Source organism: Pseudophryne corroboree, chromosome 8 (assembly GCF_028390025.1).
Source record: "Pseudophryne corroboree isolate aPseCor3 chromosome 8, aPseCor3.hap2, whole genome shotgun sequence".
Lineage (NCBI taxonomy): Eukaryota > Metazoa > Chordata > Amphibia > Anura > Myobatrachidae > Pseudophryne > Pseudophryne corroboree.
Genome location: NC_086451.1, coordinates 13,641,405 through 13,785,583, shown reverse-complemented (window position 1 = coordinate 13,785,583; position 144,179 = coordinate 13,641,405). Strand labels below are relative to the sequence as shown.

At 51.0% G+C, this 144,179-nt stretch overlaps 1 protein-coding gene and 1 non-coding gene across 3 annotated transcripts; one reads left to right on the top strand and one right to left on the bottom strand.

The window, feature by feature from the left end:
- Nucleotides 1-66,519: 66,519 nt before the first annotated feature.
- Nucleotides 66,520-124,506, top strand: WDR5 (WD repeat domain 5). 2 transcript variants are annotated; one of them, XM_063935907.1, is made up of 14 exons: nt 66,520-66,718; nt 97,068-97,213; nt 103,703-103,811; nt 105,004-105,077; nt 105,342-105,431; nt 112,368-112,457; nt 113,662-113,745; nt 116,598-116,653; nt 117,619-117,665; nt 117,767-117,842; nt 120,559-120,607; nt 121,840-121,914; nt 122,174-122,261; nt 122,968-124,506. In XM_063935907.1, exons 2-14 carry the CDS (start codon nt 97,133-97,135, stop codon nt 123,066-123,068), a joined length of 1,020 nt encoding a protein of 339 aa, XP_063791977.1. In that variant the 5' UTR covers nt 66,520-66,718; nt 97,068-97,132; the 3' UTR covers nt 123,069-124,506. The 2 variants fall into 2 exon arrangements, with proteins under 2 accessions (XP_063791977.1, XP_063791978.1); XM_063935908.1 differs by having other exon boundaries at nt 66,521-66,718; nt 120,574-120,607.
- An 11,652-nt stretch (nt 124,507-136,158) lies between these two features.
- On the bottom strand, nt 136,159-136,288 carry LOC134953868 (U6atac minor spliceosomal RNA). Its single transcript, XR_010185834.1, has one exon. It is a non-coding gene; the product is annotated as a U6atac minor spliceosomal RNA (small nuclear RNA).
- Nucleotides 136,289-144,179: the final 7,891 nt, after the last annotated feature.

Genomic DNA, 144,179 nt, shown 5'->3' with positions numbered 1-144,179 from the left:
TAAGAACTGTCTCATACTACCAGAGCTCTGTGGCCCCTGCCACCCTGTAGTACCCAGGAACTATATTATTTCTCTGCTGATTTTATGTTTCTTTTACTGCTACTGTGATGCATGGAGTTTGTCATAAATAAACATCATTGACTTTTATTCAAGTTGTCGTGGTCACGCCTTCGGGCGGTTATTCTTCATGTTACTTACATATCCAGGGGTCTGATACAACCTCCCAGGTTCCGGTACATCTCAGCCCCTACAACTGAGGCTGCCTCCCGTCAGCTCAGGCCCTCAGTTGTGACAGTAAGCACTGACCTAATGAATCCAGCCGGAGACCAGGATCAAGCGGCCAGGCCGATGCAAGAACTGGCAGCCCGACTAGAACATCAGGAGGCTGCACAGGGCCACATCATCCGCTGTCTCCAGGATCTCTCTACTCGGCTGGATGGGATTCAGACAACTCTCCGTGGATCAGGCGCGTCTGGTGCGTCAACCACAGTGACTCCAGCTATAACCCCACCCACCTTACCCATTTCTGCTCCACGTCTTCATCTTCCAACGCCAGCAAAATTTGACGGATCTCCAAGATTCTGCAGGGGATTTCTCAACCAGTGTGAGATTCAGTTTGAGCTACAACCTGGCAATTTTCCCAGTGACCGTACAAAAATTGCCTACATTATTTCTCTTCTCAGTGGCTCAGCCCTTGATTGGGCATCACCGTTATGGGAGAGGTCCGACACCCTGCTATCTTCTTACACTGCATTCGTGTCAACATTCAGGCGCATCTTCGACGAGCCAGGCCGGGTAACCTCAGCTTCATCCGAGATTCTCCGTTTACGCCAGGGTTCACGTACTGTAGGACAATATCTGATACAGTTCCAGATCCTGGCATCCGAACTGGTCTGGAACGACGAGGCCCTGTATGCTGCATTCTGGCATGGCTTATCTGAGCGTATTAAAGATGAGTTAGTTACCAGAGACTTACCCTCTAAGTTAGATGAGCTAATCTCACTCTGCACGAAAGTTGATTTACGTTTCAGAGAGAGAGCAACTGAGCGTGGAAGATCATCTGCTCCAAAATCTTCTGCTCCTCCTCCTCGCCAACTGTCACCAACTAAAGATGAGCCCATGCAAATTGTCCGTTCCCGTTTAACTCCTGCTGAGCGCCGAAGACGTCTCTCCGAGTCTCTCTGTCTTTATTGTGCGGCTCCGTCTCACACCATTAATGCCTGTCCCAAACGTCCGGGAAACTCCAAATCCTAGCTCGCCAAGGAGAGGGCCGGCTAGGAGTAATGATCTCCTCTCCATCTCCTTTAAGATTGTAATCTCCCAGTCTCGCTTCAAGTTGCTCAACGTTATCGGAACGTCATTGCCCTCCTTGATTCCGGAGCAGCTGGGAACTTTATTACCGAAGCCTATGTTAAACGGTGGTCCCTACCCACCGAGAGACTTCCTTCGTCCATTTCTTTAACTGCCGTGGATGGCAGCAAAATTTTTGATGCAGTTATTTCTTTAAGGACTCTACCAGTTCGTCTGAGAGTGGGAGTTCTTCATTCCGAACTTATTTCTTTTTTAGTGATTCCAAGAGCCACACATCCTGTGGTCCTGGGCCTTCCATGGCTCCGTCTTCACAATCCTACAATTGATTGGACGACTACGCAAATCCTGGCATGGGGTTCCTCCTGTGCTGAGACATGTTTGTTTAAAGTATTGCCTGTCTGTTCTTCCTCCCCCAGGTCGTCTGATGTTCCACCTCCTCCATATCAAGATTTCACGGATGTGTTCAGTAAAGCTTCTGCTGATATCCTTCCTCCTCATAGAGAATGGGACTGCCCGATTGATCTCGTTCCAGGGAAGGTTCCACCTCGAGGCCGAACTTATCCGTTGTCTCTGCCTGAGACGCATTCTATGGAGGAATACATTAAAGAGAACCTAGCAAAGGGGTTCATTCGACCTTCTTCTTCTCCAGCCGGCGCAGGCTTCTTTTTTGTAAAGAAGAAAGATGGTGGTCTGCGGCCGTGCATCGACTACAGAGGTTTGAACGACATTACCATCAAGAACCGTTATCCTTTACCCCTGATTACTGAGCTCTTTGACAGAGTTAGCGGAGCTACCATCTTTACAAAGCTGGACTTGAGAGGTGCATACAATCTCATCCGGATCCGTGAGGGTGACGAGTGGAAGACCGCCTTTAACACCCGTGACGGGCATTATGAGTACCTCGTCATGCCCTTCGGATTGAGCAATGCTCCAGCTGTCTTCCAGCATTTTGTCAATGAGATCTTCAGAGACATTCTATACCGTCATGTCGTGGTCTATCTAGACGATATCCTCATTTTTGCCAACGATTTAGAGGAACATCGTTTTTGGGTTAAAGAGGTTCTGTCCCGTCTCCGTGTCAATCATCTCTATTGCAAATTAGAGAAATGCGTCTTTGAAGTTGTGACAGGACGGTACCGTACGGAAGCACTCGCCGCTTGCCGCGTCCCGTCGACTGCGCACAGAATGGAAGGTCAAGCCGCACGAGGCCTGACCACATAGGGGATTCCCGCTTACCGTCAGTAACCGCCTGTTACTGACTCCACCCACTGCGTTGTGGGCGGGTTCTTGCTGCCACCACCAAACTCCTAACCTGCCGTGGCGTTTGGAACCACGGTTCTGCTCTGTATGTGCCGACGCACTGCTTTACCACACCTGTGTGGTGTCGACGAATCCCCCCTAGCCACTTGCTAGGCCTCTACCGGTAGCTGGCGGAAGGCGGAGCTTGGAGACGTCAGGTGCTTCCCTGGACAGCCGGAGAACGGGGCTAGGTTTGGCCTAACCCTGTAGGTCACAAGATGAAGCAGTCTTCTTGAGGCAATGATGTTTATTTGCTCAAATATAGTTCTAAAGAGAACTCTTCCCTATTGCTAGGGGCAACAGCATACAGCAAGATGTTCCAGCAGAATAAGATGGTATAACTACAACCTGGAGGCACGCAGGTCTCCTTTTTATGTCAGTTTTCCACACAGTACCACAGGGGGGTAAGCCCTCCCTGTCTTCTCCAACCAATCAGGTTAATTTACAAAATACCAATAAATTACATTTTACAAAGATATAAGTGCAATAAAACAATATCCTCCTTCCTGTCACCCAGACAACGTTTGGTATCAGATTAACATCACTGTTGATAAATTTATCACATATCTTCAAAATACAGATGTTTCTGGTCATTCACATCTCCAGGCAATCCCAGTGTTTAAGATTACAACAGGAATGGCTACAATACAAACAAACAGTCTTCCTTCCTACATCGGTCGTTCGTATGTCAATTCCAAGCCCATAAACCCAATGATTAGCATCTCTCCTAAGGAACTTACACATCAAAAGGTATTATCCTTCACACCTCTCTGATAGAACAGGGCCATTAGCATGCCACTTCCTATTTCCAGAGGATAAGAGATGCGTATTCAGACATCTATATTAACTGCATTTTTCCTTTAAATATACACCAAGCCTGTCTTGAATATAAAATAGATACAGTTAAACATGCATTCCTGCAATAGTGCACAGAGCACTACATATGACATGTTAAAAGTAAAACACATGATTCAACAAACTTTTAAACAGTCCGCAACATGGCGCTGGGCACGAGGGTTAACCCCTTCAGGGCCGCAGACGCCATTACACGTGTGGCTGGCTAGTCTCTCCGGCCACATTCCTTCCCCCCCATTCAAGCGGGTCAACCAGGGACCCATGTCCCAACGATTTGGGTCCTGGTCCCGCAGTCCCTTGTGTTGAAGGGGACGCTACCTAGGGTGTGTAGGCTCCGGCCTAGACAGTTCATCCATAGTGCAGTGGGCCTCTCTTCGTGGGTGCACAATGTTCAAATAGTCCACCTGAAGTCCAAGTTCAAGGCTCCACCACAAAAGTCTGTCCAATTCCCCCAAGGTAGGTTGCAGCCAACTAACAGGTAGGTGGTAAGTCACCACGGTGGGGGGCCGGTTACAAACAAGTGCCACCCAAGGTGTCCCAATTGTGGCATACCCCACCTCCCACAATAGCAGTATACTGCTCAACCAGGCCACAGGGTGCTCCTGCCCATATGGCTTTTTCCGTCTCGGTACTGCTCCCAGTCCGTGCAGTGGCGCAATAGTTCGTAACACACAGTCCTGGTCAAGAATGTGCGCCATCAGCACTGGAGCGGGTACCCGAGTCTTCTTCAATGACTGGAATGCCAACTCGCAAGCGGGTGCAAAGTCCACTGACTTGGGAATGCCCTTCCTAGCCATCTCTGTCAAGGGGTTCACAACAGGACTAAAGTCAATGACAACATGTCCGTAGGGCCTTACAGGTTCTAAGGTCAGTACCGGTCTGGGTGATGTGGGTCGGGGACAGCCTCTGGTTGCCTCCACCCCCTCTGGTTTGGGCCTACCCCTGTCTCCTCCCACATGGTGCCCCAGGCACTGCACCTCCGTCATACCTATCTGGCAACTGTCTGCCCTAACCGTCAGACCTGCCCTCCAATCCTCCTCTGTCGACCTATAACTCGGGAAACCTACCCTGTCACCTAGGCCTACTCTTCCCTCCTCGTCCGCTACCTGTGCCACAGGGATGGCGGCCAGACCACCAGCCTCTGGATCCTGTGTGGCATCCACTACAGGGAGGCTGCGTGTCTTCCCCGATCTACTGCGCACAGGCAGGGGACCTGCTATGTCCACAGCAACTTGCTGCAAGGGTTCTCCTATGGGCAGAGGCCCAGAGACAACACAAACGCTGGAGTGCCCCGGCTGCCAACGCATGGCACCAGCCTTACGGTTGGTCTGGGCGTCATCCGACATTCCAGACCAGGGTAAGCTCTGTGTCAGGCACTTCAGGGTACGGTCTGTCTCCGGGTTGCTGTCCAAAGGGGTTTCGCTGGCAACCGACACCGGTTGCGCAGGAACGTTCCCTGAGGGGACCAGTTGGACACATTCCCTATCTGGTCTATCCCCTCCCACTTTCCTGTCTACCCTGTACCTTAACCCTTCCCGCCCGGTCAAACTTCCTGCCCCAACCCTGTCAAGGCCGCTGCCAGAGTGGCGCCTCATGCCTTTCGGGGATGGGTCAGAGAGTTGAGCCTCCCTAAACTCCTGCCTGTGGCCCTCAATCTCTCCTAAATTGGGACACTCTACAGGGGGATCTAGGTGGGGACTACTAGGGTCAGTCTGGTAGGGGTCAGTCATGGAAAAATCAGTGTGGTTTCTCATACTCACCGCCGGAGTTGGCAAACCACTTGGGTCAGGAGCATCATTGGGCACCCCCACAGGATCAAACGAGCTGTAACCGACATCCTCTGCGTTGCTAGTGGACGTGGGCATACCAGAGGCAAAAGGCATGCGGGGTCGATGTACCGATTTAGCCGCTGTAATCTTTTCCTCTGGGCTGGTTGAAGCTGTGGTTGGCTGTGCTGGCAGTTGTCTAGCAGCTGTAGTCTTTTCCTCTGGGCTGGGCTGTGCTGGAGTAGCTGATGTCAATGGTGGTTTTGGAACTTGACTCCGGGGAATGGCGCCAACAAACGTAGTGACGATCCCACCACCCAGGTCATTTCCTAGGACCACATCAGTTGGGAGACCATCCATGACGGCAACTTCTCGCAACTCTGGTCCAGCTCCCCAGTCCAGGTAGACTCTTGCCATGGGAACCGCTTTTTCTGTTCCTTCTGCCAGGGTGACCGTGGCAGTGCGACCCTGCAATACTGCAGCAGGATCTATAAGGTGGGGGCTCACCACAGTGATTGAGGCCCCAGAGTCTCTTAGGCCTTCTCCCTGCAGGGGTCCCACGTGGACTGGCTGCAGGTGCCTCCACATGTTGTGTAGGGGCTGTTTGGCCATGCAGGTGACTCTCTCCGCAGAGTGCACCTGTCTTTCGCCACACTCCATCGGACTGACTGGAGGGGGGACAGTCTCTGTAGGCTCATCTCCTCTCGTCAAACAAGCGATCCGGGCTCCAGCACTCGGATTTGGGGCACGAGTCTGGGGTGCTTGGGATGCAGGACAGTTCATCCTCAGATGTCCGATTTTCCCACAGCCGTAGCACTTCTTCTCCAGTCGTGGCACCGATGATCTCTGATCAGTTGCAGGGACGCTGCGGTGCGGTTGCTGGCCAAGAGCACCCGGGTTGGAAGATGCTTGTCTTTGGGGGTGATGAGCTGAAGAGGGTGGTCCCCTTGGTGGTACAGTCTGTTGGAGCTGGCTGCTGGCGGGGCGCTTCTGCCCCCGTGGCCGAATTGCCACATACTTGTCGGCTAATTGGGCAGCCATCCTTAAGCTGGGTGGCTCCCGATCTAGCACCCACTCCTTCACTTCTTGGGCGCACCGGCGGTAGAACTGCTCCCTGCAGATCAGGTCGATCAGTGCGTCCCATGTAGTGGCTTCCGAATCCTTCACCCACTTCACCACGTACTGCCGCAGCTGGGTGGCGAACTGCTCATGGGTGCTGCTAGGATTCTTGGGCAAGTCTCTGAATTTCTTCCTGTAAGACTCGGGAGTGATGAAGAATCGCTGGAGGAGGGCCTTCTCGACTTCGTCGTAGTTCCCACAGTCCTCCGTGGCCACTCCTCGATAGGCCTCCAAGGCCTCTCCATGCAGAGTGGGCACAAGGTGTCTCACCCACTCTGACTTGGGTAGATCATGTAGTTTACAAGTCCTCTCAAAGACTTGCAAATGTCCATCAATGTCCCCATCACTGTCTGCAAACTTGGCAAACTGAATACGTCCTGATCTGTGTACAACAGCTGACAACGGCTCCCGGGGTACCACGGCCTGAGGTGCCCGCTCCGCATGCCACATCCGAATGACAAGCATGCGTTCTTGCTCCGTTGCCCTTTCCCCCAATTCCGCTAGCCGATCTGCTAGGGTATCCGGGCCGCCCCCCCTGGGACGTTGGGATCCTGGCCCTGCTAGGGATTGCTGGGAAACATTGCTGCTGTGAGAGAGGGCGGGGCTTGTGGTTCTCACCGGTTCCTTACGAAGGTCCACTGTTGGGCCGTCCTCTGCGATGCTGACGCCGTCAGTGCTTTCCACCTCCGCCCGATGAGACTCCTCCACGCTCCTGAGCGCCGCCTTCATGACGCTTCTGGACGCGTTGGAAGGGATATCCACACCCTTCCCCTGGCATACGATCTCCAGATCCTCCTTGGACATTCCGCTGAATTCCGCCATCTTGTGCGTTCTCCTGCGCTGCAGTTACTCCTCTCCTGAGTAACTCAGCTTCTCCAATCGGGTGATGAAAAGCCGCCTGGGATTATCCCACCACTATGCCACCAATTTCTGTGACAGGACGGTACCGTACGGAAGCACTCGCCGCTTGCCGCGTCCCGTCGACTGCGCACAGAATGGAAGGTCAAGCCGCACGAGGCCTGACCACATAGGGGATTCCCGCTTACCGTCAGTAACCGCCTGTTACTGACTCCACCCACTGCTTTGTGGGCGGGTTCTTGCTGCCACCACCAAACTCCTAACCTGCCGTGGCGTTTGGAACCACGGTTCTGCTCTGTATGTGCCGACGCACTGCTTTACCACACCTGTGTGGTGTCGACGAATCCCCCCTAGCCACTTGCTAGGCCTCTACCGGTAGCTGGCGGAAGGCGGAGCTTGGAGACGTCAGGTGCTTCCCTGGACAGCCGGAGAACGGGGCTAGGTTTGGCCTAACCCTGTAGGTCACAAGATGAAGCAGTCTTCTTGAGGCAATGATGTTTATTTGCTCAAATATAGTTCTAAAGAGAACTCTTCCCTATTGCTAGGGGCAACAGCATACAGCAAGATGTTCCAGCAGAATAAGATGGTATAACTACAACCTGGAGGCACGCAGGTCTCCTTTTTATGTCAGTTTTCCACACAGTACCACAGGGGGGTAAGCCCTCCCTGTCTTCTCCAACCAATCAGGTTAATTTACAAAATACCAATAAATTACATTTTACAAAGATATAAGTGCAATAAAACAATATCCTCCTTCCTGTCACCCAGACAACGTTTGGTATCAGATTAACATCACTGTTGATAAATTTATCACATATCTTCAAAATACAGATGTTTCTGGTCATTCACATCTCCAGGCAATCCCAGTGTTTAAGATTACAACAGGAATGGCTACAATACAAACAAACAGTCTTCCTTCCTACATCGGTCGTTCGTATGTCAATTCCAAGCCCATAAACCCAATGATTAGCATCTCTCCTAAGGAACTTACACATCAAAAGGTATTATCCTTCACACCTCTCTGATAGAACAGGGCCATTAGCATGCCACTTCCTATTTCCAGAGGATAAGAGATGCGTATTCAGACATCTATATTAACTGCATTTTTCCTTTAAATATACACCAAGCCTGTCTTGAATATAAAATAGATACAGTTAAACATGCATTCCTGCAATAGTGCACAGAGCACTACATATGACATGTTAAAAGTAAAACACATGATTCAACAAACTTTTAAACAGTCCGCAACATGGCGCTGGGCACGAGGGTTAACCCCTTCAGGGCCGCAGACGCCATTACACGTGTGGCTGGCTAGTCTCTCCGGCCACAGAAGTCAAGTCCATTCCGTTTCTAGGGTACATTGTGTCCGGTTCCGGACTAGAGATGGATCCTGAGAAACTACAAGCAATCCAAAATTGGCCGGTACCCTTAACCCTCAAAGGGGTCCAGAGGTTCTTAGGGTTCGCCAACTATTACCGAAAGTTTATACAAGACTTTTCCACCATTGTGGCGCCTATTACTGCTTTCACTAAGAAGGGTGCTAACCCGTCCAAGTGGTCTGAAGAAGCCATGCAAGCATTTCATCTGTTAAAACAAAGGTTCATCTCTGCGCCTGTTCTGAAACAGCCTGACATCGACTCTCCTTTCATCTTAGAGGTGGATGCCTCCTCCGTTGGAGTAGGAGCGGTGTTATCTCAGAGGGCTAAAGATGGCCATTTACACCCTTGCAGTTTCTTCTCCCGGAAGTTCTCCCCAGCTGAGCGCAACTATGCCATTGGCGACCAGGAGTTGCTAGCCATCAAGCTCGCTCTAGAAGAGTGGAGGTATCTGTTGGAGGGAGCTTCTCATTCAATCACCATACTTACAGACCACAAGAACCTTTTATATCTGAAAGGCGCACAATGTCTCAACCCTCGTCAGGCCAGATGGGCACTTTTCTTTTCCAGGTTCGACTTTAAACTCCAGTTCTGTCCGGGCTCTCAGAATCGCAAGGCCGATGCCCTTTCCCGCTCATGGGAGCAAGAAAATGAGTCAGAGTCTTCAGACAAGCATCCTATTATAAATCCGTTGGCATTCTCCACGGTAGGGATGGACTCTACGCCCCCATCAGGGAAAAGTTTTGTGAAACCGATGCTAAGGAAGAAGCTCATGCATTGGGCCCATGCTTCCCGTTTTGCCGGACATACAGGTATCCAAAAAACCCTGGAGTTTTTCTCTAGGTCCTATTGGTGGCCAACTCTGAAAAAGGACGTCTTGGAGTTTATTGCATCTTGCCCAAAGTGTGCTCAACATAAGGTATCCCGCCAGTCGCCTGCGGGGCAACTGGTTCCACTATCTGTTCCCCGTCGACCTTGGACCCATTTGTCGATGGATTTTATTACAGATTTACCCATGTGCAACAAGTTCAATACCATCTGGGTGGTAGTTGACCGGTTCACCAAGATGGCACACTTCATTCCTCTCACCGGTCTTCCGTCAGCTTCCAAGTTGGCTCAAGTATTCATACAAGAGATCTTCCGACTCCACAGTCTTCCTGAAGAAATTATCTCAGATCGAGGAGTTCAATTCACAGCCAAATTCTGGCGAAGTTTATGTCAAGTCCTCCAAGTCAAGCTAAAGTTTTCCACGGCTTACCATCCTCAGACCAATGGTCAAACCGAGAGGGTGAATCAGGACTTGGAGGCCTTCCTCCGCATCTATGTGTCCTCCTCTCAAGATGACTGGGTTCAATTACTTCCCTGGGCCGAGTTCTGTCATAACAACCAGTATCATTCTTCATCTGCTTCAACGCCATTCTTCACTAACTTTGGATTCCACCCTAAAGTCCCTGAGTTCCAACCGCTTCCAGCAACTTCTGTTCCCGCAGTGGATATCACCTTGTATCAGTTTGCCAATATCTGGAAGAGCGTACGATCAGCTCTGCTCAAGGCATCGTTCAGGTACAAGAAGTTTGCGGATAGGAAGCGTCGAGCAGTTCCTGCTCTCAAGGTGGGTGATCGGGTATGGTTATCCACGAAGAATTTGAGGTTAAGAGTTCCCAGTATGAAGTTTGCACCTCGCTATATCGGTCCTTTCAAGATTGAACAAGTCATCAATCCTGTTGCTTACAGACTCCAGTTGCCTCCCTTCTTAAAAATACCCAGGACATTCCATGTTTCCCTGTTGAAACCGCTGATCTTAAATCGGTTTCATTCCTCACTTCCTCCAACTCCGAAAGTCCAAACTCAACGAGGCGTTGAGTATGAAGTGGCTAAGATCCTGGACTCACGTCACCGTTACGGTCAACTACAATATCTTATTGACTGGAAGGGTTACGGCCCTGAGGAACGTTCATGGACCAATGCTTCTGATGTCCATGCTCCTGCCTTGGTCCGGAGATTCCATTCCAAGTTTCCTCAAAAGCCAAAGAAGTGTCCTGGGGCCACTCCTAAAGGGGGGGGTGCTGTCACGATCCGGGTATCTGGACGCCATTTCTTACCCATCAGATGCCTTCTAAGGCTGGCTCAGCGCTCGAGCACCGGATCCCATCTGTTATCCTAATGTTCACATTCCTGCATCCTCTCCTGTCTCTCTGAGACGCTGTCACAGTAACGCCATAATACATCAGGCATGGCGTCTCCCGCGGCCTCCGCCGCCGTCCCTGAGCTTCTGCATGCAGAGTGTCAGAGTGGATTACGTCAGCCGCGGCCTCCGCTGTGTCCGCGTGGTTGGATGTGCACTTGTCTGCCTGGCGTCTCCTGTCTCCAGTGGCCGGCGCCGCCATTACTGTTTTCATTACCACATAAATTACAAACCAAACTTCCCTCCAAGTGTCTGCATGGGCGCAGCCATCTTGGATTCTGTCAGCTGATCATTTCCTCCAATCTGTTGTCAGTATTGTTAATCTGCATAATTGCCTAGCCAATCCCTTCCTTGCTGCAGGTATAAATACACTGTGCCTGAGCAAGGAAGGCGTCAGTGCTTTGGTTGTCAAACCTAGTTCCTGTTTGTCTCTCTCCTGTGATTGTCTTCCAGGTTCCAGCTCCTGTCTCAAGACTTCCACCATAGAGACCCGCACCTGCATTCCACCTGCGGTGTAGCCTGACTCTCCGATCCATTTTGGATTCATCTGTTTCCAGCCACAACATTACCTGCTTCCAGCCCAGCTTCCAGCAGAGTACAGCTTCTCTTAAAGGGCCGGTGTCCTTTCTACAGTTTACCACTCTCCACCGGTATTATTATTTCTCCGCTCTCAAGCTCTACATTTCATTCATATTGCATCGCTCTCAAGTTCATTTATTATTTAACTGGTTCCAGCCAGTATCCACTCCGTGCCAACATCTGTCAGGTTCCAACCAGAACTCACAGCAGCTATTTTATTTACAGCAGTCCAGCTTTCCCTGGAACACCAGCTGGTACGATCCTGGGCTTTCTTCATTGCTACAGTCGGGCCTGGTAAGGACTTTCCAACTCGCAGATAATAAGAACTGTCTCATACTACCAGAGCTCTGTGGCCCCTGCCACCCTGTAGTACCCAGGAACTGTATTATTTCTCTGCTGATTTTATGTTTCTTTTACTGCTACTGTGATGCATGGAGTTTGTCATAAATAAACATCATTGACTTTTATTCAAGTTGTCGTGGTCACGCCTTCGGGCGGTTATTCTTTATGTTACTTACATATCCAGGGGTCTGATACAACCTCCCAGGTTCCGGTACATCTCAGCCCCTACAACTGAGGCTGCCTCCCGTCAGCTCAGGCCCTCAGTTGTGACACTATGAGGCTGGCCGCGGGCTGAGGTGGTCCGGCCTCTCCCCTCCACTTATGTTTCTTCCCCCTCCTCTTGGACGCTGCCATTGCTGTTGCCACGGCTCAAGGCCGCGAGATCCGAATGACCGGGAGCCGCTGTTGCCGGCTCATATGACCGGGACCCGCTGCTGCCTGCGCAAATACGGGGAGACGCTGCTGCCGGCGCAAATGACAGGGGCCCGCTGTTGGTTGTGCAAATGACGGGGAGCCGCTGCTGCCAGCGCCATTGATGGAAACCCGCTGCCGCCAACGATGGGGACCCGCTGTTATCGAAGGTGCAAAGTGCTGCCTGTACAGGGAGAGGAAGAGGGAGGGGATGCCTGGACCTGTTAACAAAGTGTCACCTGTACGGTGTTAGGGGATGCCTGTCTCAACCCATTACCCTGTCGTCACCCCCCCCCCTCTCTCTCTCTCTCCTCTTCTCTTTCTGTGTCTCCCCCCTCTCTCTCACTGTCTCCCCCCTTCTTTCCCTCTCTCTCTCTCTCTCTCTCTCTGTCCCTCCCTCTCTCCCCCTTCTCTCTCTCTCTCTCTCCCTCCCTCTCACCCCTTCTCTTTGTCTATCTCTCTGTATCCCCTGTCTCTCTCTGTGTGTCTACCCCTTCTCTCCCAGTGTGGGTGTCCCCCTTCTCTCCCAGTGTGGGTGTCCCCCTTCTCTCCCCGTGTTGGTCTCTCCCCTACTCTCCCCGTGTGGGTCTCCCCCTTCTCTCCCTGTGTGGGTCTCTCCCAGTGTGGGTGTCCCCCTTCTCTCCCAGTGTGGGTCTCCCCCCTTCTCTCCCCGTGTGGGTCTCCCCCTTCTCTCCCCGTGTGGGTCTCCCCCTTCTCTCCCCGTGGGTCTCCCCCTTCTCTCCCCGTGTGGGTCTCCCCCTTCTCTCCCCGTGTGGGTCTCCCCCTTCTCCCCCCATGTGGGTCTCTCCCCGTGTGGGTCTCCCCCTTCTCTCCCAGTGTGTGTCTCCCACTTCTCTCCCAGTGTGAGGATCTCCCAGTGTGTGTCTCCCACTTCTCTCCCAGTGTGGGGATCTCCCAGTGTGTGTCTCCCACTTCACTCCCAGTGTGTGTCTCCCCACTTCTCTCTCCCTGTGTCTATCCCCTTCTCTATCTCTAGCACTTCTCCCCCCTCATTTCTCTCCATGTCTCCCCCTTCTTTCTTTCACTCTGTCTCCCCCTTCTCGCTCTCTCCGCTCCCTCTCACCCTCTCTGTATCTTCCCCCTTCTCTCTCTCTCTCTCTCTCTGTCTCCCCCTAATCTCTGTGTGTCTTTCCCTTCTCCCTCTGTCTCCTCCTATTCTCTCTCTGTTCCCCCTTTCTCTCTCCTTCTCTCCCTCATCCCCTCTGTCTTCTCTCTCTCTGTCTCCCCCTTCTCTCCCTGTGTCTCCCCCACGTCTCTCTATATATGTATCCCCCTTATCTCTTTCTCTCTCTCTCTCCCTTCTCTCTCTCCCCTCTGTCTCTCATCACCCCTCTCTCCCTATCTCTACCACTTCTCCCCCCTCTCTCCGTCTCCCACTTCTCCCTCTCCTCTGTCTTCCCCTTCTCTCTCTCCATGTTCCCCCCTTTTTTCTTTCCCTCTGTTTCCCCTTCTCTCTCTCCTCTCCCCCTCATCCCTCTCACCTCTCTCTCTCTATCTTCCCGATCTCTCTCTCTCTCTCTCTCTCTCTCTCTTTCTCCATGTCTCTTTTTTCTTTCTTTCTTTCTTTCTTTCTTTCTTTCTTTCTTTCTTTCTTTCTTTCTTTCTTTCTTTCTTTCTTTCTTTCTTTCTTTCTTTCTTTCTCTTTCATTCTCCCCCCTACTCTCTCTCTTCATCCCCTCTCTCTCTCTCTCTCTCTCTCTCTCTCTCTCTCTCTCTGTATCTCTGTATCTCTCCCCTTCTCACTCTCTGTCTCCCCCCTTCTCGTTGTGTCTCTCCCTTCTCCCTCTGTGTCTCATCCCCTTCTCTCTGTTACTCCCCCTCTTTCTCTGTCTCCCCTTTCACCTCCTCTCTGTCTCCCTCATCCCCCACTGTCTCTCTGTCTCTCTCTATCTCCCCCTTTTCTCTCTCTGTCACCCCCTTCTTTCTCTCTGCCTACCCCTTCTCTCTTTGTGTCTCCCCATTCACTCTTTCTGTGTGTGTCTCTCTGTATCTACCCTTTTTCTCTCTCCCACTTCTTCCCTCTCTCTCTCCACCCCATTTCTCTCTCTCCCTCTCTCTCTCTCTCTCTCTCTATGTCTAACCCCCTTCTCTCTCTGTCTCCCCTTCTCTCTCTCTCTCTCTCTCTCACTAATATACAGTAAGTATGGCAGGGAAGGTTAGGGTTAGGCTGTGGGAGGGGAGGTTAGGGTAGGCACTAGGGTGAAGGTTAGTGGTAGGCTGCAGGAGGGGGAGGTTAGAATTTGGCTATGCAAGGGGAAGGTTAGGGTTAGACTGCATGAGGAGAGGGTTAGGGAGAGGGTAAAGGGTAGGGTTAGTTTACTTACCAAGACGTGTGTGTATTTTGACCGCCGGCATACTCACTGTTGGGATCCCGTACCCAACCCATAGCGGGGCACATATAGACATATTCACATACGTACATACAGGAGCACATTCAGACATAGGCACATAAAGACATAGCAGAGCACATATAGGTATACTGCAGACACAAGAGGACATACGTATAGGACATACGTATATAGACACATACGAACATATAGGAGCACATAAAGACATAGCAGAGCACATATAGGTATACTACAGACACAAGAGGACATACGTATATAGGCACATACCAACATATAGGAGCACATAAAGACATAACAGAGCACATATAGGCATACTACGAGTACATACGGACATAGAGGAGCACATACAGACATAGAGTAACACATTTGGACATACAGGAGCACATACAGACCTAGAGTAACACATTTGGACATACAGGAGCACATACAGACCTAGAGTAACACATTTGGACATACAGGAGCACATACAGCCATAGAGTAACACATTTGGACATACAGGAGCACATACAGACATAGAGTAACACATTTGGACATAGAGGAGCACATACAGACATAGAGTAACAAATTTGGACATAGAGGAGCACATACAGACATAGAGTAACACATTTGGACATACAGGAGCACATACAGACCTAGAGTAACACATTTGGACATAGAGGAGCACATACAGACCTAGAGTAACACATTTGGACATAGAGGAGCACATACAGACATAGAGTAACACATTTGGACATAGAGGAGCACATACAGACATAGACTAACACATTTGGACATACAGGAGCACATACAGACATAGAGTAACACATTTGGACATACAGGAGCACATACAGACATAGAGTAACACATCTGGACATAGAGGAGCACATACAGACATAGGCACATAAGGACACCCATGGATGCCACCCCACAGAACAGGTCGCACCCCCACATCACTAGTCACGCCACCACAGCACTGGTCACACCCCTGTGGGGGCACACAATAGGCCTTTCAGCAATTTCAGCTCCAGGCCCATGTGGACCTTAATCTGGCACTGATTGTCTGATGTTGTGGTGTGCACCAAACAAAGACCGCTGATGGCACTCACTGCAATTACACTGCTCCTTCTCAGCCTGATCTGGCTCCCACTCTCTTTCCCCTGCAAGCTGACACTGACAGTCACAGACTAGTACTGCTGCTGCTGGAGAAATGCGTGACGTGTCAATGCTGCTGCCGACCCCCTGCCAGTATTGAACGCTGGCTGCATGCTGCTCCTCATCAGTGACTGGCATTGGCATAGAATAGAAGGAGAGAGGTGGGCGTGTGGCGGATGTGACGGGTGGACATGCGAGCAGCATGACATCATCACGTCATATCACGCTGTTTTTGTACATGGAGGTGGAGCCGGGAGTTTGAAAGCCGGTGGCAGTGGCACCCTTGATTAACCCAGCCATCCGGTCAGTAATGCAGTCCTGACAGGGTGCCTGCTCTGTGATCGCTGCATCAGGCATGTGAGATCGGGGTGCCAGACATTAGGGGGTGCCTGTGCGCACCAGGCACCCCCCCTGCGCATGCCTATGATGGGAGGGGACGCACTGTAGCGGGCACAAGAACCCGGCATCCAAAGGAAGCATCCTGGGAAGCGGCAGTATCGAAGGCATAGAACCTTATGAACGTGTCACTGAGGACCACGTAGCCGCCTTGCACAACTGTTCAAGGGTCGCACCACGGCGGGCCGCCCAAGAGGGTCCAACGGACCGAGTAGAATGGGCCGTAATGTGAGCAGGAGCTGACAGACCAGCCCTCACATAAGCATGTGCAATCACCATTCTAATCCATCTGGCCAAAGTCTGCTTGTGAGCAGGCCAGCCCCATTTGTGAAACCCAAATAGAATAAAGAGAGAATCAGATTTCCTAATACAAGCAGTTCTCTTCACATAGATACGGAGAGCCCGTACCACATCCAAAGACCGCTCTTTGGGAGACAGATCAGGAGAAACAAAGGCCGGGACCACAATCTCCTGATTAAGGTGGAACGAAGAAACCACCTTAGGCAAATAACCGGGACGAGTCCTAAGAACCGCCCGGTCACGGTGAAATATCAGATATGGGGAACTACAAGACAAGGCACCCAAATCCGACACTCTTCTAGCTGAGGCAATAGCCAGCAGAAATACCACCTTAAGGGAAAGCCACTTAAGATCAGCTGAACCAAGAGTTTCAAACGGAGACTCTTGTAACGCCTCCAAAACCACGACAAGTCCCAAGAAGCCACAGGCGGGACATAGGGAGGGGTTCCGGTATGAATGGTCGACCATGTTATGGTCGACAGTCATTAGGTCGACCACTATTGGTCGACATTGACATGGTCGACATGGACACATGGTCGACACATGAAAGGTCGACATATGAAAAGGTCGACATGAGTTTTTTAACTTTTTTGGTGTAGTTTTTTGCGTAAAGTGACTGGGAACCCCAATTAGTGCACCGCGTCCCCTCGCATGGTGCCTTCGCTCCGCTACCGCTTCGCTCGGCACACTTTACCGTTCCAATCGTAGTCCATGTGGATCGTAAAGTATGGAAAAGTTCCCCAAAAGAAAAAAAAGTAGAAAAACTCATGTCGACCTTTTCATGTGTCGACCTTTCATGTGTCGACCATTTTCATGTGTCGACCATGTCAATGTCGACCAATAGTGGTCGACCTAATGACTGTCGACCATAACATGGTCGACCATGTGAACGGATACCATAGGGAGGTTGGATACGCAACACACCCTGAGTAAAGGTATGCACATCAGGTAAGGTCGCAATCTTTCTCTGAAACCACACCGACAAGGCAGATATTTGAACCTTGAGGGAGGCCAGACGCAGGCCTAAGTCCAGGCCCTGCTGAAGAAAATCCAACTTGGCTGTACTAAACTTGGAAGCGTCATAATTGTTAGATGCGCACCAAACAAAGTAAGAATGCCAGACCCTATGGTAAATCCGAGCAGAAGCCGGTTTCCGGGCCCGCAACATAGAATGAATGACCGCCTCAGAAAACCCTTTAGCCCTCAAGACGGAAGTTTCAAGAGCCACGCCGTCAAAGACAGTCGGGCTAGGTCCTGGTAGACACAGGGGCCCTGAACGAGGAGGTCTAGGCGTTGTGGAAGTAGGATTAGACGCTCTGACGATAGGTCCTGCGGGTCTGAGAACCAGTGCCGTCTGGGCCACGCTGGAGCTATGAGAAGCAGGATTCCACTTTCTTGCTTGAACTTCCGAATTACCGTGGGCAGGAGTGACACCGGAGGGAACACGTACGGCAGCCGAAACCTCCACGGCACCGCCAGCGCATCCACGAATGCTGCTTGAGGATCCCTTGTCCTTGCTCCGAAGACAGGAACCTTGTGATTGTGTCGAGACGCCATCAGATCTACATCTGGAAGGCCACACTTTTCCACTAGGAGTTGAAACACTTCTGGATGGAGGCCCCACTCTCCGGCGTGTACGTCCTGGCAACTGAGAAAGTTCGCTTCCCAATTCAGGACTCCCTGAATAAATATTGCTGATATGGACGGTAGATGGCGTCCCGCCCATTGCAGAATCCGTGAGACTTCCTTCATTGCCAAATGGCTTCGAGTGCCGCCTTGATGATTTATGTAAGCCACTGTGGTGGCGTTGTCCGACTGTACTTGAACAGGACGGTTCTGAATTAAATGCTGGGCCAGGTTCAACGAATTGAAGACCGCCCGCAATTCCAGAATGTTGATCGAGAGGAGAGACTCCTCCTTGGTCCACCGACCCTGAAGGGAGTGTTGCTCCAGCACCACGCCCCAACCCCTTAGACTGGCATCTGTCGTCAACAGGACCCAGTTGGATATCCAGAAGGGACGGCCCCTGCACAATCGTTGGTCCAGGAGCCACCAGTGCAGCGACAGACGGACCTCCGGAGTCAATGAGATCATGTGAGTACTGATCCAGCAAGGCAGGCCGTCCCACTTGGCCAGAATCAGCCTCTGGAGGGGGCGAGAATGGAATTGAGCATACTCCACCATGTCGAATGCTGACACCATGAGGCCCAGCACCTGCATTGCCAAATGTATCGACACTTGCGGACGAGAAAGGAAGCAACGAATCCTGTCCTGAAGCTTCAGGACTTTCTCCTGAGACAAGAATAACCGCTGGTTGTGAGTGTCCAATAGCGCTCCCAGGTGCACCATGCTCTGAGCATGGACCAGGGAGGATTTCTTACCGTTGATGAGCCACCCGTGGGCTTGTAGAAACCGGACCGTCATATCCAGATGACGCAGGAGAAGTTCTGGGGAATTTGCAAGGATCAACAAGTCGTCCAGATACGGCAGGATCCTGACCCCTGGACGACAGAGTACCACCGTCATCACCGCGATAACTTTGGTGAAGACTCGCGGAGCCGTAGTTAAACCAAAAGGTAACGCCCGAAACGGGTAATGGAGGTTGCCAATCGCAAACCTCAGGTATTGCTGATGTGACGCTGCTATAGGAATATGCAGGTAAGCATCCTGTATGTCCAGGGAGACCATATAATCCCCAGGTTCCAAGGCCAGAACTATAGAGCGAAGGGTTCCCATATGGAACTTGGAAACTTTCACAAACCTGTTCAATGCCTTGAGATTGAGAATGGGTCGAGAGGACCCATTCGGTTTTGGGACTAGAAACAGCGGAGAATAGTACCCCCCGGCCCCTCTGCGCAAGAGGCACCTGTACTACGACTCCTGTATCCAAGAGGGTCTGTACCACCGAGTGTAGAGTTTTTGCCTTTGTCTGGTCCAAAGGGACATCTGTCAGGCAAAATCGATGAGGGGGACGGTTTTTGAAGGCTATGGCGTAACCTCGAGTGACGACTTCCCGTACCCAGGCATCTGAAGTGGTCTTCAACCATTCCTGGGTATACCCTAGAAGCCGGCCCCCCACCCTGGGATCCCCCAGGGGGAGGCCCGCCCCGTCATGCGGAAGGCTTATATGTCTTGGAAGCTGGCTGACGGGCAGCCCAGGCTCTTTTGGGCTTTGGCTTACCAGGTTTGGAAGTGCGGGCCTGCTTGTGGTACGCCTGACCTTTTGCTTTACCTGAAGGACGAAAGGGGCGAAAGGAAGTACCTTTAGCCTTCGACACAGAAGGAGCGGTACTTGGCAGATAGGCAGTTTTGGCAGTAGCCAAGTCAGCCACTATCTTATTTAAGTCCTCCCCAAACAGAATATCTCCATTGAAAGGGAGTACCTCCAGGGTTTTTCTAGAGTCCAGATCCACAGACCAGGATCTCAGCCACAATATCCGGCGAACCAGGACTGACGTAGTAGAGGCCTTGGCTGCTAGAATACCGGCATCAGAAGCTGCCTCTTTAATATAGTGAGAAGCTGTGACAATATATGACAAGCATTGTCTAGCATGGTCAGAAGAGATTTCAGCTTCCAACTCTACGGCCCATGCTTCAATAGCCTCTGCAGCCCAAGTTGCTGCAATAGTGGGCCTTTGTCCAGCACCCGTGAGGGTGTAAATCGCTTTCAGACAACCCTCCACACGTTTATCCGTAGGCTCAGTGAGGAAACCACCATCCTAGCCACATGCGAGTCTACTGGAGGAGGCGTTTCCCAATTTTTAGACAGCTCTGGCGCGAGGGGATAGCGAGCCAGCATCTTCTTTTGAGGCACAAACTTCTTTCCTGGGTTTCCCCAGGATTCCTGACGTATATCCACTAGGTGGTCAGAATGAGGTAAAACTTGTTTAACCACCTTCTGACGCTTGAACCTATCTGGTTTCTTAGGAGGGACGGATGGCTCGGGATCATCCGTAATCTGTAGAATCAACTTAATAGCCTCCAAAAGATCAGGAACATCCACATGTGAACTACCCTCCCATCAGCAGTATCTGTGTCAGAATCTGTGGGGTCAGTGAAAGCGCCATCTTCATCAGACGAGGTGTCAGTGACAGCGGTGGATTGTGAAGAGGTAAGAGCTTGCTTAGAGGACCCCATGGTCTTAGGTGAGCGAGGGTCAGACTGTTTAGTAGTCAAGGACTGGTTCAATTTCTTCAATTGAGCAGACAAGTTATCTGCCCACGGCGGGTTAGCCGCACGGACCACATACGGTTGAACCGGCATAGGAGGTCCCATAGGGGGTGTTAGTTTAGTAACTAGCGTATTCAGAAGTGTGGAGAAAGTAGCCCACGGTGGGTCATTATGGACCCCCATTGCCACAAGTCCACTGGGGGGCAAGGAGACTCCAGAACCAGAGCCCGCAGCTGCTATAGTCTCCTCATAGGGATCTGTGGCGTGAGCAACACCGGTAGTGTGTTCAGCCCCAGAACCGTTACCCTCAGAAGCAGACATGATATAACTTGCAATATCAGGTAACACAGTACAATTGTCAGCAGCACAATACCTCTTGCCCAAACCCCTGCGCAGTGTAGTCAGCACAAGCAGAGATATAGGAGAGATATGGTGACTAAAACCACAGAGAAAAATACAAATTAGAGTATATCTTGTGAATATCCTATATTATTATAAAACCTGACGCACCAAGCCCCCTCAGGTTACAGAATATAGGGATTGCAAGTTGAGTGATAGACACGAAATGGAAATCACCCAGCAAGCTAATGCACACACATATAGTCACAGTTATACAATGCAGAGGTTATTACCAACAATAATACTGCACTGGACCAGCTTATATATATATAGCTCTGTAATCAATAGATATAACACTGCACAGTAAGAACTGGATGTATATCACAGGGTACTTGTACCATAGAACCCTGACTAAATGCACTCTTTCTTAACTATCACTGTCTAAATGACATGTAGAATACTTAAGTGTCTTGTAAAGTCACAGCGCTGACAACCAGGCGACTTTACACAGGAGGATTTGCCCAAGCATTCCCAGGAACAGTGAGCTGAGAGAAATGGCACCCAAACACTGACAGGGAGTGAGGGAGAGACAGATATGCAGCTCCAGGGCGGGAACATTTACCGGAAATGGCGCCCTGGGGCTGGGGGAGGGGCTCCAGGTCTAAGCCTTATCCCCTCTGCTGGCAAAACCACCTGGTACTGCGGGCTACACATAAAAAGGTTTAGAGAGAAAACCTGACCTGCACCCATGCCCTGGTGATCTAGTGGGATCGCCTGTACTGCCACAGTGTCCACCGCCAGCACGCGCGGCCCGCCTCCCACCGGCCACGCCGGATCGCGATATAGCACGGGTCCCGCGAGCGGGACCCACTCACCACCTCCCGAAGCGCGGCCACGCGATCCCGGAGAGCCCCAGTCGTGTGTGCCTGACCAGAAGAAAACCGGAGCCTCCCGCTGTAGTTACCCGGCAACCAGGGCATGGGAGTGTACAGCGCCGCTGGGGAGAGATGGAGCTGCAGCGGTGAATGTCTCCAGACATCTACACACTGCTGCAGCCCTTGAAGTCTTCACTTTTCTTCTAAAAAAAGCTCTTCTTAGGGCTGCCTGGAGCAGCCCCTCTGTTATGTGCCTGCTATCTGCGGCACCAACTACAAAACTGAGCTCCTGTGCAGGGAGGCGGGGTTATAGAGGAGGCGGCACTATGCATCTTGGGAACAGTCAAAGCTTTTGAGCCTGTTGGTGCCTCGGATCAAGATCCTACTCTATACCCCCATGTCTATCCTTGTGGAGCCCAGTGTACCCCGCAGCAGAAAGAGGGCGTTTATGGGTGGCAACTGACCGTTTTCTGGGAGTGGCAGAGAAAACGCAGGCGTGTCCGGCCGTTTGGAGGGCGGGTGTGTGAAGTCAATTCCGGCACCAAAAAGACTGAAGTGATCGCAAGGGCTGAGTAAGTTCAGACCTACTCTGAAACTGCACATAATGTTTTTGCACAGCTCGGCTGCACAGGCGTTCACACACTTGCAAAACAAAAATACACTCCCCCGTCGGCGGCGACTATGCATTTGCACGGCTGCTAAAAACAGCTAGCGTGCGATCAACTCGGAAATGACTCCCTAGATGTGAATAATCACAACTTCTAAACTCCAGTGCTTAATGTGTGTGGTCTCTGCCAGGTGAGGAACATCTACTCTAAAGCTGACTAGCCCGAGTACTCTGTCTTTCTTGTGTGAAGACAGCTCCACGATGACATCTGCCAGCAGGAATAAAATTCCTCCACATATCTGTGTTAAGGCACATACTTTGCCATACTTTATAATGTAAGCTTGGATTTAGTGTTAATGGGATGTGCTGTTCACATTTTTTTAATATTTAAATAGAGTACTACTGCCATCCACTTTCTAAAATTAGTAGCACAACTCAACGATCAGAATCAGAATCAGCTTTATTGGCCAGGTATACTTGCGTATACTAGGAATTTGTCTTCGGTTTGCTTTACAACAGCCAAGTAGGTAACAGATAATAGGATTTTAATACCTACCGGTAAATCCTTTTCTCTTAGTCCGTAGAGGATGCTGGGGACACTTCAAGAACCATGGGGTATAGATGGGATCCACAGGAGACATGGGCACTTTAAGACTTTCAAAGGGGTGTGAACTGGCTCCTCCCTCTATGCCCCTCCTCCAGACTCCAGTTATAGGAACTGTGCCCAGGGAGACAGACATTTCGAGGAAAAGGATTTATTGTTAAACTAAGATGAGATACATACCAGCTCACACCTCAAGCACACCGTACAACATGGCATTCAACAACGCAAGTCAACGGCATGAACAACATCAGCAACAGGCTGCCCATAAACGTAACACAACATGTGTGTAACCATAACTAATAACTGCAGATACAGTAAGCACTGGCCCAGCATCCTCTACGGACTAAGAGAAAAGGATTTAACGGTAGGTATTAAAATCCTATTTTCTCATACGTCCTAGAGGATGCTGGGGACACTTCAAGAACCATGGGGTTTATACCAAAGCTCTAGAACGGGCGGGAGAGTGCGGATGACTCTGCAGCACCGATTGACCAAACATGAGGTCCTCATCAGCCAGGTTATCAAACTTGTAGAACTTCGCAAAGGTGTTTGAACCCAACCAAGTAGCCGCTCGGCAAAGTTGTAAAGCCGAGACCCATCGGGCAGCCGCCCAGGATGAGCCCACCTTTCTGGTAGAATGGGCCTTCACCGATTTCGGTAACGGCAATCCAGCCGTAGAATGAGCCTGCTGAATCGTATGACAGATCCAGCGCACAATAGTCTGCTTGGAAGCAGGAGTCCCAATTTTATTGTGAGCATCCAGGACAAACAGAGCCTCTGTTTTCCTAAACTGAGCCGTTCTAGCGACAAAAATTTTCAAAGCCATTACTACATCGAGAAGCTTCGATTCCAGCAAGGCGTCAGTAGCCACTGGCACCACAATAGGCTGGTTCAAGTGGAACGATGAAACCACTTTCGGCAGAAACTGCTGATGAGTCCTCAATTCTGCTCTATCTTCATGGAAGATCAAATAAGGGCTCTTGTGAGACAAGGCTGCCAATTCAGACACCCGCCTTGCGGATGCCAAGGCCAACAGCATGACCACTTTCCAAGTAAGGAATTTCAACTCTACCTCCTGTAAAGGCTCAAACCAATGAGATTGAAGGAACTGCAACACCACGTTAAGATCCCATGGTGCCACAGGGGGCACAAAGGGAGGTTGGATGTGCAATACGCCTTTCACGAAGGTCTTGTTACAATCCTGAGCACTCATGTTTTGTTATTGTTATAATTACCTTTGCTTTAGTTTGTGGAACTACAGGTCACAGCTAGCTCCTGCATAGTTGTCTCCCAGTGCCTTTGCTCCTGCACTCAGCAACTGACTTCACAGGTGTCTGGATTCTGTAATTACAGCTCGTTACCTGAAAACTACTATTCAGCTTGTCAGCCTGCTCAGTCTGCACTGCAGCTGCATGTTATATCAATTACTGGGGGCCTGTCTGGTGCTCACAACTGATTGGTCCAGCCTGTTCTTTTAAGCCTCTCAATCCCAAGAAGCTTTGCCAGTTATAGCTACTCCATGTGGTGTTCTGCTCTCTGGTTCCTCTCTGGTCTCAGTTCATCTGTCTAGTGGGTATTGCCTTGTTCCAGTATTGAATTCCAGCTTCAACATCTTGCTGACGACTTTAGTCTGCCGACTGCCGTTACCCTGTCTCCAAGTGTCTGCACCCCAGTCCGTCCGTGTGCCGCTACCTCCTGTGTCACCCCTGGAGTGCCTGCTGCTGTTCCATCTCCACAGCCCCAGCGTACCATCTGGCCGTGAGTACCCTGCCACCTTCTCCAGTTCCTGTTTGTTCCTGTGTATCCCTGCGGCTATTCATATACAACACCTCTACCATAACTCTAGTCCAGTTCAGGTATCAAGTGACCCAGACAGGGGGCCGCGACCTGCACGTCGGAAGCTGCGAAACCCATATCCCTTGCGGGGTTCCCTGGTGAAAACCTTCCGGCGTGTTAGACTCCGCGCCTCTGTTCTGGGTAACGTCAACCACTTGGTACCTGATCCCGAATTCCGGATTCTGCACCAGTTCCTGACATTATAACTGGCCCATCACTTCCTGGGCATGGACCCGTCACAGCAAAATCCGGCTCAAATCTTGGCTGGTCAAATACAAAATTTGACGCAGCAACTGCAAGATCTAAAGCTCCGAGTTTCCACCCAGGAAGAAACTAGCAGGTCATTGGTTGTAACCAGAGCTCCTGGGCCTGAACCAAAGCTGCATCTTCCAGATCGGTTTACAGGTGACCGGAAACAGTTCCAGAATTTCCGTGATAGCTGCAAGCTATATTTCAGACTCCGGCCATTATCGTCTGGTTCTGAGGCTCAGCGAGTAGGTATCATCATCTCCCTCCTGCAGGGGGAACCCCAGTCCTGGGCATTCGGATTGAAAATGGAGAATCCCGCCTTGCACACAGTGGATGCCTTTTTTTAGCACCCTAGGAATTCTTTATGATGACCCGGACCGAGCAGCTTCTGCAGAGGCTCACTTACGAGCCCTGAGACAAGGGAAAAACACGGCCGAGGTATACTGCACTGAGTTTCGCAGATGGGCAGGTGATAGTGGTTGGAATGACCCAGCCCTCCGAAGTCAGTTCCGCTTAGGCCTCACTGAGCAAATTAAAGACTACCTTGTCCAGCATCCTACTCCTGAAACCCTGGACAAGCTCATGCAGTTAGCAATTCGAGTAGATCGTCGGATCAGGGAACGGAGGATGGAGAAAGGTGGAGGGTCACCATCTCCCTCAGCAGTAGCCTTGGAAGAAGCCGAAGATTCTAGTGAAGCCATGCAGATTGGGCCTTTCGTCTTTCTGCTCAGGAAAAATTCGTAGGCGATCGATGGGCCTATGCTTATATTGTGGAGCAAAGGGTCATTTTGCTAATGTTTGCACCCTGAAGTCGGGAAAAGACAAGACCCAGGGGTAAAAGGGGAGTTACTCCTGGGTCTGGCTGGAATCTCTCCAAAAAATTCAGTCTTGCTTCCAGTTCAAATTAGTCTACCTACTCAGCAAGTTGCAGTCAAGGCTTTTGTTGATTGTTAAAAACAACCAAGAGAGCGCTATTCACATTTGATGTGGATTTTTATTTTTTTATATATAATAGTAGCAATAATTCAAAACATTTATACTTAATGCCGGCCGGCAATGGCAATTTTGCACCATAAAATCACAATCACACTAAAACAGGATAATACTTTTAAACAAGAATTTGCATGGACATATATATAAATATGTCTGCTTCTACTATAATAAAATATATATTTCCCAATTTATTCATAGACTGTAGATGTATTTAATTTCACATGGATCCAATATTTCCCACAGGACATATATTATACACAGTGTCTCCTATCCGGAACGGTAACACCTGTATTGAATATCCTTTCAGAATCTTGCTACAATGTAGATGTCCGTGTGTCAATTACCATCACAAGTAATTGTAGCAGTATTTTAGAAGAAATATTGGAAACAGCAACTCACTTGTAGCTTGGCATTAACAATTCTTATGAGCTGGGATTGGTAGCTGCCAAAGATATATTGAAAGGTAGCACCTTACTTGTAGCTTAATATGTTGTTATAACAGTTCATGCCAACTCTGATTTAGAAACAAAAGTCAGTAGCATGCAATTGACGGTAAGCAATTATTCGTTTTGTAACATGCAAACGTCTCTATTCAATCACAGTGCGTGTGATACTCCTCCTGGTTAATTAACCCACAAATCACCTGTTGGAAGCGGAACATATGTCTTTACTTTTTTGTTGATTGTGGTGCAGCTGCCAACCTTATGGATATCTCTTTCGCCCGGTCCTGGAACATTCCTATACTAAAGATGAAGCCTTCTGTGACTATTTGTGGCCTTGACGGTAACCCCCTCCTCAGTGGGCAAGTGTCTCAGCAAACTCCTCCTGTTCATTTAACTACTGGTCTTCTGCATTCGGAGAAGATTATTTTCCTCCTTGTCAATTGCCCCATGGCCTCCATAGTCCTAGGGCTTCCATGGTTGAAATCCCATAATCCATCCATCTGCTGGAAGACAGGAGAACTCTTACAGTGGGGAACAGAATGTACAGGAAGATGTCTGTCCTTGCCAGTGCGATGCTCTCAAGTTATACCAGAGGGGCTACCGACTCCATATCATTCATTTGCGGATGTCTTCTCCAAGAAAGAGGCGGATACTCTTCCCCCCCATCGACCTTACGACTGTGCCATCAGTCTGGTATCCGAAGATAAATTACCTAAGGGTAGATTATATGCTCTTTCTTTGCCAGAAACTAAAGCCATGGAAGACTATATTCAGAAGAACCTAAGCAAAGGGTTTATTCGTCCCTCAAAATCACCAGTAGGAACAGGATTCTTCTTTGTGGCAAAAAAGGACGGCTCCTTACATCCATGCATTGATTATAGAGGACTCAACAAAATCACTGTTAAGAATTCTTATCCTTTGCCTTTGATTTCCGTGTTGTTTGATCAACTCCGGATGGTGGAAATCTTCTCTAAAATTGATCTTCGGGGGGCATATAACCTCATACGAATTAAGGCCGGTGACGAGTGGAAGACGGCCTTCAACACTCATTCTGGGCATTATGAATACCTTGTTATGCCATTTGGATTGTCAAATGCTCCTGCCGTCTTCCAAGATTTTATCAATGATGTGCTCCGAGAATTCCTGGGAAAATTTGTTGTGGTCTACTTGGATGACATCCTGATATATTCACGGTCACTAGAGCAGCATCGAGTCCATGTCCAGATGGTGTTGCAAAAGCTCCGGGAGCACCATCTATACGCCAAGTTAGAAAAATGTGAATTCGAAGTGAAGGAAGTCGCTTTCTTAGGATACATCATCTCTCCCAAGGGGTTCTCCATGGATCCCAGTAAGCTTCAAGCAATTCAAGATTGGGCACAACCTACTAACCTTAAAGCTATACAACGCTTTCTTGGGTTCGCTAATTATTACAGGAGATTTATTCGTTCATTTTCAGACATTGTTGCACCTATTGTTGCTTTGACCAAGAAAGGTGCGGATCCGTCACATTGGTCACCTTCAGCTCTACAAGCTTTTCTCAAGTTAAAAAAAAAGCCTTTATATCTGCACCTGTTCTTAGTCATCCAAATCCTGACCTGCCTTTTGTTATGGAAGTAGATGCTTCTGAAGTGGGAGTGGGAGCAGTCCTATCACAGAAAGACCCAGTGGATTCTAAACTTCACCCGTGCTCTTTTCTGTCCAGAAAGTTCTCTCCTGCCGAAGCCAACTATGATGTTGGAAATCGTGAACTGCTTGCTATCAAGTGGGCTCTAGAAGAATGGAGGCACTGGTTGGAAGGGGCGAGACACGTGATTACAATCCTCACTGACCATAAAAACTTATCCTATATTGAGTCAGCCAAGAGACTGAATCCAAGACAGGCACGATGGGCATTATTCTTCACTAGATTCAACTATGTGATCTCCTATCAGCCAGGATCGAAGAATCTTAAAGCAGATGCCTTGTCACGAAGCTTCCTTCCAATTCAAAATTCATCCTGCTCTTCTGAACCAATTATTCCTGTTTCCAATATCCATGCTGGTCTTGCTCAAGATTTAGTCTCCCAGATTCAAGCCAAACAGTCTCTAGCACCCATGGGGACTCCCTCAGGACTCCTCTTTGTCCCTAAAGAGTACAGGAAAGCAGTTTTATCTGAATTTCATGTAAAAAGAGTCTCTGGGCATCCAGGGATTTCTAAGACTCTGGATTTATTGTCTCGCTCAGTTTGGTCGCCTTCTATGTATCAAGATGTTAGAGAGTTCATTCTTGCGTGTGAGATCTGTGCTCAACATAAAACTCCTCGTAAAGCTCCCATGGGACATCTTACGCCTCTTACGGTTCCCTCAAGACCTTGGTCCCATATTTCTATGGACTTTGTGGTTGATCTTCCCAAGTCATCGGGGTACAATACCATTTGGGTTGTGGTAGACCGGTTCAGTAAGATGGCTCACTTTGTTCCTCTTCGCAAGCTCCCCAGTGCCAGGGAATTGGCAACCTTGTTTATCCAACATATCTTTAAATTACATGGATTACCACAGGACATCGTCTCCGACAGAGGAACTCAGTTTATTGCTCAATTCTGGCGAGCTTTCTGTTCAGCCTTGGATATTAATCTTAGTCTGTCCTCTGGTTATCATCCGCAATCCAATGGACAGACTGAGCGAGTGAACCAGTCTCTTGAACAGTATCTCCGTTGTTATGTTTCCAAGTACCATAACGATTGGGTGGACCATCTGGCATTTGCTGAATTTGCATATAATAATTCCAGTCACTCTTCTTCATCCATGTCACCCTTCTTTTGTCTCTCTGGGTTCCATCCTAGGTCTAACGCTTTTGACATCCTGCAGCAACAGACTTCTTCCCTTGATCCTGTAGCTCGTCTGAGGAAAATTTGGAGGAGAGTACGTCTGGCACTCAACCAAATCTCTGTTCGTTCCAAACAATTTACTGACAGACGACGAAGACCTTGTACTTTTAAAGTGGGTGACATGGTGTGGCTGTCCACTCGAAATATCAAGTAACGCCAGCCCTCTCAAAAATTTGGGCCTAGGTTCATTGATCCATTCCGGATTATTAGACAGATTAATCCAGTAGCCTTTCGACTCCTTTTACCAAAATCACTTAAGATCAATAACACTTTCCACTGTTCCTTGTTGAAACCAGCATTTGTGTCCCAGAGATTTAGAAGATCTCCTTCCAGAAGGCCTGCCACTGTGTTAGTCCAAGGTCACAAGGAGTTTGTTGTGGAAAAGATTCTGGATTCCAAGTTCAGGAGGGGTCAAGTTCATTTCCTCGTGCATTGGAAGGGTTACGGTCCGGAAGAGAGAACCTGGGTACCAGAGCGGTTTCTTCATGCACCCAGACTTAAGAGGTCTTTCTTCTGTGAATTTCCGGATAAGCCTGGTTCTAGGGGTTCTTAACCCCTCTTCAAGGGGGGGGGGGTACTGTTACAATCCTGAGCACTCATGTTTTGTTATTGTTATAATTACCTTTGCTTCAGTTTGTGGAACTACAGGTCACAGCTAGCTCCTGCATAGTTGTCTCCCAGTGCCTTTGCTCCTGCACTCAGCAACTGACTTCACAGGTGTCTGGATTCTGTAATTACAGCTCGTTACCTGAAAACTACTATTCAGCTTGTCAGCCTGCTCAGTCTGCACTGCAGCTGCATGTTATATCAATTACTGGGGGCCTGTCTGGTGCTCACAACTGATTGGTCCAGCCTGTTCTTTTAAGCCTCTCAATCCCAAGAAGCTTTGCCAGTTATAGCTACTCCATGTGGTGTTCTGCTCTCTGGTTCCTCTCTGGTCTCAGTTCATCTGTCCAGTGGGTATTGCCTTGTTCCAGTATTGAATTCCAGCTTCAACATCTTGCTGACGACTTTAGTCTGCCGACTGCCATTACCCTGTCTCCAAGTGTCTGCACCCCAGTCCGTCCGTGTGCCGCTACCTCCTGTGTCACCCCTGGAGTGCCTGCTGCTGTTCCATCTCCACAGCCCCAGCGTACCATCTGGCCGTGTGCACCCTGCCACCTTCTCCAGTTCCTGTTTGTTCCTGTGTATCCCTGCGGCTGATCATATACAACACCTCTACCATAACTCTAGTCCAGTTCAGGTATCAAGTGACCCAGACAGGGGGCCGCGACCTGCACGTCGGAAGCCGCAAAGCCCATATCCCCTTGCGGGGTTCCCTGGTGAAAACCTTCCGGCGTGTTAGACTCCGTGCCTCTGTTCTGGGTAACGTCAACCACTTGGTACCTGATCCCGAATTCCAGATTCTGCACCAGTTCCTGACAATTACCTTCAGTTAATGACACACATAGTCGACAGGTGATATCCACATATACTAGCACACACATATGTTCCCCCTCCATGTATCATCAACTAAATGTGCACGCCATTTGTTGGAACAAGAAGCCGAAAAGAGCTCGGTAGTGTTTGTTGGCCCACTTACAGACCCTTAATACGGGATAAGAAGGATTTAATGTATACTTCGCAATACCTCGAAGCTTATCTAAAAAATATACGGCACGATGATACATGCCCCTCAGACATGGATTCATACATACATGCTTTTTACTATCCCACTAGGTCATACATTTCCCGCCTACAACTCTCCCCCGACCATCCAATTTTCTGTAGATATTGTGTAAGATATTTTTCTGTTTAGTGATTAGATAGTGGCAGTTATTGGTGACTGCCAAAGTCGAAAAATATTGCAGAACACACATCACGTACAAACTACACACACATGCCCACTGCGCGCGCATTTGTTCTGTTGTGCGTGCACATACTCACAATTTGCGTATGGTCGCTCCCGCGGTCCTGCGCATCGGCGCGTGGTATGGGTATTTACGGCAGTTTGTGAGCGCATGGAGTGCCATCAGAACACATTACATATTTAATCCAAATAGCGCACAATGTACACATAGTCTCCTTGCACCACATCAGAAAGTTATAGCTGTTTAAATGGTTGCAGAACAAAGGGATTCACCTTTACAGGATAAGAGGGGACAGACTAAGGTTATAAGGTGGTGTTTGGTATCCAGCTGTAGGGTATTTTAAGCGTAACATTCCGGTGTTGGTTAGAGGAAGATCGCATGTTCCTGCGGATAGTTATGTGCAGAAGCAGAATATAGATATAAACTGTATTTACTGTATATTATGTATGCGGCGGGAATCCAGAGGAGACCACCCACAAGAGCAGTTGGGAAAGACATCGCCTACCTTTTCAAATCGACCTATGACCGCTCCTGTACTGTAAAAGTGCATTCCTGTGTCCAATGGACAAAGGGATTACAGTATCCATTGTATTGCTTTTGGAAGGATTGTATAAATAAAGCCTGCTGCAGCCTGGCCTGGCACAAGACTCACAAAGTTATCTATCAGATGACCGGGGACCGGCCGGGTTGCGCAAGCGATTCCAATCACGTATGTACATTGACTGTAGCCATTATTCTGTTATATTGTCTTGTATTGTAGTGCATGATTTGTATTGTAAACCCCCTTTCAGCAAATATTACGCTGTGGTGTCGGAACCCAGTGGTTTAACTACAAATCGGTGTTGTCTTCCTTTTCCTGCTAAGGTTTAAGAGTGTATTAGTAACGCATCGCATTGCTATATAAGCTTTAAAGTGTATCACTGGGTGTGTGCACGCTGTGTGTACTTTGTACCCCCAGCGCAGCGTTTGTACGCTAAGGCCGTACAGTGATACGGGACTCCGTACGCAAACAGTCTATAAAGTACGTAGCGTGTGTATTAAGTATAGCGGCCGCAGCGGCTAAAGGTTTAAAGTGTATTTAAGGTGTGTTTAAGGTATAGCTTTCACTCCTGTAAAGATAACCGGCATTATCACAGGACTAGAAGCTGTAATTGTAAAAAAATATCCATTAGTTATCCATATGTTTGAAAAATTATAACAAATCACTAAACATGGAACACATGTCATTGACTGGTGCTTTCAGATATCCTGCCTAGCAACATCATAACTCATAATGTAAATACATACATATGCCTGTTTGTGGCTAATGTGTCTGGTTACTTCATTGTGAAAGCAAACACATTATTTTTATTGTAGATCAGACATACTCCACCATAAAAACTTATTGTAATCCATAATGTGTTACCTTATAGTTTTTCAAAAACAAACATAGGAATGTTTTTATATGTATTTGGCAATGTTAGTGTCACAACTGAGGGCCTGAGCTGACGGGAGGCAGCCTCAGTTGTAGGGGCTGAGATGTACCGGAACCTGGGAGGTTGTATCAGACCCCTGGACATGTAAGTAACATGAATAATAACTGCCCGAAGGCGTGACCACGACAACTTGGATAAAAGTCAATGATGTTTATTATGACAACTCCGCAACACAGCAGCAGTAAAAGAAAACGTAAAAGTCAGCAAAGAATAAATACAGTTCCTGGGTACTACAGGATGGCAGGAGCCACAGGGCACTGGTAGTGTGAGATAGTTCTTATGATCTTCTAGATGGAAAGTCCTTACCAGGCCCGACTGTAGCAATGGAGATAACCCAGGATTGTGCCAGCTGGTGTTCCAGGAAAAGCTGGGTTGCTGAAGATAAAACAGCTGCTGTGGATACTGGCTGGAACCAGACTGTTGTTAGCACGGAGTGGATACTGGCTGGAACCAGTTAAATAATAAATGAACTTGGGAGCGATGAAATATGAACTGAAATGTAGAACTTGAGAGCGGAGAAATAATAATACCGGTGGAGAGTGGTAAAGTGTAGAAAGGACACCGGCCCTTTAAGGGAAGCTGTACTCTGCTGGAAGCTGAGCTGGAAGCAGGTAATGTTGTAGCTGGAAACAGATGAATCCACAATGGATTGGAGAGTCAGGCTACACCGCAGGTGGAATGCTGGTGCGGGTCTCTATGGTGGAAGTCTTGAGACAGGAGCTGGAACCTGGAAGACAATCACAGGAGAGAGACAAACAGGAACTAGGTTTGACAACCAAAGCACTGACGCCTTCCTTGCTCAGGCACAGTGTATTTATACCTGCAGCAAGGAAGGGATTGGCTAGGCAATTATGCAGATTATCAATACTGAGAACAGATTGGTGGAAATGATCAGCTGACAGAATCCAAGATGGCTGCGCCCATGCAGACACTTGGAGGGAAGTTTGGTTTGTAATCCATGTGGTAATGAAAACAGTAATGGCGGCGCCGGCCACCGAAGACAGGAGGCGCCAGGCTGACAGATGCACATCCAACCACGCGGACACAGCGGAGGCCGCGGCTGACGTAATCGCCACTCAGACACTCTGCATGCAGAAGTTCAGGGACGGCAGCGGAGGCCGCGGGAGACGCCATGCCAGGTGTAATATGGCGTTTACTGTGACAGCGTCCCAGAGTGACAGGAGAGGATACAGGAATGTACACATCAGGATAACAGATGGGATCCGGTCCTGGAGCGCTGAGCCAGCCTTAGGAGGCATCTGATGGGTAAGAAATGGCGTCCAGATACCCGGATCGTGACAGCACCCCCCCCTTTAGGAGTGGCCCCAGGACACTTCTTTGGCTTTTGAGGAAACTTGGAATGGAATCTCCGGACCAAGGCAGGAGCATGGACATCAGAAGCATTGGTCCATGAACGTTCCTCAGGACCATAACCTTTCCAGTCAATAAGATATTGTAGTTGACCGTAACGGTGACGTGAGTCCAGGATCTTGGCCACTTCATACTCAACGCCTCGTTGAGTTTGGACTTTCGGAGTTGGAGGAAGTGAGGAATGAAACCGATTCAAGATCAGCGGTTTCAACAGGGAAACATGGAATGTCCTGGGTATTTTTAAGAAGGGAGGCAACTGGAGTCTGTAAGCAACAGGATTGATGACTTGTTCAATCTTGAAAGGACCGATATAGCGAGGTGCAAACTTCATACTGGGAACTCTTAACCTCAAATTCTTCGTGGATAACCATACCCGATCACCCACCTTGAGAGCAGGAACTGCTCGACGCTTCTTATCCGCAAACTTCTTGTACCTGAACGATGCCTTGAGCAGAGCTGATCGTACGCTCTTCCAGATATTGGCAAACTGATGCAAGGTGATATCCACTGCGGGGACAGAAGTTGCTGGAAGCGGTTGGAACTCAGGGACTTTAGGGTGGAATCCAAAGTTAGTGAAGAATGGTGTTGAAGCAGATGAAGAATGATACTGGTTGTTATGACAGAACTCGGCCCAGGGAAGTAATTGAACCCAGTCATCTTGAGAGGAGGACACATAGATGCGGAGGAAGGCCTCCAAGTCCTGATTCACCCTCTCGGTTTGACCATTGGTCTGAGGATGGTAAGCCGTGGAAAACTTTAGCTTGACTTGGAGGACTTGACATAAACTTCGCCAGAATTTGGCTGTGAATTGAACTCCTCGATCTGAGATAATTTCTTCAGGAAGACCGTGGAGTCGGAAGATCTCTTGTATGAATACTTGAGCCAACTTGGAAGCTGACGGAAGACCGGTGAGAGGAATGAAGTGTGCCATCTTGGTGAACCGGTCAACTACCACCCAGATGGTATTGAACTTGTTGCACATGGGTAAGTCTGTAATGAAATCCATCGACAAGTGGGTCCATGGTCGACGGGGAACGGATAGTGGAACCAGTTGCCCCGCAGGCGACTGGCGGGATACTTTATGTTGGGCACACTTTGGGCAAGATGCAATAAACTCCAAGACGTCCTTTTTCAGAGTTGGCCACCAATAGGACCTAGAGATAAACTCCAGGGTTTTTTGGATACCTGTATGTCCGGCAAAACGGGAAGCATGGGCCCAATGCATGAGCTTCTTCCTTAGCATCGGCTTCACAAAACTTTTGCCTGATGGGGGCGTAGAGTCCATCCCTACCGTGGAGAATGCCAACGGATTTATAATAGGATGCTTGTCTGAAGACTCTGACTCATTTTCTTGCTCCCATGAGCGGGAAAGGGCATCGGCCTTGCGATTCTGAGAGCCCGGACAGAACTGGAGTTTAAAGTCGAACCTGGAAAAGAAAAGTGCCCATCTGGCCTGACGAGGGTTGAGACATTGTGCGCCCTTCAGGTATAAAAGGTTCTTGTGGTCTGTAAGTATGGTGATTGAATGAGAAGCTCCCTCCAACAGATACCTCCACTCTTCTAGAGCGAGCTTGATGGCTAGCAACTCCTGGTCGCCAATGGCATAGTTGCGCTCAGCTGGGGAGAACTTCCGGGAGAAGAAACTGCAAGGGTGTAAATGGCCATCTTTAGCCCTCTGAGATAACACCGCTCCTACTCCAACGGAGGAGGCATCCACCTCTAAGATGAAAGGAGAGTCGATGTCAGGCTGTTTCAGAACAGGCGCAGAGATGAACCTTTGTTTTAAAAGATGAAATGCTTGCATGGCTTCTTCAGACCACTTGGACGGGTTAGCACCCTTCTTAGTGAAAGCAGTAATAGGCGCCACAATGGTGGAAAAGTCTCGTATAAACTTTCGGTAATAGTTGGCGAACCCTAAGAACCTCTGGACCCCTTTGAGGGTTAAGGGTACCGGCCAATTTTGGATTGCTTGTAGTTTCTCAGGATCCATCTCTAGTCCGGAACCGGACACAATGTACCCTAGAAACGGAATGGACTTGACTTCAAAGACGCATTTTTCTAATTTGCAATAGAGATGATTGACATGGAGACGGGACAGAACCTCTTTAACCCAAAAACGATGTTCCTCTAAATCGTTGGCAAAAATGAGGATATCGTCTAGATAGGATAGACCACGACATGACGGTATAGAATGTCTCTGAAGATCTCATTGACAAAATGCTGGAAGACAGCTGGAGCATTGCTCAATCCGAAGGGCATGACGAGGTACTCATAATGTCCGTCACGGGTGTTAAAGGCGGTCTTCCACTCGTCACCCTCACGGATCCGGATGAGATTGTATGCACCTCGCAAGTCCAGCTTTGTAAAGATGGTAGCTCCGCTAACTCTGTCAAAGAGCTCAGTAATCAGGGGTAAAGGATAACGGTTCTTGATGGTAATGTCGTTCAAACCTCTGTAGTCGATGCACGGCCGCAGACCACCATCTTTCTTTTTTACAAAAAAGAAGCCTGCGCCGGCTGGAGAAGAAGAAGGTTGAATGAACCCCTTTGCTAGGTTCTCTTTAATATATTCCTCCATAGAATGCGTCTCAGGCAGAGACAACGGATAAGTTCGGCCTCGAGGTGGAACCTTCCCTGGAACGAGATCAATCGGACAGTCCCATTCTCTATGAGGAGGAAGGATATCAGCAGAAGCTTTACTGAACACATCCGTGAAATCTTGATATGGAGGAGGTGGAACATCAGACGACCTGGGGGAGGAAGAACAGACAGGCAATACTTTAAACAAACATGTCTCAGCACAGGAGGAACCCCATGCCAGGATTTGCGTAGTCGTCCAATCAATTGTAGGATTGTGAAGACGGAGCCATGGAAGGCCCAGGACCACAGGATGTGTGGCTCTTGGAATCACTAAAAAAGAAATAAGTTCGGAATGAAGAACTCCCACTCTCAGACGAACTGGTAGAGTCCTTAAAGAAATAACTGCATCAAAAATTTTGCTGCCATCCACGGCAGTTAAAGAAATGGACGAAGGAAGTCTCTCGGTGGGTAGGGACCACCGTTTAACATAGGCTTCGGTAATAAAGTTCCCAGCTGCTCCGGAATCAAGGAGGGCAATGACGTTCCGATAACGTTGAGCAACTTGAAGCGAGACTGGGAGATTACAATCTTGAGGAGATGGAGAGGAGATCATTACTCCTAGCCGGCCCTCTCCTTGGCGAGCTAGGATTTGGAGTTTCCCGGACGTTTGGGACAGGCATTAATGGTGTGAGACGGAGCTGCACAATAGAGACAGAGAAACTCGGAGAGACGTCTTCGGCGCTCAGCAGGAGTTAAACGGGAACGGCCAAGTTGCATGGGCTCATCTTTAGATGGTGACAGTTGACGAGGAGGAGGAGCAGAAGATTTTGGAGCAGATGATCTTCCACGCTCAGTTGCTCTCTCTCAGAAACGTAAATCAACTTTCGTGCAGAGTGAGATTAGCTCATCTAACTTAGAAGGTAAGTCTCTGGTAGCTAACTCATCTTTAATACGCTCAGATAAGCCATGCCAGAATGCAGCATACAGGGCCTCGTCGTTCCATGCCAGTTCGGATGCCAGGATCTGGAACTGTATCAGATATTGTCCTACAGTACATGACCCCTGGCGTAAACGGAGAATCTCGGATGAAGCTGAGGTTACCCGGCCTGGCTCGTCGAAGATGCGCCTGAATGTTGACACGAAGGCAGTGTAGGAAGATAGCAGGGTGTCGGACCTCTCCCATAACGGTGATGCCCAATCAAGGGCTGAGCCACTGAGAAGAGAAATAATGTAGGCAATTTTTGTACGGTCACTGGGAAAATTGCCAGGTTGTAGCTCAAACTGAATCTCACACTGGTTGAGAAATCCCCTGCAGACTCTTGGAGATCCGTCAAATTTTGCTGGCGTTGGAAGATGAAGACGTGGAGCAGAAATGGGTAAGGTGGGTGGGGTTATAGCTGGAGTCACTGTGGTTGACGCACCAGACGCGCCTGATCCACGGAGAGTTGTCTGAATCCCATCCAGCCGAGTAGAGAGATCCTGGAGACAGCGGATGATGTGGCCCTGTGCAGCCTCCTGATGTTCTAGTCGGGCTGCCAGTTCTTGCATCGGCCTGGCCGCTTGATCCTGGTCTCCGGCTGGATTCATTAGGTCAGTGCTTACTGTCACAACTGAGGGCCTGAGCTGACGGGAGGCAGCCTCAGTTGTAGGGGCTGAGATGTACCGGAACCTGGGAGGTTGTATCAGACCCCTGGACATGTAAGTAACATGAATAATAACTGCCCGAAGGCGTGACCACGACAACTTGGATAAAAGTCAATGATGTTTATTATGACAACTCCGCAACACAGCAGCAGTAAAAGAAAACGTAAAAGTCAGCAAAGAATAAATACAGTTCCTGGGTACTACAGGATGGCAGGAGCCACAGGGCACTGGTAGTGTGAGATAGTTCTTATGATCTTCTAGATGGAAAGTCCTTACCAGGCCCGACTGTAGCAATGGAGATAACCCAGGATTGTGCCAGCTGGTGTTCCAGGAAAAGCTGGGTTGCTGAAGATAAAACAGCTGCTGTGGATACTGGCTGGAACCAGACTGTTGTTAGCACGGAGTGGATACTGGCTGGAACCAGTTAAATAATAAATGAACTTGGGAGCGATGAAATATGAACTGAAATGTAGAACTTGAGAGCGGAGAAATAATAATACCGGTGGAGAGTGGTAAAGTGTAGAAAGGACACCGGCCCTTTAAGGGAAGCTGTACTCTGCTGGAAGCTGAGCTGGAAGCAGGTAATGTTGTAGCTGGAAACAGATGAATCCACAATGGATTGGAGAGTCAGGCTACACCGCAGGTGGAATGCTGGTGCGGGTCTCTATGGTGGAAGTCTTGAGACAGGAGCTGGAACCTGGAAGACAATCACAGGAGAGAGACAAACAGGAACTAGGTTTGACAACCAAAGCACTGACGCCTTCCTTGCTCAGGCACAGTGTATTTATACCTGCAGCAAGGAAGGGATTGGCTAGGCAATTATGCAGATTATCAATACTGAGAACAGATTGGTGGAAATGATCAGCTGACAGAATCCAAGATGGCTGCGCCCATGCAGACACTTGGAGGGAAGTTTGGTTTGTAATCCATGTGGTAATGAAAACAGTAATGGCGGCGCCGGCCACCGAAGACAGGAGGCGCCAGGCTGACAGATGCACATCCAACCACGCGGACACAGCGGAGGCCGCGGCTGACGTAATCGCCACTCAGACACTCTGCATGCAGAAGTTCAGGGACGGCAGCGGAGGCCGCGGGAGACGCCATGCCAGGTGTAATATGGCGTTTACTGTGACAGCGTCCCAGAGTGACAGGAGAGGATACAGGAATGTACACATCAGGATAACAGATGGGATCCGGTCCTGGAGCGCTGAGCCAGCCTTAGGAGGCATCTGATGGGTAAGAAATGGCGTCCAGATACCCGGATCGTGACAGTTAGGTCAAACACACATGTGAAAAATTGCAAAACAACCTTACTATTTCACAAAATTACACATGAGTTTCTGTTGCAGCATCTTACACACAATGTGCTACTGTATGGCTGAAGTGGACATACATATATTTACAGGATGCGGACAAGGCCATTTTGCTAGGATTCCATTTCATGTTTTATTGGCTTCGGTAAGTATATCATATTTTGATGTGTTTTGACTTAATGCGTTTAAGTGAAAGTTTTATTACGATAAGAAATTTATTACATTTATTTCAGTTTGATCCTCACAATCAAGATGAGGGGAGTGTGGTTCACGTCTTGGAGGTGTGTCCAAAATTTGGAGTGGGGGGACCGAACATACTGTCGATAATCTTCGTGGCGGGGTAGCCTGCTGTGGTTGGCCCTGGACATCAGACTTTGCTTTCTTTGCTGCCACATGTTTTTTTTTGGTGGTGTGTTACAGAAGTCCGACTTCTGCTGCTCCAGACTTCTTTTGATGGACCTAGTATTGAAAGTGAAATTTTGTTATGGCCATTCCTTCACAAACATACCCTATACTACAATGGACACTTTACCTGCTTCCGCAGCGTCATCATCATCAGATGTCATGGGAGTTACTGTAGGACGACCAGTACTGCTTTTTTCCAACACTGTAAAACCAAAATAAAAAATCATGTATTCATGCTATTGTTGATACATCCACCCATTATGCTTATAAACATTAATTCTTTCAAAAATGCTTGTTTTTTTTTGGAATAAAAACATAAGGACCGTTTCCCAAAAAACCACTACATACAACAATAAAGATTGCCCAATAGCCATATGCACTATGGAAAGTTCAACACAGGAAAACATGTACAGGACACAGACATAGGACACAAGTCAAAATACATACACTAACAACCCAAAACACACACACACCTTCATTTTGTAATGAAAGGAAAAATATTACATATGCACTACAGAAATTGCTCTGTGATGTGGCACTCCAAACACACATTACCACTATATGAGCCAACCAAAAAAAAAAAACCCCAAACCCCCCCAAAAAAACAGTGTTGTGTCAGGCTACAAATACAGCCTCAAACTGAACAAACAAATAGTGTTTTTAAAATAAAATAAAATATTACATTCAGTAATAATGACATTACACATGTAAGTGGTTTCCAAACCACTTTCCACCACTCCAGCCTCTTACATGACAACCACTGTTTTATCAACATTGCACATGGATAACCTAAATATCAAACCTAGTCCAAATTCAAAATTAAAAAATGTGCCAAAGGAATACATTATTGCTGGACAATTCAATGACACACCAAGTCCAAACTAGACATGGAAAATATACAAAAAAAAAAAAAACACATGACATACAATAAAGTAAGATGTTACATTGGCTTTTGTAGTAAACATTACCAAAAACAAGGTATTTGCTGACACACACTTGAAGACTTGGGAGTAATATGCAACGTCACATGACACACATTTGAAAAAAAAAAAAAAAAGGACATAGAATGTTAATGCAAATACACATGCTCACCATTCTTCCTGGGCCTATCTGAATCCCGGACATGGGTTGCAGAGACTACTTCAGGAGGTATTACACTCCGCATGGGCTCCTCATACTCCAGATATCTTGCAATATAGGGCTGGACTTCGCCTCCTTGGCCATTTTGGACTTGACACGTCGCTTTATGTCATAGTACCGTTTGCGGCACGTGTCCTCCGTCCGCTTGACCACCCCCTCACTATTGACAGCAGCAACAACTTTCGCCCACAACACCGTCTTCTTCCGTGTTGGCACCTTGGCGGACTCAGGGCCAAATAGCTGCCGCTGATACTTCGTCAGCTCCCGCACCAATGCCACATTTTCTCCATAACTAAACTTGACATTCCGCCCAGTCTTAGTAGTGGTGCGTGGCTGCGGAGCACTCTGACTGTCACTATCACTGTCACTTGAGGCTGCTGCAGCAACCTCACTCACCTCCTCCACCTCACTAACCTCACTCACACTCACCTCCTCCACCTGACCGACCTCCTCCCCCTCACTCACACCCTCCACCTCACCCACCTGTGAGTCACACATAATTGTGTGTCTAAACACTTAACACAGACAAATAAAAAGACAAACAACACACTCCTCCACTACCACTGCACAAATCACACACACACACACACACACACACACACACACACACACACACACACACACACACACACACACACTGACAAGGGACTATAAATAAAAAATACTTGGACCAAAAATGAGACAAAACCACAAAAAACAAGACTACAAGAATGTCAAGACTACTTTCAAACACAATACTACACTCAGAAATCGCACAAAAAACTCCTCACCAAACCAACTACTCACCAACCTCCACAGCACAACCTCCCTCCTCACCACTAACTAAACCCACGAGGTGCGGACGGTTTGGGGCGTATTTATATGGTTGCGCACAGACACTCCTACCATCTGAAACACAACCAATCATGAACGGGTGTCACGATCCGGGTATCTGGACGCCATTTCTTACCCATCAGATGCCTCCTAAGGCTGGCTCAGCGCTCCAGGACCGGATTCCATCTGTTATCCTGATGTGTACATTCCTGTATCCTCTCCTGTCACTCTGGGACGCTGTCACAGTGGACGCCATATTACACCTGGCATGGCGTCTCCCGCGGCCTCCGCCGCCGTCCCTGAACTTCTGCATGCAGAGTGTCTGAGTGGCGATTACGTCAGCCGCGGCCTCCGCTGTGTCCGCGTGGTTGGATGTGCATCTGTCAGCCTGGCGCCTCCTGTCTCCGGTGGCCGGCGCCGCCATTACTGTTTTCATTACCACATGGATTACAAACCAAACTTCCCTCCAAGTGTCTGCATGGGCGCAGCCATCTTGGATTCTGTCAGCTGATCATTTCCACCAATCTGTTCTCAGTATTGATAATCTGCATAATTGCCTAGCCAATCCCTTCCTTGCTGCAGGTATAAATACACTGTGCCTGAGCAAGGAAGGCGTCAGTGCTTTGGTTGTCAAACCTAGTTCCTGTTTGTCTCTCTCCTGTGATTGTCTTCCAGGTTCCAGCACCTGTCTCAAGACTTCCACCATAGAGACCCGCACCAGCATTCCACCTGCGGTGTAGCCTGACTCTCCAATCCATTGTGGATTCATCTGTTTCCAGCTACAACATTACCTGCTTCCAGCTCAGCTTCCAGCAGAGTACAGCTTCCCTTAAAGGGCCGGTGTCCTTTCTACACTTTACCACTCTCCACCGGTATTATTATTTCTCCGCTCTCAAGTTCTACATTTCAGTTCATATTTCATCGCTCCCAAGTTCATTTATTATTTAACTGGTACCAGCCAGTATCCACTCCGTGCTAACAACAGTCTGGTTCCAGCCAGTATCCACAGCAGCTGTTTTATCTTCAGCAACCCAGCTTTTCCTGGAACACCAGCTGGCACAATCCTGGGTTATCTCCATTGCTACAGTCGGGCCTGGTAAGGACTTTCCATCTAGAAGATCATAAGAACTATCTCACACTACCAGTGCCCTGTGGCTCCTGCCATCCTGTAGTACCCAGGAACTGTATTTATTCTTTGCTGACTTTTACGTTTTCTTTTACTGCTGCTGTGTTGCGGAGTTGTCATAATAAACATCATTGACTTTTATCCAAGTTGTCGTGGTCACGCCTTCGGGCAGTTATTATTCATGTTACTTACATGTCCAGGGGTCTGATACAACCTCCCAGGTTCCGGTACATCTCAGCCCCTATAACTGAGGCTGCCTCCCGTCAGCTCAGGCCCTCAGTTGTGACAGTAAGCACTGACCTAATGAATCCAGCCGGAGACCAGGATCAAGCGGCCAGGCCGATGCAAGAACTGGCAGCCCGACTAGAACATCAGGAGGCTGCACAGGGCCACATCATCCGCTGTCTCCAGGATCTGTCTACTCGGCTGGATGGGATTCAGACAACTCTCCGTGGATCAGGCGCGTCTGGTGCGTCAACCACAGTGACTCCAGCTATAACCCCACCCACCTTACCCATTTCTGCTCCACGTCTTCATCTTCCAACGCCAGCAAAATTTGACGGATCTCCAAGATTCTGCAGGGGATTTCTCAACCAGTGTGAGATTCAGTTTGAGCTACAACCTGGCAATTTTCCCAGTGACCGTACAAAAATTGCCTACATTATTTCTCTTCTCAGTGGCTCAGCCCTTGATTGGGCATCACCGTTATGGGAGAGGTCCGACACCCTGCTATCTTCCTACACTGCCTTCGTGTCAACATTCAGGCGCATCTTCGACGAGCCAGGCCGGGTAACCTCAGCTTCATCCGAGATTCTCCGTTTACGCCAGGGGTCACGTACTGTAGGACAATATCTGATACAGTTCCAGATCCTGGCATCCGAACTGGCATGGAACGACGAGGCCCTGTATGCTGCATTCTGGCATGGCTTATCTGAGCGTATTAAAGATGAGTTAGCTACCAGAGACTTACCTTCTAAGTTAGATGAGCTAATCTCACTCTGCACGAAAGTTGATTTACGTTTCAGAGAGAGAGCAACTGAGCGTGGAAGATCATCTGCTCCAAAATCTTCTGCTCCTCCTCCTCGTCAACTGTCACCATCTAAAGATGAGCCCATGCAACTTGGCCGTTCCCGTTTAACTCCTGCTGAGCGCCGAAGACGTCTCTCCGAGTTTCTCTGTCTCTATTGTGCAGCTCCGTCTCACACCATTAATGCCTGTCCCAAACGTCCGGGAAACTCCAAATCCTAGCTCGCCAAGGAGAGGGCCGGCTAGGAGTAATGATCTCCTCTCCATCTCCTCAAGATTGTAATCTCCCAGTCTCGCTTCAAGTTGCTCAACGTTATCGGAACGTCATTGCCCTCCTTGATTCCGGAGCAGCTGGGAACTTTATTACCGAAGCCTATGTTAAACGGTGGTCCCTACCCACCGAGAGACTTCCTTCGTCCATTTCTTTAACTGCCGTGGATGGCAGCAAAATTTTTGATGCAGTTATTTCTTTAAGGACTCTACCAGTTCGTCTGAGAGTGGGAGTTCTTCATTCCGAACTTATTTCTTTTTTAGTGATTCCAAGAGCCACACATCCTGTGGTCCTGGGCCTTCCATGGCTCCGTCTTCACAATCCTACAATTGATTGGACGACTACGCAAATCCTGGCATGGGGTTCCTCCTGTGCTGAGACATGTTTGTTTAAAGTATTGCCTGTCTGTTCTTCCTCCCCCAGGTCGTCTGATGTTCCACCTCCTCCATATCAAGATTTCACGGATGTGTTCAGTAAAGCTTCTGCTGATATCCTTCCTCCTCATAGAGAATGGGACTGTCCGATTGATCTCGTTCCAGGGAAGGTTCCACCTCGAGGCCGAACTTATCCGTTGTCTCTGCCTGAGACGCATTCTATGGAGGAATATATTAAAGAGAACCTAGCAAAGGGGTTCATTCGACCTTCTTCTTCTCCAGCCGGCGCAGGCTTCTTTTTTGTAAAAAAGAAAGATGGTGGTCTGCGGCCGTGCATCGACTACAGAGGTTTGAACGACATTACCATCAAGAACCGTTATCCTTTACCCCTGATTACTGAGCTCTTTGACAGAGTTAGCGGAGCTACCATCTTTACAAAGCTGGACTTGCGAGGTGCATACAATCTCATCCGGATCCGTGAGGGTGACGAGTGGAAGACCGCCTTTAACACCCGTGACGGACATTATGAGTACCTCGTCATGCCCTTCGGATTGAGCAATGCTCCAGCTGTCTTCCAGCATTTTGTCAATGAGATCTTCAGAGACATTCTATACCGTCATGTCGTGGTCTATCTAGACGATATCCTCATTTTTGCCAACGATTTAGAGGAACATCGTTTTTGGGTTAAAGAGGTTCTGTCCCGTCTCCGAGTCAATCATCTCTATTGCAAATTAGAAAAATGCGTCTTTGAAGTCAAGTCCATTCCGTTTCTAGGGTACATTGTGTCCGGTTCCGGACTAGAGATGGATCCTGAGAAACTACAAGCAATCCAAAATTGGCCGGTACCCTTAACCCTCAAAGGGGTCCAGAGGTTCTTAGGGTTTGCCAACTATTACCGAAAGTTTATACGAGACTTTTCCACCATTGTGGCGCCTATTACTGCTTTCACTAAGAAGGGTGCTAACCCGTCCAAGTGGTCTGAAGAAGCCATGCAAGCATTTCATCTTTTAAAACAAAGGTTCATCTCTGCGCCTGTTCTGAAACAGCCTGACATCGACTCTCCTTTCATCTTAGAGGTGGATGCCTCCTCCGCTGGAGTAGGAGCGGTGTTATCTCAGAGGGCTAAAGATGGCCATTTACACCATTGCAGTTTCTTCTCCCGGAAGTTCTCCCCAGCTGAGCGCAACTATGCCATTGGCGACCAGGAGTTGCTAGCCATCAAGCTCGCTCTAGAAGAGTGGAGGTATCTGTTGGAGGGAGCTTCTCATTCAATCACCATACTTACAGACCACAAGAACCTTTTATACCTGAAGGGCGCACAATGTCTCAACCCTCGTCAGGCCAGATGGGCACTTTTCTTTTCCAGGTTCAACTTTAAACTCCAGTTCTGTCCGGGCTCTCAGAATCGCAAGGCCGATGCCCTTTCCCGCTCATGGGAGCAAGAAAATGAGTCAGAGTCTTCAGACAAGCATCCTATTATAAATCCGTTGGCATTCTCCACGGTAGGGATGGACTCTACGCCCCCATCAGGGAAAAGTTTTGTGAAGCCGATGCTAAGGAAGAAGCTCATGCATTGGGCCCATGCTTCCCGTTTTGCCGGACATACAGGTATCCAAAAAACCCTGGAGTTTATCTCTAGGTCCTATTGGTGGCCAACTCTGAAAAAGGACGTCTTGGAGTTTATTGCATCTTGCCCAAAGTGTGCCCAACATAAAGTATCCCGCCAGTCGCCTGCGGGGCAACTGGTTCCACTATCCGTTCCCCGTCGACCATGGACCCACTTGTCGATGGATTTCATTACAGACTTACCCATGTGCAATAAGTTCAATACCATCTGGGTGGTAGTTGACCGGTTCACCAAGATGGCACACTTCATTCCTCTCACCGGTCTTCCGTCAGCTTCCAAGTTGGCTCAAGTATTCATACAAGAGATCTTCCGACTCCACGGTCTTCCTGAAGAAATTATCTCAGATCGAGGAGTTCAATTCACAGCCAAATTCTGGCGAAGTTTATGTCAAGTCCTCCAAGTCAAGCTAAAGTTTTCCACGGCTTACCATCCTCAGACCAATGGTCAAACCGAGAGGGTGAATCAGGACTTGGAGGCCTTCCTCCGCATCTATGTGTCCTCCTCTCAAGATGACTGGGTTCAATTACTTCCCTGGGCCGAGTTCTGTCATAACAACCAGTATCATTCTTCATCTGCTTCAACACCATTCTTCACTAACTTTGGATTCCACCCTAAAGTCCCTGAGTTCCAACCGCTTCCAGCAACTTCTGTTCCCGCAGTGGATATCACCTTGCATCAGTTTGCCAATATCTGGAAGAGCGTACGATCAGCTCTGCTCAAGGCATCGTTCAGGTACAAGAAGTTTGCGGATAAGAAGCGTCGAGCAGTTCCTGCTCTCAAGGTGGGTGATCGGGTATGGTTATCCACGAAGAATTTGAGGTTAAGAGTTCCCAGTATGAAGTTTGCACCTCGCTATATCGGTCCTTTCAAGATTGAACAAGTCATCAATCCTGTTGCTTACAGACTCCAGTTGCCTCCCTTCTTAAAAATACCCAGGACATTCCATGTTTCCCTGTTGAAACCGCTGATCTTGAATCGGTTTCATTCCTCACTTCCTCCAACTCCGAAAGTCCAAACTCAACGAGGCGTTGAGTATGAAGTGGCCAAGATCCTGGACTCACGTCACCGTTACGGTCAACTACAATATCTTATTGACTGGAAAGGTTATGGTCCTGAGGAACGTTCATGGACCAATGCTTCTGATGTCCATGCTCCTGCCTTGGTCCGGAGATTCCATTCCAAGTTTCCTCAAAAGCCAAAGAAGTGTCCTGGGGCCACTCCTAAAGGGGGGGGGGGTGCTGTCACGATCCGGGTATCTGGACGCCATTTCTTACCCATCAGATGCCTCCTAAGGCTGGCTCAGCGCTCCAGGACCGGATTCCATCTGTTATCCTGATGTGTACATTCCTGTATCCTCTCCTGTCACTCTGGGACGCTGTCACAGTGGACGCCATATTACACCTGGCATGGCGTCTCCCGCGGCCTCCGCCGCCGTCCCTGAACTTCTGCATGCAGAGTGTCTGAGTGGCGATTACGTCAGCCGCGGCCTCCGCTGTGTCCGCGTGGTTGGATGTGCATCTGTCAGCCTGGCGCCTCCTGTCTCCGGTGGCCGGCGCCGCCATTACTGTTTTCATTACCACATGGATTACAAACCAAACTTCCCTCCAAGTGTCTGCATGGGCGCAGCCATCTTGGATTCTGTCAGCTGATCATTTCCACCAATCTGTTCTCAGTATTGATAATCTGCATAATTGCCTAGCCAATCCCTTCCTTGCTGCAGGTATAAATACACTGTGCCTGAGCAAGGAAGGCGTCAGTGCTTTGGTTGTCAAACCTAGTTCCTGTTTGTCTCTCTCCTGTGATTGTCTTCCAGGTTCCAGCTCCTGTCTCAAGACTTCCACCATAGAGACCCGCACCAGCATTCCACCTGCGGTGTAGCCTGACTCTCCAATCCATTGTGGATTCATCTGTTTCCAGCTACAACATTACCTGCTTCCAGCTCAGCTTCCAGCAGAGTACAGCTTCCCTTAAAGGGCCGGTGTCCTTTCTACACTTTACCACTCTCCACCGGTATTATTATTTCTCCGCTCTCAAGTTCTACATTTCAGTTCATATTTCATCGCTCCCAAGTTCATTTATTATTTAACTGGTTCCAGCCAGTATCCACTCCGTGCTAACAACAGTCTGGTTCCAGCCAGTATCCACAGCAGCTGTTTTATCTTCAGCAACCCAGCTTTTCCTGGAACACCAGCTGGCACAATCCTGGGTTATCTCCATTGCTACAGTCGGGCCTGGTAAGGACTTTCCATCTAGAAGATCATAAGAACTATCTCACACTACCAGTGCCCTGTGGCTCCTGCCATCCTGTAGTACCCAGGAACTGTATTTATTCTTTGCTGACTTTTACGTTTTCTTTTACTGCTGCTGTGTTGCGGAGTTGTCATAATAAACATCATTGACTTTTATCCAAGTTGTCGTGGTCACGCCTTCGGGCAGTTATTATTCATGTTACTTACATGTCCAGGGGTCTGATACAACCTCCCAGGTTCCGGTACATCTCAGCCCCTACAACTGAGGCTGCCTCCCGTCAGCTCAGGCCCTCAGTTGTGACAACGGGGATGAAAATCTAAACTAAAAGTGAAAATGCGGCCGCGGGGAAAAAAAAACCCTGCCGCGTTTAACTTAGAAAAAACCCAGCAAAAACAAAAAAAACACGTACGCAAACGACAATGACGGCCGTAAATGTGCCAAAAAAACCCGACTGGCATCGACATCGGAAAACACGAAAACCATAAAGTCGACTGCTTCATAACTTGGCGTATATAGTTTCAAAAAGTTGCATGAAAATGCACTCGATACAAGACGAGTTTAAACACTACACAAACCGACACAAACACGAATATTAGTAAATATTGGCCATGGTTTGTGATTGAAAGACGAAGCTGAAGAACTTGGACTTTGAAGAAATGAAGACTGTGGTTTGTGATTGAAAGACGAGGATGAAGAACTTGGACTTTGAAGAAATGAAGACTGTGGTTTGTGATTGAAAGATGAGGCTGAAGAACTTGGACTTTGAAGAAATGAAGACGTCTGCGGGAACCGCCATTAGCACCTGGAGCTCCTCTACGACCTGGGACCCTGTGAGTGATTCCACGAGTGGCAACGGACTTAGACAGCAGGACTGCAGCAGCGTTTAGATATCCGATGGATGAGAGCAACCAGGACCAGGGAACCAGAAGTAACCTGGGAGCACAGAGCTGGAGAACCTTTCACAAGGAGGTAACTTGAAGCACTGGCACTCTCCCTCTGAGCCACCCCCCTTTTGTAACACGCAGGATTGGCTGGACACAGATTGGGAACTTCATTGGTAATACTCTGGTCTCCAACATGGCTGCCCCAGCACAGGAGACATACTTAGCTGTTAGCACACAGCTTTAGCCAGCTTCTGTCTCTGACACACTATACTGTGTCACCACTAGAGGACCTTACCGCAGCGATCCCCGCCGCAGCGCCCGGCTCTCCAGACCCTCGGCCCCCGGCCGCCACACATCCGTCCAGGAGGACCCGCCGCCAGCGGCTCCATGCCGCCGCAGCCGCGCCAACCAGTGGGATGGTAATCCGTGGGAGCACCCGCCGGAGGTAAGGCTCTGGAGCCTGACAGTACCCCCCCTTTTTAGGGTGGGCTCTGAACACCCTTGTGCTTTCATCGGATTCTTGGTATGAAAGGCCCGGACTATTTTTGGAGTGTGGATGTCCTCTTCAGAAACCCAGGACCTTTCCTCCGGTCCATATCCCTTCCAATCAATAAGATATTTAAGACGACCATATATTTTACGACAGTCAAGGATCCTATGAACTTCAAATTCTTCTCCTTGAGCAGCTTGCACCTTGGGAGGTCTAGGGAGCGCAGCCCGAAAACGGTTAAGTATGAGAGGCTTCAGTAAGGAGATGTGAAATGCATTTGGGATCTTCAAGTACGGAGGCAACGTCACTTTGTGTGCTACTGGATTCAATACTTTTTCAATAGGATATGGTCCAATGAATATGGGGGCAAATTTCTTGGAACGGACTTTGAGTCTTAAGTTTCGAGTAGAAATCCAGACTTGATCACCCACTTTGAGACTAGGGACAGCCTTCCGTTTCCGATCTGCAAAAAAATTGTATTTATTGGATGTTTTAAGCAGAGCATCATGAACTTGTTTCCACATCTTAGTGAATTGCTGAAGGGCTAACTCTGCGGCAGGTACTTCGAGAGCTGAAAGAGATTGGAAAGCAGGAACACGTGGATGAAGTCCATATTTCACATAAAAGGGTGTGGAATGGGTAGCGGAATGGTAGAGATTATTGTGAGCAAATTCAGCAAATGGAAGATATTCCAGCCAATTGTCCTGAGAAGAAGACCTGAAGAGTTGTAGGAAAGTCTCTAAGTCTTGGTTCACTCTCTCAGACTGGCCATCCGTTTGGGGATGGTATGCAGAGGAGAAACTTAATTCCATTCCAAGAGCTGTACTCAGTGCTCTCAGGAATTTAGCCACAAATTGAGTCCCTCAATCGGAAACTATCTCTTGTGGAAGTCCATGTAACCAGAAGATGTCTGATATGAACAATTTTGATAGTTGTGGGGCGGTTGGAAGACCTGTGAGTGGGACAAAGTGCGTCATTTTGGAAAATCGGTCCACAATGACCCAAATGGTGTTTCGTCCTCTGGAGACAGGTAGGTCAGTTATAAAATCCATGGAGATGTGTGTCCAGGGTTTTTGTGGAACCAATAGCAGATGAAGAAGACCCGATGGTGATCCTCTTGGACTTTTATGTTGGGCGCACTTTGGGCAGGCAGCTATGAATTCCAAAACATCCATCTTCAGATGAGGCCACCAATAAGAGCGTTGGATGAACTTAAGAGTCTTGAGGCTACCTGCGTGTCCCATACACAGTGAGGTATGAGCCCACGTGAGCAGTCTTTTTCGGAGTTCTGGTGCAACGAAGGTTTTTCCCGGTAGAGGAAGTGAAGTAGTATGAGTTGCAGCAAAGGAGGCAGGATCTAGGATGAATTGTCTGTCCGGAAGACCTGTGGACTAATTTGAACTCAATGAACGAGAGAGCGCATCTGCTTTCCGATTAAGAGACCCTGGACGATAACTGAGCTTGAAAGAAAAACGGGAGAAAAACAGTGGCCACCTGGCTTGCCGTGGGTTTAAACATCGGGCGGTCTGAAGATATAAAAGATTTTTGTGATCCTTGTTTACTGAGATTGGGTGCTGAGCTCCTTCCAGCAAGTACCTCCACTCTTCAAAAGCAAGTTTTATGGCAAGCAATTCTTGTTCTCCAATAGCGTAATTTTGTTCTGCCGGAAAGAATCTTTGGGAAAAATAAGCACAAGGATGAGCTTTCTGATCCTCGAAGTACTGGGATAAGACGGCCCCCACTCCTACTGAAGAAGCATCCACCTCCACCTGAAAAGGACGACTGAGATCAGGTTGCCAAAGGATAGGAGCAGACATGAAGGCCTCTTTTAGAAACAAAATGGCTTTTAGTGCCTCAGGTGGCCAAGCTGCAGAATTAGACCCTTTTCTTGTTAGTGCTGTAATCGGGGCAACGATGGAGGAATAATCTTTAATAAACTTCCTAAGGAAATTGGCGAAGCCTAAAAAACGCTGGATTCCCTTCAGAGTGGTAGGAAGGGTCCAATCTCTGATTGCTTGGACTTTGGCAGGATCCATCTGTAATTCCCTCCCGGAAATTATGTAACCTAAAAAAGGGGTGGAGGGAACCTCAAATATGCACTTCTGCAGTTTACAAAAGAGTCGATTTTCCCTTAGACATCTCAAGACTTTTCTGACCTGTTCCCGATGGACTTTCAGATCTTTGGAAAATATTAGAATATCGTCCAGATACACAACCAGGCACTTATAGAGGAGATCTCGGAATAATTTGTTGACATAATTCTGGAAGACTGCTGGAGCATTGCATAAGCCAAAGGGCATCACCGGATATTCATAATGCCCGTCGCGAGTATTGAACGCAGTCTTCCACTCGTCTCCTATGCGAATGCATATAAGGTTATAAGCTCCACGCAGGTCCAATTTGGTGAAAATGGTAGCTCCCTTTACTCGGTCAAATAGTTTGGGAATCAAGGGCAAGGGGTATCTGTTCTTAACTGTATTTCCGTTGAGGCCCCGGTAGTCGATGCAAGGCTGTAGGCCCCCGTCCTTCTTCTTAACAAAAAAAACCCCTGCCCCGGCTGGAGAAGAGGAAGGGCGAAGGAACCCTTCAGCCAAATTCTCCTGTATATACTCAGACATCGCTTGGGTTTCTGGGAGAGATAAAGGGTACGTTCGGCCTCTGGGAGGTGTTTAACCAGGCAGTAAATCGATAGGGCAGTTCCAACTTCGGTGGGGAGGCAAGGTATCCGCCCCTTGCTTACTGAAGACGTCCAGAAAGGGCTGATAGGCATCTGGGAAATCAGTGGAGTGTAGGGTAAAGAGTGGCTTGATGGTGGATAAACAGCTTTGAGAACACGACTCTCCCCAAGCGAGTACATCCATAGTTTGTCAATCCAAGCGGGGGTTGTGCACCTGTAACCACGGGAATCCTAGGATTATTTTTTGAGAGGCTTTGGGAATTACCAGGAAAGAGATAACTTCAGAATGGAGAAAACCAACTTTCATCCTCAGAGGAACTGTACGGTGGGTGATGGTCCCTTCAGGGATATAACTTCCGTCAACCGTGGTGATAGAGACAGCTCGCTCCAAACGAGTGGTTTGTAATTCAGACTGTCGGACTAAGGCATAAGTAATGAAACTTTCTGCAGCTCCAGAATCCAAAAGTGCTGTAACATGAAGGGAGGTAGAGGCAAGTTCCAGACATACAGCCAACAGTGATTTCTTCCTGGTAAATTGGTTGGGGAATGCTCCTAGCTTAACCTCTCCTGCGTAAGCTAGGAGCAGGAGTTTCCTGGTCGTTGAATACAGGACTTAACAAAGTGGTTGGCCGCCCCACAATACATGCAGCGGTTGCCCTGTCTGCATCTTTGACGTTCCTCATTGGTGAGACGAGAGCGGTTGACCTGCATGGGTTCTTCAGTAGACCGTGAAGATGGTCTAGGAGTGGGACAGGCCCGAGGTTTGGGTCGCTCGAACCTTGTTCTCTCAAGACAGCACTCCTTGTATCTTATATCAATCTTCTTACATAAAGAAATAAGCTGATCGAGCTTAACTGGCACATCCTGAGTGACCAGGTCATCTTTAATTTTGTCGGAGAGACCACTCCAAAAGGCGGCAATGAGAGCCTCTTCATTCCAGACCACTTCGGAAGACAGAGTACGGAATTGGATCACGTACTGGGCGATGGAACGGGTTCCCTGACGCAGACGCAGAATCTCCAAAGAGGCCGAGGTGGTCCGGCCTGGCTCGTCAAAGCTTTTACGAAAAGTTGCCTTGAATTCCGGGTAATTCGAGAGTATGGGATCAGTTCTCTCCCATAAGGGTGAAGCCCAATCCAGAGCTGGTCTGGTCAGAAGTGAAATGATGTATGCAATTTTGGTCCGATCAGACGGAAAGTTAGCTGACTGAAGCTCAAACTGGATCTCGCACTGATTGAGGAACCCTCGGCATTGCTTTGGGCTACCGTCAAATTTACTGGGTGGTGGTAGTTGTAAACGAGGAACTGGAATCGACACTAGAGGATTATGCGCTGGCGGATTGGAAGCTGGAACCGGAGTCCGAGATGTGGAAATGGCTGCGTGAAGAGAATCCAAACGAGTGGACATATTCTGCATGAACTGTACAATCTGTGCCTGCATGGCATCCTATTTATTTAGACGAGACAGAATATCCACCGAGGCATCGCCCCCGGTAGCCTGCTCACTTGCCGGATCCATTGGGCCAGTACTTACTGTCACGCTCGGCGTAAGTTGGGGTTCCGACAACCGAGTTTTGGCTGAAGGGACAGCTACCTGTGAGGAGAGTAAACGAGGTGGCTGAATGTAATTCCTCCTCATGGGGTGGAAGCCAAACTGTTAACGTTGGCCGGAGGGCGTAAAGAAAAGGAGGACTTCGTAGGAAGATAACTGTAGTTTTAGTGAATAATCAGGCTGTACACGAATATTGGAGAAATAGAAGAAACTGGAAGAATTAGAGTGTATGGTTAAATGACTTGAAGAGTGAAGCTGAAGAACTCTGGTAAAGAAGAACTGAAGACTGTGTTTTATGATTACAAGACGAGACTGAAGTATTTAGACTTTGAAGAAATGAAGACGTGGTTTGTGATTGAAAGACGAGGCTGAAGAACTTGGACTTTGAAGAAATGAAGACTGTGGTTTGCGATTGAAAGACAAGGCTGAAGAACTTGGACTTTGAAGAAATGAAGACGTCTGCGGGAACCGCCATTAGCACCTGGAGCTCCTCTACGACCTGGGACCCCGTGAGCGCTTCCACTAATGGCAACGGAATTAGACAGCAGGACTGCAGCAGCGTTTAGGTAACCGATAGATGAGAGCAACCAGGACCAGGGAACCAGTAGTGGGAGCACAGAGCTGGAGAACCTTTCACAAGGAGGTAACTTGAAGCACTGGCACTCTCCCCCTGAGCCAGCCCCCTTTTGTAAAGGGAGAATACGCAGGATTGGCTGGACACAGATTGGGAACTTCATTGGTAATACTCTTTTCTCCAACATGGCTGCCCCCAGCACAAGAGACATACTTAGCTGTTAGCATACAGCTTTAGCCAGCTTCTGTCTCTGACACACTATACTGTGTCACCACTAGAGAACCTTACCGCAGCAATCCCTGCCGCAGCGCCCGGCTCTCCAGTCCCTCGGCCCCCGGACCTTGGCAGCCGCACATCTGTCCAGAAGGACCCGCTGTCAGCAACTCTCTGCTGCCGCAGCCGCGCCAACCAGCGGGACGGTAACCCGCGGGAGCACCCACCGGAGGTAAGGCTCCGGAGCCTGACACGTACCATGCCAGTATCGAGGAGCACAGTACCGACTCCACAATCGCGGAGTAGAAGAGGAGCAGAAGCTTCTGTGGGATGTTGAACTTCCTTAGTTGCCTGAGGAAGGAACAACCTCAGCTGCGCTTTCCTGACAGTGGCATCCGCGTTGGACCCCATTTAAGGTCCGGGACATTGTGGTCCCTGGGAACTTGAAGGAGTCCACTAGTGATACCACACTGTCAGCAATCGTTAGCGGAGGTGCACTAGCTGACTTCCTCCTGAAGTCCACTATCATCTCGACAGTTTTGAGGGGGTTGAGCTCAAGGTTGTTGTGGCTGCATCACTGGACCAGCCAGTCTACTTCCCGTCTATAGGCCGATTCGTCCCCGTCCTTAAAGAGGCCGATGACTGTGGTGTCGTCTGCAAATTTGATGATCTTTACTGATTTCTCATTTGTGTAGAAGAGCATGGGTGAGAGGACACAGCCCTGAGGGGCCCCTGTACTAATGGAACGCACTTGAGAGTTGAATTTCCCTGCTTTCACCACCTGTGTTCTATCTGTCAGGAAGTCTACAATCCAGGAGCAGGTAGCTTCTGGGACCCCTAGGAAAAATAATTTGGGGTGGAGGATGCTGGGGACGACTGTATTGAAGGGCGAGCTGAAATCGACAAACAGGACCCTCACGTAGGTACCGGGAATGCCTAGGTGCTATAGAATGTAGTGCAGGCCCAGGTTGACTGCAGTGACGTGCGGTGAGGTTAGTGGCTGGTGAGGCACTGCAGCCATAATGTCCGTCGAGTCCCACCAATGACTCCTACCACTGCCGAGCCAATGTCCGCTACTGCCGCTGCCCCCCGCCAATGGCCTACAAAATCGCCGCCATCATCCGCCCAGCCTCCATCTACTAATCCACATCTCAGTCCGATTCCACTGCCAATGCCGCAGCCTGCCTGCTCATCAAACTTGTAAAGAGCAGGCGGCTAATACAGATGGAGACGCACTCATCCAGTGCGGCTCCATCACAGGTGCGCACTCCCGGTGTGACTAGGCGATCCGTCCGCCTAACCCTGCCGGGAGTGCACAGAGACGATCTCCCATTCTAGCAAATGGAGCGCATCTCCGTCACAGACAGGCCGATAGGCACGCCCAGGCACAGGCGGAGCCACGATTAGCGTGGCTCCATCTGTATATTGTTAATTTTTTTTTTAATTTATTGGAAAGGAAGGAATATGGGGAGATGGGAGAAAGAGCAGGGGCTAGGATGGGAGTAGTCGTGATGGAGAGCAGGGGGCAAGCTGAGAGTTGTAGTAGTGAGGAGTTGGGGGACAGACTGGGAGTAGTAATGGTGGAGAGCAGAGAGCAGGCTGGGAATAGTAGTGGGGACAGGATGGGAGTAATAGTAGTTCAGAATAGGGGGGCAGGCAGTAATAGTATTGCAGAGGGGTTTAGTATGATTGCCGACAGCCCCCTGTAAAGTACCCTAACCCTCCCTTGTGGGTGCCTAAACCTAACCCTTCCCGCTTGGTGCCTAGCCCTAACCTCCCCTTCTACGTGCCTATACCTAACCCTCCCTCCCCGGTACCTTCCCGGCCCTGCACCCTAATCCTAACCCCCCTTCTCATGCCTAAACCTGACCCAGCACGTCCCGCTGGTAGGACGTTTGGGAATCCGACTGTTGGTATTCTGACACCGGTATCCCGAGCAGCGTCGGTATTTAGACGCCGGGCTTTTGTCATCCTTCGGGATTCTGTGATCAATATATCAAACGCCGGGATCCCATCCCTCAGGAACTTAACTGCATCCTATGTAGAGGGGGAGGGGGAGGAGGAGCAGGCAGGGAGTAATAAAAAGGTGGCAGGATGGGAGTAGTAGTGTGAAGTGGGCAGGATGGGAGTAGTGGTGTGAAGTGGGCAGGATGGGTGTAGTGGTGTGGAGTGGGTAGGATGGGAATAGTGATGTGAAGTGGGCAGGATGGGAGTAGTGGTGTGGAGTGGGCAGTATGGGAGTAGTGGTGTGGAGTGGGCAGTATGGGAGTAGTGGTGTGAAGTGGGCAGGATGGGAGTAGTGGTGTGAAGTGGGCAGGATGGGAGTAGTGTGGTGGTGTGGGCAGGATGGGAGTAGTGGTGTGACGTGGGCAGGATGGGAGTAGTAGCGTGGAGTGGGTAGGATGGGAGTAGTGGTGTGAAATGGGCAGGATGGGAGTAATGGTGTGAAATGGGCAGGATGGGAGTAGTGTGGTGACGTTGGCAGGATGGGAGTAGTGGTGTGACGTGGGCAGGATGGGAGTAGTAGCGTGGAGTGGGCAGGATGGGAGTAGTGGTGTGGAGTGGGTAGGATGGGAGTAGTGGTGTGGAGTGGGTAGGATGGGAGTAGTGGTGTGAAATGGGCAGGATGGGAGTAATGGTGTGAAATGGGCAGGATGGGAGTAATGGTGTGAAATGGGCAGGATGGGAGTAATGGTGTGAAATGGGCAGGATGGGAGTAGTGGTGTGAAGAGGGCAGGATGGGAGTAATGGTGTGAAATGGGCAGGATGGGAGTAGTGGTGTGAAGAGGGCAGGATGGGAGTAGTAGCGTGGAGTGGGCAGGATGGGAGTAGTGGTGTGACGTGGGCAGGATGGGAGTAGTAGCGTGGAGTGGGCAGGATGGGAGTAGTGGTGTGGAGTGGGTAGGATGGGAGTAGTGGTGTGGAGTGGGTAGGATGGGAGTAGTGGTGTGACGTGGGCAGGATGGGAGTAGTAGCGTGGAGTGGGCAGGATGGGAGTAGTGGTGTGGAGTGGGTAGGATGGGAGTAGTGGCGTGGAGTGGGTAGGATGGGAGTAGTGGTGTGAGATGGGCAGGATGGGAGTAATGGTGTGAAATGGGCAGAATGGGAGTAGTGGTGTTGTGAAGTGGGCAGGATGGGAGTGGAAAGGACCCGTTGAGCATAAGTTAAACCTCACCTCTCTACAGCAGGCTCACACAGGATGTACACTGGGACACTGATGGGTCCTGCTTCTCAGGCAGCTCACATCCATCTTTTTCCTGCACGGTCCCGTGGGTTGCGGGGAGGGGCGCACCTCAGCTCTTCAGTGCCTCCAACAGTGTCCGCCTCACTACTGGTGCCGGCCAATGCAGACATTCCCCTGAGTGCGGTTGATGGCCAGGACCTCCGCTGCAGGCCTGCATATGAAGCGACAATAGGAGCGGTAAAGCCGCTGCTGTATACTTCTGTGTGTGGATTGGCACGATCGGCGCCATTGCTGTAAGCTCGCGTCAGCCACAGCTACAAACTCCTGCAGGGGACAGGGGAAGGGGAGGGGACGGCGCGCGCTCGCGGTAGCCGGCCCCAGAATGATGGTGGTTTGGGGGACGGGTAGCCAGTCGGACCCTGCCCACTGTCCACTCAGATCAACCTAGGTAACAGGGGCGTGCTTTCATATGTGCTGAAAGCACGCCCCTGTAATAGAGGCACTTCCAGTAGGTGCCGCTTACTAGGCTTTTTTTAATGGGCTTTTACTGCCCGTTGTTTGGCCCCGCCCCCCGCCTCCAGCCCTTTCACACTCTCAGCAGGAGGCACCGACAGCGGTGCCTCCTAAACATATTTAAAACTTTGTAGACTATAGAAATGATGATTAAAATAATATAAAGACTAAAGAAGATACTTATGGCACTGAACATGTCATAAGTATCTTAGTATCTCCTATATAATAGCCCTATTCTGTGACCTTGTGATTCATTTGCTAACGCTGGGCGGAGTCACAACAGTGGGCGGAGTTATTCAAATAAGTCACAGAGATCTGGCCAAATCTACAGGAGACTAGGAGCAGAAGCAGATAGCATGGGCATTGGGCATGGCACAGGCAGGGGTGCAGACCTCCCAGCTTTCTGCAGGAGCTTTCTTCAGGCAGAAGGAGGGAAACACACTTGGCGAAAAGGGGGCGTGGCTTCACGGGAGGGCCCCCGTTTTCGTCAGTGAGGGGGCTTGCCCAGCGCTCTGTGAGCTGCTGGCATGCCCCCAGGGCTGATTATGAGTCCGGGGGGCACAGGGCACTTGAGACAGGGGAGCCCTATCTCATTGCTGTGCCTGCTGTGGGTTGGGGGGCGTGGCCTAATCGCGGCCCGCGCGGCCACGCCCCCTTATGCAAATTCCGATTTTTTTTTTTTTTATTTTTATGGGATTTTGGCCCCTCAGCTAGGGCTAAATCCAGAGGAGGTGGTCGCTCCCCCTACACACCCGCACAGGGAGAAGAAAGCAGGGAGACTGCTGCCTCCCTGCACCACCACAGACCTGCCAATATGCAGCAGCGTGTGCTGACTGTAGCACAATGCTGCCGCTGTTGCTGGCAGGACGGGGGGAGCTTCTGAGCTGGGACAGAGCTACTCCAGCCGGGGGGCCCCCTAAAACTGTGGGGCCAACGGTACGTATCCCCTGGCCACCACCCCCCACCCCCCCCCTTAATCCGGCTCTGCTGCTGGAACCCCCCCCCGTAATCCGTACCCCCTGATGCCCCCTCTCCCTCTGTCTCCACTATTCACCGCTGCTCTGCTAAGCAGAACAGCGAGTACAGGAGCTTTCCAACTGCCCCCCCCCCCCCCCCCACCGCCGGACACTGCGACCCGCGGGTGGGACAGCGGGACAGACCCCAAAAAATGGGTCGGTCCCGCGAAAATCGGGACATTTGGGAGGTATGGGGGTGTGTGAGGGGTATGTCATACAGACAGACGGGCACCGGCTCACTGTGTGCTTGACCCCCCACATTGGCATACTCAGCAGGGTCTCTCTGATGCGGAGGAGCGTCACTTTCTGGCACACTCCACGCTTCTTAGCTGCAGTTTAGTGGGGCACCTGCCGCTGTGCAGGTTCCATACTGCCTCTGTTATCTCCAGCCCCGGCAACCCCACCGCTAGCTGCAGCGATGCCACCCGCAGTGGAGTGCGCCCAGCTCATTCACACACTTTAGCTGGCGGGTAGCGCTGCAGAAATCCGAGCTGCTTGCAGGCTCTGACCCACTCCTCCCTCCAGCCGCAGCGTCTCCTGGGAGCTAACCAGTCACTCCCAGTCTCCCCTTACCACAGTGCCCGGAAGCCGTGAGGTCCGCGCCACGTGCATGCTATGACCCCCTCCTCCCTCCAGCCGCAGCATCTCCTGGGGGCTAACCAGTCATTTCCAGTCTCACCTTACCACAGTGCCCGGCAGCTGCGCGAGGTCTGCGGTGTGTGACTGAGGAGGGGGGGAGGGATGCGGACTGGCAGAGAAAGCAGGACTCCAGCCTGAGAGAGTCAGCCATGCCAAGTCTCCAGCAGCAGCAGATCCCAACAGGTTGGAATGGAACAGCAGCAGCCAGCAGCAGTGACTCCGGTAAGACACATCTGTCTGTCACCACTGTTTTGTCCCTAATACCAATCTCTCCCGTGCCCTGTGTTCTGTCATGTCCCTGTCACCCCTGGCCTTGCCCTGCCACCCTTATTCTGGCCCTTTCACCCTTATCCTGGCCCTTTCACCCTTATCCTGGCCCTGTCACCCTTATGCTGGCCCTGTTACCCCTATCCTGGCCCTGTCACCCCTGTGCTTGCCCTGTCAACCCTATACTGGCCCCGTCACCCCTGTCCTGGTCCTGCCGCCCCTACCCTGGCCCTGTCACCCCTATCCTGTCCCTATAATTTCTGTCCTGGCCCTGTCACCCCTGTCCTGGCCCCGTCACCCCTGTCCTGGCACCGTCACCCCTGTCCTGGCCCCGTCAACCCTGTACTGACCCTGTCACCCCTGTCCTGGCCCTGTTACTGCATACCCTCCAACTACCTTTTATGGCATGTACAGTACCCGCAGCGCCTCCAGACCTCTCCCCAATGCACTACACCTCCGCACCATCCCCTCCACCACATGCGGCACTCCACCCCTCCCCCACATGCTATGCCTCCAGACCCCCTACACCACCCGTGGCTCCCACTCCTCCACCCCTTCACCACCCACAGCACCTCCAGGCCCCTTCCACCATTCACCCCCCTTATACGTCTCCCCCCACACCTGCCCCCCTCCACCCGCAGCATCTGCAGACACCCTCCTCCATCAGCGGTCCCCCCCTCCCCCACCCCTCCCCCACCAATGGCACCCCCGCACCTGCCCCTCCACCACCTGCAGCACCTCCGGACCTCCTTTCCCATCCGCCGCAACACCCGTACCTGCCCCTACCCTACCCATGGTGCCTTTGGTCTCCTACCCAACCCCCGGCACACCCATCCCACAGCACCTCCGGAACCCTTCACCCATCCACAACATCCCCACACCTGCCCCTCTCCCACCCGTGGCACCCCTGCCCCTCCCCCACCTGCAGTGCCTCCGGACCCCTCCCCCATCTGCATCCCCCACTCCTCTGCCCCTCCCCCACGCGCAGCACCTCCCGAACCTTCCCCATCCGGGCCCCACCCCCACTTCTGCCTCCCCTCCACCCGCAGCATCTACAGACACCATCCGCAGTCCCCCCCGCACCCGCTACATTCTGTACATCGTGCCCTGCAGGTGCTGTTCACGCCGTCGCAAGGGGCTGCGCCTCCTTCACCATCGCACGCCCTTTCATTGTGCAATATTTAACCACTAACAAAGGAATGCAGGTAATACTCCATATAATACAAATATTAAACCCCAGAAAGGCATGCAAGGGTTAAGGGGGCGTAGCCCCTTGCGACGGTGTGAAGAGCGCCCGTAGGGCACGATGAAGCACCTAGTTATTTTAATAATTATGACAGGGGAGGCACTGCCTCCCCTGCCTCCCCTGACTGCACGTCCCTGGTTGACTGCATCATCGACACACCGATTCAATCGTTAGGCAAACTGTAGGGGGTCCAGTTAGGGGCCAGTCACAGTTTTCAGGTGATTCAAAACCAGATGCTTGAACATTTTTATGACCACAGACGTCAGTGCTATCAGCCTGTAGTCGTTCTGTCAGCGTCCGGATTCTCACCTCTGGCCGGGGGTCTCGGGTCTCGCCGCTCCGACGGGTGGTAGGGCTGCGGCGCCGGGATACTGCTGTGGCACAGGCCTCTGGCGGGTCTGTCCGGCGCCTGGGGACCTGAGGTGCCGTGCACGGAGATGCTGCGGCAGAGGGCTCTGGCGGGTAGTGCGGCTTCCGGGTGGCAGGGAGTTCAGTCTGCATACTGACTCCCTGTATTGGTGTGTGTCCTCTCTGCTGGGGGCCGCCATATTGGAGACCAAGGAAGCCAATTAGTCCCATTCTGTGTCCAGCCAATCCAGGGCTGGCTTCCCTTACAAAAGGGGGCTAGCCCAGAGTAAGAGTGCCAGTGCTTCAAGACGCTTACTTGTGTAAGGTGCTCTAGCTCTGTGCTCCCAGGTTGCTTCAGGTTGTTCCAGGTGCCCTGGTTCCGGCTACTATCTTTCGCTGCAGCAGTCCTATTGCCTCCAGCCTGCCTCCTCTCATAGAGTGTCCACCGGGACTCCAAGCCGCAGAGGAATCCCGGCCGCTACGGGACCTCCGCTGTCTTCAATTCTTTAAGGCAGAGTTCTTCAGCCTCTTCTTTCAAGCCACAGTTCATCATTCCGCAGCTCGTTCTGTTCAGCCACGTCTTTCAAGTCACAGTTCATCATTCCGCAGCTCGTTCTGTTCAGCCACGTCTTTCAAGCCACAGTTCATCATTCCGCAGTTAATTCATGTCAGCCACATCTTTCAAGCCACAGTTCATAACTCCGCAATTCATTCTCTTCAGCCTTGTCTTTCTAACCGCAGTCACAAGCCCGCAGTTCTTTTCTTCAGTCTCGTTTCTTCAACTACTACTCATTGACTCCTAGCTCAGACTATGTCTTCCATTGGCCTTTGTCTCATGAGAAGGAACTATATCCAGCCCCCTCGTCTTCTTCATCCACAGGCAGTTGTCTCCTCGGGCAAGTTTCAGTCGCCGGATCCTCAATTCCAGCCGAGTGTGACACGTTCAGGTTGGTGATAGAGGGTTTCTTGGGGACAGGGACGATAGTGGACCTTTTGAGGCAGGAAGGGACTTTCTGTAGCTCCAGCGATTTGTTGAAGATCTTGGTGAATATGGGGGCAAGCTGACCCGCACATGCTCTCACGGCAGATGGTGATGCTCCATCAGGACCCGGAGCTTTCCTGGGTTTGGCCATTTTGAATAGTGCCTCCACCTCTACTTGGGCGACTTGCAGTGCCTGGAATTGGCCGTTAGTGTTCGGGGCATCGTAGAGGTGATTATTTGGGTCGCAGGGGACTTCTTTTGCGAACCTGCAATAAAAGTGGTTCAGCTCGTCTGCTAGGTCTTGTGCACGGTGGTGGACTTCGATGTTTTCTTGTAGTTGGTTATGGATTGCATTCCTTTCCATACAGAAACGAGGTCATTGGTGGAGAGATCGTTTGTGAGCTTGTCCGAGAACCGCTTTGTTGCTAGCCTGATTTCTTTAGTCAGAGAGTTCCTAGTTCTGTTGTATAGTGCTCTGTCACTGCTGCTATAGGCAACCTCTTTGGCCCGACGAAGTTGCCTGAGCTGGGCGTTGAACCATGGCTTGTTGTTGTAAATGTGGTAAGTCTTGGTAGGTACACATATGTCCTCACAGTAGCTGATGTAGGATGTGACAGTGTCTGTCAGGTCGGTTGCCGAGGCTTTGAAGACCCTCCATTCCGTGCAGTCGAAGCAGACCTGGAGCTTCATCTTAGCCTCGTTGGTCCATTTCTTAACAGTCTTGACAACAGGCTTAACCGCTCTCAGCTTCTGTGTATAGGTAGGGAGTAGGTGGACGAGGCAGTGGTCAGATAAGCCAAATGCAGCACGCGGGATAGACCGTAAGGCAGACTTGAGGGTAGTGTAGCAGTGGTCAAGGGTGCACCCTTCCCTAATGGGACACGTGACTTGTTGTTTGTACTTAGGTAGCTCCTTGCTCAGGTTAGATCTGTTGAAGTTGCCCAGCACTATAAGCAGAGAGTCTGGGTGTTTTTGTTCTATTTCGGATATGCATACGGCCAGGTGGTGCAGGGCTTCATTCGCGCAGGCGAGGGGGAGGGGATGTACACTCCCACAAGGACAATTGAGGCAAATTCCCATGGGGAATAGAAGGGGTTGCAGTTGATACTTAGCATCTCCAGGTGAGGGCTACATGATTTGCCTAGGATTGTGACATTGGTGCACCATCTGTCGTTGATGTAGAAGCAGATGCTACCACCATTAGTTTTTCCTGAGAGAACCTATAGCAATCGGCCCTGAAGAGACTGAAGCCTGGCAGAGACATCGGGTTGTCCGCAATATGGGCGTCCAGCCACGTCTCTGTAAAGCAGAAGATGGACGACCCTGTAATGCCTGACCCTGCACTACCCAGAAGGAGGGACAGTTCATCAAACTTGTTTGCCAGTGAGCACACATTCGAGAGCAGGATCGCGGTAAGTGCAGACCAGTGCCCTCGCCGCCGCCGCCACCTCACTAGGGCGCCTACGTGACAGCCTCTCCTCTAAGCCCAGGTCCTTCTACTAGGGCCGACATGAGGGCCTCTGTTATTCTCTCTCCTGTGGCCGCCCGATCCTCCCGCCAGTCGCCGCCTGGGCTGCCGGGGGGCCGCGGCCGCTCATCATCCACTTCAGCGTCCACGACGTCTGCAGGGCAGTGAGGGCTGCAAGGGCTGCTGATCCGCCCGCCAACGGGCCCGAACGTGGGGTAAGCACTGCCGGAGTGCTCCAACTTAGGAGGTCTACCCTGCTGTATTTAGTCACTGGTGCGGTAGACAAGGGCAGGGGAAAACAAGTGGAAACAGGTATATTGGCTGAGCTGCATAGCTCCGAAGCAGCCATCTGCGGCGCCATCTTGAATTGTAGTCGCTATAATCGTTATTGCTATAACTTATTGCTGCTCTTTAATCCAATGGGTATATTTGAAACAAGTGATAAATAAATGTAACTTTGCTTTTTCTGTTGCTGATTCAATTATTCCAGGACAAAGCAGGCTTGTGGAAAGGTGTTAGAATCCAATTCCTTTTGTGTAGATGTGAAAAATCTCACTGTAAGAGCCTTTGAAGTAGATTTCTTGTGTGGGGTAGTGATAAAATGTGTCCTGAGGACTACATCGCGCTGCGTCTACTGCATTGTGCCGCATCATTTCGTGTGTACGCAGCATTAGTTACTCGTGCAAGCCTCCAGGACTAATGTTGGGAACACACTAAACAATGTATGTACCCAGCGACGGCACGATGCAGTGGCATAATACATTACGCCATCCGTACACACTGCAGGATACAGTGGACGACGGCGTGATGTATCACTGCCCCCCGCATTTAAAATGCATGCCGTCATTCCCTGGGTCATCCCATTAGAAATGCCGTACCCCCCTACTGGACAACCCAGGGAACAACCCGCGGGAGTGTGCGATCATGGGTACACACTGAGCAATGTGGCCGATATATAAATCTAAATTGAATTCATGGCCTTTAAAAAAAAAAAAAAAGTGTCTGGTGACTGACGGACTGCCCGAATCCACTGAAGCAAGGGTCCAGTTACCCTATCTTCCGGTTAGTGGCAATTGACTTCCAGCACCACGTAAATCAGAAAATCGCTAAAAACTTGTGCATGATGAGCGCGCAGAGGTGCAGTATCGACTGAGATACACGGTGTGTGAAATGTGCTGCGCATCCCTGGCCAGGGACTGAGAGGTGGCTATGTGGACGTGCATTATGTGTTGCGAGCACGTGGCATGAACTCATTGCTCACTTTGGAGGCCATACTCTGACGGACAATCTGCACCCAACATGGGGCTGATGCAATTTTCCACAGTACGACTGATGGTGGCACATAAAGAAGCACCAGGCGGTATTACCGCGTCTCAGTCCCTGCACGCGGCTGCACACCGGGGAAGGGCTTGTACCGGTATATTTGCAGACAGGGGCGCTCAGAATAAGCCCTATATGAGGTAATGCTTATTCTCCCTCAGGCCATGGGCCACCAGCCTCGGTTTTAGAGTTGGGTCAGTGCATTAGGTGAAGAGGGGGCAGATGAAGAACCACAGCAACAGAGCCCCATCACCATTACACAAAGGCCCACATAACCACAGTGACAGTGTCAGTCAGACTGTCACTAGTCACTGACAGCCCTCTCATATGGGGTGCGTCCTATATATAGAAAGAACCTCATTAGCATATTTCACCCGTATGTGCCGCCACAAGCCACGCCCATAGGCCGTCATCACGCCACCAAATCAATTGTTCATGCTGGAAAAAACAGACAGAGGGGAAAAAAACAAAAAAGAAGACAGGCGCACGCGCAGTAGCCAAGCCAACGGCTAGCCGAGGGGGGTGGAGCATGCGCAGAGCCCTCCTTGCCGGCCCGTGCGTCGGTCTGGGCGTGCGCGTACCCTGCCTCCACGACGAGCGCGGGCGCGCGCGCATGCGCAGCTCGAGCAGGCAGCAGGCGGGTTTCCTGGGTGTGCGCATGCGCTTCTCCTGCTCTCGCTCTCACACACTCAGTGGCCTGCTGCTGGCGCGCGCCCAGTCCTCGCTTCTGTCCGGTGTCTGCGGCGGATTCAATGAGCTGAGAGAGACCGCGGCACAGCGCCCCTCCCCCCGCCCCGGGACAGGTAACCACCCTCTCCCGCCTGCATGTGTGCGTGTCCAGTGCCATGCTCCTGTGCGTGGCCGTGTGTGCCCTGGGCCTGTCCCCCCGTGTCACCGCATAATCCTGGGCCTCTCCCCAAGTGTGTCCCTGCATAGCCGGGCCCTGTTCGTGTGTGTGTGTCCATGCATCACTGGGCATTGTCCCTGTGTGACTGTAGATCCCACCCCTATGTGACTGTAGATCACCTCCCCACTTTCCCTGTAGATCCCACTCTTCCCCTGTGTTACTGTAGATTCCCCTGTGTGACTGTAGACCCCCCACCTTCCCTGTGTGACTGTAGACCCCCCCCTTCCCTGTGTGACTGTAGACCCCCCCCCCTTCCCTGTGTGACTGTAGACCCCCCCCCCTTCCCTGTGTGACTGTAGATCCCCTCTCTTCCCCTGTGTGACTGTAGATCCCCTCTCTTCCCCTGTGTGACTGTAGATCCCCTCTCTTCCCCTGTGTGACTGTAGACCACCCTCTCATCCCCTGTGTGACTGTAGATCACCCTCTCATCCCCTGTGTGACTGTAGATCACCCTCTCATCCCCTGTGTGACTGTAGATCACCCTCTCATCCCCTGTGTGACTGTAGATCACCCTCTCATCCCCTGTGTGACTGTAGAGCCCCTCCCCCTCTTCCACTGTGTGACTGTAGAGCCCCTCCCCCTCTTCCGCTGTGTGACTGTAGATCCCCCCTCTTGCACTGTGTGACTGTAGATCCCCCCTCTTCCCGTGTGACTGTAGATCCCCCCCCTTCCCCTGTGTGACTGTAGATCCCTTCTCTTCCCCTGTGTGACTGTAGATCCTCTCTCTTCCCCTGTGTGACTGTAGATCACCCTCTCTTCTCCTGTGTGACTGTAGACCCCCCCTTCCCTGTGTGACTAGATCCCCCCCTTCCCTGTGTGACTGTAGATCCCCCCCCTTCCCTGTGTGACTGTAGATCACCCTCTCATCCCCTGTGTGACTGTAGATCACCCTCTCATCCCCTGTGTGACTGTAGATCACCCTCTCATCCCCTGTGTGACTGTAGATCCCCCTCTCATCCCCTGTGTGACTGTAGATCCCCCTCTCATCCCCTGTGTGACTGTAGATCCCCCTCTCATCCCCTGTGTGACTGTAGATCCCCCTCTCATCCCCTGTGTGACTGTAGATCCCCCTCTCATCCCCTGTGTGACTGTAGATCCCCCTCTCATCCCCTGTGTGACTGTAGATCCCCCTCTCATCCCCTGTGTGACTGTAGATCCCCCTCTCATCCCCTGTGTGACTGTAGATCCCCCTCTCATCCCCTGTGTGACTGTAGATCCCCCTCTCATCCCCTGTGTGACTGTAGATCCCCCTCTCATCCCCTGTGTGACTAGATCCCCCTCTCATCCCCTGTGTGACTGTAGAGCCCCTCCCCCTCTTCCACTGTGTGACTGTAGAGCCCCTCCCCCTCTTCCGCTGTGTGACTGTAGATCCCCCCTCTTGCACTGTGTGACTGTAGATCCCCCCTCTTCCCGTGTGACTGTAGATCCCCCCCCTTCCCCTGTGTGACTGTAGATCCCTTCTCTTCCCCTGTGTGACTGTAGATCCCCTCTCTTCCCCTGTGTGACTGTAGATCACCCTCTCTTCTCCTGTGTGACTGTAGACCCCCCCTTCCCTGTGTGACTGTAGATCCCCCCCCTTCCCTGTGTGACTGTAGATCCCCCCCCTTCCCTGTGTGACTGTAGATCACCCTCTCATCCCCTGTGTGACTGTAGATCACCCTCTCATCCCCTGTGTGACTGTAGATCACCCTCTCATCCCCTGTGTGACTGTAGATCACCCTCTCATCCCCTGTGTGACTGTAGATCACCCTCTCATCCCCTGTGTGACTGTAGATCACCCTCTCATCCCCTGTGTGACTGTAGATCCCCCTCTCATCCCCTGTGTGACTGTAGATCCCCCTCTCATCCCCTGTGTGACTGTAGATCCCCCTCTCATCCCCTGTGTGACTGTAGATCCCCCTCTCATCCCCTGTGTGACTGTAGATCCCCCTCTCATCCCCTGTGTGACTGTAGATCCCCCTCTCATCCCCTGTGTGACTGTAGATCCCCCTCTCATCCCCTGTGTGACTGTAGATCCCCCTCTCATCCCCTGTGTGACTGTAGATCCCCCTCTCATCCCCTGTGTGACTGTAGATCGCCCTCTCATCCCCTGTGTGACTGTAGATCGCCCTCTCATCCCCTGTGTGACTGTAGATCGCCCCCTCTTCCTCTGTGTGACTGTAGATCGCCCTCTCATCCCCTGTGTGACTGTAGATCGCCCTCTCATCCCCTGTGTGACTGTAGATCGCCCTCTCATCCCCTGTGTGACTGTAGATCGCCCTCTCATCCCCTGTGTGACTGTAGATCCCCCTCTCATCCCCTGTGTGACTGTAGATCCCCCTCTCATCCCCTGTGTGACTGTAGATCCCCCTCTCATCCCCTGTGTGACTGTAGATCCCCCTCTCATCCCCTGTGTGACTGTAGATCCCCCTCTCATCCCCTGTGTGACTGTAGATCCCCCTCTCATCCCCTGTGTGACTGTAGATCCCCCTCTCATCCCCTGTGTGACTGTAGATCCCCCTCTCATCCCCTGTGTGACTGTAGATCCCCCTCTCATCCCCTGTGTGACTGTAGATCCCCCTCTCATCCCCTGTGTGACTGTAGATCCCCCTCTCATCCCCTGTGTGACTGTAGATCCCCCTCTCATCCCCTGTGTGACTGTAGATCCCCCTCTCATCCCCTGTGTGACTGTAGATCCCCCTCTCATCCCCTGTGTGACTGTAGATCCCCCTCTCATCCCCTGTGTGACTGTAGATCGCCCCCTCTTCCTCTGTGTGACTGTAGATCGCCCCCCGCCCTCTTCCCCTGTGTGACTGTAGATCCCCCCCTCTTCTTCCCCTGTGTGACTGTAGATCCCCCCCTCCTCTTCCCCTGTGTGATTGTAGACACCCCCCCCCCCCTTTCCCTGGGTGCTTGTAGATCTCCCCTCCCCCCCCCCCCCCATTCCCCTGGGTGACTGTAGATCCCCTCCACTTCCCCTGGGTGACAGTAGATCCCCCCCTCTTCCCCTTGTAGATCCCCCCCTCTTCCCCTTGTAGATCCCCCCCTCTTCCCCTGTAGATCCCCCCTCTACCCCTGTAGACCCCCCCCCCCCTCTTCCCCTGGTTGACTGTAGATCCTTCCCATAACCCTGTCGACCCCCCCTACTCCCCTGTATATCTCCCCCCCCCCTCTATTCCCCTGTAGATCTCCTTCCCCCCCCCATTGCCCTGTAGATCTCCCCCCCCCCATTCTCTTGTAGATCTCCCCCCCCCCCCCATTCCCTTGTAGATCTCCCCCCCCCATTCCCTTGTAGATCTCCCCCCCCCCATTCCCTTGTAGATCTCCCCCCCCCCCATTCCCTTGTAGATCTCCCTGCCCCCCTATTCCCCTGTAGATCTCCCTCCTCCCCCTATTCCCCTGTAGATCTTCCTCCCCCCCCCCTATTCCCCTGTAGATCTCCCTCCCCCCCCTATTCCCCTGTAGATCTCCCCCCCCCTATGTCCCTGTAGATCTCCCCCCCCCCCCTCCCATTCCCCTGAGAGCCCCCCCATTCCCCTGTAGATCTCCCCCCCCCCCCCCCCCTCCCATTCCCCTGTAGATCCCCTCCCCCTCTTCCCGTCTTGTGTGACTGCAGGTCGCCAGGGCCTTTACCTCCTGCCTGTGACTGTAGGTCGATGGGGGCCAGCCCCCTGTATGTGACACTAGGCCACCCTGCTACTCAATAGAACATAAATGTAAATGTGTGAACTGTGTAGAAGTGTGGTAAGTAGAATACCGTAGTGGGAATTGGATCGTCTGCCTGAAGGTCTGATATCAGGAAACACTTGATGGTTAGAGAACATGTGGGAATGTGCTGCTGTGCAAGGAATGGATTCCGCAGAGGGGGTGTCGCGCAGATAGCTCCTGGAAGGGGAGCACCTTATTCAAGTCGACTTAATGACCTTGTCGACCTAGTTACTGTCAAACAGTAGTGGTCGACCTAATGGCTGTCGACCTAAGTGTGGTCGACCCAATGATCCACACCCGTGTGACCGCAGATCCCCCTCTTCCAGTCTGTGACCGCAGATCCCCCTCTTCCAGTCTGTGACCGCAGATCCCCCTCTTCCCGTCTGTGACCGCAGATCCCCCCTCTTCCCGTCTGTGGCCGCAGATCCCCCTCTTCCCGTCTGTGGCCGCAGATCCCCCCTCTTCCCGTCTGTGGCCGCAGATCCTCCCCCTCTTCCCGTCTGTGACCGCAGATCCCCCCCTCTTCCCGTCTGTGACCGCAGATCCCCCCCTCTTCCCGTCTGTGACCGCAGATCCCCCCCTCTTCCCGTCTGTGACCGCAGATCCCCCCCCTCTTCCCGTCTGTGACCGCAGATCCCCCCCTCTTCCCGTCTGTGACCGCAGATCCCCCCCTCTTCCCGTCTGTGACCGCAGATCCCCCCCTCTTCCCGTCTGTGACCGCAGATCCCCCCCTCTTCCCGTCTGTGACCGCAGATCCTCCCTCTTCCCGTCTGCGACCGCAGATCCCCCCTCTTCCCGTCTGTGACCGCAGATCCCCCCCTCTTCCCGTCTGTGACCGCAGATCCCCCCCTCTTCCCGTCTGTGACCGCAGATCCCCCCCTCTTCCCGTCTGTGACCGCAGATCCCCCCCCTCTTCCCGTCTGTGACCGCAGATCCCCCCCCTCTTCCCGTCTGTGACCGCAGATCCCCCCCCTCTTCCCGTCTGTGACCGCAGATCCCCCCCCCCTCTTCCCGTCTGTGACCGCAGATCCCCCCCCCTCTTCCCGTCTGTGACCGCAGATCCCCCCCCCCCTCTTCCCGTCTGTGACCGCAGATCCCCTCCCCTCTTCCCGTCTGTGACCGCAGATCCCCCCCCCTCTTCCCGTCTGTGACCGCAGATCCCCTCCCCTCTTCCCGTCTGTGACCGCAGATCCCCTCCCCTCTTCCCGTCTGTGACCGCAGATCCCCTCCCCTCTCCCCGTCTGTGACCGCAGACCCCCCCCTCTTCCCGTCTGTGGCCGCAGATCCCCCTCTTCCCGTCTGTGGCCGCAGATCCCCCCTCTTCCCGTCTGTGGCCGCAGATCCTCCCCCTCTTCCCGTCTGTGACCGCAGATCCCCCCCTCTTCCCGTCTGTGACCGCAGATCCCCCCCTCTTCCCGTCTGTGACCGCAGATCCCCCCCTCTTCCCGTCTGTGACCGCAGATCCCCCCCTCTTCCCGTCTGTGACCGCAGATCCCACCCTCTTCCCGTCTGTGACCGCAGATCCCCCCCTCTTCCCGTCTGTGACCGCAGATCCCCCCCTCTTCCCGTCTGTGACCGCAGATCCCCCCCTCTTCCCGTCTGTGACCGCAGATCCCCCCCTCTTCCCGTCTGTGACCGCAGATCCCCCCCTCTTCCCGTCTGTGACCGCAGATCCCCCCCTCTTCCCGTCTGCGACCGCAGATCCCCCCTCTTCCCGTCTGCGACCGCAGATCCCCCCTCTTCCCGTCTGTGACCGCAGATCCCCCCCTCTTCCCGTCTGTGACCGCAGATCCCCCCCTCTTCCCGTCTGTGACCGCAGATCCCCCCCCTCTTCCCGTCTGTGACCGCAGATCCCCCCCCTCTTCCCGTCTGTGACCGCAGATCCCCCCCCTCTTCCCGTCTGTGACCGCAGATCCCCCCCCCCTCTTCCCGTCTGTGACCGCAGATCCCCCCCCCCTCTTCCCGTCTGTGACCGCAGATCCCCTCCCCTCTTCCCGTCTGTGACCGCAGATCCCCTCCCCTCTTCCCGTCTGTGACCGCAGATCCCCTCCCCTCTCCCCGTCTGTGACCGCAGACCCCCCCCTCTTCCCGTCTGTGACCGCAGACCACCCCCCCTCTTCCCGTCTGTGACCGCTCATCCCCCCCCTTCCCGTCTGTGACTGCTCATCCCCCCCCCCTCTTCCCGTCTGTGACTGCTCACCCCCCCCCTTCTTCCCGTCTGTGACCGTAGATCCCCCCTCTTCCCGTCTGTGATCGCAGATCCCCCCCTCTTCCCGTCTGTGGCCGCAGATCCCCCTCTTCCCGTCTGTGGCCGCAGATCCCCCCTCTTCCCGTCTGTGGCCGCAGATCCCCCCTCTTCCCGTCTGTGGCCGCAGATCCCCCCTCTTCCCGTCTGTGGCCGCAGATCCCCCTCTTCCCGTCTGTGGCCGCAGATCCCCCCTCTTCCCGTCTGTGGCCGCAGATCCCCCCTCTTCCCGTCTGTGGCCGCAGATCCCCCCTCTTCCCGTCTGTGGCCGCAGATCCCCCCTCTTCCCGTCTGCGACCGCAGATCCCCCCCTCTTCCCGTCTGCGACCGCAGATCCCCCCCCCTCTTCCCGTCTGTGACCGCAGATCCCCCCCCCTCTTCCCGTCTGTGACCGCAGATCCCCCCCCCCCTCTTCCCGTCTGTGACCGCAGATCCCCTCCCCTCTTCCCGTCTGTGACCGCAGATCCCCTCCCCTCTTCCCGTCTGTGACCGCAGATCCCCTCCCCTCTTCCCGTCTGTGACCGCAGACCCCCCCCTCTTCCCGTCTGTGACCGCAGATCCCCCCCCCCCCCCTCTTCCCGTCTGTGACCGCTCATCTCCCCCCCCTCTTCCCGTCTGTGACTGCTCACCCCCCCCCCCCTCTTCCCGTCTGTGACCGCAGATCCCCCCCTCTTCCCGTCTGTGACCGCAGATCCCCCCCTCTTCCCGTCTGTGACCGCAGATCCCCCCCTCTTCCCGTCTGTGACCGCAGATCCCCCCCTCTTCCCGTCTGTGACCGCAGATCCTCCCTCTTCCCGTCTGCGACCGCAGATCCCCCCTCTTCCCGTCTGCGACCGCAGATCCCCCCCTCTTCCCGTCTGTGACCGCAGATCCCCCCCTCTTCCCGTCTGTGACCGCAGATCCCCCCCTCTTCCCGTCTGTGACCGCAGATCCCCCCCCTCTTCCCGTCTGTGACCGCAGATCCCCCCCCTCTTCCCGTCTGTGACCGCAGATCCCCCCCCTCTTCCCGTCTGTGACCGCAGATCCCCCCCCCCTCTTCCCGTCTGTGACCGCAGATCCCCCCCCCTCTTCCCGTCTGTGACCGCAGATCCCCCCCCCCCTCTTCCCGTCTGTGACCGCAGATCCCCTCCCCTCTTCCCGTCTGTGACCGCAGATCCCCCCCCCTCTTCCCGTCTGTGACCGCAGATCCCCTCCCCTCTTCCCGTCTGTGACCGCAGATCCCCTCCCCTCTTCCCGTCTGTGACCGCAGATCCCCTCCCCTCTCCCCGTCTGTGACCGCAGACCCCCCCCTCTTCCCGTCTGTGGCCGCAGATCCCCCTCTTCCCGTCTGTGGCCGCAGATCCCCCCTCTTCCCGTCTGTGGCCGCAGATCCTCCCCCTCTTCCCGTCTGTGACCGCAGATCCCCCCCTCTTCCCGTCTGTGACCGCAGATCCCCCCCTCTTCCCGTCTGTGACCGCAGATCCCCCCCTCTTCCCGTCTGTGACCGCAGATCCCCCCCTCTTCCCGTCTGTGACCGCAGATCCCACCCTCTTCCCGTCTGTGACCGCAGATCCCCCCCCTCTTCCCGTCTGTGACCGCAGATCCCCCCCTCTTCCCGTCTGTGACCGCAGATCCCCCCCTCTTCCCGTCTGTGACCGCAGATCCCCCCCTCTTCCCGTCTGTGACCGCAGATCCCCCCCTCTTCCCGTCTGTGACCGCAGATCCCCCCCTCTTCCCGTCTGTGACCGCAGATCCCCCCCTCTTCCCGTCTGCGACCGCAGATCCCCCCTCTTCCCGTCTGTGACCGCAGATCCCCCCTCTTCCCGTCTGTGACCGCAGATCCCCCCCTCTTCCCGTCTGTGACCGCAGATCCCCCCCCTCTTCCCGTCTGTGACCGCAGATCCCCCCCCTCTTCCCGTCTGTGACCGCAGATCCCCCCCCTCTTCCCGTCTGTGACCGCAGATCCCCCCCCCCTCTTCCCGTCTGTGACCGCAGATCCCCCCCCCCTCTTCCCGTCTGTGACCGCAGATCCCCTCCCCTCTTCCCGTCTGTGACCGCAGATCCCCTCCCCTCTCCCCGTCTGTGACCGCAGACCCCCCCCTCTTCCCGTCTGTGACCGCAGACCACCCCCCCTCTTCCCGTCTGTGACCGCTCATCCCCCCCCTTCCCGTCTGTGACTGCTCATCCCCCCCCCCTCTTCCCGTCTGTGACTGCTCACCCCCCCCCCTTCTTCCCGTCTGTGACCGTAGATCCCCCCTCTTCCCGTCTGTGATCGCAGATCCCCCCCTCTTCCCGTCTGTGGCCGCAGATCCCCCTCTTCCCGTCTGTGGCCGCAGATCCCCCCTCTTCCCGTCTGTGGCCGCAGATCCCCCCTCTTCCCGTCTGTGGCCGCAGATCCCCCCTCTTCCCGTCTGTGGCCGCAGATCCCCCTCTTCCCGTCTGTGGCCGCAGATCCCCCCTCTTCCCGTCTGTGGCCGCAGATCCCCCCTCTTCCCGTCTGTGGCCGCAGATCCCCCCTCTTCCCGTCTGTGGCCGCAGATCCCCCCTCTTCCCGTCTGTGGCCGCAGATCCCCCCTCTTCCCGTCTGCGACCGCAGATCCCCCCCTCTTCCCGTCTGCGACCGCAGATCCCCCCCTCTTCCCGTCTGCGACCGCAGATCCCCCCCCCTCTTCCCGTCTGTGACCGCAGATCCCCCCCCCTCTTCCCGTCTGTGACCGCAGATCCCCCCCCCCCTCTTCCCGTCTGTGACCGCAGATCCCCTCCCCTCTTCCCGTCTGTGACCGCAGATCCCCTCCCCTCTTCCCGTCTGTGACCGCAGATCCCCTCCCCTCTTCCCGTCTGTGACCGCAGACCCCCCCCTCTTCCCGTCTGTGACCGCAGATCCCCCCCCCCCCCCCTCTTCCCGTCTGTGACCGCTCATCTCCCCCCCCTCTTCCCGTCTGTGACTGCTCACCCCCCCCCCCCCCTCTTCCCGTCTGTGACCGCAGATCCCCCCTCTTCCCGTCTGTGATCGCAGATCCCCCCTCTTCCCGTCTTGTGTGACTGTAGGTCGATGGGGGCCAGCCCCCTGTATGTGACTGTAGGCCACCCTGCTACTCAATAGAAAGTAAGTGTGTGATCTTTGTAGAAGTGTGGTAAGTAGAATTGGATCGCCTGCCTGAAGAGGTCTGATATCAGGAAACACTTGATGGTTAGAGAACATGTGGGAATGTGCTGCTGTGCAAGGAATGGATTCCGCAGAGGGGGTGTCGCGCAGATAGCTTCTGGAAGGGGAGCAGGTCTGGCAGAGTTGAGGGGTATTCAAAGAGGCATGTGGTTAAGATGCCGGCTGTCGGGATCCCAACACCCGTAAAATTGCTGATGCCGGCATACTGACAGGGTCAGGAGACCTACGCCGGAATCCTGACAGCTGACACCTCAACTGTAAGTATATAAGGGGGGGGGCAGATTTAGGGTTAGGCTGCTGGAAGGGACACACACACTGGGAGACTGATAACAGGACGCGCGCGCACTGGGAGACTGATAACAGGACGCGCGCGCACTGGGAGACTGATAACAGGACGCGCGCGCACTGGGAGACTGATAACAGGACGCGCGCGCACTGGGAGACTGATAACAGGACGCGCGCGCACTGGGAGACTGGTAACAGGACGCACGCACACTGGGAGGCTGATAACAGGACGCGCACACACACTGGGAGGCTGATAACAGGACACACACACACACACACACACACACACTGGGAGGCTGATAACAGGACACACACACACACACACACACTGGGAGGCTGATAACAGGACACACACACACACACACACACACACACACACTGGGAGGCTGATAACAGGACACACACACACACACTGGGAGGCTGATAACAGTACACACACACACACACTGGGACACTAACAGGACACACACAAACTCCGAGACTGGTAACAGGATGCGCACACACACTGGGAGACTGATAACAGGACGCACACTGGGAGACGGATAACAGGACGCACACTGGGAGACTGATAACAGGAGACACACACTGGGAGACGGATAACAGGACAGAAACGCTGGGAGACGGATAACAGGACAGAAACGCTGGGAGACGGATAACAGGACACACACGCTGGGAGACGGATAACAGGACACACGCTGGGAGACGGATAACAGGACACACGCTGGGAGACGGATAACAGGACACACGCTGGGAGACGGATAACAGGACACACGCTGGGAGACGGATAACAGGACACACGCTGGGAGACGGATAACAGGACACACGCTGGGAGACGGATAACAGGACACACGCTGGGAGACGGATAACAGGACACACGCTGGGAGACGGATAACAGGACACACGCTGGGAGACGGATAACAGGACACACGCTGGGAGACGGATAACAGGACACACGCTGGGAGACGGATAACAGGACACACGCTGGGAGACGGATAACAGGACACACGCTGGGAGACGGATAACAGGACACAAATGCTGGGAGACGGATAACAGGATGCGCACACACTGGGAGACTGATAACAGGACGCACACACTATGAGACTGATAAGAGGAGACACTGGGAGACTGATAACAGGAGAGACACACACACTGGGAGACGGATAACAGGACAGAAACGCTGGGAGACGGCTAACAGGACAGAAACGCTGGGAGACGGCTAACAGGACAGAAACGCTGGGAGACGGCTAACAGGACAGAAACGCTGGGAGACAGATAACAGGACAGAAACGCTGGGAGACGGATAACAGGACACGCTGGGAGACGGATAACAGGACACGCTGGGAGACGGATAACAGGACACGCGCTGGGAGACGGATAACAGGACACACACACTGGGAGACTGGTAACAGGAGACACACTGGGAGACTGGTAACAGGAGACACACTGGGAGACTGGTAACAGGAGACACACTGGGAGACTGGTAACAGGAGACACACTGGGAGACTGGTAACAGGAGACACACTTGGAGACTGATAACAGGACGCACACACACTGGGAGACTGATAACAGGACGCACACACACACTGGGAGACTGGTAACAGGACGCACACACACACTGGGAGACTGGTAACAGGACGCACACACACACTGGGAGACTGGTAACAGGACGCGCACACACACTGGGAGACTGGTAACAGGACGCGCACACACACTGGGAGACTGGTAACAGGACGCGCACACAGACTGGGAGACTGGTAACAGGACGCGCACACAGACTGGGAGACTGGTAACAGGACGCGCACACAGACTGGGAGACTGGTAACAGGACGCGCACACAGACTGGGAGACTGGTAACAGGACGCGCACACACACTGGGAGACTGGTAACAGGACGCGCACACACACTGGGAGACTGGTAACAGGACGCACACACTGGGAGACTGGTAACAGGACGGACACACGCTGGGAGACTGATAACGGGACACACACACTGGGAGACTGATAACAGGACACACACACTCTGGGAGACTGTTAACAGGACACACACGGAGACTGATAACGGGACACACACCCACATGGGAGACTGACATCAGGACAAACCCCCCCCCCCCCCCCCACTGGGAGACTGATAACAGGACACCCCCACTGGGAGACTGATAACAGGACACGCCCCACACTGGGGCACTGATAACAGGACACACACACACTGGGGTACTGATAACAGGACACACACACTGGAGTACTGATAACAGGACACACACACACACGGGCACTGATAACAGGACACACACAGTGGGCCACTGATAACAGGACACACACACAATGGGGCACTGATAACAGGACACACACACTGGGAGGCTGATAATAGGACGCACACTGGGAGACTGATAACAGGACACACACACACACACACTGGGAGACTAACAGGACACACACAAACTCCGAGACTGGTAACAGGATGCGCGCGCACACTGGGAGACTGATAACAGGATGCACACTGGGAGACTGATAACAGGATGCACACTGGAAGACTGATAACAGGATGCACACTGGGAGACTGATAACAGGACGCACACTGGGAGACTGATAACAGGAGACACACACACACTGGGAGACTGATAACAGGAGACACACACTGGGAGACTGATAACAGGAGACACACACACTGGGAGACTGATAACAGGAGACACACACACACACACTGGGAGACTGATAACAGGAGACACACACACACACACACACACTGGGAGACTGATAACAGGAGAGACACACACACACTGGGAGACTGATAACAGGAGACACACACACTGGGAGACTGATAACAGGAGACACACACTGGGAGACTGATAACAGGAGACACACACACACACTGGGAGACTGATAACAGGAGACACACACACACTGGGAGACGGATAACAGGACAGAAATGCTGGGAGACGGATAACAGGACACACACGCTGGGAGACGGATAACAGGACACACACACTGGGAGACGGATAACAGGACACACGCTGGGAGACGGATAACAGGACACAAACGCTGGGAGATGGATAACAGGACGCACACACACACTGGGAGACTGATAACAGGAGAGACACACTGGGAGACTGATAACAGGAGACACACACACACTGGGAGACGGATAACAGGACAAAAACGCTGGGAGACGGATAACAGGACAGAAACGCTGGGAGACGGATAACAGGACACACACGCTGGGAGACGGCTAACAGGACACACACGCTGGTAGACTGATAACAGGACACACACGCTGGGAGACTGATAACGGGACACACGCTGGGAGACTGGTAACGGGACACACACGCTGGGAGACTGGTAACGGGACACACACTGGGAGACTGATAACGGGAGACACACTGGGAGACTGATAACAGGAGACACACTGGGAGACTGATAACAGGAGACACACTGGGAGACTGGTAACGGGACGCACACACACACTGGGAGACTGGTAACGGGACGGACACACACTGGGAGACTGATAACGGGACGCACACACACACTGGGAGACTGATAACGGGACGCACACACACTGGGAGACTGATAACGGGACGCGCACACACACTGGGAGACTGATAACGGGACGCGCACACACACTGGGAGACTGATAACGGGACGCACACACACACTGGGAGACTGATAACAGGACACACACGGAGACTGATAACAGGACACACACCCACATGGGAGAAACAGGACCCCCCACACTGGGAGACTGACAACAGGACACCCCCACCACACTGGGAGACTGACAACAGGACACCCCCCCCACACTGGGGCACTGATAACAGGACACCCCCCACACTGGGGCACTGATAACAGGACACACACACACACACACACACACACACACACACACACACACACACACACACACACTCTGGGGCACTGATAACAGGACACCCCCCACACTGGGGCACTGATAACAGGACACCCCCCACACTGGGGCACTGATAACAGGACACACATACACTGGGGCACTGATAACAGGACACACATACACTGGGGCACTGATAACAGGACACACATACACTGGGGCACTGATAACAGGACACACATACACTGGGGCACTGATAACAGGACACACATACACTGGGGCACTGATAACAGGACATACTCACACTGGGAGACTGATAACAGGACCCCCCCCCCCCCCGCACGCACACACACACACACTGGGAGACTGATAACAGGACCCCCCACACTGGGAGACTGATAACAGGACACACTCACACTGGGAGACTGATAACAGACACACACTGGGAGACTGGTAACAGGACCCCCCCCCCCACACACACACACACACACACACACACACACACACACACACACTGGGAGACTGATAACAGGACCCCCCCCACACTGGTAGACTGATAACAGGACACACACACACACACACACACAATGGGGCACTGATAACAGGACACACACACACCCACACACACACACACACACACACACACACACACACACACACACACACACACACACACACACACTGGGAGACTGATAACAGGACACACTCACACAGGGAGACTGATAACAGGACACACTCACACTGGGAGACTGATAACAGGACACACTCACACTGGGAGACTGTTAACAGGACACACACCGGGAGACAAGTCATTGAATATAGTTCAGAAGTCAGCTGACACTCTGGTCTGTTTCTAAAGGCCCGTACACACTGGACGATATATCGGCTGTTCTCTTGAACGGCCGATATATCGCGGGTCCGTCGGCCAGTATGTACGGCCGATACGTCTGTGATCTCCGTCGTTCACAGACGTATCGCGTCGGCCCCGCAGCACAGTCGACGGCCAATATATCTACTGATATATTGGCGCGTCGCTGTGTGTGTACGGCGGTCGGCCGACCGCCCGTACACATGCTGCGGTGGCCGGCGGTGATTGATAACTTAACTGGGCGGGCGTGTGTACACGCCCGCCCAGTTCATGACGTCAGTCTCCGACGGATCGGGCTGTGTGTATGCACAGCACACTGCCCGATCCGTCCATAGATATATCTGCCGATCAATTGATCACAGATATATCTTTCCAGTGTGTACCCACCTTTAGTCCTGAGATACAGACCAGAGTGTGCTACACACTTTGAGAGACGGATAACAGGACACTACTGGTTGGTTGTTATGGCTCATGGCAAATTTTGGTTCCTAAATGCAGTGCTTATAAACGTGCCTTGCTGTCCTGCAGACCGGGTCCTGTAACTAGAGATGTGCCCCCATTTGGCTCTGAGTAGCATAGTTTAGGTCCCATTTTAACATTGACTACAAAGAGGGCCTGTGCCGTTTTCAGCATATTGATCTACTCCATGCACTTGCGACAAAGGCGGTTTAAGAGAGTAGAAGGGCTGTGTGCAGGCTCCATGCGGGCCCCCTCCTCTGTGGCGGCGCTGTAGACTCTTACTTTGTACCAAAGTCTACTGCGCATGTGCAGGTCTCTGGGAACATGGCGCCCATGCATTGTTCCTGGGGACATCTCTGCTGCACATGTGCAGGTCTTTGGGAACATGGTGCCCGTGCCTTGTTCCTGGGGACATCTCTACTGCGCATGTGCAGGTCTCTGGGAACATGGTGCCTGTATCTTGTTCCTGGGGACATCTCTACTGCGCATGTGCAGGTCTCTGGGAACATGGTGCCCATGCATTGTTCCTGGTAACATCTCTACTGCGCATGTGCAGGTCTCTGGGAATATGGCGCCCGTGCCTTGTTCCTGGGGACATCTCTACTGCGCATGTGCAGGTCTCTGGGAACATGGTGCCTGTATCTTGTTCCTGGGGACATCTCTACTGTACATTTGCAGGTCTCTGGGAACGTGGCGCCCGTGCCTTGTTCCTGGGGACATCTCTACTGCGCTTGTGCAGGTCTCTGGGAACATGGCGCCCGTGCCTTGTTCCTGGGGACATCTCTACTGTGCATGTACAGGTCTCTGGGAACATGGCGCCCGTGCCTTGTTTCTGGGGACATCTCTACTGTGCAGGTCTCTGGGAACATGGCGCCTGTGCCTGGTTTCTGGGGACATCTCTACTGTGCATGTACAGGTCTCTGGGAACATAGCGCCCTTGCCTTGTTTCTGGGGACATTTCTACTGTACATTTGCAGGTCTCTGGGAATATGGCGCCCGTGCCTTGTTCCTGGGGACATCTCTACTGCGCATGTGCAGGTCTCTGGGAACATGGTGCCTGTATCTTGTTCCTGGGGACATCTCTACTGCGCATGTGCAGGTCTCTGGGAACATGGTGCCCATGCATTGTTCCTGGTAACATCTCTACTGTGCATGTGCAGGTCTCTGAGAACATGGCGCCTGTATCATGTTCCTGGGGACATCTCTACTGCGCATATGCAGGTCTCTGGGAACATGGCGCCCGTGCCTTGTTCCTTGTGACATCTCTACTGCGCCTGTGCCTTGTACCTGGGGACATCTCTACTGTGCATGTACAGGTTTCTGGGAACATGGCGCCCGTGCCTTGTTTCTGGGGACATCTCTACTGTGCAGGTCTCTGGGAACATGGCGCCTGTGCCTTGTTTCTGGGGACATCTCTACTGTGCATGTGCAGGTCTCTGGGAACATGGCGTCCGTGCCTTGTTCCTGGGGACATCTCTACTGTGCATGTGCAGGTCTCTGGGAACATGGTGCCGTGCCTTGTTTCTGGGGACATCTCTACTGTGCATGTACAGGTCTCTGGGAACATGGCGCCCGTGCCTTGTTTCTGGGGACATCTCTACTGTACATTTGCAGGTCTCTGGGAACATGGCGCCCGTGCCTTGTTCCTGGGGACATCTCTACTGCGCTTGTGCAGGTCTCTGGGAACATGGCGCCCGTGCCTTGTTCCTGGGGACATCTCTACTGTGCATGTACAGGTCTCTGGGAACATGGCGCCCGTGCCTTGTTTCTGGGGACATCTCTACTGTGCAGGTCTCTGGGAACATGGCGCCTGTGCCTTGTTTCTGGGGACATTTCTACTGTACATTTGCAGGTCTCTGGGAACATGGCGCCCTTGCCTTGTTCCTGGGGTCATCTCTACTGTGCATGTACAGGTCTCTGGGAACATTGCGCCCGTGCCTTGTTCCTGGGGTCATCTCTGCTGCGCATTTGCAGGTCTCTGGGAACATGGCGCCCGTGCCTTGTTACTGGGGACATCTCTACTGCGCATGTGCAGGTCTCTGGGAACATGGTGCCCGTGTCTTGTTCCTGGGGACATCTCTATTGCGCATGTGCAGGTCTCTGGGAACATGGCGCCCGTGCCTTGTTCCTGGGGACATCTCTACTGTGCATGTACAGGTCTCTGGGAACATGGCGCCCTTGCCTTGTTCCTGGGGTCATCTCTACTGCGCATGTACAGGACTCTGGGAACATGGCGCCCTTGCCTTGTTCCTGGGGTCATCTCTACTGCGCATGTGCAGGTCTCTGGGAACATGGCGCCCGTGCCTTGTTCCTGGGGTCATCTCTACTGCGCCTGTGCCTTGTTCCTGGGGACATCTCTACTGTGCATGTACAGGTCTCTGGGAATATGGCGGCTGGTGCCTTGTTCCTGGGGACATCTCTACTGTGCATGTACAGCTCTCTGGGAACATGGCGCCCGGTGCCTTGTTCCTGGGGACATCTTTACTGTGCATGTGCAGGTCTCTGGGAACATGGCGCCCGTGCCTTGTTCCTGGGGACATCTCTACTGTGCATGTACAGGTCTCTGGGAACATGGCGCCCGTGCCTTGTTTCTGGGGACATCTCTACTGTGCATGTACAGGTCTCTGGGAACATGGCGCCCTTGCCTTGTTCCTGGGGACATCTCTACTGTGCATGTGCAGGTCTCTGGGAACATGGCGCCCGTGCCTTGTTCCTGGGGTCATCTCTACTGCGCATGTGCAGGTCTCTGGGAACATGGCGCCCGTGCCTTGTTCCTGGGGTCATCTCTACTGCACATGTGCAGGTCTCTGGGAAAATCCCTGCCGTGTCTTGTTCCTCTGATTTCTGTCCGCAGCATCGGGCGCTGTGGGACTATGGAGGCGTATGTATAATTATATGGGTGTGCTGTGGGTTCTCATGAGCCAGGGGCACAGCACACTCTGCACCCATTATACATACGCCAGTTACTTGGGGGATGATTCTGAGTTGGGAATAAAGCAGAAAAAACAAGTTACTTTGTATCTGGAACAAACCATGCTGCAATACAAGGGGGGGGGGAAATACATGGGCTGGGTACACACCTGAACGAATTGTAACTAGTCCAATTTTACATCCAATTTCCCTTGATCCCAGAACATATGATATCGCGTACAAGCCAACAATATATAGTGTCGTTTGGTAGTATACGATTTATCATAACTCTGGTCATGCTACAACGATCACTGGCTAATTTTAATAATGGGCTGTGCTGTAAAAGGGACATATCCTATTGTCCGCTTGGCTGTATGCATTACACGATCGGCAGCCAGTTGCACGTGAGATCGTCTGGTTGGCCGTGCGGCACGACCAACCAGAGGATGTCGCGGGAGTATTCAATTGTGCGTACACACTAGACCAGGCCTGGCCAACCTGTGGCTCCCTAGCTGTTGTGAAACTACAAGTCCCAGCATGCCCTGCCACAGTTTTGTTATTAGGGAGTGGTAAAACTGTGGCAGGGCATGCTGGGATGTAAAGTTTCACAACAGCTGGAGAGCCACAGGTTGGCCAGGCCTGCACTAGACGATGTAGATGATTTGTCGTTCCAGTACAGCAAGTTGGAACAATATCGTTCAGGTGTGTACTCGGCGTTACACTGCGTCTTAAGCTGGATACACACTAAGATTATCTGTCCAATCTGGCTGGTTGGAACGAAAATCTGGTAATGTCTGGGAGGATACTGTATGTCAATCAACCGTTTGCACCTAGCAGTCGGAAACTGTTGATTGGATAAATTGGTTAAATCAAACGGATTTAACCATTTGGTCCGAAAGAACATTTTTGACTGTTTTCCAGGGTTTGGGAGCAAATGGTAGATTGTCATTGATCCGGGAATTTGCCGGGGGGGGCCGTTTCCACTAGAAAAAAACACGGGTAAATGCGCGCCCCCGCGCATTTACCCGTGTTTTTAGAGTTAGTGGAAAAGGGCTATTATGTGCATAGCTCCCAACTCAGAATTCATCCTGTATCACAGTGGAAAGGAAATCCCAGTGATTCTTATTAGCTGCACTTGCTGCAGGTGGAGCCTCGGATCAGTAACAGGTTGGGCGGTGGGTGTAATAGTACAGTATCACACCAGTATAAGAAGAGCTGCTGTTTGCATACTGATCTAGTCGGGTTGTCTGATCTCTAGCAATAACCGAGCCGCCTGTTGTTTTTATAGCAATACTTATTTGGTGGGAAAGAGTGCACTAAAAATTGAATAAATTATTTTTCTCTGACGTCCTAAGTGGATGCTGGGGACTCCGTCAGGACCATGGGGAATAGCGGCTCCGCAGGAGACAGGGCACAAAAGTAAAAGCTTTAGGATCAGGTGGTGTGCACTGGCTCCTCCCCCTATGACCCTCCTCCAAGCCTCAGTTAGGTTTTTGTGCCTGGCTGAGAAGGGTGCAATCTAGGTGGCTCTCCTAAAGAGCTGCTTAGAGTAAAAGTTTTATTAGGTTTTTCTCTAACGTCCTAGTGGATGCTGGGGACTCCGTCAGGACCATGGGGAATAGCGGCTCCGCAGGAGACAGGGCACAAAAAGTAAGCTTTTAGGATCACATGGTGTGTACTGGCTCCTCCCCCTATTACCCTCCTCCAAGCCCCAGTTAGGTTTTTGTGCCCGTCCGAGCAGGGTGCAATCTAGGTGGCTCTCATAAAGAGCTGCTTAGAAAAAGTTTTTTAGGTTTCTTATTTTCAGTGAGTCCTGCTGGCAACAGGCTCACTGCTACGAGGGACTTAGGGGAGAGAAGTGAACTCACCTGCGTGCAGGATGGATTTGCTTCTTAGGCTACTGGACACCATTAGCTCCAGAGGGATCGAACACAGGCCCAGCCATGGAGTCCGGTCCCGGAGCTGTGCCGCTGACCCCCCTTGCAGATGCCGAAGTTGAAGAGGTCCAGAGGTCCGGAAACAGGCGGCAGAAGACTTTCAGTCTTCATAAGGTAGCGCACAGCACTGCAGCTGTGCGCCATTGTTGTCGGCACACTTCACACCAGCGGTCACTGAGGGTGCAGGGCGCTGAGGGGGGCGCCCTGGGCAGCAATGTATAATACCTTTTTCTATGGCTAAAATACATCACATATAGCCCTTGAGGCTATATGGATGTATTTAACCCCTGCCATATATCGCAAACTCCGGGAGAAGAGCCCGCCGTTTTAGGGGGCGGGGCCTATTCTCCTCAGCACACAGCGCCATTTTCCTGCTCAGCTCCGCTGTGAGGAAGGCTCCCAGGACTCTCCCCTGCACTGCACTACAGAAACAGGGTAAAACAGAGAAGGGGGGCATATTTTGGCGATATTTTTATATATTAAGCGCATATAACAGAAACAACACCTTTTAGGGTTGTTTATATACATTTTTATAGCGCTTTGGTGTGTGCTGGCAAACTCTCCCTCTGTCTCCCCAAAGGGCTAGTGGGGTCCTGTCTTCGATAAGAGCATTCCCTGTGTGTCTGCTGTGTGTCGGTACGTGTGTGTCGACATGTATGAGGACGATGTTGGTGTGGAGGCGGAGCAATTGCCGGTAATGGTGATGTCACCCCCTAGGGAGTCGACACCGGAATGGATGGCTTTAATTATGGAATTACGTGATAATGTTAGCACGCTGCAAAAGTCAGTTGACGACATGAGACGGCCGGAAAACCAGTTAGTACCTGTCCAGGCGTCTCAGGCACCGTCAGGGGCTGTAAAACGTCCCTTACCTCAGTCAGTCGACACAGGTACAGATGAATCTAGTGTCGACGGTGAAGAAATAAACGTATTTTCCAATAGGGCCACACGTTATATGATCACGGCAATGAAGGAGGCTTTGCATATCTCTGATACTGCAGGTACCTCAAAGGGGGGTATTATGTGGGATGTGAAAAAACTACCTGTAGCTTTTCCAGAATCAGAGGAATTGAATGACGTGTGTGATGAAGCGTGGGTTAACCCCGATAGAAAACTGCTAATTTCAAAGAAGTTATTGGCATTATACCCTTTCCCACCAGAGGTTAGGGCGCGCTGGGAAACACCCCCTAGGGTGGATAAGGCGCTCACACGCTTATCAAAACAAGTGGCGTTACCGTCTCCTGATACGGCCGCCCTCAAGGATCCAGCTGATAGGAGGCTGGAAACTACCCTGAAGAGTATATACACACATACTGGTGTTATACTGCGACCAGCAATAGCCTCAGCCTGGATGTGCAGTGCTGGGGTGGTGTGGTCGGATTCCCTGACTGAAAATATTGATACCCTGGATAGGGACAGTATTTTATTGATTATAGAGCAATTAAAGGATGCTTTTCTTTATATGCGAGATGCTCAGAGAGATATTTGCACTCTGGCATCGAGAGTAAGTGCGATGTCCATATCTGCCAGAAGAAGTTTATGGACGCGACAGTGGTCAGGTGATGCGGATTCCAAACGGCATATGGAAGTATTGCCGTATAAAGGAGAGGAATTATTTGGGGTCGGTCTATCGGATCTGGTGGCCACGGCAACAGCCGGAAAATCCACTTTTTTACCTCAGGTCACCTCCCAACAGAAAAAGACACCGTCTTTTCAGCCGCAGTCCTTTCGTTCCTATAAGAACAAGAGGGCAAAAGGACAGTCATATTTGCCCGGAGGCAAAGGAAGGGGTAAGAGGTTGCAGCAAGCAACTACTTCCCACGAACAGAAGCCCTCCCCAGCTTCTACAAAGCCCTCAGCATGACGCTGGGGCTGTGCAAGCGGACTCAGGGGCGGTGGGGGGTCGACTAAAGATTTTCAGCACACAGTGGGCGCGCTCACAGGTGGACCCTTGGATCCTGCAGGTAGTATCTCAGGGTTACAAGTTGGAATTCGAAAAGTCTCCCCCTCGCCGGTTCCTAAAGTCTGCTTTACCAACGTCTCCCTCAGAAAGGGCGACGGTATTGGAAGCCATTCACAAGCTGTATTCTCAGCAGGTGATAGTCAAGGTACCCATCCTACAACAGGGAAAGGGGTATTATTCCACACTATTTGTGGTACCGAAGCCGGACGGTTCGGTAAGACCTATTCTAAATCTGAAATCCTTGAACCTGTACATACAGAAATTCAAGTTCAAGATGGAGTCACTCAGAGCAGTGATAGCGAATCTGGAAGAAGGGGACTTCATGGTGTCCCTGGACATAAAAGATGCTTATCTGCATGTCCCAATTTATCCTTCACACCAAGGGTATCTCAGGTTCGTGATACAAAACTGTCATTATCAGTTTCAAACGCTGCCGTTTGGTTTGTCCACGGCACCTCGGGTCTTTACCAAGGTAATGGCCGAAATGATGGTTCTTCTACGAAGAAAAGGCGTATTAATTATCCCTTACTTGGACGATCTCCTGATAAGGGCAAGGTCCAGAGAACAGCTGAAAGTCGGAGTAGCACTAACCCAAGTAGTGCTTCAACAACACGGGTGGATTCTGAATCTTCCAAAATCTCAATTGACCCCGACGACACGTCTGCTGTTCCTGGGAATGATTCTGGACACTGTTCAGAAAAAGGTGTTTCTCCCGGAGGAGAAAGCAAGGGAGTTATCCGAACTTGTCAGGAACCTCCTAAAACCAGGAAATGTGTCAGTGCATCAATGCACAAGAGTCCTGGGAAAGATGGTGGCTTCTTACGAAGCAATTCCATTCGGCAGATTCCACGCACGAATATTTCAGTGGGATCTGCTGGACAAATGGTCCGGATCGCATCTGCACATGCATCAGCGGATAACACTGTCACCAAGAACAAGGGTGTCTCTTCTGTGGTGGTTGCAGAGTGCCCATCTGTTAGAGGGCCGCAGATTCGGCATACAGGACTGGGTCCTGGTGACTACGGATGCCAGCCTACGAGGCTGGGGAGCAGTCACACAGGGAAGAAACTTCCAGGGCGTGTGGTCAAACCTGGAGACGTCTCTTCACATAAATATACTGGAGCTAAGAGCGATTTACAATGCTCTAAGCCTGGCAAAACCGCTGCTTCAGGGTCAGCCGGTGTTGATCCAGTCGGACAACATCACGGCAGTCGCCCACGTAAACAGACAGGGCGGCACGAGAAGCAGAAGAGCAATGACAGAAGCTGCAAGGATTCTTCGCTGGGCGGAAAATCATGTCATAGCACTGTCAGCAGTGTTCATTCCGGGAGTGGACAACTGGGAAGCAGACTTCCTCAGCAGACACGACCTCCACCCGGGAGAGTGGGGACTTCATCCAGAAGTCTTCCACATGATTGTGAACCGTTGGGAAAAACCAAAGGTGGACATGATGGCGTCCCGCCTCAACAAGAAACTGGACAGATATTGCGCCAGGTCAAGAGACCCTCAGGCAATAGCTGTGGACGCTCTGGTAACACCGTGGGTGTACCAGTCCGTGTATGTGTTTCCTCCTCTGCCTCTCATACCAAAGGTACTGAGAATTATACGGCTACGGGGAGTAAGAACAATACTCGTGGCTCCGGATTGGCCGAGAAGGACTTGGTACCCGGAACTTCAAGAGATGCTCACGGAAGACCCGTGGCCTCTACCGTTAAGAAGGGATTTGCTTCAGCAGGGACCTTGTATGTTCCAAGACTTACCGCGACTGCGTTTGACGGCATGGCGGTTGAACGCCGGATTCTAAAAGAAAAGGGCATTCCAGAGGAAGTTATTCCTACCTTGATTAAAGCCAGGAAGGAAGTGACCGCACAACATTATCACCGCATTTGGAGAAAATATGTTGCGTGGTGTGAGGCCAAGAAGGCCCCAACGGAGGAATTTCAATTGGGTCGATTCCTACATTTCCTGCAGGCAGGATTGTCTATGGGCCTCAAATTGGGGTCTATTAAGGTTCAAATTTCGGCCTTATCGATTTTCTTCCAGAAAGAATTGGCTTCAGTGCCTGAAGTACAAACCTTTGTCAAAGATGTACTACATATACAGCCCCCGATTGTGCCTCCAGTGGCACCGTGGGATCTCAACGTAGTTTTGGATTTTCTCAAATCCCATTGGTTTGAGCCGCTCAAATCGGTAGATTTGAAGTATCTTACATGGAAAGTAACCATGCTACTGGCCCTGGCTTCAGCCAGGAGAGTATCAGAGTTGGCGGCTTTATCGTACAAAAGCCCATATCTGATTTTCCATTCGGACAGGGCAGAACTGCGGACGCGTCCTCAGTTTCTGCCTAAGGTGGTTTCGGCTTTTCACTTGAACCAGCCTATTGTGGTGCCTGCGGCTACTAGCGACTTGGAGGACTCCAAGTTGCTGGACGTTGTCAGAGCATTGAAAATATATATTTCAAGGACGGCTGGAGTCAGAAAATCTGACTCGCTGTTTATCCTGTATGCACCCAACAAGATGGGTGCTCCTGCGTCTAAGCAGACGATTGCTCGTTGGATCTGTAGCACAATCCAACTTGCACATTCTGTGGCAGGCCTGCCACAGCCTAAATCTGTAAATGCCCACTCCACAAGGAAGGTGGGCTCATCTTGGGCGGCTGCCCGAGGGGTCTCGGCATTACAACTTTGCCGAGCAGCTACGTGGTCAGGGGAGAACACGTTTGTAAAATTTTACAAATTTGATACTCTGGCTAAGGAGGACCTGGAGTTCTCTCATTCGGTGCTGCAGAGTCATCCGCACTCTCCCGCCCGTTTGGGAGCTTTGGTATAATCCCCATGGTCCTGACGGAGTCCCCAGCATCCACTAGGACGTTAGAGAAAATAAGAATTTACTTACCGATAATTCTATTTCTCATAGTCCGTAGTGGATGCTGGGCGCCCATCCCAAGTGCGGATTGTCTGCAATACTTGTACATAGTTATTGTTACAAAAATCGGGTTATTATTGTTGTGAGCCATCTTTTCAGAGTCTTCTTCGTTGTTATCATACTGTTAACTGGGTTCAAATCACAAGTTGTACGGTGTGATTGGTGGGGCTGGTATGAGTCTTACCCGGGATTCAAGATCCTTCCTTATTGTGTACGCTCGTCCGGGCACAGTACCTAACTGAGGCTTGGAGGAGGGTCATAGGGGGAGGAGCCAGTACACACCATGTGATCCTAAAAGCTTACTTTTTGTGCCCTGTCTCCTGCGGAGCCGCTATTCCCCATGGTCCTGACGGAGTCCCCAGCATCCACTACGGACTATGAGAAATAGAATTATCGGTAAGTAAATTCTTATTTTTATTTTCAGTGAGTCCTGCTGGCAACAGGCTCACTGCAACGAGGGACTTAGGGGAGAAGAAGTGAACTCACCTGCGTGCAGGATGGATTGGCTTCTTAGGCTACTGGACACTAGCTCCAGAGGGACGATCACAGGTACAGCCTGGATGGGTCACCGGAGCCGCGCCGCCGACCCCCTTGCAGATGCTGAAGAGAGAAGAGGTCCAGAAATCGGCGGCTGAAGACTTCTCAGTCTTCATGAGGTAGCGCACAGCACTGCAGCTGTGCGCCACTGCTCTCAGCACACTTCACACCAACGGTCACTGAGGGTGCAGGGCGCTGGGGGGGGCGCCCTGGGCAGCAATGAAAGTACCTATACTGGCTAAAAATACATCACATATAGCCTCTGGGGCTATATGGATGTATTTAACCCCTGCCAGGTTGTCAGAAAAACGGGAGAAGAAGCCCGCCGAAAAGGGGGCGGGGCCTATTCTCCTCAGCACACAGCGCCATTTTCCCTCACAGAACTGCTGGTGGGAAGGCTCCCAGGCTCTCCCCTGCACTGCACTACAGAAACAGGGTTAAAACAGAGAGGGGGGGCACTTATTTGGCGATATGATTATATATTAAGATGCTATAAGGGAAAACACTTATATAAAGGTTGTCCCTGTATAATTATAGCGTTTTGGTGTGTGCTGGCAAATTCTCCCTCTGTCTCCCCAAAGGGCTAGTGGGGTCCTGTCCTCTATCAGAGCATTCCCTGTGTGTGTGCTGTGTGTCGGTACGTGTGTGTCGACATGTATGAGGACGATGTTGGTGAGGAGGCGGAGAAATTGCCTGTAATGGTGATGTCACTCTCTAGGGAGTCGACACCGGAATGGATGGCTTATTTAGGGAATTACGTGATAATGTCAACACGCTGCAAGGTCGGTTGACGACATGAGACGGCCGGCAAACAAATTAGTACCTGTCCAGGCGTCTCAAACACCGTCAGGGGCTTTAAAACGCCCATTTACCTCAGTCGGTCGACACAGACACGGACACTGACTCCAGTGTCGACGGTGAAGAAACAAACGTATTTTCCTTTAGGGCCACACGTTACATGTTAAGGGCAATGAAGGAGGTGTTACATATTTCTGATACTACAAGTACCACAAAAAAGGGTATTATGTGGGGTGTGAAAAAACTACCTGTAGTTTTTCCTGAATCAGATAAATTAAATGAAGTGTGTGATGATGCGTGGGTTTCCCCCGATAGAAAATTATTGGCGGTATAAGTTAGGGCGCGTTGGGAAACACCCCTTAGGGTGGATAAGGCGCTCACACGCTTATCACAAGTGGCGTTACCGTCTCCAGATAGGGCCGCCCTCAAGGAGCCAGCTGATAGGAGGCTGGAAAATATCCTAAAAAGTATATACACACATACTGGTGTTATACTGCGACCAGCGATCGCCTCAGCCTGGATGTGCAGCGCTGGGGTGGCTTGGTCGGATTCCCTGACTGAAAATATTGATACCCTTGACAGGGACAGTATTTTATTGACTATAGAGCATTTAAAGGATGCATTTCTATATATGCGAGATGCACAGAGGGATATTTGCACTCTGGCATCAAGAGTAAGTGCGATGTCCATATCTGCCAGAAGATGTTTATGGACACGACAGTGGTCAGGTGATGCAGATTCCAAACGGCACATGGAAGTATTGCCGTATAAAGGGGAGGAGTTATTTGGGGTCGGTCCATCGGACCTGGTGGCCACGGCAACAGCTGGAAAATCCACCTTTTTTACCCCAAGTCACATCTCAGCAGAAAAAGACACCGTCTTTTCAGCCTCAGTCCTTTCGTCCCCATAAGGGCAAGCGGGCAAAAGGCCAGTCATATCTGCCCAGGGATAGAGGAAAGGGAAGAAGACTGCAGCAGGCAGCCCATTCCCAGGAACAGAAGCCCTCCACCGCTTCTACCAAGTCCTCAGCATGACGCTGGGGCCGTACAAGCGGACTCAGGTGCGGTGGGGGGTCGTCTCAAGAGTTTCAGCACGCAGTGGGCTCACTCGCAAGTGGACCCCTGGAGCCTACAAGTAGTATCCCAGGGGTACAGATTGGAAATTCGAGACGTCTCCCCTCGCAGGTTCCTGAAGTCTGCTTTACCAACGTCTCCCTCCGACAGGGAGGCAGTATTGGAAACAATTCACAAGCTGTATTCCTAGCAGGTGATAATCAGAGTACCCCTCCTACAACAAGGAAAGGGGTATTATTCCACACTATATTGTGGTACTAAAGCCAGACGGCTCGGTGAGACCTATTCTAAATCTGAAATATTTGAACACTTACATACAAAGGTTCAAATCAAGATGGAGTCACTCAAAGCAGTGATAGCGAACCAGGAAGAAGGGGACTATATGGTGTCCCTGGACATCAGGGATGCTTACCTCCATGTCCAAATTTGCCCTTCTCACCAAGGGTACCTCAGGTTCGTGGTACAGAACTGTCACTATCAGTTTCAGAAGCTGTCGTTTGGATTGTCCACGGCACCCCGGGTCTTTACCAAGGTAATGGCCGAAATGATGATTCTTCTTCAAAGAAAATGGACGATCTGATAAGGGCAAGGTCCAGAGAACAGTTGGAGGTCGGAGTAGCACTATCTCAAGTAGTTCTTCGACAGCACGGGTGGATTCTAAATATTCCAAAATCGCAGCTGTTTCCGACGACACGTCTGCTGTTCCTAGGGATGATTCTGGACACAGTCCAGAAAAGGGTGTTTCTCCCGGAGAAGAAAGCCAGGGAGTTATCCGAGCTAGTCAGGAACCTCCTAAAACCAGGAAAAGTGTCAGTGCATCATTGCACAAGGGTCCTGGGAAAAATGGTGGCTTCTTACGAAGCGATTCCATTCGGCAGATTTCACGCAAGAACTTTTCAGTGGGATCTGCTGGAAAAATGGTCCGGATCGCATCTTCAGATGCATCAGCGGATAACCCTGTCTCCAAGGACAAGGGTGTTTCTTCTGCGGTGGCTGCAGAGTGCTCATCTATTAAAGGGCCGCAGATTCGGCATTCAGGACTGGGTCCTGGTGACCACGGATGCCAGCCTGAGAGGCTGGGGAGCAGTCACACAGGGAAAAAATTTCCAGGGAGTGTGATATAGTCTGGAGACTTCTCTCCACATAAATATACTGGAGCTAAGGGCAATTTACAATGCTCTAAGCTTAGCAAGACCTCTGCTTCAAGGTCAGCCGGTATTGATCCAGTGGGACAACATCACGGCAGTCGCCCACGTAAACAGACAGGGCGGCACAAGAAGCAGGAGGGCAATGGCAGAAACTGCAAGGATTCTTCGCTGGGCGGAAAATCATGTGATAACACTGTCAGCAGTGTTCATTCCGGGAGTGGACAACTGGGAAGCAGACTTCCTCAGCAGGCACGACCTCCACCCGGGAGAGTGGGGACTTCATCGGGAAGTCTTCCACATGATTGTGAACCGTTGGGAAAGACCAAAGGTGGACATGATGGCGTCCCGCCTGAACAAAAAACTGGACAGGTATTGCGCCAGGTCAAGAGACCCTCAGGCAATAGCTGTGGACGTTCTGGTAACACCGTGGGTGTACCAGTCGGTGTATGTGTTCCCTCCTCTGCTTCTCATACCCAAGGTACTGAGAATTTTAAGACGTAGAGGAGTAAGAACTATACTCGTGGCTCCGGATTGGCCAAGAAGGACTTGGTACCCGGAACTTCAAGAAATGCTCACAGAGGACTCATGGCCTCTGCCGCTAAGAAGGGACTTGCTTCAGCAAGTACCATGTCTGTTCCAACATTCCTACCCTGGTCAAAGCCAGGAAGGAGGTGACCGCACAACATTATCACCACATGTGGCGAAAATATGTTGCGTGGTGTGAGACCAGGAAGGCCCCACGAAGAAATTTCAACTCGGTCGATTCCTGCATTTCCTGCAAACAGGAGTGTCTATGGGCCTCAAATTGGGGTCCATTAAGGTTCAAATTTCGGCCCTGTCAATTTTCTTCCAGAAAAAATTGGCTTCAGTTCCTGAAGTCCAGAAGTTTGTCAAGGGAGTACTGCATATACAACCCCCTTTTGTGCCTCCAGTGGCACTGTGGGATCTCAACGTAGTTCTGGGATTCCTCAAATCACATTGGTTTAAACCGCTCAAATCTGTGGATTTGAAATATCTCACATGGAAAGTGACCATGCTGTTGGCCCTGGCCTCGGCCAGGCGAGTGTCAGAATTGGCGGCTTTGTCTCACAAAGCCCATATCTGATTGTCCATTCGGACAGGGCAGAGCTGCGGACTCGTCCCCAGTTTCTCCCTAAGGTGGTGTCAGCGTTTCACCTGCACCAGCTTATTGTGGTACCTGCGGCTACTAGGGACTTGGAGGACTCCAAGTTGCTAGATGTTGTCAGGGCCCTGAAAATATAGGTTTCCAGGACGGCTGGAGTCAGGAAAACTGACTTGCTGTTATCCTGTAGGCACCCAAAAAACTGGGTGCTCTTGCTTCTAAGCAGACGATTGCTAGTTGGATGTGTAATACAATTCAGCTTGCACATTCTGTGGCAGGCCTGCCACAGCCAAAATATGTAAATGCCCATTCCACAAGGAAGGTGGGCTCATCTTGGGCGGCTGCCCGAGGGGTCTCGGCTTTACAACTTTGCCGAGCTGCTACTTGGTCAGGGGCACACCCTGGCTGAGGAGGACCTGGAGTTCTCTCATTCGGTGCTGCAGAGTCATCCGCACTCTCCCGCCCGTTTGGGAACTTTGGTATAATCCCCATGGTCCTGACGGAGTCCCCAGCATCCACTTAGGACGTCAGAGAAAATAAGAATTTACTTACCGATAATTCTATTTCTCGTAGTCCGTAGTGGATGCTGGGCGCCCATCCCAAGTGCGGATTGTCTGCAATACTTGTACATAGTTATTGTTACAAAAATCGGGTTATTATTGTTGTGAGCCATCTTTTCAGAGGCTCCGCTGTTATCATGCTGTTAACTGGGTTCAGATCACAGGTTGTACAGTGTGATTGGTGTGGCTGGTATGAGTCTTACCCGGGATTCAAAATCCTTCCTTATTGTGTACGCTCGTCCGGGCACAGTATCCTAACTGAGGCTTGGAGGAGGGTCATAGGGGGAGGAGCCAGAGCACACCACCTGATCCTAAAGCTTTTACTTTTGTGCCCTGTCTCCTGCGGAGCCGCTATTCCCCATGGTCCTGACGGAGTCCCCAGCATCCACTACGGACTACGAGAAATAGAATTATCGGTAAGTAAATTCTTATTATTATTTGTATAGCACCACCATATTAAGTAGGGTTGTACAGAGAACAGTTATACACATTAGTCCCTGCCCCCATTAGAACGATCAATGTAAATTCCCTGAACGCACATTATGGTACATTTTATTCAGCAGCCAATTATCTTATCCGCTTGGTGTACATTTGGAAACCGGAGCAGACTGAAGAAGCGCAGCAAACGCGGGTGGAAGTGCTAGGGTTGAAAAATATAAAATATAATCTTCATGTTAAACCTGATATCTATCTGATATACAATGACTTGCTGATCATTCATTCTTATGCTCTTCTGGTTCTCCAGAGCAGCCTGCACAGCGGGAGCTGACATCACCGTACGTCACGTGACTTCTGTCCGGTTTATTGGCCATGGCTACAGAGGAGAAGAAACCAGAGACAGAGGCGTCTAAAACACAATCCACCCCATCCTCCTCCTCAAATCCCAGCAAGGTCTGTAGTCTCCTAATGTAACCATGTATAATGCATCATTTACTATAGTGTGTTACTATGAACGCCATAAGATCTTCACTAGGGCTCTTCTGCACCCCAGGCCACTTGTACTACAGGCAACAAACTGGAGGGGGGAAATTAATTCTTTTAAACGCTTTAAAAAAATGAGTTAGTTTCCTGATGTTTTCTGTGCCTCTTGGAGTCTACTACATACAGATGGAGCTATCTTCAGCCTGGCCTTTAATAGGATTAACAAGGCCAGTGTATTGCAGCTGAGAACAATACATGAAGGGCTTATGCTAATAAACCATGGTGTGCCTAGGTGCAGCAGAGAAGACAAGATAAACGTGGCTCCATCTGTGTCTCTTTAATAGAAATTGTGGTGGCAGTTAGCTACCCATTACTGAAAGGTGTAATTCCTGGGTAGTTCATCCCAGCATGTCCTGCACCGATACATTATGTAGCATTGTGTAAGTCTAGGGAATATCCCCGTTACTCAGGAACATGGCTGTCTCACCCCTATTTCTCTAACGTCCTAAGTGGATGCTGGGGACTCCGTAAGGACCATGGGGAATAGCGGATCCGCAGGAGACTGGGCAAAAGCTTTAGGACTACCTGGTGTGCACTGGCTCCTCCCCCTATGACCCTCCTCCAAGCCTCAGTTAAGATTTTGTGCCCGAACGAGAAGGGTGCAATCTAGGTGGCTCTCCTGAGCTGCTTAGAGAAAAAGTTTAAAGTAGGTTTTTTACTTTCAGTGAGACCTGCTGGCAACAGGCTCACTGCATCGAGGGACTAAGGGGAGAAGAAGCGAACTCACCTGCGTGCAGAGTGGATTGGGCTTCTTAGGCTACTGGACATTAGCTCCAGAGGGACGATCACAGGCCCAGCCATGGATGGGTCCCGGAGCCGCGCCGCCGTCCCCCTTACAGAGCCAGAAGACTGAAGAGTCCGGAAAATCGGCGGCAGAAGACGTCCTGTCTTCATTAAGGTAGCGCACAGCACCGCAGCTGTGCGCCATTGCTCTCAGCACACTTCACACTCCGGTCACTGAGGGTGCAGGGCGCTGGGGGGGGGCGCCCTGAGACGCAATAGAAATACCTTTTTTTGGCTAAAAATACATCACACATAGCTCCTGGGCTATATGGATGTATTTAACCCCTGCCTAAATTACAATAAAAAAGCGGGAGAAAGGCCGCCGAAAAGGGGGCGGAGCCTATCTCCTCAGCACACTGGCGCCATTTTTTCCTCACAGCTCCGTTGGAGGAAGGCTCCCTGACTCTCCCCTGCAGTCCTGCACTACAGAAACAGGGTAAAACAAGAGAGGGGGGGCATAAAATTGGCATATAAAGATATACAGCAGCTATATTAGGGAAAAACACTTATATAAGGTTATCCCTGTATATATATAGCGCTCTGGTGTGTGCTGGCAAACTCTCCCTCTGTCTCCCCAAAGGGCTAGTGGGGTCCTGTCCTCTATCAGAGCATTCCCTGTGTGTGTGCGGTGTGTCGGTACGTTGTGTCGACATGTATGAGGAGGAAAATGGTGTGGAGGCGGAGCAATTGCCTGTGTTAGTGATGTCACCCTCTAGGGAGTCGACACCTGACTGGATGATCTTATGGAAAGAATTACGTGATAGTGTCAGCACTTTACAAAAGTCTGACGACATGAGACAGCCGGATAATCAGTTAATACAGGCGTCTCAAACACAGTCAGGGGCTCTAAAGCGCCCGTTACATCAGGTCGATACAGACACGGACACTGACTCCAGTGTCGACGGTGAAGAAACAAACGTATTTTCCAGTAGGGCTACACGTTACATGATCACTGCAATGAAGGAGGTTTTGAACATTTCTGATACTACAAGTACCACAAAAAAGGGTATTATGTGGGGTGTGAAAAAACTACCCGTAGTTTTTCCTGAATCAGATGAATTAAATGAGGTGTGTGATGAAGCGTGGGTTTCCCCCGATAAAAAACTGCTAATTTCTAAAAAATTATTGGCATTATACCCTTTCCCGCCAGAGGTTAGGGCGCGCTGGGAAACACCCCCTAGGGTGGATAAGGCGCTCACACGCTTATCAAAACAAGTGGCGTTACCGTCTCCTGATACGGCCGCCCTTAAGGAACCAGCTGATAGAAAGCTGGAAAATGTCCTAAAAAGTATATACACACATACTGGTATTATACTGCGACCAGCAATCGCCTCAGCCTGGATGTGCAGTGCTGGGGTGGCTTGGTCGGATTCCCTGACTGAAAATATTGATACCCTGGACAGGGACAATATATTATTGACTATAGAGCGTTTAAAAGATGCGTTTCTATATATGCGAGATGCACAGAGGGATATTTGCACTCTGGCATCAAGAGTAAGTGCGATGTCCATTTCTGCCAGAAGAGGATTATGGACGCGACAGTGGTCAGGGGATGCGGATTCCAAACGGCATATGGAAGTATTGCCGTATAAAGGGGAGGAGTTATTTGGGGTCGGTCTATCGGACTTGGTGACCACGGCAACGGCCGGGAAATCCACCTTTCTACCCCAAGTCACCTCGCAGCAGAAAAAGATACCGTCTTTTCAGGCTCAGTCCTTTCGTCCCCATAAGGGCAAGCGGGCAAAAGGCCACTCATATCTGCCCCGGGGCAGAGGAAGGGGAAAAAGACTGCAGCAGACAGCCTCTTCCCACGAACAGAAGCCCTCCCCCGCTTCTGCCAAGTCCTCAGCATGACACTGGGGCCTTACAAGCGGACACAGGCACGGTGGGGGCCCGTCTCAAGATTTTCAGCGCGCAGTGGGCTCACTCGCAAGTGGACCCCTGGATCCTGCAGGTAGTATCTCAGGGGTACAAATTGGAATTCGAGACGTCTCCCCCTCGCCGGTTCCTGAAGTCTGCTTTACCAACGTCTCCCCCCGACAGGGAGGCGATATTTGAAGCCATTCACAAGCTGTATTCCCAGCAGGTGATAATCAAGGTACCCCTCCTACAACAGGGAAAGGGGTATTATTCCACGCTGTTTGTGGTACCGAAGCCGGACGGCTCGGTGAGACCCATTTTAAATCTGAAATCCTTGAACACTTACATAAGAAGGTTCAAGTTCAAGATGGAGTCACTCAGAGCAGTGATAGCGAACCTGGAAGAAGGGGACTATATGGTGTCTCTGGACATCAAGGATGCTTACCTCCATGTCCCAATTTGCCCTTCTCACCAAGGGTACCTCAGGTTTGTGGTACAGAACTGTCATTATCAGTTTCAGACGCTGCCGTTTGGATTGTTCACGGCACCCCGGGTCTTTACCAAGGTAATGGCCGAAATGATGATTCTTCTTCGAAGAAAAGGCGTCTTAATTATCCCTTACTTGGACGATCTCCTGATAAGGGCAAGGTCCAGAGAACAGTTAGAGGTCGGAGTAGCACTATCTCAAATAGTACTACGACAGCACGGTTGGATTCTAAATATTCCAAAATCGCAGCTGATTCCGACGACACGTCTGCTGTTCCTAGGGATGATTCTGGAGAAAAAGGTGTTTCTCCCGGAGGAGAAAGCCAGGGAGTTATCCGACCTAGTCAGGAACCTCCTAAGACCAGGCCAGGTGTCAGTGCATCAATGCACAAAGGTCCTGGGAAAGATGGTGGCTTCTTACGAAGCGATTCCATTCGGCAGATTCCACGCAAGAACTTTTCAGTGGGATCTGCTGGACAAATGGTCCGGATCGCATCTTCAAATGCATCAGCGGATAACCCTGTCTCCAAGGACAAGGGTGTCTCTCCTGTGGTGGTTACAGAGTGCTCATCTCCTAGAGGGCCGCAGATTCGGCATTCAGGATTGGGTCCTGGTGACCACGGATGCCAGCCTGAGAGGCTGGGGAGCAGTCACACAGGGAAGAAATTTCCAGGGCTTGTGGTCAAGCATGGAAACGTCACTTCACATAAATATCCTGGAACTAAGGGCCATTTACAATGCCCTAAGTCAGGCAAGACCTCTGCTTCAGGGTCAGTCGGTGTTGATCCAGTCGGACAACATCACGGCAGTCGCCCACGTAAACAGACAGAGCGGCACAAGAAGCAGGAGGGCAATGACGGAAGTTGCAAGGATTCTTCGCTGGGCGGAAAATCATGTGATAGCCCTGTCAGCAGTGTTCATTCCGGGAGTGGACAACTGGGAAGCAGACTTCCTCAGCAGACACGATCTCCACCCGGGGGAGTGGGGACTTCACCCAGAAGTCTTCCACATGATTGTGAACCGTTGGGAAAAACCAAAGGTGGACATGATGGCGTCCCGCCTCAACAAAAAACTGGACAGATATTGCGCCAGGTCAAGGGACCCTCAGGCAATAGCTGTGGACGCTCTGGTAACACCGTGGGTGTACCGATCAGTGTATGTGTTCCCTCCTCTGCCTCTCATACCCAAGGTATTGAGAATCATAAGAAGGAGAGGAGTAAAGACTATACTCGTGGCTCCGGATTGGCCAAGAAGGACTTGGTACCCAGAACTTCAAGAGATGCTCACGGAAGACCCGTGGCCTCTACCTCTAAGAAAGGACCTGCTCCAGCAGGGACCATGTCTGTTTCAAGACTTACCGCGGCTGCGTTTGACGGCATGGCGGTTGAACGCCGGATCCTGAAGGAAAAAGGCATTCCGGATGAAGTCATCCCTACCCTGATCAAAGCCAGGAAGGATGTAACTGTGCAACATTATCACCGTATTTGGCGTAAATATGTTGCGTGGTGTGAGGCCAGGAAGGCCCCTACAGAGGAATTTCAACTGGGTCTTTTCCTGCATTTCCTGCAAACAGGACTGTCTATGGGCCTAAAATTAGGGTCCATTAAGGTTCAAATTTCGGCCCTGTCAATATTCTTCCAAAAAGAACTAGCTTCAGTTCCTGAAGTTCAGACGTTTGTTAAGGGGGTACTGCATATACAGCCTCCTTTTGTGCCTCCAGTGGCACCTTGGGATCTCAATGTAGTTTTGGGATTCCTAAAATCACATTGGTTTGAACCACTCACCACTGTGGACTTAAAATATCTCACATGGAAAGTGGTAATGCTGTTAGCCCTGGCTTCAGCCAGGCGTGTATCAGAATTGGCGGCTTTATCCTATAAAAGCCCTTACCTAATTTTTCATACGGATAGGGCAGAATTGAGGACTCGGCCTCAATTTCTTCCTAAGGTGGTTTAAGCATTTCACTTAAACCAGCCTATTGTGGTGCCTGCGGCTACTAGGGACTTGGAGGATTCCAAGTTGCTAGACGTAGTCAGGGCCCTAAAAATATATGTTTCCAGGACGGCTGGAGTCAGAAAATCTGACTCGCTGTTTATCCTGTATGCACCCAACAAGCTGGGTGCTCCTGCTTCTAAGCAGACGATTGCTCGTTGGATTTGTAGTACAATTCAGCTTGCACATTCTGTGGCAGGCCTGCCACAGCCAAAATCTGTAAAAGCCCATTCCACACGGAAAGGGGGCTCATCTTGGGCGGCTGCCCGAGGGGTCTCGGCTTTACAACTTTGCCGAGCAGCTACTTGGTCAGGGGCAAACACGTTTGCTAAATTCTACAAATTTGATACCCTGGCTGAGGAGGACCTGGAGTTCTCTCATTCGGTGCTGCAGAGTCATCCGCACTCTCCCGCCCGTTTGGGAGCTTTGGTATAATCCCCATGGTCCTTACGGAGTCCCCAGCATCCACTTAGGACGTTAGAGAAAATAAGAATTTACTTACCGATAATTCTATTTCTCATAGTCCGTAGTGGATGCTGGGCGCCCATCCCAAGTGCGGATTGTCTGCAATACTTTTACATAGTTATTGTTACAAAAATCGGGTTATTGTTGTGAGCCATCTTTTCAGAGGCTCCTTTGTTATCATGCTATTAACTGGGTTCAGATCACAAGTTGTACGGTGTGATTGGTGTGGCTGGTTTGAGTCTTACCCGGGATTCAAAATCCTTACTTATTGTGTACGCTCGTCCGGGCACAGTATCCTAACTGAGGCTTGGAGGAGGGTCATAGGGGGAGGAGCCAGTGCACACCAGGTAGTCCTAAAGCTTTTTACTTTGTGCCCAGTCTCCTGCGGAGCCGCTATTCCCCATGGTCCTTATGGAGTCCCCAGCATCCACTACGGACTATGAGAAATAGAATTATCGGTAAGTAAATTCTTATTTTCTGGTGCTCTTCGTCGCCTCGATTGCCCGTCATTCTGGTGCGTACCCACCTTAAGACAGTCTGTTAGGAAGTACCGCGGGGCAGGTGGACCAGTTTAGCAGATTTGCAATAACGAGTAAAAATTACAAAGTAATAATAATGTTGCAGTTAGGCTTGTATACAGGCTGTAACATTCCCACCTAATCTGCCTTTCCACAACGGCTGATACAGGTCTGTTTAGTGTGTGTCGTTTGTAATTCTAGCCACTAAATACTAGCTGCCTCAACGTGAGACTAGAACCGAGTTGCCCTTTGACCTGCTCTTGCTACACTAACACCTGATTCCCTTTCCTTTCAGCCGTCTCCAGCAAAACCTAATTACGCTCTAAAGTTCACGCTTGCAGGCCACACGAAGGCGGTGTCCTCGGTAAAGTTCAGCCCGAACGGGGAGTGGCTAGCCAGTTCATGTAAGTGTCTGCGTTCTGTTACCGGTCACACGTATGTTACAGAGCCGTGGCCCCACCGTGGGGCAGGTACATGACAAATCACGGGCTGTTCTCTGTCTCCAGCTACTCTCAGTGTTGGCTAAGCAGACACCACTAACTGTCCCAGTGTTGCAGCTTCTTGTATAGTATTTGTATTGGTGTTTGTACGAGTCATAGACTGACAGAATAACAGAGGATTCGGGAGCCACTAAGCAAGCCTAGGAGCCAGGAAGATTTTTTGTTGTCCCTGTGGGGCCAAGTAACAGGCCAAGTATTGCATATGTGCATAATATTTTAGATGTGTTGTTGCTTCTGGTATTGACACCAGCTCTGTTCTCCAAGTTCCGAATGTGGTGCCCAAAGCCATTGACAACCATTGGGGTTAGGAAAGGTTCCTGTCCTCCCAGTGGTCTGACCTTATTCAGAGGACAGGATAACGTCTGCTGGCAGCATAAATACTGTATATTGTGATGGAGGAGAGACTTTGGGTTTCAGTGCACAGTTTAGAACCTGAAATCCAATGCCTGGATGCTGTAATCCGCATTACTAAGGGAGTTTCCCCACTTCTAGATGACTTGACTGGCTGGTGTCTGCTATCCTGCAGCGTAAAATCCGTTTCTTCATGTTGCTGTGCTTTGTAGCCATGTCTGTGTATCACCAGGCAAACAAAAGGTTACTCTCTAGATACAATGGGGCAGATGTATTAAGCCTGAAGAAGTGATATAGCAGTGATAAGTGGAAGGTGATAATGCACCAGCCAATCCGCTCCTAACTCAATTTACATATTGGAGCTGATTGGCTGGTGCGTTATCACCTGGCACTTATCACTGTTTTATCACTTTATACCTTCTCCAGGCTTGAAACATCTGACCCAATGTATCTAAGGCAGAGCTGGGTGTGTTTAATGCTGCGGAATGATAGAACTACTGTAAAAAGTAATTGTGATCAGTTATTGCAAAGTTACGTGAAGGTAGAAGCAATTGTGCAAGCCACTAAGTAATGATACATCTGAAACTAGTCCTACAACGTTTATTATAGATGACCGTATCCGTAATGAATGAATTTAAGATCTGATGCTTCTTCTTTTTTTATACATTTAATCATATTTATTATAATGAAATGAATCATTCAAAGCACAGTACGTACATTTCTTAATTTGTTTTCTTTTTTAAAGCGGCTGACAAATTAATTAAAATATGGGGTGCGTACGATGGCAAGTTTGAGAAGACCATCTCTGGACACAAGCTGGTAAGAGCACCTCCTCTCATGCCCCTGCAGTTGTTGCCCCCTATGCGGAGGACGTGATGTTCCTGCAGTGTCTATCAGGGAGACTTTCATGTAAACATGTTCCTGTGCGATGCCGCTTATTCCCCGGCAGACAATCAATTATAGGGTCCGCTGCCTCCAGAGACTTCCCTTATTAGCTGCTCTATAAAAGATTGGGGATGGCAGTGCCTGGGTAAGCCGTGTAGTTATAATATACAGCATGACGTGTCTTTGTGATTATTATAGGGTATATCCGATGTCGCCTGGTCCTCAGATTCCAACCTCCTGGTCTCTGCTTCCGATGACAAAACACTAAAGATCTGGGATGTCAGTTCGGTGTGTAACTGTGTTTTACTTTTCCCCCCTCTCCCCCTAAAGTTTCATGTATGTCTTGGGATTATGGGGGTCATTCCGAGTTGATCGCTCGCTGGCTAGTTTTAGCAGCCCTGCAAACGCTATGCCGCCGCCCACTGGGGAGTGTATTTTAGCTTAGCAGAAGTGCGAACGCCTGTGCAGCCGAGATCTGCAAAAACAGTTTGTGCAGTTTCTGAGTAGCTCTGACCCTACTCAGCGCTTGCGATCACTTCAGCCTATTCGTGTCCAGGTTTAACGTCATACACCCGCCCAGCGAACGCCCAGCCATGCCTGTGTTTTTTCATACACGCCTGCGTTTTTGCAAACACTCCCTGAAAACGGTCAGTTGACACCCAGAAACGCCCCCTTCCTGTCAATCTTCTTGCGGCCGCCAGTGCGACTGAAAACTTTGCTAGAACCTGTGCACAACCACAACGGGCTTTGTACCCGTACATCACGCATGCGCAGAAATGCCGATTTTTAGCCTGATCGCTGCGAACAACGGCAGCTAGTGATCAACTCGGAATGACCCCCTATGTACACCCATGTATAACGCTATTGCGTCATTGGCAGCGTTCCGTACATGTAGAGACTGTACGGCTGACTAGAAGTCTCTCTGTCCCGTATAGCTGGCAGCACGTAAAGATTGGAGAGGATGATTTTGTGTATAATCTGGCTACTGCGCTATGCAGAATATTGGACAAGACCGTCCTGCTGGCACCGCTGTCTGGGAATGTTGGGGAGCCCCTGCTTTGTCTGGTTACACCTAAACCGGTCTCTGGCCTTTTCCTCTTGTTACCTAAAACCATGCAGCGCTGTACGGTTTGCTGTTTTTCTTTTCTCTAACGTCCTAGTGGATGCTGGGAACTCCGAAAGGACCATGGGGAATAGCGGGCTCCGAAGGAGGCTGGGCACTCTAGAAAGATTTAGGACTACCTGGTGTGCACTGGCTCCTCCCACTATGACCCTCCTCCAAGCCTCAGTTAGATTTTGTGCCCGGCCGAGGTTGGATGCACACTAGGGGCTCTCCTGAGCCCTTAGAAAGAAAGTATAATTTTAGGTTTTTTATTTTCAGTGAGACCTGCTGGCAACAGGCTCACTGCAGCGAGGGACTAAGGGGAGAAGAAGCGAACTCGCCTGCTTGCAGCCGGATTGGGCTTCTTAGGCTACTGGACACCATTAGCACCAGAGGGATCGACCGCAGGCCCAGCCTTGATGTTCGGTCCCGGAGCCGCGCCGCCGTCCCCCTTACAGAGCCAGAAGCAAGAAGATGGTCCGGAAAATCGGCGGCATGAAGACATCAGTCTTCACCAAGGTAGCGCACAGCACTGCAGCTGTGCGCCATTGCTCCTCTCACACTTCACACCCCGGTCACTGAGGGTGCAGGGCGCTGGGGGGGGGGGGCGCCCTGAGGCAGCAATAAAAACACCTTGGCTGGCAAAAATACCTCAATATATAGCCCCAGGGGCTATATATGAGGTAAATACCCCTGCCAGATTCCATAAAAAAGCGGGAGAATAGGCCGCGGAAAAGGGGCGGAGCTATCTCCCTCAGCACACTGGGCGCCATTTTTCCCTCACAGTTCCGCTGGAAGGAAGCTCCCTGGCTCTCCCCTGCAGACTACTCTACAGAAAAGGGTAAAAAAGAGAGAGGGGGGCATTTAATTGGCGCAGTATATAGTTTATATTAAAAAGCAGCTATAAGGGACATAACTCAGTTAGTCCCTGCCTTATATAGCGCTCTGGTGTGTGCTGGCATACTCTCACTCTGTCCCCTCAAAGGGCTTTTGTGGGTCCTGTCCTCTATATTGAGCATTCCCTGTGTGTGTGGAGTGTGTCGGTACGGCTGTGTCGACATGTTTGATGAGGATAATGAGGTGGAGGCGGAGCAGATGCCTTTAGAAGGGATGTCACCCCCTGGGGGGCAGACACCTGAGTGGATGTGCTTATGGAAAGAAATGAGTGCACGTATAGACTCATTACATAAGAAATTTGACGACATGCCGACTGCGGGACAGCTGAGTTCTCAGCTCGTGCCTGTCCAGGTGTCTCAAAAGTCATCAGGGGCTCTGAAACGCCCGCTATCTCAGATGGCACGAGTAGATGTCGACACGGATACTGACACCAGTGTCGACGACGAGGAGTCAAATTTAATGCCCATTAAGGCCATTCACTGCATGATTGAGGCAATGAAAGAGGTGTTAAATATCTCTGATTTACATCCAGGTACCACAAAAAAGGGTATTATGTTTGGGGAGAAAAAACTACCTGTAGTTTTCCCCCCGTCAGATGAATTAAATGAAGTGTGTGAAGAAGCGTGGGCTTCCCCTGATAAGAAATTGGTAATTCCTAAGAAGGTACTAATGGTGTTCCCTTTCCCGCCAGAGGATAGGTTACGTTGGGAAACACCTCCTAGGGTGGATAAAGCGCTCACACGTTTGTCTAAAAAGGTGGCACTACCGTCCCAGGATACGGCCGCCCTTAAGGAACCTGCTGATAGAAAGCAGGAGGCGATCCTGAAGTCTGTATATACACACTCGGGCATTATACTTAGACCAGCTATTGCGTCAGCATGGATGTGCAGTGCTGCCGCTGCGTGGTCGGATAAACTGTCAGAAAATATTGACACACTAGACAGAGACACGATTCTGCTAACAATTGACCATATCAAAGACTCAGTCTTATATATGAGAGATGCACAGAGGGAAGTCTGCCGGCTGGCATCTAAAATAAGTGCATTGTCCATCTCTGCTAGGAAATGCTTATGGACTCGCCAGTGGACTGGAGATGCAGATTCCAAAAGGCACATGGAAGTTTTGCCTTATAAGGGGGAGGAATTATTTGGGGATGGTCTCTCCGACCTAGTTTCCACAGCAACGTCTGGGAAGTCAGCATTTTTACCCCATGTCCCCTCACAGCCTAAGAAGGCGCCATTTTATCAGGTTCAGTCCTATCGGACCCAGAAAAACAAGCGGGGAAAAGGAGGGTCTTTTCTCTCTAGAGGCAGAGGTAGGGGAAAAAGGCTGCAACAAACAGCAGGTTCCCAGGAGCAAAAGTCCTCCCCCGCTTCCTCTTCCAAGTCCGCCGCATGACGGTGGGGCTCCACAGGCGGAGCCAGGTACGGTGGGGGCCCGCCTCATGAATTTCAGCGATCAGTGGGCTCGCTCACAGGTGGATCCCTGGATCCTTCAAATAGTATCTCAGGGGTACAAGCTAGAATTCGAGGCGGCTCCACCCCACCGGTTCCTAAAATCTGCCTTGCCGATTGTTCCCTCAGACAGGGAGGCGGTGCTAGCAGCGATTCACAAGCTGTATTCCCAGCAGGTGATAATCAAGGTACTCCTACTTCAACAAGGCCGGGGTTACTATTCCACACTATTTGTGGTGCCGAAACCGGACGGTTCGGTGAGACCCATTTTAAATTTGAAATCCTTGAACACATACATAAAAAAATTCAAGTTCAAGATGGAATCGCTCAGGGCGGTTATTGCAAGCCTGGAGGAGGGGGATTACATGGTATCCCTGGACATCAAGGATGCTTACCTGCATGTCCCCATTTACCATCCTCACCAGGAGTACCTCAGATTTGTGGTACAGGATTGCCATTACCAATTCCAGACGCTGCCGTTTGGACTCTCCACGGCACCGAGGGTATTTACCAAGGTTATGGCGGAAATGATGATACTCCTTCGAAAAAAGGGAGTTTTAATTATCCCATACTTGGACGATCTCCTAATAAAGGCACGATCCAAGGAACAGTTGTTAGTGGGAGTAGCACTATCTCAGGAAGTGCTGCGCCAGCACGGCTGGATTCTGAATATCCCAAAGTCACAGCTGGTCCCGACGACACGTCTAATGTTCCTGGGAATGATTCTGGACACAGTCCAGAAAAAAGTGTTTCTCCCGGAGGAGAAAGCCAGGGAGTTGTCTTCTCTAGTCAGAGACCTCCTAAAACCAAAACAGGTATCGGTGCATCACTGCACGCGGGTCCTGGGAAAGATGGTAGCTTCTTACGAAGCAATTCCATTCGGCAGGTTCCATGCCAGGATTTTTCAGTGGGACCTGTTGGACAAGTGGTCCGGATCGCATCTTCAGATGCATCGCTTGATAACCCTGTCCCCAAGAACCAGGGTGTCTCTTCTGTGGTGGCTGCAGAGTGCTCATCTTTTGGAGGGCCGCAGATTCGGCATACAGGACTGGGTCCTGGTGACCACGGATGCCAGCCTACGAGGCTGGGGGGCAGTCACAAAGGGAAGAAACTTCCAAGGACTATGGTCAAGTCAGGAGACTTCCCTTCACATAAATATTCTGGAACTAAGGGCCATTTACAATGCCCTAAGTCAAGCAAAATCCCTGCTCCTACACCAGCCGGTGCTGATCCAGTCAGACAACATCACGGCAGTCGCCCATGTGAATCGACAGGGCGGCACAAGAAGCAGGATGGCAATGGCAGAAGCCACAAGGATTCTCCGATGGGCGGAAAATCATGTACTAGCACTGTCAGCAGTGTTCATCCCGGGAGTGGACGACCTCCACCCGGGAGAGTGGGGACTTCATCCAGAAGTCTTCCAAATGATTGTAAATCAGTGGGGTCGTCCACAGGTGGACATGATGGCGTCCCGCCTAAACAAAAAACTAGAGAGGTATTGCGCCAGGTCAAGAGACCCTCAGGCGATAGCTGTGGACGCTCTAGTGACACCGTGGGTGTACCAGTCCGTTTATGTGTTCCCTCCTCTACCTCTCATACCAAAGGTATTGAGAATAATAAGAAAGCGAGGTGTAAACACAATTCTCGTGGTTCCGGATTGGCCAAGAAGAGCGTGGTACCCGGAACTTCAAGAGATGATCTCAGAGGACCCGTGGTCTCTGCCGCTCAGACAAGACCTGCTACAGCAGGGGCTCTGTCTGTTCCAAGACTTACCGCGGCTGCGTTTGACGGCATGGCGGTTGAACGCCGGATCCTGAAGGAAAAGGGCATTCTGGAGGAAGTCATTCCTACGCTTATTAAAGCTAGAAAAGAGGTTACAGCAAATCATTATCACCGCATATGGCGGAAGTATGTTGCATGGTGTGAGGCCGAAAAGGCCCCAACAGAGGAATTTCAACTAGGTCGATTTCTGCATTTCCTGCAAGCAGGAGTGACTATGGGCCTAAAACTAGGCTCCATTAAAGTACAGATCTCGGCTCTGTCGATTTTCTTTCAAAAAGAACTAGCTTCAGTACCTGAAGTTCAGACATTTGTGAAAGGAGTGCTGCATATTCAGCCCCCATTTGTGCCTCCTGTGGCACCTTGGGATCTCAACGTGATGTTGAGTTTCTTAAAATCACATTGGTTTGAGCCACTAAAAACCGTGGATCTGAAATATCTCACGTGGAAAGTGGTCATGTTATTGGCTTTGGCTTCAGCCAGGCGTGTGTCAGAATTGGCGGCTTTATCATGTAAAAGCCCTTATCTGATTTTCCATATGGATAGGGCAGAATTGAGGACTCGTCCCCAATTTCTCCCAAAGGTGGTGTCAGCGTTTCACCTGAACCAGCCTATTGTGGTGCCTGCGGCTACTAGGGACTTGGAGGACTCCAAGTTGCTAGACGTTGTCAGGGCCCTGAAAATATGTTTCCAGGACGGCTGGAGTCAGAAAATCTGACTCGCTGTTTATCCTGTATGCACCCAACAAGCTGGGTGCTCCTGCTTCTAAGCAGACTATTGCTCGCTGGATTTGTAGTACAATTCAGCTTGCTCATTCTGTGGCAGGCCTGCCACAGCCAAAATCTGTAAATGCCCATTCCACTAGGAAGGTGGGCTCATCTTGGGCGGCTGCCCGAGGGGTCTCGGCTTTACAACTTTGCCGAGCAGCTACTTGGTCAGAGGCAAACACGTTTGCAAAATTCTACAAATTTGATACCCTGGCTGAGGAGGACCTGGAGTTCTCTCATTCGGTGCTGCAGAGTCATCCGCACTCTCCCGCCTGTTTGGGAGCTTTGGTATAATCCCCATGGTCCTTTCGGAGTTCCCAGCATCCACTAGGACGTTAGAGAAAATAAGAATTTACTCACCGGTAATTCTATTTCTCGTAGTCCGTAGTGGATGCTGGGCGCCCATCCCAAGTGCGGTTTATCTGCAATACTTGTACATAGTTATTGTTAACTAAATCGGGTTATTGTTGAGCCATCTGTTGAGAGGCTCAGTTGTTTCATACTGTTAACTGGGATTCATATCACGAGTTGTACGGTGTGATTGGTGTGGCTGGTATGAGTCTTACCCGGGATTCAAAATCCTTCCTTATTGTGTACGCTCGTCCGGGCACAGTGTCCTAACTGAGGCTTGGAGGAGGGTCATAGTGGGAGGAGCCAGTGCACACCAGGTAGTCCTAAATCTTTCTAGAGTGCCCAGCCTCCTTCGGAGCCCGCTATTCCCCATGGTCCTTTCGGAGTTCCCAGCATCCACTACGGACTACGAGAAATAGAATTACCGGTGAGTAAATTCTTATTTTTCCAGGGTTTAGGTTTTTGTAGGGGGGTAGATAAAATCAGATTATCTATAAAATGCATATAGTCCCGGTACTGCTTGAGGCTGCTGCTTTGTTAGGTAAAGCGATCGTTATTATAGATCCTATCACACCAGGAACCTGCGACCTCACCAGCAGAAGCGTTGGTTATTGGTGAACTGGCGGTCGCTGTGAATGTTTATTACCTAATTAGTAGATTACCTAAAGGATAAAAAAGGGGCAGACTAGATGGGCCAAGTGGTTCTGATCTGCCGTCACATTCTATGTTTCTATGTTTACTGTGCGCAGTTGAAGGATATTCTGAGGCACTGCAGCGTAGTGGAATCTGTAATACTAACAATATAACCAGCTGTGACAGTAGGGATGAACAGTAGGGATTGCTCTCGCTGACTCTGGCTCTCTCCTTCTCTCAGGGGAAATGTTTGAAGACGCTGAAGGGTCACAGTAACTATGTCTTCTGCTGCAACTTCAACCCACAGTCCAACCTCATTGTGTCTGGATCAGTAAGTCTCATTTTATTTATTACATTGGGGCAGATGTATTAACCTGGAGAAGGCATAAGGAAGTGATAAACCAGTGATAAACGCACCAGCCAATCAGCTCCTGTTAATTTACATATTGGAGCTGATTAGCTGGTGCATTTATCACCTTGCATTTATCACTAGTTTATCACTTCCTTATGCCTTCTCCAGGTTAATACATCTGCCCCATTATTCTTTATTCCAAAATGATTTGTACTGCAGCTGTTACATTGTATCCAGCATTGTACATGGGTATTTCTGGGGGAGTGTAAATGCTACACACCCTATAACCGGTATAATAAGGGTGTATAAGTGTATATACAGTGTATTGTGGCACTTACTGTAACATAAGCCTAACCATTAATATCATTACTGACCAATGGCTGTAATGCAGAGATGTACGCAAACCTGATGCGCATATGCAGAACGGGTCCTGCGTCTTCTGACTCAGTGCCCAAAAGCCGGTGCCTTATAGGCATGCCGTGGCCGTATGGTGGCGGGAGCGAGCGGCCGTAGCCAACATTTCAGAAAAGGGCGTTTTGGCTTCGTTTTCTGGGCATACGGTGGACTATGGCAGCTTCCCTGGCCAGGGCAGCGTGACGACCCCAACCACCCTTAGTAATCCGAGAGTGATCATGTGCTGCAGCAGATCACACAAGCCGGCAGTGGGCGTCTTTTTGCACAAGTCTCCTCCTGCGGCATTAGTATATCTTCACACAGCAGCTGTGTCCATTTGTCAATCAGGCCCAATATTAACAAGTTACCTTTAAGGATTCGGTGTTTCACTAAGGCTTTTACATCATCCCGGTACAGTTTCTGTTTGTTGTCTCTGGATAGGAGACGGGCCTTTTTTTTTTTTTTTTTGTAAATTCACTTTTGACTATTACAGACGTAGCCGTTGATCGCTGTTAGCGTCAGACCTATGTATCCAGTACACTCTACCCCAGTTATTCTGGGTGATGCATTACAGACGTGCCTGTGGGTGTTGTTATAACGTCATGTGGAGCAGTACTGGTATACCCCCCAGAGAGTAACCTCTCCGTGCTGATCTCTGTATGATAATTAGCCCCTAGATTGCTCCCCTAGGACGTGAGTCTGAGGAGTCGCTGGATGCTGATATATTACTAGACATCGGAGATCACAGCGTCCTCAGCTGTCTGCTCACGTCACCTTTTTCTTTCTCCAGTTTGATGAAAGCGTCAGAATATGGGATGTGAAGACTGGAAAGTGTTTGAAGACGTTGCCCGCCCACTCCGACCCTGTCTCCGCTGTAAGATTTCATTTTTATTTTTTTTTTGGTTTATTTTATTCTTTCAAAAGACACCAATTGCTAAGGGTTGAGTGTGTGTGACCGTGGAACTGGAATGCATTTATTTGTAGCGTCTGAGCCCTCCCTATGCCGTAGTGCAGTAGTTGGCTATGTGTCCTGATCAGCTCACTCACATGGCGTTCCTGCATCATATTGTATAGTGTGACATCAGCTGGGTCTCTAGAGCAGGGGTGGCCAACCAGTCAGAGACAAAGAGCCAAGAAATCTTGTTGGGTACATCAAAGAGCCGACTTTGAGCCGAAGGCGCACTTGCAAAAATGGGGTGTGACCTTGTGCCCGCTAGGCCACGCCCCTGGTATAAAATACATTGAAAAAGCCAGATCCAACATAAAATACAATTAAAAAGCCACTTCTACATCAAATAATTTAAAAAGCCAGATCCGCAGAAAATATATTGAAAAGCCAGATTCACATAATACACTTCAGTTCCCCCATGTGTCACTCCAGCCAGCACCCGCCTGTGTCACTCCAGCCAGCACCCGCCTGTGTCACTCCAGCCAGTACCCGCCTGTGTCACTCCAGCCAGCACCCACCTGTGTCACTCCAGCCAGCACCCGCCTGTGTCACTCCAGCCAGCTCCCCCATGTGTCACTCCAGCCAGCACCCATCTGTGTCACTCCAGCCAGCACCCGTCTGTGTCACTCCAGCCAGCACCCGCCTGTGTCACTCCAGCCAGCACCCGCCTGTGTCACTCCAGCCAGCACCCGCCTGTGTCACTCCAGCCAGCACCCGCCTGTGTCACTCCAGCCAGCACCCGCCTGTGTCACTCCAGCCAGCACCCGCCTGTGTCACTCCAGCCAGCACCCGCCTGTGTCACTCCAGCCAGCACCCGCCTGTGTCACTCCAGCCAGCACCCGTCTGTGTCACTCCAGCCAGCACCCGCCTGTGTCACTCCAGCCAGCACCCGCCTGTGTCACTCCAGCACCCGTCTGTCACTCCAGCCAGCACCCGTCTGTGTCACTCCAGCCAGCACCCGTCTGTGTCACTCCAGCCAGCACCCGTCTGTGTCACTCCAGCCAGCACCCCCCTGTGTCACTCCAGCCAGCTCCCCCCTGTGTCACTCCAGCCAGCTCCCCCCTGTGTCACTCCAGCCAGCTCCCCCCTGTGTCACTCCAGCCAGCTCCCCCCTGTGTCACTCCAGCCAGCTCCCCCCTGTGTCACTCCAGCCAGCTCCCCCCTGTGTCACTCCAGCCAGCTCCCCCCTGTGTCACTCCAGCCAGCTCCCCCCTGTGTCACTCCAGCCAGCTCCCCCCTGTGTCACTCCAGCCAGCTCCCCCCTGTGTCACTCCAGCCAGCTCCCCCCTGTGTCACTCCAGCCAGCTCCCCCCTGTGTCACTCCAGCCAGCTCCCCCCTGTCACTCCAGCCAGCACCCGCCTGTCACTCCAGCCAGCACCCGTCTGTGTCACTCCAGCCAGCTCCCCCCTGTGTCACTCCAGCCAGCACTGCCTGTGTCCCAGCCAGCACCCGCCGGTGTCACTCCAGCCAGCACCCGCCGGTGTCACTCCAGCCAGCACCCGCCGGTGTCACTCCAGCCAGCACCCGCCGGTGTCACTCCAGCCAGCACCCGCCGGTGTCACTCCAGCCAGCACCCGCCTGTGTCACTCCAGCCAGCACCCTCCTGTGTCACTCCAGTCAGCTCCCTCCTGTGTCACTCCAGCCAGAACCCTCCTGTGTCACTCCAGCCAGCTCCCCATTGTGTCACTCCAGCCAGCTCCCCCCTGTGTCACTCCAGCCAGCTCCCTCCTGTGTCACTCCAGCCAGCTCCCTCCTGTGTCACTCCAGCCAGCACCCGCCTGTGTCACTCCAGCCAGCTCCCCCCTGTGTCACTCCAGCCAGCTCCCCCCTGTGTCACTCCAGCCAGCACCCCCCTGTGTCACTCCAGCCAGCACCCGCCTGTGTCACTCCAGCCAGCACCCGCCTGTGTCACTCCAGCCAGCTCCCCCCTGTGTCACTCCAGCCAGCACCCGCCTGTGTCACTCCAGCCAGCACCCGCCTGTGTCACTTCAGCCAGCACCCGCCTGTGTCACTTCAGCCAGCACCCGCCTGTGTCACTCCAGCCATCTCCCCCCTGTGTCACTCCAGCCAGCTCCCCCCTGTGTCACTCCAGCCAGCACCCGCCTGTGTCACTCCAGCCAGCACCCGCCTGTGTCACTCCAGCCAGCACCCGCCTGTGTCACTCCAGCCAGCACCCGCCTGTGTCACTCCAGCTAGCTCCCCCAGTTCTCAGTCTACGTAGTGCTGCTGCATGTCTGGCTGGAGTGCAGCGGTTTACAGATCTCTTGTGGTCACGTGACTTTGAGTGTTGGGAGCCACATTTGAATAAAGAAAGAGCCACACGTTGGCCACCACTGCTCTAGACGATATCAGTGGTCCAGTCTCCTGTATACATCCTCCACTCTCCTCCTTCAGACCGCAGTGATGTCATGGCTCCTCCCATGTCTACTTCCTGTTCACATGTAGCAAATTGGGCAAGAGCAGCATGTACAAAGGAGGGTCACATTTCAGTTCTCCCGTAATGATCCTCTACTCTGTTCTAAGGGACACCCATAGTTACTGGGCAAGCCCTAAGGGACGGACATACTAACAGTGAATAGAGAAATAGGTATCTGCATATAAGCTGTGACTGCTACCAGTTTTTTATTTCTCCTCGTTATTTCCCTGCTACATTGGATCAGGATTGGAATGGCTGATTATCATGTTTGGAGCTTTCCCCGCTGAGGATACCGCACACAAGCTGTAATTAGCGTATGTCACTTTTATCTTCAACTTGTGACTGTCTCTCTGGTTCTAGGTACACTTCAATCGCGATGGTTCCCTCATCGTGTCCAGCAGTTACGACGGGCTCTGGTGAGTTAACGTCTCCGCCACTTCCTTGTTCTTTAATAAAGTCATAGAAAATGGAATTAAATAGAAAACACGTGATGTTCCCTCCCCCACTGTTCATATGATAACATCTATTCTATCTTAATTAGCAGTGGTCCATGTGACAGAAAAGCGCTCATTAGATTGGGCATCACAGGTGTATTACATACAAACTACTCCTGGTTAATCATGCGGTAAATCAGGGTCTTCCCTTATAGGTTACTGTAATGTTTCCGGATTCTGACCATCATTTACATCTAGTGTTGCAGCAGCTGAACAGATTCTGTACTTTGTTTTATGACAAAACCAACGTGTAAGCTCAGACATAGGGAACCAGTCCGACCCATTTGCACGCAGCGGTTCTTTGCTGCTGTGCAAATGGGTCAGAACTGCGCATGCGCGGCGGCCGCAATGCGCACACGCGTCGTTGCGTCGCCGGACAGCGGCCAGAACAAAGAAAAAAGTGATCGCTGGCGCGATCGCAAGAAGATTGACAGCGGGGAGGCGTTCCGGGCGTGGAGATCCGAACGCAGGCGTTTGGAGGGCGGATGTCTGACGTCAATTCCGTGACCTTCGTCGCTGGATCCGTCGCACATGGTAAGTAGATCTGACCCTGGTCCTGTTTTGCAGGAAACTATTTTAGCATAGTAGGGCTGCACAAGCGATCGCAGCCCTGCTATGCAGAAATACACTCCCCCATAGGCGGCGTCTAGATGATGGCACGAGCAGCAAAAAGTTGCTACGTGCGATCATCTCGGAATGAGGGGCGTAGTCTCTTCATAGGGCGGGCTGCAGTAGCAGGTTTCTCATTGAATTATAAAAAGATCAGTGGTGTGTTCCACCTTGATGTAGACGCAGTTTAAGTATAGGATTGGCACAACAGTACATCCGACGTATGCGGCCATTTTGTTTTGCATCACGCTTACGCTTTTCTTTTTATTGGTTTTCAGCCGAATTTGGGATACAGCTTCCGGCCAGTGCTTAAAAACGCTGATCGGTAAGAAACAAGTCTGTTTGATTTGAGTGGGCATTGGATGTGGGTTTTTAAAAAAAAAAAATGATTATATAATAAACTTTCTAATAATTTGACTTTATCAGATGATGACAATCCTCCAGTATCGTTTGTGAAGTTTTCTCCGAATGGCAAATATATCTTAGCAGCCACGTTAGACAAGTGAGTACCTGAGGAGACCTGTGATGTCCGTGTGGGCACCTCCAATGCTTTCTTCTACTTTGTTGTTTATAACGTTGGGATTTTTGATCGGTGGGGGTGGTGATAAATGAATACTAAGGCGCTTCGCTGCAGGAATGGTGCCCGTTTTGTCAGTTCTGTTGTAATGGATCTTATTTTATATGTATATATATACATATATATGTATATATGTGTATGTGTGTGTGTGTGTATATATATATATATATATATATATATTGCTCAAAAAATAAAGGGAACACTAAAATAACACATCCTAGATTTGAATGAATGAAATATTCTTATTAAATACTTTGTTCTTTACATAGTTGAATGTGCTGACAACAAAATCACACAAAAATGATCAATGGAAATCACATTTATTAACCCATGGAGGTCTGGATTTGGAGTCACACTCAAAATTAAAGTGGAAAAATACACTACAGGCTGATCCAACTTTGATGTAATGTCCTTAAAACAAGTCAAAAGGAGGCTCAGTAGTGTGTGTGGCCTCCACGTGCCTGTATGACCTCCCTACAACGCCTGGGCATGCTCCTGATGAGGTGGCGGATGGTCTCCTGAGGGATCTCCTCCCAGACCTGGACTAAAGCAATCCGCCAACTCCTGGACAGTCTGTGGTGCAACGTGGCGTTGGTGGATGGAGCGAGACATGATGTCCCAGATGTGCTCAATTGGATTCAGGTCTGGGGAACGGGCGGGCCAGTCCATAGCATCAATGCCTTCGTCTTGCAGGAACTGCTGACACACTCCTGCCACATGAGGTCTAGCATTATCTTGCATTAGGAGGAACCCAGGGCCAACCGCACCAGCATATGGTCTTACAAGGGGTCTGAGGATCTCATCTCGGTACCTAATGGCAGTCAGGCTACCTCTGGCGAGCACATGGAGGGCTGTGCGCCCCCCCAAAGAAATGCCACCCCACACCATTACTGACCCACTGCCAAACCGGTCATGCTGGAGGATGTTGCAGGCAGCAGAACGTTCTCCTTGGCGTCTCCAGACTGTCACGTCTGTCACATGTGCAGTGAGAACCTGCTTTCATCTGTGAAGAGCACAGGGCGCCAGTGGCGAATTTGCCAATCTTGGTGTTCTCTGGCAAATGCCAAACGTCCTGCACGGTGTTGGGCTGTAAGCACAACCCCCACCTGTGGACGTCGGGCCCTCATACCACCCTCATGGAGTCTGTTTCTGATCGTTTGAGTAGACACATGCACATTTGTGGCTTGCTGGAGGTCATTTTGCAGGGCTCTGGCAGTGCTCCTCCTGTTCCTCCTTGCACAAAGGCGGAGGTAGCGGTCCTGCTGCTGGGTTGTTGCCCTCTTACGGCCTCCACCACGTCTCCTGATGTACTGGCCTGTGTCCTGGTAGCGCCTCCATGCTCTGGACACTACGCTGACAGACACAGCAAACCTTCTTGCCACAGCTCGCATTGATGTGCCATCCTGGATGAGCTGCACTACCTGAGCCACTTGTGTGGGTTGTAGGGAGGTCATACAGGCACGTGGAGGCCACACACACTACTGAGCCTGATTTAAGGACATTACATCAAAGTTGGATCAGCCTGTAGTGTGTGTTTCCACTTTAATTTTGAGTGTGACTCCAAATCCAGACCTCCATGGGTTAATAAATTTGATTTCCATTGATAATTTTTGTGTGATTTTGTTGTCAGCACATTCAACTATGTAAAGAACAAAGTATTTAATAAGAATATTTCATTCATTCAGATCTAGGATGTGTTATTTTAGTGTTCCCTTTATTTTTTTGAGCAGTGTATATAATATATCTGATGAGGTGCTATAGGAGCCTCAATGGTCTGTATAATGTTCCCCAACAGAACACTAAAGACTGGGGACGAGGGAGTTCTGCAGGTACACCACGCTGTATTTGGTGAGAGCCCCTCTAGCGCTCCTTATGGAGCTCTATAATTGCACTCTCTAGGTAAATTGCAGATGCTACCGAGGCGATTATTTCGGAAACAATCTATTGCACCCCCTGTCCAGCATAGAATTGATTTGTACATAGACATAGAGGATGTCTTACTTTCAGCTCTACATAAACATTCTGGGGGAATAGCCTGCGAGATAAAATTGACGCTTTAACTACAAAAAAAAATAAAAAATGTGCAGGTTTGCGTTTATCTCGCAGATTATTAAATTCTCCCCCCTGAATTTATTACCATGTGGTTTTATTGGCTTGAATGTAAAGATTTGAGGATATACTATACTCACGTCCGTGCAGCTAGGACTGACATTCTCTAGGACCTTTAAGTACTAATCTCTGATTATCTTTAGGGTTCCCTAGGCTCTTGGTTTATACCTAGGTCGGGTCTGACCAACCTGCGGCTCTCCAGCTGTTGTGAAACTAGCCCCCGCGTGCTTTGCCAGCTGATCGGTAGGAGGGTGTGCTGGGACCTGTAGTTTCACAACAGCTGGAGAGACGCAGGTTGGCCAAGCCTGCCTTAGGCGAGTAGAGCGTGTGCTCCTGATCCTCCGCTCCCCCACTACCACTTGTCTCTGTCTTGCGTGTTTATTCTTAATGTTGTTTTCAGTGTTACAATGCACGCACGTACGGTTATTTTTATTACTTATTAAGACTCTTTGTAGTGATGCTACTGTATGTTGTCGTTGTCTGATAAAATTGACATTACTTGTACTTTATTTATTTTTTTTGTAACGTTCTGTTTCCCTTTATCTAGCACACTTAAGTTATGGGACTACAGCAAAGGGAAGGTACGTCTGTCAACTTGTGCTTCACCTTCTGCGTTGCAGCATCTGCTAGTAACTCAATACCTCCCCACTATTCCCAGCAGCTATCCGTGGCGGAGAGAGAAATTATTGGGCTGCTGTTGTGACCCGTTCTGACAAACACCTATGTTAATGATGTCAGCTTTGATTAGTGTGTTAAAATATCTCTCAAGTGTTCCCCAGAGGGTCTGTTAGCTGCTATTGATTTCACAAGCTCTTGCACTGGGCCCTCGGTCCTCGTTAAGCAGTAATTAATCCAGCAGCACATATACACTGGTTCGTAGAGCCGTGTTGCGCTATCCAGATTTATTCTGCCTGCTCCCTAGCGTGCGTACAAATTGTATTTCTGTTCTGTTTGTCACAACAGTAGATGGGGACTGGCAGTTATAGACAGCACGTTGTTTATCACGGTGCTAAATGTGGAGGAGCCTCCTAGGAGGGAGCTTGTTGTCACTAAAGCCCCACAGACCCCTCCGCTCATTGGCAGAGCAGCTTAACCACTTGCCTGGCGTAGTCGTATCGTTTGCGGCCACGCCAGGACGTGCGTTATCTGACCTGGTCGCAAATGACTGATCACTACTAATCGGTCAGCGCGGCAGGACCCCCAGCTGCACAGGAAACCTAAATTAACCTAAACTGTTACCTATCGGATTCTGGGGGTAATTCAGACCTGATTGCTGCTGTGCTTTTTCGCCCAGCGGGCGGTCAGGTCCAAACTGCGCATGCATATGCACTGGAATGCGCAGGCGCATGGCACGGGTACAAAGCGGATCGCCACTCAGTGATGGGTTTGTGCGACTGATCCGTTCGCATGGGCGATCGCAAGGAGATTGACAGGAAGAGGGCGTTTGTGGGTGTCATCTGACCGTTTTCAGGCGTGTCCAAGCGTTTGCAGGGCGGGTGTCTGACGTCAATTCTGGTCCCGGACAGGCTGATGTGATCGCAGCGGCTGAGTAAGTTCTGGGCTGCGCAGAGACTGCACAAAATCAGTTTGTACAGCTCTGCTACACATGCAATCTACAGCTAAAATACACTCCCCCTGTGGGCGGCGACTACCTGATTGCAGGGCTGCAAAAATCGCGTGCTAGCGTTCAGGTCTGAAGTAGGCCCTGTCTGTCACTTTCTAGGATGCAGTAGAGAAATTATAGCTAGGATCTATTCAGTCTTGCGATTCCTCTATTTCTCGTGTTCACGGAAGACCTCCTTTCCCTTCCCAGTGCCTGAAGACGTACACGTGTCACAAGAATGAGAAGTACTGCATATTTGCTAATTTTTCAGTGACTGGTGGCAAGGTATGTAATGTACTAGGTAATACTCTCTTCTCTTGTATGATTGGGGGGGAAGCACCTGTCTCACACTCGTTCATTTTCTAGTCCGTTCTTTAAACTAATGACAACCCCTGAGAAGGTGATCTGTCCCTTTTACTGCCCACCCTGGGGAAAGGGAGACCGAGTCCCTCTCCCATAGAGGCTGCCTGTGGTTTTGCTAGCTACAGTCTTGGCTGATATGTAACTTTGTACAGAGCTAAATGTTCTGAAAATGTTATTTCAGTGGATCGTTTCTGGATCAGAGGACAACTTGGTTTATATCTGGAACCTCCAGACTAAGGAGATTGTGCAGAAACTACAGGGACATACAGGTAAAGATGAGCGTTGGTCTATGTGGTGAATTACGCTCTATCCGTAGGAGGAGGAGACGGCTGCCTGCAAACAGCGCAATGCACAGAGCGCAGAGAGACGCCGCCCAGGAGTAAATTACCCAATAGCTGTTTATCATGGGAGCGCCCACTGTGTGTCTGTGTATAAAATATATATATTTACACATGAGGGGCTGCTATCTGCACCCTGCGTGAGCCGTGGCATTGAATCTGACAGTGTGGCATTAAGCGCACACGTATAAATAAATTATTTTTTATTTCTTTTCCTCCATTCAAATTATGGGGCAGATGTATTAACCTGGAAAAGAGATAAGGAAGTTATAAGCGCAAGGTGATAACGCACCAGCCAATCATTAATGGATTTGAAAAAAGACAGTAGCTGATTGGCTGGTGCGTTACCAGCTTGCACTTATCACGGCTTTATCACTTCTCCAGGCTTAATACATCTGCCCCTGTGCGTGTGTGCTATTAGGTATATTTGTATGTGCGCTATTTATTTTGTGGTTTGTTTAAATGAATAGCTAAATTGTGTAGAGTTTAGATGTGCTTTTATTCATAACCTTTAGCCATTCTGTGAAATCTGGAAAACACATTCTGTCAGGGAATTTATCGCGGGAACCACATTTTGCGAACCGAAACCAACTGTACGTTTACAATATTTAAATGTAATCATTTTATTCTATTCCAGATGTGGTCATTTCCACCGCCTGTCACCCGACAGAGAACATAATCGCCTCCGCAGCATTAGAGAATGACAAGACCATTAAATTGTGGAAGAGCGATTGTTAAACCACCTTGGAGTCCTTTTTATTAGACTGTACCATCTGGAGATTTCTCCTCTTATTCCCCCGTCCTGGGACACAATATTCTCCAACAGTGTTGAATTCCCCTGGAATCTGCCCCATTTACTGGGAGGGACAAAATGACAACCTGAAGTTTTATTTCATTATTGTGAAACTAGAACAAAACCCGAGAAGGATAATCTAGCAGCCTCAGAATCGTGTTTTCTTTTCATCAGCGTTTACATGCCAATAACTTTTCTCAACTGTTCTCTGCAAATCGACACACACCAAAGTTTAGCCGCATTTCTCATCCCTCTAGCCGAGTGAGGCCTATGGTCCAAAGAACGGTGACATGCAGTCGGTGAGCATAAACGTGGAGCCCGCCGCGTTCCTGTCCCCGAAATTCCCGACACTCACAAATTGTGTTTACTGTAAAGTAGTTCATCGCGTTTTAAGTTTCCCTTTGGAGCCCGTCTATGTAGTTTTAATAGCCACTGGCCTAAATTTGCTCACATGTTCCAGACCTGCTTTTAGAGGTTACCAATTGTTGTCTAAGAATCACGATCCTTAGACTTTCAGCGTTTTGCCGTTCTCCATCTCTTACCCCCCACCCCAGTTACGTTTCAGAGCCGGATAATTTCAAACAGTTGTTTTTTTTGTGACCAAATTAGGGTGCGGTGGATTTTATTTGTCTCTCCTCCTGTTGCTGGTCATGCAGATAGCAGAGGCCCCCGATCACGTTCTGTAGTTATATAGAGGCTTATTTTGTTCGGAAGTGTATTGAGTAGGAGTTACCGTGGAGCAAGTACTGCCACTGGAAGCTGCGTTCCCTGCAGGAGCAATGCCCTCACAGCGCCTTGTTCCCCAACACACGGGGTGCGGTAAGGGTACCGTGACACTACACAGGAGGGGCGAAAATAATTCTACCGTGTGCTAATCTTCTGTTATCTCTTACCTCCCCTCTTCCTCGTCTCTTCCATTCTTCTCTCTTTTTTCTAGGTGAACTGTGGGAACGGGAGGGCGACATGTTCAGCATCGCATCCCATTGTAAAGATTTCAGTGTATAAAGCAACTGCTGTTTTTTTGTATTTTGGAAATTCATAGTATTGTATTGCTTATGGCATGAGTCTGTATTTACTTCAGAAGTTTTTTTTTTTTATATATATATTTTTGTGTTTTTTTTTTTTTTTCTTTTTTTTTTCTGACAACATACAGAACCATAAGCTGTAATAAAGAGGTGGGTTTTTACGTGACTAGGTACAAATGTGAAATTGCATTATTTCCCATCCGGTTACCCCCACGCTGTCTTTGTACTCGTGTGTGCCCACTGTAAATACTGGTCATTACCCATGATTCTGTGCAGTTCCAGGTTTGCAGCGATGGTTTCATTTTCGTTCTGTTGGTTCCTTTGAATGGTGTTTTTATTAAACACTCACATTTTGTAATTGTCTTCGCTGATGTATATTATTACATCTTTGGCTTGTGATGGGGAACGGGCGAGTTATGAGACATCTAACACTACCTACTTGGGAGGAAGCCTCATTTCTACCTTCCATTCATTATGAGCACATACATCGTTGGAGAGGAAATGGCTATGAGGTTAGGCATCCCCTATATACGGCTCCGGGTTATAATAGGTGGGATGTTTACATTGGACGTCGGTGTCTGCAGAAGTTCCTGTGCTTGCTGGTGACCAGTATACAGCAACCTGGCAGCTTGATGTTGCAGGAAGATTCATTGGCGTGTACTGAGCATGCTCCTGCCAGTTCATTGTCTGCTCACACACCTCCGTTTTACTCGTGAGTATTCATAAGTGAACAAAAGAAATCTGATGCTATGCAATAGGTGGAAACCAGTTTATAGCCCTGTACATCAAAACTGTAAATTAGCACGAAACACGTAATTCAGATGTTACTTGGTGCATGAGCTTTCTAATAGAATTCAGCGCTGATAGTGGTTGGTCCTATAAAGAGGTATGGGGGTGGAGTAACACTTCCACCCTGTAATCTGTATAGCATATGTAATGGCATAATGCAGTATCCACAGGTGTAAACGTCAGTGGGCCCCAGCTGTAAAATCGGCACTTGTCAGTACAGCGCTGCTTACACTGTCAGGGAGAGGCTACGTGCTGATCAGTACAGCGCTGCTTACACTGTCAGGGAGAGGCTACGTGCTGATCAGTACAGCGCTGCTTACACTGTCACAGAGGCTACATGCTGGTCAGTACAGCGCTGCTTACACTGTCAGGGAGAGGCTACGTGCTGGTCCGTACAGCGCTGCTTACAATGTCAGGGAGAGGCTACGTGCTGATCAGTACAGCGCTGCTTACACTGTCAGGGAGAGGCTACATGCTGGTCAGTACAGCGCTGCTTACACTGTCACAGAGGCTACATGCTGGTCAGTACAGTGCTGCTTACACTGTCAGGGAGAGGCTACATGCTGGTCAGTACAGAGCTGCTTACACTGTCAGGGAGAGGCTACGTGCTGGTCAGTACAGCGCTGCTTACACTGTCACAGAGGCTACGTGCTGGTCAGTACAGCGCTGCTTACACTGTCACAGAGGCTACATGCTGGTCAGTACAGTGCTGCTTACACTGTCAGGGAGAGGCTACGTGCTGGTCAGTACAGCGCTGCTTACACTGTCAGGGAGAGGCTACGTGCTGGTCTGTACAGCGCTGCTTACACTGTCAGGGAGAGGCTACGTGCTGATCCGTACAGCGCTGCTTACACTGTCAGGGAGAGGCTACGTGCTGGTCAGTACAGCGCTGCTTACACTGTCAGGGAGAGGCTACGTGCTGGTCCGTACAGCGCTGCTTACACTGTCAGGGAGAGGCTACGTGCTGGTCAATACAGCGCTGCCTACACTGTCAGGGAGAGGCTACGTGCTGATCAGTACAGCGCTGCTTATACTGTCACAGAGGCTACATGCTGGTCAATACAGCGCTGCCTACACTGTCACAGAGGCTACGTGCTGGTCCGTACAGCGCTGCTTACACTGTCAGGGAGAGGCTACATGCTGGTCAGTACAGCGCTGCTTATACTGTCACAGAGGCTACATGCTGGTCAGTACAGCGCTGCTTATACTGTCACAGGCTACGTGCTGGTCAGTACAGCGCTGCTTATACTGTCACAGGCTACGTGCTGGTCAGTACAGCGCTGCTTACACTGTCACAGAGGCTACATGCTGGTCAGTACAGCGCTGCTTATACTGTCACAGAGGCTACGTGCTGGTCAATACAGCGCTGCCTACACTGTCAGGGAGAGGCTACGTGCTGGTCAGTACAGCGCTGCTTACACTGTCAGGGAGAGGCTACGTGCTGGTCAGTACAGCGCTGCTTACACTGTCACAGAGGCTACATGCTGGTCAGTACAGTGCTGCTTACACTGTCAGGGAGAGGCTACATGCTGGTCAGTACAGCGCTGCTTACACTGTCAGGGAGAGGCTACGTGCTGGTCTGTACAGCGCTGCTTACACTGTCAGGGAGAGGCTACGTGCTGATCCGTACAGCGCTGCTTACACTGTCAGGGAGAGGCTACGTGCTGGTCAGTACAGCGCTGCTTACACTGTCAGGGAGAGGCTACGTGCTGGTCCGTACAGCGCTGCTTACACTGTCAGGGAGAGGCTACGTGCTGGTCAATACAGCGCTGCCTACACTGTCAGGGAGAGGCTACGTGCTGATCAGTACAGCGCTGCTTATACTGTCACAGAGGCTACATGCTGGTCAATACAGCGCTGCCTACACTGTCACAGAGGCTACGTGCTGGTCCGTACAGCGCTGCTTACACTGTCAGGGAGAGGCTACGTGCTGGTCAGTATTGCGCTGCTTACACTGTCACAGAGGCTACATGCTGGTCAGTACAGCGCTGCTTATACTGTCACAGGCTACGTGCTGGTCAGTACAGCGCTGCTTATACTGTCACAGGCTACGTGCTGGTCAGTACAGCGCTGCTTACACTGTCACAGAGGCTACATGCTGGTCAGTACAGCGCTGCTTATACTGTCACAGAGGCTACGTGCTGGTCAATACAGCGCTGCCTACACTGTCAGGGAGAGGCTACGTGCTGGTCAGTACAGCGCTGCTTACACTGTCCAGGGAGAGCCTACATGCTGGTCAGTACAGCGCTGCTTATACTGTCAGGGAGAGGCTACGTGCTGGTCAGTACAGCGCTGCTTACACTGTCACAGAGGCTACATGCTGGTCAGTACAGTGCTTCTTACACTGTCAGGGAGAGGCTACATGCTGGTCAGTACAGCGCTGCTTACACTGTCAGGGAGAGGCTACGTGCTGGTCAGTACAGCGCTGCTTACACTGTCACAGAGGCTACATGCTGGTCAGTACTGCGCTGCTTACACTGTCAGAGAGAGGCTACATGCTGGTCAGTACAGCGCTGCTTACACTGTCCAGGGAGAGCCTACATGCTGGTCAGTACAGCGCTGCTTACACTGTCACAGAGGCTACATGCTGGTCAGTACAGCGCTGCTTACACTGTCCAGGGAGAGCCTACATGCTGGTCAGTACAGCGCTGCTTACACTGTCACAGAGGCTACATGCTGGTCAGTACAGCGCTGCTTACACTGTCACAGAGGCTACATGCTGGTCAGTACAGCGCTGCTTACACTGTCAGGGAGAGGCTACATGCTGGTCAGTACAGCGCTGCTTACACTGTCAGAGAGGCTACATGCTGGTCAGTACAGTGCTGCTTACACTGTCAGGGAGAGGCTACGTGCTGGTCAGTACAGCGCTGCTTACACTGTCACAGAGGCTACATGCTGGTCAGTACAGCGCTGATTACACTGTCAGGGAGAGGCTACATGCTGGTCAGTACAGCGCTGCTTACACTGTCACAGAGGCTACATGCTGGTCAGTACAGTGCTGCTTACACTGTCAGAGGCTACGTGCTGGTCAGTACAGCGCTGCTTACACTGTCACAGAGGCTACGTGCTGGTCAGTACAGCGCTGCTTACACTGTCAGGGAGAGGCTACGTGCTGGTCAGTACAGCGCTGCTTACACTGTCAGGGAGAGGCTACGTGCTGGTCCGTACAGCGCTGCTTACACTGTCACAGAGGCTACGTGCTGGTAAGTACAGCGCTGCTTACACTGTCAGGGAGAGGCTACGTGCTGGTCAGTACAGCGCTGCTTACACTGTCAGGGAGAGGCTACGTGCTGGTCAGTACAGCGCTGCTTACACTGTCACAGAGGCTACGTGCTGGTCAGTACAGCGCTGCTTACACTGTCAGGGAGAGGCTACGTGCTGGTCCGTACAGTGCTGCTTACACTGTCACAGAGGCTACGTGCTGGTAAGTACAGCGCTGCTTACACTGTCAGGGAGAGGCTACGTGCTGGTCAGTACAGCGCTGCTTACACTGTCAGGGAGAGGCTACGTGCTGGTCCGTACAGCGCTGCTTACACTGTCAGGGAGAGGCTACGTGCTGGTCAGTACAGCGCTGCTTACACTGTCAGGGAGAGGCTACATGCTGGTCAGTACAGCGCTGCTTACACTGTCAGGGAGAGGCTACGTGCTGGTCAGTACAGCGCTGCTTACACTGTCACAGAGGCTACATGCTGGTCAGTACTGCGCTGCTTACACTGTCAGAGAGAGGCTACATGCTGGTCAGTACAGCGCTGCTTACACTGTCCAGGGAGAGCCTACATGCTGGTCAGTACAGCGCTGCTTACACTGTCACAGAGGCTACATGCTGGTCAGTACAGCGCTGCTTACACTGTCCAGGGAGAGCCTACATGCTGGTCAGTACAGCGCTGCTTACACTGTCACAGAGGCTACATGCTGGTCAGTACAGCGCTGCTTACACTGTCACAGAGGCTACATGCTGGTCAGTACAGCGCTGCTTACACTGTCAGGGAGAGGCTACATGCTGGTCAGTACAGCGCTGCTTACACTGTCAGAGAGGCTACATGCTGGTCAGTACAGTGCTGCTTACACTGTCAGGGAGAGGCTACGTGCTGGTCAGTACAGCGCTGCTTACACTGTCACAGAGGCTACATGCTGGTCAGTACAGCGCTGATTACACTGTCAGGGAGAGGCTACATGCTGGTCAGTACAGCGCTGCTTACACTGTCACAGGCTACATGCTGGTCAGTACAGTGCTGCTTACACTGTCAGGGAGAGGCTACGTGCTGGTCAGTACAGCGCTGCTTACACTGTCACAGAGGCTACGTGCTGGTCAGTACAGCGCTGCTTACACTGTCAGGGAGAGGCTACGTGCTGGTCAGTACAGCGCTGCTTACACTGTCAGGGAGAGGCTACGTGCTGGTCCGTACAGCGCTGCTTACACTGTCACAGAGGCTACGTGCTGGTAAGTACAGCGCTGCTTACACTGTCAGGGAGAGGCTACGTGCTGGTCAGTACAGCGCTGCTTACACTGTCAGGGAGAGGCTACGTGCTGGTCAGTACAGCGCTGCTTACACTGTCACAGAGGCTACGTGCTGGTCAGTACAGCGCTGCTTACACTGTCAAGGAGAGGCTACGTGCTGGTCCGTACAGCGCTGCTTACACTGTCACAGAGGCTACGTGCTGGTAAGTACAGCGCTGCTTACACTGTCAGGGAGAGGCTACGTGCTGGTCAGTACAGCGCTGCTTACACTGTCAGGGAGAGGCTACGTGCTGGTCCGTACAGCGCTGCTTACACTGTCAGGGAGAGGCTACGTGCTGGTCAGTACAGCGCTGCTTACACTGTCAGGGAGAGGCTACATGCTGGTCAGTACAGCGCTGCTTACACTGTCAGGTAGAGGCTACGTGCTGGTCAGTACAGCGCTGCTTACACTGTCAGGGAGAGGCTACGTGCTGGTCAGTACTGCGCTGCTTACACTGTCAGAGAGAGGCTACATGCTGGTCAGTACAGCGCTGCTTACACTGTCCAGGGAGAGCCTACATGCTGGTCAGTACAGCGCTGCTTACACTGTCACAGAGGCTACATACTGGTCAGTACAGCGCTGCTTACACTGTCACAGAGGCTACATGCTGGTCAGTACAGCGCTGCTTACACTGTCAGGGAGAGGCTACATGCTGGTCAGTACAGCGCTGCTTACACTGTCAGAGAGAGGCTACGTGCTGGTCAGTACAGCGCTGCTTATACTGTCAGGTAGAGGCTACGTGCTGGTCAGTACAGCGCTGCTTATACTGTCGGAGAGGCTACATGCTGGTCAGTACAGCGCTGCTTATACTGTCAGGGAGAGGCTACATGCTGGTCAGTACAGCGCTGCTTACACTGTCAGAGAGAGGCTACGTGCTGGTCAGTACAGCGCTGCCTACACTGTCAGGGAGAGGCTACATGCTGGTCAGTACAGTGCTGCTTACACTGTCAGGGAGAGGCTACGTGCTGGTCAGTACAGCGCTGCTTACACTGTCAGGGAGAGGCTACGTGCTGGTCAGTACAGCGCTGCCTACACTGTCAGGGAGAGGCTACGTGCTGGTCAGTACAGCGCTGCTTACACTGTCAGGGAGAGGCCACGTGCTGGTCAGTACAGCGCTGCTTACACTGTCACAGAGGCTACATGCTGGTCAGTACAGCGCTGCCTACACTGTCAGGGAGAGGCTACATGCTGGTCAGTACAGTGCTGCTTACACTGTCAGGGAGAGGCTACGTGCTGGTCAGTACAGCGCTGCCTACACTGTCAGGGAGAGGCTACGTGCTGGTCCGTACAGCGCTGCTTACACTGTCAGGGAGAGGCTACGTGCTGGTCAGTACAGCGCTGCTTATACTGTCAGGGAGAAGGTACGTGCTGGTCAGTACAGCGCTGCTTACACTGTCAGGGAGAGGCTACGTGCTGGTCAGTACAGCGCTGCTTATACTGTCGGAGAGGCTACATGCTGGTCAGTACAGCGCTGCTTAAACTCACAGAGGCTACATGCTGGTCAGTACAGCGCTGCTTACACTGTCACAGAGGCTACATGCTGGTCAGTACAGCGCTGCTTACACTCACAGAGACTACATGCTGGTCAGTACAGCGCTGCTTACACTGTCAGGGAGAGCCTACATGCTGGTCAGTACAGCGCTGCTTACACTGTCACAGAGGCGATATGCTGGTCAGTACAGCGCTGCTTATACTGTCAGGGAGAGGCTACGTGCTGGTCAGTACAGCGCTGCTTACACTGTCAGAGGTTACATGCTGGTCAGTACAGCGCTGCTTACACTGTCAGGGAGAGGCTACATGCTGGTCAGTACAGCGCTGCTTATACTGTCACAGAGGCTACATGCTGGTCAGTACAGCGCTGCTTACACTGTCAGGGAGAGGCTACATGCTGGTCAGTACAGCGCTGCTTACACTGTCGGAGAGAGGCTACATGCTGGTCAGTACAGCGCTGCTTACACTGTCAGAGAGAGGCTACATGCTGGTCAGTACAGCGCTGCTTACACTGTCAGAGGCTACATGCTGGTCAGTACAGCGCTGCTTACACTGTCACAGAGGCTACATGCTGGTCAGTACAGTGCTGCTTACACTGTCACAGAGGCTACATGCTGGTCAGTACAGCGCTGCTTACACTGTCACAGAGGCTACATGCTGGTCAGTACAGCGCTGCTTACACTGTCACAGAGGCTACATGCTGGTCAGTACAGCGCTGCTTACACTGTCACAGAGGCTACATGCTGGTCAGTACAGCGCTGCTTACACTGTCACAGAGGCTACAGGCTGGTCAGTACAGCGCTGCTTACACTGTCACAGAGGCTACAGGCTGGTCAGTACAGCGCTGCTTACACTGTCAGGGAGAGGCTACGTGCTGGTCAGTACAGCGCTGCTTACACTGTCAGGGAGAGGCTACGTGCTGGTCAGTACAGCGCTGCTTACACTGTCAGGGAGAGGCTACATGCTGGTCAGTACAGCGCTGCTTACACTGTCAGGGAGAGGCTACATGCTGGTCAGTACAGCGCTGATTACACTGTCACAGAGCTGCTACATGCACATATTTTATATAGGGTACAGCTGGCGGGGCTGCACATATATTATATGGGGTACAGCTGAGGGGGGGGCTGCACATACATGGGGTACAGTTGGGTGAGAGCTGCACATATATAATATGGGGTACAGCTGGGTGGGCTGCACATATATAATATGGGGTACAGCTGAGGGGGGGCTGCACATATATTATATGGGGTACAGCTGAGGGGGGGCTGCACATATATTATATGGGGTACAGCTGAGGGGGGGCTGCACATATATGGGGTACAGTTGGGTGAGAGCTGCACATATATAATATGGGGTAAAGCAGAGGGTGTGGCTGCACATATATAATATGGGGTAAAGCGGGGGGCTGCACATATATGATATGGGGTACAGCTGGGGGGGAGGTGGCTGCACATATATAATATGGGGTACAGCTGGGCGGGAGCTGCACATATATAATATGGGGTACAGCGGGGGGACTGGACATACATAATATGGGGTACAGCTGGGGGGGGCTGCACATTGTCCAGTTATAATCCTTCATTTGTCGCTTCGGTATGATGATACTCCATATGTAACAGTCTGAGGTCCTATAATTGGTGCACATGGGAGTCGTAGGGTTAGTGGACAGAGAATAACATAATAGGAAGGTGTCTGAGCACTGCGTACGCACTACGGCATTGAGCCTAGCGATGGAACTACGCAGGACTTGTGCGTAGCGGATGGCGCTGGACCCCAATGTCTGTGCTTATCCTGAATTCCCTATAGAGGCTGGCTTGTGTTTGGCATTGCCGTATAGAAGGCAGTAGTATGGATAACATTGATGCTCAGCATATGCTGTATGGTTGGGGGCAATATATGTGTAAGACCCCCACCCTTGTATGCAGAGATGGCCAGAGACTTTGTCCTCTAAAGGAATGACATGCAAACCAAGCCAGGAGTAATGCAGCCCGCAGCGCTCTGGAACTTACAGGACCCCTCACGGTTGGGGACAAGCGCCCCCATTATTGTCATGCTGAATCTCCTCTGCCTAGGTGACACTGTGCATCATCTTCATTGGCCAATATACCAGCTCGTTAGTGATGACGAGAATCCCCGAATACACCGGCTGTGTCGGCTCTAGCACCTGTATCTCTCCCATGATTCAATACCCATTGATTGGAGATATTTCATATATTGTATCCGGTCAGAAGGTCGACCGTAACCATGTCATCATATGCCCAGAATGTCGACATCTAAACTGTACCATTTAAAATGAGGGGTGGTAGGGATACGGGTTTCATCGCTCACCTGCTCAATCACCAGGGATTGGTTGACAGCTATCCATGTAGACGATGAATGTTGACGTGGTCACTGTCGACCAGTCATACCCGATCCCATATATTTGTCCTGATGTTACTGAAGAATTGCCGTCCTCTGAAGATTTCACTGGAAATTCCAATTCTGCCATAAGAACTTATTATCCTTTATTAATATGGCGCCACAAGGGTTCTGCAGCGCCTAACTAAGTATAAAAAGCAAATGAGAAAAGCAAGAAAACTGACTTTCAGTACAAGACATTGCGGGGTAGGTACGTGGCACATAAACATTTCTGCAGCAGCGCACATATCGCTCACATAAGCAGCAGGGTGGCTGACACACAGAGGGTTAGGTGCTGTTATAGGGATTACATGATCTGGTATAAGGGAAGGAGAAGCACATGAGGGAAGAGGGCCCTGCTCGTGAGAGCTTACACTCTAAAGGAAAGGGGCAGATAGCATCGAGCAGTGGGTTACGATGAGAGCTGGATGGCTTTAATGAAGAAGTGGGTCTTAAGAGCCTGAAGTTGTGGAGAGTTGGAGCGTTCCGGAGGTAGGGAGCAGCAGGGGTAAAATCTTGGAGGTAGGAGTGGGAGTAAGTAACCAGTTTGCAGGGGAGGTGGGGTGCATTGGTGGGGTGAAGGGAGATGTGAATGTAACACGAGCAGTAATTGGTGTACCTTCCCTTACTTTAGGTCTGGGGATCACTGGGTGATGATGTCACTGTTCCGTGTTCCTGCAACACTTTACCAATGTCGGAGTAACTGGTGCCGCAGTCTCGTAGTGCCTGCCCGCACCCTGGGCATTACATACAACAGGACATGCGGTTGTGTAGTTTATAGTTTGCAGCCCCTACTGCTATACCACGTCATTCTAATGGTTAAGAGTTACATCACTGTAGTGACATCATTCACACACATAGATGACATTCTGATGGACATGTGATATCGCTATGACATCATTCTTCTGTGTGAAGTTAAAATATGATGTTATTGTCTTTTTTTTATTATTTATTACCCATATATAATAACTGTTGATAAATATATACTATATATCGCCATAGGGCACCGTAGCATCGGACATAGGGGATAGAACATACACCTAGATTGCCTAAGTACAATATGGAAGGATATGATACAGGTGTACGAGGAAAATATATCAATATAAAAGTATTAGATACTGATGTGAAAGGATAACATAGTGGAGTGAATTACAGGCCCCCCACAGATATGCCCCCAGCAGTGCCAGATATACATATTCTTAGCACCAGATATACATATGCCCCCAGCGCCAGGTACACATATATACCCCAGTGCCAGATACACATATACCCCCCAGCGCCAGGTACACATATACCCCCAGCGCCAGGTACACAGGTACACATATACCCCCAGAGCCAGGTACACACATATCCCCAGCGCAAGGTACACACATACCCCCAGTGCCAGGTACACACATATACCCCAGCGCCAGATACACATATACCCCCAGCACCAGGTACACATATACCCCCCAGTGCCAGGTACATATATACCCCCCGGCGCCAGGTACACATATGCCTCAGTGCCAGATACACATATACCCCCAGTGCCAGATACATATACCCCCAGTGCCAGGTACACATATACATCCCTAGTGCCAGGTACACATATACCCCAGTGGCAGATACACATATACCCCCAGTGCCAGGTACATATATACACCCCCAGTGCCAGGTACACATATACATCCCCAGTGTCAGAGAATACAAATATACCCCCAGTGCGAGGTACACATACATACCCCCAGTGCCAGGTACACATATATACCCCAGTGCCAGATACACATATACCCCAGTGCCAGGTACACATATACCCCCAGTGTCAGATACACATATACACCCCCAGTGCCAGGTACACATATACACCCCCAGTGCCAGGTACACATATACACCCCCAGTGCCAGGTACACATATACACCCCCAGTGCCAGATACACATATACACCCCAGTGCCAGATACACATATACACCCCCAGTGCCAGATACAGATATACCCCAGGGCCAGGTACACATATACCCCAGTGGCAGATACACATATACCCCCAGTGCCAGGTACATATATACACCCCAGTGCCAGGTACACATATACATCCCCAGTGCCAGATAATACACATATAACCCCAGTGTGAGGTACACATATATACCCCCAGTGCCAGATACACATATACTCCAGTGCCAGGTACACATATACACATATACCCCCAGTGCCAGGTACACATATACCCCCAGTGCCAGATACACATATACCCCCAGTGCCAGGTACACATATACATCCCCAGTGCCAGATAATACACATATAACCCCAGTGTAAGGTACACATATATACCCCCAGTGCCAGATACACATATACTCCAGTGCCAGGTACACATATACCCCCAGTGCCAGGTACACATATACCCCCAGTGCCAGATACACATATACCCCAGTGCCAGATAATACACCACCGGTTCCAATCAGGACCAGACGCGATGTCTGACTCCTGCTACCCGGCGCCCTCCTCAGTGTGGCGCTTTACTCAGCCGCGTACCCCGCGTGTGCATGGGCCGGCTCCGAGTGGGAGATAGGAGGAAGAGGGAAGACAAATTTCACACAGAAACATTTCAGCTGTTTTATTCATTTACACGGTTACCCAGTCACATGTTTATTCATCAGAAATAATCCAAATGAAACAGCCTGTTCTGAACTATTTCTCCCTCCTGTTCTTCACGGAATTCACTAGTTCATCGCAGCAGGGGCTGTTTTCTAAGCTGGATACACCGCTCTGCGCTCTCAGGTGTGCGGTTGCGTTCTGACATTTATTATGTGCGCAGTCTATTACAGCACCAGGATATTGTCATTATTATGTGACCATACAAAAAAAAAACTTGGTTAGAGATGCCACTAAGTAGGTGGCAGTGCCTTAACCATATATGTGTTGTAAAGGCCACTGGGACCTCTTCCATCCTTGTCAAGGGGAGTGCTAACCTTCTCTCCTTTCATACAACACGACTCTATGGCACACCTCACTGGTATATATGGCACCGCACACCTTCTCCTTTCCAACTCATAGCGACCTCATCATGCTGCCTCACTTCTGGTCACTGCTGCTCCCACTACCTCCAGCCTCATCCACAAACACCGTCTGCACCGATAAATCTACACATATCCGCGAACTAAACCGGTATATAACGCCTAAAGCTGAGAAATTAGATATGCACAGAACCAACCAATGGCCTTTTAAGGGGCGTGGCTACGGGTTGACGGCGTCCTCGTCCCAGTTTCTCTCTTTCTCTCTCTCTCTGGAAGCCGCCTCTCGCGTCAGACGCCCCGCAGCGGGTATCAGCGTCGCGGCGGAGCTCGGGGTCGCTTCGCCCGATACAGTGACGAGCAACGATGGTATTTGAACCTGGGAGGAATGAAATCAGTGGCGCCGTTTTGTGGCTGGCAGGGCGGAAGCGACGCCATCTTTCGACTGGCAGGGACTGTCTGTGTGTGTCGATGCGTGAGTGCGACCTCTAGCGGCTGCTATTGGTATCACTGGGTCTTTCTGCCACCCGGTTACATATTTGGCTGCATTGATACCATTGATGAACTACAAGTCCCAGCAATAGCTGGAAAGCCACAAGTAACCCAAGGCTGAGCAAATACAGCCAGTCCTCCTGTTATATACAGCAAATGTTCTCCCAGTAATCCTCCAATGCTACTCACTGTACACACATCTCGCGCGTTTCGCCACAAGCGGTCACTAGGCATGCGCAGATTGCTAAAATGCGTTAGTTGCAGCCGCATACGGACCTGCGAGCGCCTCAAGCCCAGTATGTACATACCAGAATATTAAGGCGTAACGTAATACAAACAATGCAGGGCGCCGAAACGCAGGGGCAGGCCCACACCGCCATTGCCCTTTGTCTCGTTACCACATATTAAGGACCGTAAGTCACCCATGATGACACCACATGTGACCTCATGACAAAATCTGTCCGGCAGCATTGCAAGACGCTGAATGAGTACGCTGGGACCTGTAGTTCCACAACAGTTGGCAAGCCGTGGGTTGGAAGGACCGCTTGTTGTCTCATATTTCTCTGTAGATTTCGCTCAGGATTATCCTGCTGTCAGAATAAATGACATCTATGACATGCCTCGCCAGGTGAGGATCAATAGATCGACAATGTTATGGTCGACACCAAATGTTCTACCATAATTTTTTACCTGACGACCTTAAGCACCATCTACCTCTTTTACTGGTTGACTTATTGACTGTCGTCCAATATATAGTCGATCCATCATCCAGATACCAAGGAGAACCAAGTGGTCGCCTACAGGGCTAGTTTTTGGGGGCGCCATAATGTCCTCATTGCCTGGGGGAGCTGAATGACACATATTATAATTTGTCGGTGTATAGATACATATAAGGGGGAACCAGGCACGTCATCAGCGCACCGCCAGGTGGCAGCATTCTCAAAGCACCATTCACAGTTATAAAGACATTTCTATATTCTGCTGTACGCTGCACTGTACTCTGCAGTAGTGGCTGTACTGACACTCCAGACTCACAAGTGGCTGTGCTGTATAAAGTGACTGTGTAAAGGGGGGGGGGGGGGGGGAGCACGCTGCTGTACGCTGCACTGTACTCTGCAGTAGTGGCTGTACTGACACTCCAGACTCACAAGTGGCTGTGCTGTATAAAGTGACTGTGTAAAGGGGGGGGGGGGGAGCACGCTGCTGTATGCTGCACTGTACTCTGCAGTAGTGACTGTACTGACACTCCAGACTCACAAGTGGCTGTGCTGTATAAAGTGACTGTGTAAAGGGGGGGGGGGGGGAGCACGCTGCTGTACGCTGCACTGTACTCTGCAGTAGTGACTGTACTGACACTCCAGACTCACAAGTGGCTGTGCTGTATAAAGTGACTGTGTAAAGGGGGGGGGGGGGGGGGGGGAGCACGCTGCTGTACGCTGCACTGTACTCTGCAGTAGTGACTGTACTGACACTCCAGACTCACAAGTGGCTGTGCTGTATAAAGTGACTGTGTAAAGGGGGGGGGGGGGGGGGGGGAAGCACGCTGCTGTACGCTGCACTGTACTCTGCAGTAGTGACTGTACTGACACTCCAGACTCACAAGTGGCTGTGCTGTATAAAGTGACTGTGTAAAGGGGGGGGGGGGGGGGGGGAGCACGCTGCTGTACGCTGCACTGTACTCTGAGACTCCAGACTCACAAGTGGCTGTGCTGTATAAAGTGACTGTGTAAAGGGGGGGGGGGGGGAGCACGCTGCTGTACGCTGCACTGTACTCTGCAGTAGTGACTGTACTGACACTCCAGACTCACAAGTGGCTGTGCTGTATAAAGTGACTGTGTAAAGGGGGGGGGGGGGGGAGCACGCTGCTGTACGCTGCACTGTACTCTGAGACTCCAGACTCACAAGTGGCTGTGCTGTATAAAGTGACTGTGTATGGGGAGGGGGGAGGGGGGGGGGCACGCTACACGCTGCTGTATGCTGCACTGTACTCTGCAGTAGTGTCTGTACTGACACTCTAGACTCACAAGTGGCTGTGCTGTATAGTGTGACTATGTATGGGGGGGCATGCTGCACGCTGCCGTATGCTGCACTGTACTCTGTAGTAGTGTCTGTACTCAGACTCCAGACTCACAAGTGGCTGTGCTGTATAATGTGACTGTGTATGTGGGGGCACGCTACACGCTGCTGTATACTGCACTGTACTCTGCAGTAGTGTCTGTACTGACACTCTAGACTCACAAGTGGCTGTGCTGTATAGTGTGACTATGTATGGGGGGGCATGCTGCACGCTGCCGTATGCTGCACTGTACTCTGTAGTAGTGTCTGTACTCAGACTCCAGACTCACAAGTGGCTGTGCTGTATAATGTGACTGTGTATGTGGGGGCACGCTACACGCTGCTGTATACTGCACTGTACTCTGCAGTAGTGTCTGTACTGACACTCTAGACTCACAAGTGGCTGTGCTGTATAAAGTGACTGTGTAAAGGGGGGGGGGGGGGGGGGGGAAGCACGCTGCTGTATGCTGCACTGTACTCTGCAGTAGTGGCTGTACTGAGACTCCAGACTCACAAGGACAATGACCCCAAACATACAGCCAATGTCATTAAGAACTATTTTCAGCATAAAGAACAAGGAATCTATCTATCTATCTATCTATCTATCTATCTATCTATCTATCTATCTATCTATATCTAGGATTATTTTGGGAAGGGTGCTCACCACTTAGGGCACATTTTTTTTTTTTTTATACAATATTTTTATTGAAGAGATGTCGAATAAATCAATACAGGTCAAACAGGAAACAATGACATCAAATAAATTCAAAAGAACACACAGGATATCCCATAGGATATGTAGAAACATAAAAAATGAGGGGTGCATCAGAAATACAATAGAAGTGTCGACAACAAATTTTCTGTAGTTTTACGATAGTCGAAAAGAGAAAAGGAAAGAGAAGATCTGGGGTGAAAAGAGAAGGAAAGGGAGAAGAGGGAGGGTGGGGAAGGAAAGGGAGACCACTAAGGGGGGGATCCATGGTTAGATTGCTACACAGGGGGCGGCCATCACTACCATCAGACCTAAACATAGTGAACAATTGCTCGATGAGTTTGGCACCTGAGCAATAAGGCTTCGACACAGTATCTCACCCCCGGGAAATAGAGGTTTTAACTGAACCAGGGTTCCCAAGTCCTCATATATTTATCCGACCTATCACGCAAGGAAGCTGTGATTTTCTCCATCGTAGAGATATACGATACCATATACCACCATATACCACTTAGGGCACATTTTAATCTTGAAAGGGCAAATTTGGATGCACTGTTGAAGTTGATGTATACAGTTGTATTTAGGGGGTCATTCCGACCTGATCGCACGCTAGGTTTTTCCGCTGCAGTGTGATCAGGTCTCTACTGCGCATGCGTATGCACCGCAATGCGCATGCGCGTCGTACGGGTACAAAGCGGATCATTGCGGAGCGATGGATTTAACAAATTATCCATTCGCACAGCCGATCGCAAGGAGATTGACAGGAAGTAGGCGTTTGTGGGTGGCAACTGACCGTTTTCTGGGAGTGTTTGGAAAAATGCAGGCGTGTCCAAGTGTTTGCAGAGCGGGTGTCTGACGTCAATTCCGGTCCCGGATAGGCTGAAGTGATCGCAGCGGCTGAGTAAGTTCAAACCTACTCAGAAACTGCACAATACATTTTTGTACCTCTTGGCTGCACATGCGATCTGTGACTGCACACTTGCAAAGCGAAAATACACTCCCCTATAGGCGGCGACTATCTGATCCCAGTGCTGCAAAAAATAACTAGCGAGCGATCAACTCGGAATGACCCCCTTAGATCAGTTATATAACATTAGTATGAACAATGGTCCTCATTCAGGTTGGATCGCAACTGGCGATCCAACTGCAAAAATTACAATGCTTATGCGGGGCACATGCGGGTGAGAGGGGGGTGGCAACCAGGCCCGGCGCTACCCGCTCAGCGAAGGGATGCAGTGCAGGGAGGCGCTGGGACGGAGAGGCGCTTCCCCTACTCTGCATCCCTTCCCTGCTGCGCCGTCCTGTCCCCCCTGCTGCTGCTGCTGCCACTGCTGTGTCTGTCACTGTATGACAGTCACTGGCAGCGGGCACCTGCAGCATGATACGCCTCCTCCCTCCCCTCATCCCACCTGTGTGAGAGCGCCGAGTACGGGACAGAAGGGGGCGGAGCTACACGGGCCGGTAGGGGGCGTGGCTAAACGGGCCATAAGGGGGCGGAGCTACACGGACCTGGCTGCTGTACAGAGGGAGACTGAATTAGGTAAGTGGAGGGTGAGAGAGAAGTGTGTGTGTGTGTGTGTGTGTGTGTGTGTGTGTGTGTATATATGTGTGAATTGTGTGTGTGTGAGGTATGTCTGTGCGCGCGCTCTATGGACGCCACTACTGGGGGGGCATTACGTATAAGGACGCTATTACTACAGGGGGGCATTACGTGTAACAACGCTACTACTGGGGGGGCCATTACGTGTAAGGACGCTACTACTACTGGGGCTGGGGGCATTACATAAGGACGATACTACTACTGGGGTGCACTACGTATAAGAATGCTACTACTACTGGGGGGGCATTATGTACAAGGACGCTACTATTAACGGGAGGGCATTACGTATAAGGATGCTGCTACTACTGGGGGGGGATTATGTATAAGGATGCTACTACTACTGGGGGGGCATTATGTATAAGGATGCTTCTACTACTGGGGGGGCATTATGTATAAGGATGCTACTACTACTGGGGGGGCATTATGTATAAGGATGCTTCTACTACTGGGGGGGCATTATGTATAAGGATGCTACTACTACTGGGGGGGCATTATGTATAAGGATGCTACTACTACTGGGGGGGCATTATGTATAAGGATGCTTCTACTACTGGGGGGGCATTATGTATAAGGATGCTACTACTACTGGGGGGGCATTATGTATAAGGACGCTTCTACTACTGGGGGGGCATTATGTATAAGGATGCTACTACTGGGAGGTATTACTTATAAGGACGCGTCTACTACTGGGGGTGCACTACTTATAAGGACGCTACTACTACTGTGGGTTCATTATGTATAAGAATGCTACTACTACTCGGGGGGCATTATGTATAAGGATGCTACTACTACTGGGGGGGCATTATGTATAAGGATGCTACTACTACTGGGGGGGCATTATGTATAAGGATGCTACTACTACTGGGGGGGCATTATGTATAAGGATGCTACTACTACTGGGGGGGCATTATGTATAAGGATGCTACTACTACTCGGGGGGCATTATGTACAAGGATGCTACTACTACTGGGGGGGGCATTATGTATAAGGATGCTACTACTACTGGGGGGGCATTATGTATAAGGATGCTACTACTACTGGGGGGGCATTATGTATAAGGATGCTTCTACTACTGGGGGGGCATTATGTATAAGGATGCTACTACTGGGAGGTATTACTTATAAGGACGCGTCTACTACTGGGGGTGCACTACTTATAAGGACGCTACTACTACTGTGGGTTCATTATGTATAAGAATGCTACTACTACTCGGGGGGCATTATGTATAAGGATGCTACTACTACTGGGGGGGGCATTATGTATAAGGATGCTACTACTACTGGGGTGCATTACAAATAAGGACGCTACTACTACGGGTGGGGCATTACGTATAAGGACGCTACTACTACGGGTGGGGCATTACGTATAAGATTAATAAGATTGTGCTACATTGTGGCGTAATTTTAAATCGGGGTACTACTGTGTGGCCATGCCCCTTACTTGTGAGACCACACCCCTTTTCCCGGTGCGCGCCAAAGGAATATGGGAGGGCGCAAATTTATAGTTTGCAGGGGGGCGCCGAACACCCTAGCACCGGCCCTGGTGGCAACACTCCATTTCCTAAGCAGAGTTTGAGCATTGTGGGGGCGTCGTCAGGGAAATGGAGGTGTGCCAGCCGAATGGGGGGGTGAGGCGTGGGCGTGATCGGGGCGGCTGCGTGACATCACACACAGCCTTTCTGATCACAAAAGATAGCGGCTTCCCTACTTTCTGCGATCATGCTGAAATTTCAGTGCGACCGCAATGTTTGCAGAGGGAAGGTAGCGGTCAGCATGCTGGGCAGCCTTGCCCTGCAATGGGCGGCCCACAGCATGGGAGCAAAAGGATTGCAAATTCTGCTAAAAAGCTTATCCTTACTGAATAGGGTCCAATGTTACATGATATGTACTGTAACATAATTCCCCCAATTAACAATATGCCACACAATAGTGCCCCAATTCACATTATGCCACACAATAGTGCCCCAATTCACATTATGCCACACAATAGTGCCCCAATTCACATTATGCCACACAATAGTGCCCCAATTCACATTATGCCACATAATAGTGCCCCAATTCACATTATTAGTTTCCATTGACTAAAGTTATTGTGACCGTGGAACTCTAAAAGCTGGGAACCATGTGTAAGGGGTCCCCGTCATTACCGCGATGAGCGGCTGGAAGACAGGACGAGGGGGCAGTGTAGCTAATGCAGGAGCGGTTTTCTGGGTCTTATGTATAATCTTATTGTCAATTTGTGTCTTGGATATGTGTTTTTTTCTATGAATAATACAATATTACTAGGTCATATGTGTCAGCACATTATTACATGTCTACGTGTCCTATATAAAACACTACCATGCTTCGTTTTGCTTCATATACTTACCAACTATACTTATCAACTTTACTTATCTCCTCTCCGGGAGATGCCGAGGAGAAACAGGTGACAGTGGCGAGGCCGGGCTAATCGCGTCATTAGGCCCCACCCCTCGTGTGGAAAAATGATAAGATTGGCCCATATTTGCATAGGGACTGGGCTAAAACCACGTGATTAACATATAATACCGTCATTAGGCCGCGCCCCCTCCACCAGGACCATAGTTTCTTGGTATTGTTCTCCCTATTCTGCCCACTTCACTAGGAAGTGGGCAGAATGTGGGAGGGGTGCCCACCATACTTGCCTACCCTCCCGGAATGGCCGGGAGGCTCCCGAAAAACGGGTGACCCTCCCGGCCCCCCGGAAGAGCAGGCAAGTCTCCCGATTTACGAGGGTCACCCCCTGCCCGCCGCCCACTTAACGAGTAAAGTGGGCGGTCCGGGCAGGCGATGACGCGATTCTTGTTGAATCGCGTCATCGTAACCACGCCCCCTGCTGTATAATGCCGGTAATCGCGGCATTACACAGCGGGGGGCGTGGCTTAAATAACGTGATCCAGAAGCCACGCCCACATTCCGCCTCCGGCCCGCCCCTGTTCCGCCTCCGGCCCGACCCCTTGCGCGTCACCTGACTGCCAGCCCCCCCTGCTGAGCC

What these genes read in the sequence shown, in the direction of transcription:
- WDR5 (XM_063935907.1), top strand. Translation starts at nt 97,133, where the DNA reads ATGGCTACAGAGGAGAAGAAACCAGAGACAGAGGCGTCTAAAACACAA. An exon ending in TTAGCAGCCACGTTAGACAA is followed by an intron (nt 117,843 to 120,558) that starts GTGAGTACCTGA and finishes TGTAACGTTCTG; the next exon opens with TTTCCCTTTATCTAGCACAC. An exon ending in GAAACTACAGGGACATACAG is followed by an intron (nt 122,262 to 122,967) that starts GTAAAGATGAGC and finishes ATTCTATTCCAG; the next exon opens with ATGTGGTCATTTCCACCGCC.